At 51.1% G+C, this 117,153-nt stretch overlaps 3 protein-coding genes and 1 long non-coding RNA gene across 11 annotated transcripts; 2 read left to right on the top strand and 2 right to left on the bottom strand.

Moving 5' to 3' along the window:
• Positions 1-844: 844 nt before the first annotated feature.
• LOC134559562 (uncharacterized) lies at positions 845-7,912 on the top strand. 2 transcript variants are annotated; one of them, XR_010082530.1, is made up of 4 exons: positions 845-860; positions 3,806-3,967; positions 5,262-5,444; positions 6,877-7,912. It is a non-coding gene; the product is annotated as an uncharacterized LOC134559562 (long non-coding RNA). The 2 variants fall into 2 exon arrangements; XR_010082529.1 differs by lacking the exon at positions 845-860 and having other exon boundaries at positions 3,428-3,967; positions 6,877-7,910.
• Positions 7,913-15,042: 7,130 nt separating this feature from the next.
• Positions 15,043-69,716, top strand: TNRC18 (trinucleotide repeat containing 18). Of its 4 annotated transcripts, none has more exons than XM_063414440.1 (28): positions 15,043-15,309; positions 31,858-31,983; positions 32,400-34,205; positions 37,249-37,351; positions 37,733-37,938; positions 38,140-38,286; positions 38,782-38,963; positions 39,732-40,155; positions 40,653-41,600; positions 42,223-42,398; positions 43,038-43,174; positions 43,641-43,769; positions 45,573-45,747; positions 46,780-47,140; positions 49,510-49,800; positions 56,780-57,016; positions 58,939-59,381; positions 60,195-60,359; positions 61,145-61,286; positions 61,632-61,749; positions 62,020-62,095; positions 62,461-62,569; positions 63,490-63,606; positions 63,875-64,039; positions 64,575-65,881; positions 66,178-66,414; positions 66,879-66,953; positions 67,489-69,716. In XM_063414440.1, exons 1-28 carry the CDS (start codon positions 15,108-15,110, stop codon positions 67,693-67,695), a joined length of 8,811 nt encoding a protein of 2,936 aa, XP_063270510.1. In that variant the 5' UTR covers positions 15,043-15,107; the 3' UTR covers positions 67,696-69,716. The 4 variants fall into 4 exon arrangements, with proteins under 4 accessions (XP_063270510.1, XP_063270512.1, XP_063270511.1 ...); XM_063414442.1 differs by having other exon boundaries at positions 38,779-38,963; positions 42,226-42,398; XM_063414441.1 differs by having other exon boundaries at positions 38,779-38,963; positions 60,198-60,359.
• Positions 68,415-85,476, bottom strand: SLC29A4 (solute carrier family 29 member 4). Of its 3 annotated transcripts, XM_063414443.1 has the most exons (15): positions 85,341-85,476; positions 83,743-84,111; positions 81,699-81,992; positions 79,971-80,137; positions 79,039-79,185; positions 75,238-75,407; positions 74,463-74,594; positions 74,247-74,360; positions 74,039-74,167; positions 73,527-73,601; positions 72,945-73,204; positions 72,720-72,855; positions 72,010-72,197; positions 71,505-71,745; positions 68,415-71,430 (listed from the first exon to the last, which is right to left on the bottom strand). In XM_063414443.1, exons 4-15 carry the CDS (start codon positions 80,036-80,038, stop codon positions 71,288-71,290), a joined length of 1,803 nt encoding a protein of 600 aa, XP_063270513.1. In that variant the 5' UTR covers positions 80,039-80,137; positions 81,699-81,992; positions 83,743-84,111; positions 85,341-85,476; the 3' UTR covers positions 68,415-71,287. The 3 variants fall into 3 exon arrangements, with proteins under 3 accessions (XP_063270513.1, XP_063270514.1, XP_063270515.1); XM_063414444.1 differs by lacking the exons at positions 81,699-81,992; positions 83,743-84,111; positions 85,341-85,476 and having other exon boundaries at positions 79,971-80,552; XM_063414445.1 differs by lacking the exons at positions 79,039-79,185; positions 79,971-80,137; positions 81,699-81,992; positions 83,743-84,111; positions 85,341-85,476 and adding an exon at positions 77,415-77,579.
• A 1,850-nt stretch (positions 85,477-87,326) lies between these two features.
• WIPI2 (WD repeat domain, phosphoinositide interacting 2) lies at positions 87,327-113,747 on the bottom strand. Of its 2 annotated transcripts, none has more exons than XM_063414071.1 (12): positions 113,492-113,747; positions 104,835-104,917; positions 100,238-100,407; positions 98,984-99,080; positions 98,315-98,412; positions 97,814-97,906; positions 96,955-97,025; positions 96,201-96,308; positions 95,283-95,447; positions 94,161-94,268; positions 92,910-93,007; positions 87,327-92,082 (listed from the first exon to the last, which is right to left on the bottom strand). In XM_063414071.1, the coding sequence occupies exons 1-12, from the start codon at positions 113,563-113,565 to the stop codon at positions 91,970-91,972; spliced, it is 1,278 nt and encodes a 425-aa protein (XP_063270141.1). In that variant the 5' UTR covers positions 113,566-113,747; the 3' UTR covers positions 87,327-91,969. The 2 variants fall into 2 exon arrangements, with proteins under 2 accessions (XP_063270141.1, XP_063270140.1); XM_063414070.1 differs by having other exon boundaries at positions 92,877-93,007; positions 113,492-113,746.
• Between the last annotated feature and the right edge of the window lie 3,406 nt (positions 113,748-117,153).

The raw sequence follows: 117,153 nt of genomic DNA, 5'->3' as shown, positions 1-117,153 counted from the left end.
CCCACCCCGAGGTGCCACTGGGGAAGCTGAGGAACATCACAGGCACTGGGCTTGTTTTTCCTCAGAAACTCTGAGTTTCCCACCAATATGACGAGCCAGGATGAAGCAGGCAAATCCCTGAAAATGGATCTGGGATTGTGAAGAGCCAGAGCTGGACTCCTGAAGGGCGTTGGGCTGAAATGACCCCAGCACCAACCCTAGATGGGGACAGCCACCCATGCAAAGCTCCAGAGGTAGGGAAACACCTTTCTGAGCATCCAGAGGAGGCTTTGGGGGGTGGATTTTAATTTCTCTGCATTTTTGCTGTTGATTTTTAGAGCACCCAGCACTTCTTGTCTCTTTTTCACCCCTTTCCTCCTGATTCCCCCCAAATGAGCAGTAAGACAGTGAAGCCTGGAGTCACCCCAGGACTGAGCCAGTGCATCCGTGGGGACAGAGCAGCCCCTGGCAGCCCCGGGGGGATTTATGGAGTTTCAGAGCAGCAAAATCCATCGCTGGGGTCACCTCAGAGAGAAGGAGGGTTGAGTGCTGAGGGGCATTGTGGCCAAGGAGGCTTTTTGGGAAGGCTGAGGAGAAGGCATGGAAAGTGCCGGGGAGCCTTCCTGGATGGAAGGAGGTTTTTTGGGAAGGGGGGGAAGGTGTGGAAGGTGCCGGGGAACTTTCCTGGATGTCCGCAGGGGCTCCGGGCTCGGCCCCGGCGTGGGGAGAGCGCGGCCCCGCTGCCGGGCGGGGATTTACTGAACTCCGCTCGGAAAGTCGCTCCCAGCCTTTTCTCATTTCTTTCTGGATTTAAGGCGGCTTCCAAATTCCTGCGCAGCCAAATCCTGCCTGGGACTGCCAGGAAACCCGGCCAGCGACAAGTACGTGCCGTTTCTGTACCCACAGCTCAGCCAGGGCTGCTCTCACGCTGCGGGTGATGATGACGGGACGGAGCTCCAGCCCTCCCGGGGATGATCCCGTCCCTTCCCGGGCTGCCTCCGGCACCCTGCCCTGGGTGCTGCCCGGGCGTCACCTCTCCTTCATCGCCGCCTTTTTAGACACCAAAACACCCCACCCCACATCCCCGAAACTTTACCCGCCGCCCTCCCCGCAGCCTCCCACCCAGCCCATGGAAGGAAACGCTGGCTTCGGGCATTCCCAGCGGGATTTACGATCCCAGGGATTCCCCGGCTCTTGCCCCTTCCCGCCACCGATAAAACAAACCCGCTTGTTTCGGGGCGCTCCTCCCGCTCTCTTTATTTATTTTTGTTTCTGCCGCTGCCCGCCCCGTCCCTCGGGAGGGATTTAAGAGGTGCAGGGGACAGCGGCGGAGCAATGAAGCAGCCCCGAGGTCACGGTGAAGGGCACACGTTTGTTCTCCGAGGGGAATGCCTGGGGAAAGGGGGGTCGGGAAAACCTGGCACCGTGGTGCAAAGGCCTGAGCACCACAGGATGCATCCCTCGGCACTCGGGGATTCCATGGAATCCTCCCCAAAGCAGCCTGGGGAGGGCTGAGAGCGGTGCAGTGGAGGGGCTGTGCTCGCAGCATCCTCCCGGCCTGGCGGGGATGCGGAGCCGGCTCCGGCCGAGCCCACCCAGGGGACGCCTGATCCGCTCTTTCCACTGGTGACTCATGGAAAAAAGACTTGTTTTGCAGCAGCGCTCGGCATGTCGGGTGATCCTGCCTCTGTGCCTCGCTTGTCTGTCCTTTTTCTAAAGGATCATTGGCATGAGAACATCTGGGACCCCGGCCCTCCTGCGGAGCTCGCTCACCTGAAGGTGTTTTCCCCTCTGGATGTGTGCAGGCTGTGCAAGCCACGCTCCACGGGCTGCCTGGGAGGCAGCCTGGTCCCGCTCCCAGGGCTGAATTTTTTGGGGATTAGTATTTTTGAGTGGCTCTTATACAACGGCATTGGAAGCTTGGAGGGTTTCCTTGGCTCCTTGCGTGTTGGTTTCCACACTCCTGCCAGCACTGCCAGCTGCAAGGGGCCCCCCAAATCTCTCTGCAAGGTTTGTGGCACAGCCTGGGGTGATGGGGCTGGGGACTCATCCAGGCTTGTCCTGGGTGTCCCCACTGTCCCCAGGGCCAGGCAGGACACAGAGGAGTGAGAGCTCACTGTGTGGCTTGGCTTGTCGATGCCTCGGAGGAAGCAAGCAGGATGCACTGGTAGATTGGATTAAAACACCCAGAATGGGAATGATGCCGATTCTCATCGAGTTCCCAGCACCACACTGCTTCCCAAATACTCACCTTTCACTGCTTTTTTCTGCAAGTCCTTCAGAGGGCAGAGATGGAGCACGGCCCTTTCCCAGCAGGACCAGCCCATCCCAGACCCGGCTGCAGCAGGAGTCTGGGCCAGCTCTGTGTTTAACTGAATTGGCTCTTTAAAAATGTTTTTTCTTGGAAATAGGCATTGAGAGGGATGTTCTGTGGTGCTCACTGCTGTGTACCACACCTTCACCCTTTCCTCACAGAGCACTGACCGTGCCACTGCTCTCTGGAAAGCACAGCAGCAATTTTTTGTTTTTTGAGGGGGAGGGGGTGATGGTTTAGTCTGGAATCTGGCATGGAAAATCGTTTCCAACCCCCAAATTAGAAACAGAATAATAATACAGCGCCTTGTTTTGGAGGAGGTGGTGTGTGTCATCCCACAGCAATGAGAAACTTGTGCTGGAGAGGAGCAAAGAGCTGTGATTTGTTTTTTTAGCACTCCCCAAAGGACTGACATGGCTCTGGGATGCTGCTCCCGCTCTCTTGTACCCATGGATGGGACAGTTGCTGTGGGCAGGGAGGTGTCCTTACATCATGTGAGGGGCTGTATCACCAAATTTCGTTGTTCTTACACTCAGTTTTGTGGAGAAAAGGGGATTCTGCTGTGTGGTTTTCTGCTTGCCCTTCCCTAAGAGCTGGGATGGAGAGCTGATGCTCAGGAATGGGACAGGAGCCAGTGTTTTGGCGTACTGGGCTGGAGGGAGGGATGAGCAGGCGATGCTTTCTCCTTGGGATTTTTTATTTTGAATACTGTGGATTAGAGGGAATTGACTGCCAGTTGCTCTCTCTGTGGTATCCCTCCCCTAGAAAACATCAAGTCCTACAAAAATGGAGTCAGACTCAGAAAAAGGAGTCATGCTGAGGCAGTAGCCAGTTCTGCCTGAGATGGGCTCACTGGCCACCACAGCATTACACTGGCCACCACACCTTACAAATAACATATTTTTAAAAAACTATGAGGGGTTTCCTCATGTGTGGGAGTTGAATTCCTGTGCAGAGGAGCCTTCACCCCACCCTAGTCCTCTCCCTGCTGATTGTAACACACTCTACATCCCAAATCTGTGCCCAAGCCAGGGTGCCCCATCTGCCTTTGGGATGTCCTCAGGACAGGTCCTGGGGGGAGAGGTCTGCATGGAGCCAGTCCTGGGATTTAATAAGACACTTATTGTATGTTAAATATCAAGGGCTGATGGGAAACATGTGTCCCAAGGATTAACAGCCGTGTAAAAGATAAAGCCATGAGGTAAACCTCCAAACAGCACATTTCAAATAACCCTTCATGGCTGCAATCCGTGTTATCAGGGCAACCAGGAGTGGGATGGGGAAGGTAAAATGTATATGGTAGCTCATGGTGCTCCAAAATCCTTGGGATGGGCTTAGTTCTTGGGTTTTTCTCCCAGCAAGGTGATGCCCAGGAATGCCAGCTGCACGCACAGGGGTGACGTCAACTCCTTCTTCCCCTGTTTCTTCCTCCCTTTCCACCTCTTCTCCTTCTTCTAATTTTTTTCCCTTTTTTTTTCTCTTTTTTTTTTTTCTTTTTTTTTTTTTTCCCAGGCCCCAGTTTCTCCCCTGTCGAGGCAAACGCTTTGGCTAATTAGCAAAACGTGTCAAAGAAAATGATTAATGTCCCGGGAGGAGGCTGAGCCGCCTTTGTGCCGGCATTGCCTGACTTCTGCTCTTAAAGGTTTTATTAAAAGATAAGGGAGCTCGTGACGGGTGAGCAAAGCATGTGCTTCCCTGGGTGTTAAAGGGTCGGGGAAGAGGGGGATGTGGGGCACATTGGGGTCACCCTCGGAGGGAGAGCCGAGGGCTCGTGTTTCCCGGCCTCTGCGCGCCACCATCACCGCGGTGTCTGGCCTTGGCAGGGGAAAAGACTTTGAAAAAATGGCTCAATGCCTCCTTTATTCTTCCAGGGGCAGGTAACTCAATCTCCTCAGCTGGGCTATGAATGTGGCTGTGTTACGGGGTTCTCCCCCTGAGCTCTGGGAGCTTTAGGGGCTCTTGGGGAGGGGATGCCCGGGATGGGCCGGAATGGGGTGCCAGGGATGGGGCACAGCCAGGGTCCTGCCCAGGACAGCGGTGGCAGCAGGGACAGAGGGGCTCTGGCATGGGTTTGATGGTCCCTGTGGTCAGAGAGGTGCCCATGGTCAGGCTCGAGCACAGTGGGACATCCCTGACACTGTTTGCTGTGGGCTGAACCCCCATCCCAGCTCCCTCCTGGGGATCCTGGTGGGAATCTGGGGCTCCCACAGGGCTCCTGCCAGGACCACCACACACAGCATCCAACTGTCCTCATCTCTCATGGCTCTGGACATGTTTTCAGCAACCCTCAGAATATTCTTCTTGTAACCCAAACTCCCTCAACCCTCCCCAAACCTGCAGCCCTTTCAGAGGGGTCTTGCAAAAGGCAAAAACATCCCAACAGCTCCACTGTGGGATGAACCAGAGCCAGCAGTGCCACAGCATCCCTGTGCCATGCCAAAATCCCATCTGGGCCATCAGTCTGGGGACAGGGAGAGGGGGGAGAGTGGTGGGAGCCCCATCAGCAGCACTCTGGTTGTTTTATCAAAGCAGGAACGATTCCCAAACCCGGCAGACACTGATGTCTGCAGCCACAGAGCCCTGAGCCCCTGGATGCACATCAGAGGGGTTTGGGGAGAGGGCACAGCTGGCAGGAGCCTCGGGAGGGGCTGCAGGGGCTGCTCCGTGAGGTTTTCCTCCAGCAAACAGACCTCTGGGCTTAATAAGCTATTTGTAAAACTCGCTGTGGATAAACAGGAGGCCGTGTGTCAGGCTGAAGGCGGCCTCGCAGGGCTCCGCCGCGCGGGGTGGGACCTCAGCGCAGAAATATTTTCAAGATAAACAGAGGAAAATGAGTCCTGGAGGAGGCCGGAGCCGCTGGCAGCAGCACGCCACTCCTCTCCAAGATTATTTCGGGGCAGGAACTTGGCTTTCTGCACACTGCAGCTTTTTTTTTTTTCGGTTTTTTTTTTTTCCCCTGCCTCTGAAGGGAACCTCGCGTGCTGCTGATTCAGAAACAAACCTGAGGAGCGGTTGGCACTGACGGCAGTGGTGAGGAGATGTGCAGAGCCCGGGGCTTGCAGGGGAGTTCTGGGGGCAGGGCAAGGAGCTGGGATGCACAGCTCTGCTGCAGATCCCCCTCGTCTGAGCTGCTGAAGGACCCCTGGCTGAGGTAACAATGTTGGGTTGGGGGTGTTCAGCTTGGAGAGGGGAAGACTGCAGGGAGATTTTAGTGCCCTTTCCAGTGCCTAAAGGGGCTCCAGGAGAGCTGGAGAGGGACTTGGGACAAGGGTATGGAATAACAGGACAAAGGGGAATGGCTTCTCACTGACAGAGGGCAGAGTTAGATTGAATATAAGGAAGAAATTCTTCCCTGTAAGGGTGGGAGGCCTTGGCACAGGGTGCCCAGAGAAGCTGTGCCTGCCCCATCCCTGAAAGTGTCCAAGGCCAGGCTGGATGGGGCTTTGGAGCAATCTGGGATAGTGGAAGGTGTCCCTGCCTGGAGCAGGAGGTAGAACAAGATGGTCTATAAGATTCATTTCCACCCAAACCTCTCTGGGATTCTCTGACTCCTGTGTGAGCAGCAGAGCTGCCCTGCCTGGCTGCTGGTGCCTCCTGCCCTCCGTCAGCTCCTCTGTTTCCCAGCAAAGGCAGAGCCGACTCCGTGGTGCCCCCGGGCAGGATATGGGCACTGCCCTGCCCTCTGCCAGGCTGGAGCTTGGCAAATGGGCTGGGCTCCATCCTTCCATCCCCTCCATCCCTGTTCTCTTCATCCTCCCCATCCCTCCATCCCACCATCCCTGGCTGTGGGGGTTTGGTGCTGGTTTCCTTCTCCTCTGCTCTGTGCCTGGTCTTTAAACTCCACAACCCTGGATTGACACCCAGCCTGGGGCAAAGCTGGACTTGGGGCACCAAGGCTGGGACCAGCCACAGCCTCAGCAGCTGAGATCTCCCAGTGTATCTCTGCCTCTCTTCCCCACCCCCAGCAAATTTAATTAAAAGTCATTCAGATTCCTTTGAAAGAAAATGTCATCCGTCGACACAATTACACTTTAACTAACCAAAGCTGTTACAGTTCCTATATATATTGGAATCAGGCTGTCGTTATTAGTTCTAAGTAAGTAATTTATTCCCATTATTGTGTTCAAATTACAGGATATTACCCCCTGGGGAAATAATCCTGTTATTTGAAATGTAAAAAAGAATTCACATGGACAACAATGGATTCTTAAATGAACCCAACAACAGCCCCCAATCCCAGCGCGGTGTCACTTGCCTCAGATAGGGAAAATATTAAGTTTCTTTTAAAAAGGTTCTTGTCTCCTCTCTTTCTTTTCTCCTGCCCCAGGTAAGGTAAATTGCGCTTCTCCTCTTGTTCAAGTGCATCAGTTTATTGAGGGAATCCTGGATGTGAAAGGATTTGGTAGGGAGCATGGGGGAGGCAGATATATGTATGTATATATATGTGTATATATATATATATATATATATATATGGGTGTCTCCCCTTGATTTGGTGGTGGGAAGGGAGCCCCAGGATGGTGGGATGTGAGTGCCCAGCCCTGTGGGTTTCTGCTGGAGCTGGGAATCTTTGCCTTCCTCCAGCAAAGAGCTGCCGAGGTTCTTTGGAAACACCGTTCCCTTGATCAAGATCTTCAGCGAAGGCAAATAGCAGCTCGTCTCTGCAACACCCAAACATCAGCAACTAATTTGGACCACCGAAAGGAAAAAGGGGGAGGAAAAAAAATAAAAGAAAAGAAAGAGAAAGAAGAGGAAGAGGGAGGGGAGGGAAGAAAATCAGATACACTTGTAACCTGATTACAACAGCCAGCTATGTGTGCAAAATCACAATGCAGCTCTATAATTAAATCTCTCTTTCCCCCTCCTGCCGAGCTCTTTCCTCTAACAGGCGCGGTACAAAAACAGTCGTTAGGACATCAAATTCCAGCTCCGACAAGAGGGGACTTTTTTGTCTAAAGCCTCTCGGCTCGTCTTTAAGGAAATAATAATTATAAGCCCAGTGCTGCTGGCTGACGAGCTTTGTGGAGCAGAAAGGGCTCGTCTTGTCCAACCACCCCTTCCCCCACAGGGAGGGCTGGGTGATGGGAAAAGAGACGGGACAGCCCTGGGAGCCAGCCCTGGACAGCCCCTCCTTGTGCTGGATCCAGGGGCAGAGGAAGCCCTGGGGTCTACAGGATGCTCAGAGTCACAGAGACCTCATCCCCTCTTACCCTGCTGAATCCACCTCATGTGTTTCAGCACCAGCAGTTTGGTGGCACAGGGCACTCCCGGGTGGGTGTGGATGTTTGGGAGTGCATAAAGCACCTGTGAGGGCTGTGGGGAGCCAGCAGCTTCATGGACAGCGAGAGAACTGCCACAGCATTTCCCCAAGGGTTTCTACCCTGCCTGGAGCTTGGCTTCTCCAGCCAGATCTGGGCTGCAGGGGGATGGGGGGATGCCATGGAAGGGATCAGGTCAGTGAACCCCAAAGGCAGCAGGGAAGGGAGCCCCAGCACAGTGGATGGGGGTGGGGAGCAGTGCTGGCAGCCTTTGCCCAGCCCTGCCTGTTGATGACTTGGATTTACTCCACATTGGTCACAGAGAGCTATTCCCATCCCTGTGACACCCAGCACGTGCTTTTGCTGGCAGCTGTGGGCTGGATTCAGCCTCAGGGACCCAATTCCTCGAGGGCAGATTCCTGCTGGCTTCCTCGGGGTATTTTTGGGAACAAGTCCTGCATCCCATCTTCTTCCCTGCTGCGAGTCGAGGGAAGGCGTGTTGAGCTTGCAACCGGTGCAACGACTCACAGGATGGCGAAGGAAAAAACCTGGCACCAGCAAACCCCTCCAAAGGGCCCCAAAGTGCAAGACAGCCACCAGTGAGAGAGGATTTACCTACCACACCTCGCCACGGCAGCCGGCACGTGCGGGAGAGCACGACCGAGGGCGGACGCGGCTTCGCAACGCGCGGCATGCGACACGGAAACTCAGACACTGCTCCAATAAAGCTGTGCAGGTTTGGTTTTAATGGCAATTAACAGCTGTTGAAAGGTGGAGGATCTATCCTGCTAACACCCAGTGCTTCTCCTGCCTTTCATGAGGAGATCTGAAAATGCATTTGTCAGGGTTAATTTTAAGCCACTGTAATGTACCCCTGGGGAGGTGGATGGGTTTACCCTGTTTTTGGGCAGGGAAGCTGAGGCAGGCCAGGGCATGGTGTGGGGATAAGCATTCAGTGCTGGCAGAGGTGGTGAAATCCATGTCTGCCTCTGGAAGAGGGACGGGAGCAAGCCGGGGACCAGCCGGCAACGTCAGTGCAGTTTTCACCAGCATTCCCCCAGTCCTTTATTTTGTGGGGAGATTAACTTGGTGCAAAACCAAAGGCACTCGTGAGTTTAACCTTCAGCAGGACCCTCGCGCTGGGGGGGCACGTAGGAAATCGTCTTTCCCTGGGAGATGCTGCAAATCTGGATTTTCCAGTTCCTGGAGGGCTCTGCTTGTTTAAATTAGAAGCAGATAGGAGAGGTGAATTTTAAGAAGGACAGAGCAAAGGCACACAAGTATGCAGTTAACTTCTAAACTTCTTTCTCTGGCTCTCCCGCTGAGTAAATGCTTTAGGAGCTTCAAACCACAGCTTTTAATATCTCCTTAACATGCCCCGCGATTCCTTCCCCCCTGTCAAAACAGCGAGAGCAGCTGTGAATATTTTCCATTTTAGAATGTTTTGTATGCATACGAAAGTACCTGCAGCTCTGGTGGGCTGGGCTATGGAGAACTGCTGGAGCCAAGGGTATCTATTTTATATTGAACCTCAAAATAGCACATGCTCCTGCCTCTCTCTCACTCGTGTCCTGCGTCCAGGAGGGTATTTTTGATTTCACTGACAGATCAAGGGAAAAATCCCCAATTTACTCTGCTGATGCAGAAGGTCTTGTCATTCCGAGCTCAGCTCACCTGGATGGAGGATTGTTTTAAACTCCCAAATGCAGAACCTGGAATAGCGGGGTGTTGTATGGGGACTGCAGTTTTGGGGAGGTTTCCCATGCACGTTTCTCCACTAAACCACATTTTTTCCCCTGAAAGGTGTAACTGCCGTTTCCGTGCCTTACGACCAATTTAGCAGCTGATCCGTAGCCAAAAAATGCAGGCAGTAATTACAGCTTGGGGTTGGTGCTCCTCTCAAAGCGCTCTATGGGCTGTGCATGTCAGCCCTCCTCCCTGCCTATTTTTTCCCCCCTGATCTTGGATGAAAAAAGCTTAGTATTGGGTAAAAGGGAAAAAAAAAATCCAGCCTGATGTATCCAAGAGCCAGCCCAGCTGTGAAAAAAGCCCAGTACAGGGGCTTGGTGGAGGTTGGGGAAAGCAAAGGGTGCCCAGCACGGGGCAGGTCCTGGCACTGGGGGTCCCAGCTCGGGATTTGGGGTGGAAGTGAGGGCACAGGTGGCAGAGCAGGAACACAGGGTGGGATTGTGCAGAAATACCCACCCTCCTGTGCCAGGCAAGGAAAAAAAAAAACCCATCAGTCTGTATTTGGACTTGAAATAAACCTGGTTTGGGACATGTTTGGCTTTACAAACCTCAGGATCAGAACTGCTGTGGACTGGGGGGAGGGCACCAACCCCATTCCTGTGCACCCCCTGGCCCCTTTCCTTTCCCTGCTCTGGCTGGGATGGTGAGGATGCTGCAGCCTCCAGCTGCTGCCAGGCACTGGGTACAGCCCCTGGTGGGGGCTCTTTCTTGGGCTGCCCCCTGCATGCAAAGCCCGCTGCCAGGCTGAGCACAGGGCTTATAATCAGCCAGGATTTATGGAGAAAACCGAAATCCCGAGCTGTTCTGGTCATTAATCAGAAATTCTTCGCTCAGTTCCCAAACCGTTTCCCTGGGGATCTCCTCATTGGGACCCCCCACTGCACAGCCCCCTCCCCATGGATGGCAGCTCCTTCATTGCAGGCACAGGGGCTGGGGAGAGACCTCAGGCTTTGGAATTATCCAGGCCCCCCCATCAATAAATAAATCACCACGGATGCATTGGAATAAACCCCAGCAGGGCCCCCCCTTGCCTTTAAATCCCACCTCTGCCCCTACAGGGTTTTATTTGGGGGGGATGGGACCCTGCTATTTCCGACTCGGTTCTGCTTTTAAGATGGGGGGAAGGAATGAAATCAGGGCAAAGCTTTGCCGACGCGTTGGGATCGTCGCCGTCCGCGTTTTAATGTGATTTATGCCTGGATTTCTAAATCCAGCCACTGACTGCACGCTTTAAATATAGCTCCAAAAACACCCAGAAAACGTGTAGTAAGCACGTTAAAGACAGCGGGCGGAAAGGATGCACAGCACCCCCCTGGCTAAGGATGGAGAGCACTGGGGGGGGGTTATTGTGGGGAAAAAAAGGGGATCTGGGGGGTCCCAGCAGATGGGGATGAGGGTCCAGCAGGGCCTGTGGGTGCATAATCGAGAGCTGGGTTGGCAATGAAGGGGTGAGTGTCCCCCACCCCGCACACCTTGGCAGCCCCCCAAAACGGGAGCGTTGGGGGTGGTGGGTATGGGTTTGCTTTGCCTCCCACGTCTCCAGAGAGCCTCCCCCAGCTCCCCCCACTCCCAGATTCCGCCCCCCTGTCCTACCTGCATCCCGGGAGGGAGGGGGGCAGTACCCGGAGCGGGGCTGGGGGCTGCGAGCTCCGCACCGCTCCGCTGCCTCCGCGGGCACCGGGACGGGGGGCGGCCACCGCGAATTTCGTGTTCGTCCGGGATGGGGAGAGACGGGAAGGATGGAAAAAAAAGAAAAAAAAAACCAAAACAAAACCAACAAAAAAGAAAACCAGGAAGAAACGCCAAAACAAAACAAAATGGAGAATAAATGGGGGAGGGCGAGGGGGGGGAAGGGAAAATAAAAGAAAATGAAGGAAAAAGCACAAGGGGAGAGACGGAGGGAGCGGAGCCGGGCGCGCAGGGCGGGCGGGGGTGCCCCCTCCCCGGGGGGGGGCGGGGGGCGGCCCGGGGGCGGGCGGCACCGTGGGAACCTGCCGGGAGCCCGGGGCACCGGGATGGGGATGGGGGGGCACAACCCCACCCCCGATATGATTTTTAATAAAAATGGGTGTTTTTGGAGAAAGCGGCAAAGCTTTTCCACAAAAGCGTGGGAGCGGCCGCTACCCCCCGAATTACAGGGGGTGCTCGCAGCCCCCCAGTGCTGCGTGTGTGTCCCCCCAGCTGCAGGGGCGGCTTTTGGGGGAAATAACGAGGGGAGGAAAGAAGGGGGCTGGGATTGCGTGTGGAAAACTCTGGGAAAAGCGGCGCGCCCGCAGGACCGCGCCGGAGAGGGAAAAATAACAACAGTAACAATAATAATAATAATGATAATAACAGTAACAATAATAATTAGAAAAATGCGTATATTAGATCGGAGGTTTGGGGTTTTTTTTTGCTTTTTTGGAGGCTGTTTTGAAGCAGCGATGCCCCAGCCAGGAGCTGCTGTACAAGATGGCTCCCGGCCGGGGGAAGGGGAGGAGGAGGAGGAGGAGGAGGAAGGGCTGGAATTGCAGGCAGGGGGGGCGTTCCCCCCTCCCGCCCCGCCCGAGCCTTTTTTTTTTTTTTTTTTTTTTTTTCTATTTTTATTAGCATTTCCCTGATTTATGACATGCCAACCCCCCGGCCCGGGGACAGCGGCGGGGAGGTCCGGGCGTGAAGGCATTAAACATTTATAAAATATGCTTTTAAAGCCACATAAAAGCGATCAAACCATTAATTTTTTTTTTCTCCCTCACCCCCAATTCCCCCGTTTTCTTTTGGTTTACTAAAGGAGACTGGGAAAAGAAGCGCCCTCCCCTTGGAGGCAGAGGGGTTTGAGCCCCCGCCTCTGACGCAGTTTTTGCTCTTAAATATAAATAAAAACATAAATATATATTATTATTATTTATTATTATTATTTTCGCGTTAAACCGGGGCCTTGAGCAGCGGGAGAGCTTTTCGACCATCTCGATTTTGCTTGGAACGTTTCAAAATAAGGAGATTTTTGGGGCTGTTTCTTCTCTTTTCCTGGCCGATGTCCCGGTGGGCGCCTCGAAATTCCTATCCAGGGTGTTGGGGGGGGGACGGGACGGGACGCTTTATTATTATTACTTTTAATTTATACCGGATTATATTAGATTTTTCCCTCCTCCCCTTTTTCGCTATAAAAGCCGATTTTTGTTTAATTAAGTAAAGAAGCGGGGGGTGGTTTGGGAGGTTCGGGGGGGTTTTGGCAGCGATGGGGTGTCCCCCCCTCTTCTGTCCGAAGAGTGCTCTGTGCAGCGCAAAGGGAAAAATACATTAAAAAATAGGGGGGGGGAAGGGAAAAATAAATTAAAAATAGAAAGGAAAAAAAAACGAAAGAAAAGTAAAAGTTGGTGTGGCCGGCGGGCAGTGCTAGGGGGGGGCCGCCCCGCTCAAAATCCAGAGCGGGGGAGTGTATGTGTCTCCTCCCTCAGCCTCCTTTTTCGCCCTATTTTTGAATTTTTTTGGGGGGCGGGACCCGGGGGGAGGGCAGGGGACCCTCCCCCGCTCCCCCCCGGCTCTGAAAGGCCGCTTTGTCCGCGGCGGGGCCGTGGGAGAGGGCCCGGCGGCACTTCCCCCTCAGCCCTGCCCGGGCGGGATGAAGGATTTAACCCCCACAGATAATAAAGGGGGTCGCGGGGCGCTCCCCCCTCACGGCCCCGCTCGGAGCGGGGGGACCCGCGGCCGCTCCCCGCCAACCGCCCGCCCGCTCCGGGCGGGAGCGCGGGGGCAGCCTGGAAACAGCAGCGGGAGCGCCGGGGTCGGGGCGAGCGGGGGGCCTGGAAACTGCCGCCTGTTTACCCGCCGCTGAGCGACAGCCCGATCGACCAATCAGAAGGTGCAGAGAGGCCTCAGGCCCGCCCCCAACGCGCCGAGAACAATGCGTGTTTCATAGCCCCGCCGCCGCCGTTTTTCCCTCCCCCATTCCCCCGTTTTTCCCTCCCTCCCTCCCTCCCGCCCCGCGCTCGCGCTCCCCTTTTTTTTTTTAAATAATTTTTTTTCTCCCTAATTTTTTTTTTCATTCTTTTTTTTTTTTTTTTCTTCTTCCCTTAAGCGCCGCCGAGCCGCGCGCGCGGGGCCGGCCCGGGAAGGCGGGGAGGGGGGGGGGGTGTGGAGGCGATGCTGCAGCTCGGCGGGGCCCCGCCGCTCCATGGCGCGGCCGCCACCGCGTCGCTCCCGCGCTGCTGCCCCTGAGGAGCGGAGCGGAGCAGCGGAGGAGCCGGGCGGCGGGCAGGGCGGCGAGCCGGCACCCCCCGCCCTAGCCCCGCACCGCCGCCATGCCCCGCGACCAGGCGGCCTGACCGCGCCGAGGTAGGACCCGCACCCGGATCCGCACCCCGAGCCCGGGGCGGCGATCCCATTTCCCCCCACCCCCCCCCGGCCCCCCTCTTCCCGCCACATCCCTCCCGCTTTTTGCCCCTTTTTAGCCGTTTTCCCCCTTCACTGATTACTTTCCAGCCGGGATCCTGCCGCTCCCGCAGCCCCCGGGGTGAGGCTCGCCCCGAGCAGCCACGCAGGCAGGGTTTAATTAATTTTAACAACCACCGAAAATATTTTTTTAAAGCCCCAACAAAGCAAAGCAGTGAGATTTTTCGGGGTATAATTCTGCGTTTCTTCTCTCTTTCCTTTTTTTTTCTCTTTATTTTGTTTTGATTTTTTAGTCATCCCTCCCCCGCGCTGGAGCGCCCGTCCGGGACCCGGGACGGGCGGCGGGGCCGGAGCGGCGGCTCCCGGGGCTCCGGTAGCGCTTGGGGAGGGTTTGAGGGGAAGAACCTCCACTTTATCCCCCCAGTATTTATTACTTCTCGCTATCCCGGTGCAAAATACGCCGGGCGAGTGGAGCCTTTCATCAGGCTGCAAGTACAAATATAGATAGTTTTATGTCCGTGGTCGGGGTGTTTTTTTGGCTTTTTTTTTTCTCTGTGCCGTGAAATGATAATACGGGTTCTGTTTTCCCGAGTGAAAGCGGCGCTGGGAAAAGGAAAAATAGTTAAAAAAAAGCCCAAACAACAAGCCCAGTCAGTGGTTTGGAGCCGTGGGAATGAGCTCCAAAAGAGGAGAGAAACAAGGCTGCGGGAGGGATGCCGCCGCCGGAGCCCGAGGCGGGGAGAAATAAAGAAATGGGGAAAAAATAATAAAAAATCAAAGAACTAAAAATAAAATGGAGGGGAAAAAAAAAGAAAGAAAAAGGAGAAACATTTGAGTGGGTGGAGTTTTTTTTTTTTCTGTTGTTTTGGGATTTGTGTGTTTGTTTTCCGGGACGAAGCGCGGTGCCGCGTCCCCGCTGGTCCCGCCGGAGCCGGGCTGCGGCTGCGGGCGGGCGCTCCCCGGCGCGGCCGGGGCTGCGGCCGTGACAAATGTAACTCTTGAGAAAAAGTTTAAATTCTTTACATACTATTTTTAAACACTTCGTTTATTTGTCCCTGCCTTTTGCCACAAGTTTTGCTTAGATTTTTTTTTTCTCCTCGCTTCTTCCCCGTTCTCTACCCTCCGCTCCGGGAAGGTGAGGGTGGGTTTTGGGGGGTATTTTTGGGGCTGGCTGTGAGCAGGGGGGTGTCGGGCCATGTCGGCTCACCGCACCTCCCCCTTCTTTTCTCCTTTGCAGGCAGCGCCGAGACCGCCGCGCCGGGGCTGGCTCCCTGCACCGCGCCATGGGACGTTTGGACGCCTTATTTTTGAAAACCATCTGATTTTTTGGGGGAGGAGGAGGAGGAGGAGGGGGGTGGGGGGGGCGGGGGGGGGGGGCGGGAAGGCGGTGGCGGGCATCGACAGCGATCCGGGAGACTCCGTGAAGCCGGCGAGTGGATGATGGATGGCCGAGATTTCGGGCCCCCCCGCTCGGTGCACGGCCCCCCTCCGCTGCTCTCCGGGCTGGCCATGGAGAGCCACCGCCTGGGAGCCACCGGCCGCCTGGCCCCCGCTGCCGGGCCCATGGCTGCCGGGCTCCCCGCCGCCCTCCAGCCCGGGAAATTCCTCGCATCGGGCATCAGCCTCCACTCCCACCCGGGTAAGGCTCCGCGAAACCCGCGGTACCTCCGCGCCTTCCCTCCCTTCCCTCCGCGATCGCGGCCGGCGAACCCGGGATCGGGCTTTAAACCACCCCCCCCCCTCCCAAAATATAAATATCGTCGTGATAATTATATATTTATGCGCTCGCGGCTTTTTCGCGTGTTTTCCCCAAGTGTTTGCTGCTTCGCGTGGTTTTGATTTGGTGGCAAAAAAATAAGGGAATGGGGTAGAAGTATCGAAAAAAATAGGATGATGGTGGAAAAATAAGAGAATGGAGGAAAAAATAGGGGAATGGGGGGAAAAAATCGCGCCTACGCGACAGAAATCCCCCCCTTCCAGCGCACGGTTTTGTTGGCACTGAGGAAAATCCCCGCCGCGGCGGCTGCGGAATAAATCTGGGGAATAAATCCGATTTTCGGGAGAGCTGGGAGAGGCGCAGACCGGGTTGCGGAGGGATGGGACTGCGCTGCCCGGCGCTGCGCTTCCCGGACAGCCAAAAAAACCATCCCTGGGCTGGGAAAAAGGGGTTAAGCGGGGTTCTTTTGGTGTTTTCTTGTTCGGTGCAGCCCGAGCCCCGCTGAGGTCCCGCTGCCCCCGGGCAGCGCTGCCGGCACCGCTGGTTTTGATGGCGGTTTTTCTTATTTCTTTTTTTTTTTCTTTTTTCTTTTTTCTTTTTTTTTTTTTACCCAGCAATTCTTATTTTTTAAACCCGCAAACAAAACTTCCATGTAGTGTGCAGTGACTGCTCCCTCCGTATATTTTTTCCCTCTACTCAACGCGCTTCATCCTCGGGCAGCTCCGCGGCTGCATCTCCATTAAAAACAAAAAACAAAAAACAGACACTGAAATATACGCAGTTTATTTTTTTCCCACAGTCAGCTTTTTATTTATTTGTTTAAATTACTTTTGTTTTTTGGAGGCTTTTCATTTTTTTCCCCTTTTCCAAGCTTCCTTTCCCAGCGGCTTGCGGAGTCCGGCAGTGCTGGGAGGACGCTGCCGCACTCTCCTGCCCACACTCCCGCTCGCTGCTTTCTCTGGGAGGACACAAGGGATTTCTGACCGTTTGATTTCCCTCTCTGGCTCTATTTTCAATTTTTTTTTTCCGCTTTCTTTCCCCTGGGCGTGGAGAGGTGACTCGGAGTTTACTTTAGGCGTTGGGAGGGTGACAGGTTTTGCAATAATAAACCTGCTTTTCTCCCAGCCGCCCGGGATGAATGACTTTGAAATTTGCAAACCTGATTGCCAACATCTGCAGAGAAGGAAGCAGCCTGAATCGAGGGAAAAAGATTTATTAGTTTTAGACTAGGTGGCAGTGCCAATTTCCCAGGTGCTAAGAGGAGAGGTGTAAAGCGAACAGGGCTATGAAGCCAAGCACATGGGCAAACACCTTCTTTTTTCCTTTCCTTTTGTCTTTTCTTTTTTTCCCCCTTTTTTTTTTCCCCGGTTGTTTTTTTCCCCTTCTCCTCCACCTCCTACTGCAGCAGAATATGATCTGTGCAAAAATTCGTCTAGACAATCTCAAGCCAAACTGAGTGTAGGTTCTTGGTATTTTTTTAATCACTCCTAATTTTTATTCGGGCATTTTTTGTTTGTTTGTTTTATTTCTCCTCCCAAAGTTTCCTTTTCTGAAATCCAGGCCGGTCAGGAGGGAGGCACAGAGCTCTGGCCTCTCCAAGCTGACTGAGCTCCGTGGTGCCGTCTCGGAGCTTTCCTAGCACACTGGGAGAAAGCCTCAGATTTGGGTCCCCTCGCAGGGGGAGTGGGCTGTGTGATACCTCCAGTTCTTTTTTATTGTGTTCTTATTTTATTTTAAAAATTACTTTTGTTTTTCTTTTTGTGGGAGTTGTTTGAAATCCCCTGTCCCTGCACCTCAGTGGTGCCCGGTCTCCCTGCCCGCTCCCCAGCACGATCCTCGCAAAGCTCAGCTTTTGGCTTTTTCACGGCAATTCCCAGTCAGGCTAAACTCCATTAAAAAGATCTGTACAATTAACAGCCGAAACTCCTGTTAAACCACAGCAGCGGGATCGGCAGGGATATTTTTGCTGTTGTTGTTTTTTACAGCTTTAACAATATAGTCTGAAATGATGATTGCTTCCTGCTACCGAGGGGCCCTTTGTAGGTTTGCGTTCGCAGTGCTGTTGGTGTGTGGTTTTGGTGCTTTTTTTTGTTGTTGTTGTGTTTTTTTGGGGGTTTGTTTTGTTTTTAGGAGGGTTGGAATGCAAAGGCTTATGCAAGGGGTTAAGAAAAGTGGGCAGGAGGCGAAGCCTTTAAATAGAGCCAGTTCAAACCGATCCTTAAATACCGCCGGGCTGAAGAAAGAGACTCTTGAATCCGTCCCAGCGTCCTCCGAAAATAAATACGCCCCTGTAAAAATAGCATGATTGGCCATATTTGAGAATCCAGTTATGGCCAGCACCGACTCCTTGTTTTTCCCGTACCTTCGGCTCGTTCCGGCAGCCGGGCTCTGCCCAGCGCCAAAGTACGGGCGCCTGGGCTGTGTCCAGTGACCCCTGCACCCTCGGCTCCTCTCTGGGGGATTTCTGCTCCGTGCTCGCGATTTGGCCGCTGCCGTGTGGGCCGGGGGAACAGGGACAGAAGCCCCTTTGTTGGAAGCGCATGGAGGGAGGAGTGAGCTGGAGGTTGAGGCGGGAGCTGAGCCGGCCTTCGATGCGGGGATGGCATTCCCTGTCCCCCCTGCACTCCTGGGCATCGCCATCTCCCCGTGCCTGAGGAGGGCAGGGAGGCTCCCCCGATGGGTGTTGTGGAGGGATAGCGGAGGAAAGGGACTGTTTACAATGGAATTTCATGCCTGGAGCTTGCTGGGAAGACGTGTCTTAAGAAAAGAAAAGGCTGCAATCAATGGAACAAGGCAGCCGAGTCCATTAAAGCAAGGGCTCGCTCTGCTCTGCAGCAGCTCAAAATATGGAGGTTTATCGTTTTGCTCCTTCCCTGTGCCGCTGTCTTTGGGTCCTGGTCTCGGCTCCGTCCCAGAGGAGCGTGTTGTTCTTGGCAGGCTCTGTGTTTTGGGGGAGGTGGAAAAGGCTCCCTCAGACGCGATTGCGAAGGGCTGCTCTGGGACCGTGTCCCTGCCAGGCAGCGGCGGGGCTGTGTGTGAGCAAGGATCACCCGTGTCCAAAACAAGACTCTGCGAGTTTAAAATAATATTCATAGTAATTAATAAAAATGTGCTTTTTGGTGTGTGCTGAGATATCCTTTCTTGGTTGGGGGGCTGCAGGAACAGATCTGTGTTTGTATAAAAGGATGCTCAGCCTCTTTCATTAAAATATGCTTCAGAAACACTTTTCAGTGCTCGGGAAAAGGGACGCACCACTATGAGCAGGGCTGACTGTGTTAAATCCAGCTCCAGAGGAGTGGCTGAAAGGAAAGCGGGCAGACAGAGGGGAGAGATTTTGGTTTCCCTGCTTTCCTACTTCACATTAGCATGTGCATTCAAATGCAGGGATTTAAGGCAGATTGGAGACCGTCCTTGCTTCCAGGCCTGCTGTGCCCGGGGAGAAGTTTTCCAGAAAGCTGGGCCAGGTAGGAGCATAGGAAAAGAAATAAAAATACCCTTCCATCCCCCAGGACAGCGCTGCTGTGCCAGCAAAATCCCGCTGTAGCCATCCTTATAATGGCAAAATGGTGCTTCTGCTGAGCCCGCAGATTTTGCAGGAGGCCTTGCCGTCGGCAGTGCCAGTGGAAGCACAATTCGTTCATCAAACTGCATCCATGCTAAAATCTCTTTGGTGATAGAGAAACCGGGATAACATGGATATGGCACGGGAGTGATCCGTGCCCCGCTCCTCCGCGTTGCTTGGAGCACGGTGGCTCCCGGACCCGCGGCAGGATTTTGCCCGTGGTTCGGCGCGGCTCTTTTTGGTCCCGTTTTGATGCTGCAAGGAAAATACCATCGTTGTTTAATGGCCCTTGAAGTCACAGTTCCCCCTCCCTGCCTGCCCGGGGGTGGTGCGAGGGGCAGAGTGTGGGGGGCTCCTTGGGGCAGGGGCCAGGTGTAACACCGGGAGGAATGTGGACGGGCTGGAGACCTGCCTGGGAGGATGCTTCCCCTCCCTTGGGGCCCTGGTGAAACGAGATGCTTTTTGAGACGTGTTTTCAGGCAGAGCAGGGAGTGTGCCTGTCCCAGTGGGGCTCAGGGAGGTGGTTCTGGGCAGCGATGTTGTGCTTGGTCCCGTCACACTCTGCTCTTCACACCCGGCAGCCCCGGGGGTGGAGGAAGTGCTCGGCCACGGAGTGATGTCCCTGCAGCTCCCTCGGGCTGGCGGCCAACTCGTAGGCTGTGAGGAAGGCAGGAGCAGTGTTTGGGCTGAAATGGTGGTGGAAAAGGGACTTGTGCATTTTTTGGGAGTTTCCCACTCTGAGCTCCTGTGTTTCTCTGATGTCCCAGCGATTTTTCCCAAGGTCCTGGTGGGCTGTAGGGTGGTATGTCCGTTCTTCAGGAGCAGTGGGAAGGACTGTCCAGCCTGTGCTGCATACTCTGTTGAAGTGCCTATCCCAAGCAGTGGTAGCTGGTAGGGTTGTTCGGCTTGGAGCATAAACAAGAGCCCAAGGGCCAATGTGGTGATGTAAACTTGCTCCGAGCAAGGTCCTGCGGGATCCTCTGCTGTGTGAGGTTTTCCAGTTCCTTCCCAGGTCAATGGGCAGGAATCTGTCCCTGCCTCTGGTAACACAAGGCTGGTAAAAGTGTCTTTTATTAGTGTGGTTTCTAGCAGCCTTTCTCCCACTTGGAGCAAGCCTTGCCTCCTACCCAATACAGAGTCTCCTTGGTAGGATTGGAAAACCATGGGTCCCATCCCTGACTGATGGTGTGCCAGAGAAAATCTGATCTGGAGGATGAGCCGGCACTAGAAATCCTAGCCGGGAGTGGCATGGGGCACTGGGCAGGTCCCCAGTGTTGGGGACAAGCTCCTGCTCTTTCCCAGCAGAGCAGCTGTTGGAGAAATGGAAATCGCTGGGAATTAATCTCACTGCAAGATGTGGTTAGCAGAGCAGGGCTTTCATAAGGGAAATTTTAGATCTCCTTCCTAGGATAACCCAGGGTAAAGTTGAAATTAGTTTATAATTATATAGTAAATAACCCCCCATCTTGTCATTTCACCATCTTCTGATGAATATGGAAATGAACATTGTTAAGGGGAATTAACGTCATTGTGGCAGCCTTCCAGGTGAGCGCCTTGCGGTGCGGCCGCGGCTGCGACGGGCGCGAGGGTGTCGGATCGCCTCCCCGAGCTGGGGTTAGCGCCCGGCAAGTCCAAACAAGGCCCCGTGTGTTTTCACCGTGTACTAAACTGGTCCAGTTAAAGCTCCAGGCAGGAGGTGGTGCAGGGAATCGGGGCCAGCCTGGCATGTGCTGACACGAAAGCTGCCGTGCCGGGATGAGGAGATGTTGGTCTGGGTTAGGTAACGCGATCCAGCATCGCCTGCTCGAGGTGCCGAGGACAAGGGAGTGCTTTGTTCAGCCTCACTGCTGAAACGGAGAGCACGGTGCCCCCTGAGCAACCTGAAAATGCAGGCGGGGTGGAGGAGCCGAGGGCAGACCGAGTTCCCTGCCCGTTGGAGCCGGGGAGAGTGAGCAGTGCTGTGTCCAGCTGCACAGCCTCTCGCTGGATTTTCCAGCTGGGGATGCTCTTTAAAAAGCAAAGTTTAGGAGGGGACCGTTGCGATGTGGCTGCCTGACCCTCGCCACGAGTATTTGGCAGTTTCCTTCTCCCCGTGTTTCCTCCATCCCCGTGTTTCTGGCTGACTTTGCACCGGGATGGCACAGCTGGATGTCTGCAGGCATCGCGACGCACCCACCGACGCCACCATCCCTCTCTGCTGTTTATTTGCTTTGCTTATTGTTCGCTTCTCCCCAGCTCTTAAACACCAGGGGGACGGCAGCCACACGGCCCCTTTGGCTCCGTCCCCGTGGGCGCTGGCTGGGGACGCGTGGCAGGAGCCCCCGATGGCAGCAGTGACAGTTGGGCTGGCTCCCCACGCCGCCAGGATCAGCTGTTGGGTGCACAATATGCTCCCGTTTTCCTCTCCAGCTGTTGCTGCTGACGGTTATGGGAAGCGAAAGGTAGTTGTGAGTTTGGCACCGCTAAATCAGGGGAGTGATGGGCAGAAAGGAGGGGCCGAGGCGGGGGGGTGCTCAGTGTGTCTGAGGCTGGGTTTTGTTTAAATCCAGCCAGATTGAAATAGTGGCAAAAGGATTGAAGTGACCTTGGGAATAAATTTTATTGCCGGCGTAGCAGTGGCCAAAGAGCCATTTTGAGGGAGCTGGATGCAGGCAGGCAAGCCGAACATGGTGGGCTCAGAGCAAGGGAAGGAGCAATATTCAGGAGGGAATATGTCTTTTTAGAGGAGTAACAGAAATTTTAAGGCACTCAGCCCTGTCTCTTTGGAGCTGTATCCCCGGCAACTTCTACAAAGGTTACTCCTGTTTCTACCTCCATCCATCTTATCCTGACGCATCCCTGCCAGCAAAGAGCCCTTCTTACCTTTGCTAGTTGGATGTATTGCCCCTAATTCCCTTCATGCCCCCATCTCTTCTCAGCAGAATTCCCTGTGACTTGAATACGTTTTTAACACATTTGGTATAATTGCTTGTAATTAAAAAAAAAAATTAAAAATAATAACGGCAGTGGCCATTGTGCTAGGGAGGGAGGGTTTTGCAGGGATTGGGCTGTGTGCTGCTCACGGGCAGTGCCGCTCGCTGTGTGTGGACGAAGCGGCTCCCGTGTTATCACCACGCAGTGTGTGTCATCCTGGTGTTTGTCCTGGTCTGCTGGGCGTGGGGACATCCCACATGCCGTGTCACACACAAGGCAAGCGGATAATGCTCCAGCGAGTAGAGATCCGGGCGGGTGAGTAAAGCAGGGTGCAGGCACCTTGCCGGGGTGCCGGTGGAAGCCCCGGCTCCGCTGGGATGGGCAGGGCACACTGCCGGGCTCCTGGAGTGTGCAGCGTGCCGGGGTTTCCCTCTGCAATCCCGGCAACTGCAGCGGGGCTTTCTCTCTAATGAGATTAGTGACACAAAGCAGCAATTCTTCTGCTACTTTTAATGGATGTTCGGGGTTTGTGTGGGATCGGAAATTCCTACTTTCATCAGATGAGCCCTCTCTGTGACTATTTTGTGGACAGATCTTCCTTTCCTCGACTTGAGGGCTGACAGTCATATTGGCACAAAGGTTTCAGGCTTTCCCCTCTGCTGCCTGTTCTCCCAAGCCCCGCACATGGTGGATTTTATCTTCTGTCCTGCTTTGAGTCTCGCCATCACCCCAAGCTGCTTCCATCTTGTGGTGGACATGAAAGCTTGGCGGCCTTCCTTGGACACACTAAACGCAGCTGGGAGGAGGGAGAAATGCAGAAGTCACTCTTGAACCATTCTTACAGGTACTCCTTGGTGTCCCTAGTAGAGATGTGCAAGCACATACGTGTGTATATATGTACATATAAAGAGCACCCATGTAGTGCCTCACCTGATAGACCACTGACCGTCCCAGCCTGGTGTCATCAGGGCCAGCTTGGCAATTTGTTAAGAGCCCAAGGGCTGTGCTTCAATTTGAATACAGATTTGCATAATTTATCAGGAATTAAACCACACTGCCATAATATTTGCCTGTGCATTTATCTCCCATTATCAGCAGTGGGGAGGTGTGGGGTCCTGGGCATTTGCTGGCCACCTTTGCTTCATGGTTCAGTGCTTTTCTGGTGCAGAAGAGGTGACGTGGGCTGGTGTTCAGGAGGGTGTGGGAAGGGCAGGAGTGTCTGGAAGGGAAAAAGGCTGAGAGTGGGGTCAAGAGGAGAGGCTTGGCAGAGGCTGAGCTTTTGAGCCTGGTTTCCTAAGGAAAAGAATCTTATGAGATTGTGATCCGTGTGTGGATCCCTTTCTTCCACCCCCAAATGCCTGCATCCCGTTGCTGAATTTTTGCCAGGGTGGTTTAGGTCCCTGCAAATGCTGTTTAAGTCAGTGCTGGGCTCTGGGATGCATTCACTCCTGTGGCACACAGAGCAGCACATGTGGGAGCATCCAGCTTCACCTTGCACTTCCTATGTCCTGGCTATGCTGTATCCAAGGGGAATCATGAAGCCGGAGCTGATGAGTTCGTTTGGGTCATTGGCAATGTCCTTGCTGCAGCCCTGGGGTGTTTCTCGGAGCTGATCCCCTCTTGCTGCTGGCCCCCCGTGTTGTGCTCACTGACTGCTGAGCACGCAGGCAGTGGTGATGTGGTGCCCAGGTCTGATCGTGGGGCTGTGCCTCAGTTGTGCCTTGCAGTGCCACCCCCTTTGCAAAGCACCCCGAGAGGTGCTGAGCCACTGCAGCCGCTTTGCAGACAGGAGGGTTTAAAATAAGCAGCGACGGAGGCTGCGTCTCCCGGGCTTTGAGTCATCCCGGCTCGTGCTGACTGCGCCTGGTAGGAGCCTGGGAGGCAAAACAAACCCACATCCAGCTGCCACCTCCCTGCCAGATGTTAGTGGTGGGGTGGCTGGTTGGGTTTCGGCGGTGGAGTCACCAGCGGAGCAGATGGAGCTGCTGTGGGGAGATGCCACCTCTCTGGTGGCTGTGGTGAAACCCTGGTGGAGCTGATGGCTTGGGGCAGTCCCCAGCTTGGGGCTTGCAGTTGGACCATTGGGAGGAAGGGCTGAGATGAGCAGCCCTGGTCTGGCGCTGTGCAGGCCTGGGTTTGGGGTATGCTGAGGCTCCTTCCAACACTCCTGGCTTTGGCCATGGTGGGACCATTCTGTCCGTGAGCTGTCGCTGTGCTGGACAGGACAGGCAGGGAGGAACCCCGGGGTGATGCTGCAGTGAACCCCCACTCACCACCCCATGCAGAGGGAGGGCAGCCAGGACAGTGGGTGCCCATGGGCAGTGATGGGAAGCAGAGGAGAGGAGCAGGCAGGTGGCATTTACCTTTCTGTGGGCACCTGGTGTGTGTCCAGCGCTGGTGCTGCCCATCACACAGCGGTGTTTAATTTCTCAATGAGAGGGCAGGGAGATGATGCTGCACAGTCCCATTTAACCTGCTGGTGACCTGATCTTAAGTCATTGTGGCTGAAAATAGACCGTGTTCCCTCCAGGGCACGGCTAATGGTGCTGGGAAAGCTGGGATCTCTCTTTGAAGGCTGATTTAATTGCTGCTGGCAGGCACTCGGTGCAGGTGATGTGGGGACCAGCACTGGTGCCATCCCACAATAATCTCCCCCACCGAGCTCCTGTAGCTCTCCCGGCTCTGGCAGCGAGGGGTAACGAGTTCCTTTCTAATGAAGGCACGGGACAGTGTGTGGGTGGTGCCGGGTTAAATATGCGGGCAGGGCTCGGGGAGGGAGGAGCCTCACTTGTTTGTGTTGTTCTTCTGCACTGAGTTTGGGTGACTTAAAAAAAAAAATTTTAAAAAAATGGGGTGGGTTTAATTTCTGTGCTTAGGAAGAAGTAGGAGCACCTGTAGTGAAAGTGTGCATCCAGTACCAGGAGCAGAGTCAGCCTTAGGACCCCTGTGCTGGACACCAGTGGATAAACAATCTTCAACATAATGAAGGATGAACCAGGGCAAAGGCATTTTCATGCTGTCTTAGAAAATCAGGAGAGGAAGGCGAGACTGCAATCTAGCAGCCAAATTCTACATTCCTGAGGATTCTCCTAATCAGTTTGAGAGTTTAAATTATTATTTTTTCAATTTCCATACAGCATTTTAGTAAATGTTCAGCTCAAGACTTCACTCTTCTTGCTGTTTAAGGAGAGCTGTATGGTTGTGCAGTGAGAGCCTCGAGGTTTTGGTGGACTCCTGTTGGGGTGTCAGGTTTAATTATGCCAGCGGAAAAGGAGAGACATCCGACGTGGTGGGGGATTTCAGGCTGGGGGCATGTGGGAGAAGCTTCTGCAGTAGCAGTTGGCAGTGACCCAGAGTGTTGACACTGGTTTGAGTGTCAGGATTAGCGTGGGACTAGATCGGTGCTTCCCAGCACCGATTTCAGGCTGTTTTCAGCCTGAAATTGTGTTTCTGGCTGAGTGGACTCGCTGCCCATCATGTCCACAATCCCACTGGGATGGTTTCCATCTTGGCCCCTCCAGTGTGAGGAAAAGCCACCTTCACTTTGCCAGAGTGACTCGTGTCCCCATCTGGGTGGCTTCATGCTGTACCCAAGGAGATGCTGTTGATGGGGAGCTGGTGGGTGACCTTATGGGGGATCTTCAGGGTGCCCTGTTGATCTCCTTTTCCTGAGGCATTGGCATACCTTGGATTGCCTTTGCCTTGCTATGTGGTGGAAACGAAGTCTCCAGGACACTGAGACAGAACTAGGCGTGAACACCAGTCCCTTGAGCCTTCCATTTTGACTCCCTTGAGCCACTTCTGATTTTCTTGTCCTCTGCCATCTCCAAGCTGTTGGGGCTGTTCCAGCTCCTGGGTGAGGAGGTGAGCGGCAGCCTGATGATATTTATTTCCATGGAAGCAGGGAAACTCCCCATGCCCTTCAGTGTCCTTTGGCTGTGGGGGGCTGGTGATTCACCACGAGGGTGACACGGCAGGAGAATCATGGCATGGCATCTGCAGGAGAGGGCTGGTCGGAAACCTGGCGCGAGCGTGCAGTGTTCCTGTGCTGACGCAGCTGCGAGCGGTAGTAAATATTGAGCAAGAGCCACTTAAAAATAAAGCAGCCTGGACACAGATTCCCACGTGGAATAAAATAAAATTAAAAGAAACAATAGAGAGCTGTGCTGAGCTGGAGGGAGAATTCGTCTTGGCTTTTAAGGTAGTGATTTTTGCAGCTGAAGGAAAGCGGCACGGCGCTGTTCAAGCCAGCAAAGTCTGGGCGTGTGGACCCCCCACTGGAGGATGCTGTCTCCAAGCTCGCCAGGGCCCTTAGAAGATTAAACGGGGAGTTAAATTGCCCTGGCTGTTCTGGATCCCGGGGATGGGATCGAAGGCTTTCAGGGGATGCAGAGAATTGAGGCTGTAAATTAGGGCTTTGAAGCTGCTGCCAGTCCCGTGGCATGGGGTGTAAATATGGCTTTTGGGGCGGTTTTTGCTGTGGAGAGTGGTGGGCTGTGACAGCAGCTTGGGGCTGCTGGGGACAGGGATAGGGACCGGCCGCTGCTGGAGTCCAGGCACATCTGATCCGGGGGCTTTGGTTTCAGCCCAGCATGTTCAGGGGCTCGTATCGCTGGTGTCTCGTGCATGGCACGGAGTCAAAGCGGCTCCGGTGCCTCGGGTGTCACTGGAGCTGCCCCGGCAGGCAGGGGAGGAGGTGGCAAAGATTTACACTGTCAGCACTCCGGCTCGCAGCTGTTTGCAGCCATAAATGTGTGCATGAGGAATCGTTGCGGCTGTGCCTCACCGAGCTGCGCGGGGCAGAGATGGGGAGGTGTGTGCTGGAGGGGGAGCCCTGAAAGTCTTCCCTGGGAATCTGCTGCTCCTGCAGGGACAGGATCAGGGATGCACCGATGATGGTAAGCACAGACGGCTGGTGTGCTGTCCGTCCTGCCAGTGGTGGGAAGGTACTCGCTGTGCTTGGACCTTCCCTGCTTTCCTCCCCTCCCTCCCTGCCGGGGAGGACGTAAGCGTTTATCCAGCTGTTTGTGGCGTGGACTGTTGTCCCAGTTGGCTGCTGGTGAGGCACTGTGAGCTGGACTGGGGAAGAGGTGATTGTGCTCCCGGCCAAGGGCGGCTGCAGCTCCTGCTCTGTGCTGCGCCCAGCAGCCAGCTGAGAACTGCCTGCAGCTGGGCTGCAAATCTCCCTTGAGTGACCGGAGTTCAGAACATCCCATGGAAATAAACTGAAATTCTTGCCACTGTGTTTCCCAGCCCTGCTGAGCTCAGACTGGAGGCTTGAAGGAGTGAGACTTTATAGCTCAGGCTCTTCCATTGCCATAGCTCCTTGCAGAGCACTGTGTGGTGCCAGCCTGAGTCCTGGCAATGTGTCTGTCCATCATGGCCCGGGGAGGATGGGGCAAGGTGCTGGCAGTTGGAAATATTTCATAAGTGGCAGAAACATGTAATGGGCAGATGTGGCTGATGGGGGAGATTTACTTCACTTCCCCTGGGGTGCTGGAGGCCACTGGTCTTCCGGTGCCAGAGCTGTGGCTTCTCAGACAAGGATGGCTCATGCCCAGCACTCAGCTTCAGGCTGTGCTTTGTAGCCAGCAGTGCACATGGCCACCTGTTATCCCACACCAGCCACCAGGGCTGTCTAGCTGTGCTGGACTTGATTAAAGGTCTTTTCCAACTGGAAAGCTGTCCCAAGGCATGAGGAAAGGCTTTGTGGATGCTGCTTCTCTCTGGTGTGCTGGTACTCTTGGTTGGTTTGGAAACTTGGAAACAGACTGGGAGAGTGAGTTCCCCGTTGAATGGTGTCTCTGTCTTGCTCCCATTTGCTGCCCTTGACCCTTCACTGGTGTCCAAGTGAGCTGTCCCCTCTGTAGCAGGTTGGCAGCAAGTGTGGAGGGCAGCATGGGGATGCTGAAGGTGCCAGCCGGTCACCTACAGCCGAGGAGGGGTGGAGCAGCTTTCCCAGTGCTGGCACACACCTGTGTCACCTCAGGTATGTAGCCTGGCTCATTGGCCAGAACTGTGTCCACGGGGGGAGATACGTTCAGTTCAGCATGTTGTCTTCAGCTTGCCCTCCTCCTGTCTGGCTCTTTCACAACCCAGGCTTGACTGATTTGTCCAGCTGGGACTGAATTTTAGGCTTGAGGTGCAAGGGGCCAAGTTGGAGAAAGCCCCACAGGTTTAAATCTCTGAGTGACCAGTGGCAGCCCCCTCTGCTGCAGGCGTGGCCGCCCGCCCTCTTTCCCCAGCGCTGCCTGGTGGTGCTTTCTGTCAGCTCCCTCCTCACAAGGACCTCTGGCAGCTCCAAGTGGGCTGAGCACGTGGGGTCTGTTTCCCTCCCGCTTCCTCCAGCGTGACCTCCGGCCTCCAGACGTTTGGTGTGTGGTTTGTGCGGTCGCTGCTATCTCATCTCCTCATCGGTCACATCCCCTCTCGGTGGTGAGTCACCCGAGGCCGTACCTCTTCCCCCAAACCCGTGCCGTTTTGGAGAGCTGAGCAAGGATGAAGAAGATGTTTTCAAGTGGGCTGACACATCTGCACCCGCCAAGTTCCTCTAATAACAGCCCGTAGTGATTTATGTCTCAATTGTGCAAACCAGGTATGTTTTATAATCTTGGAGCTGGGAAGGAGGAGGACAGGTGTGCTCATCCGCTGCAGCAACTGGAGCATCACAGGGGTTGCATTTTGCCTGCTGGCTATAGGGATAAAGTGGTTTGAGGGGTGATCTCTGTGCCCTGAACCCTTTTACCCTCCAAGGTGGGCTGCTTTGGCTCATGTGTGTCCCTGCTGGCATGAGATAAGTGTTGATGGTGCCTTTCCCAGGCACTCAGAGGCCGAGCTAATGGGCACACGCATGTGTTTGGCATGGTGTTACTTGGCAGGGAAGGGGGGGCACAGCCAGTCTAGGCTTGGCAGCGTTGCCAACTCACACCTCCCTGCCTGTGCTGTGGTGCCAGACCGCCTCTGGGCAAGCAGTCGGCTGGAGGAGCGTGGCTCAGCCTGCTGAGACCTGTCGGCGTGTCCCTGGGCAAAGCGGATCTTGTGCTGGTTCAGCAAACACTCTGGCCCCAGGCAGATGGAGATGGTTGTGGTTTCCCCTTTTCCCCTCCCTTTCTCCTGGCAGAAGCCCATGGTTGGGGTGAGCTGTGCGTTGCTCACTGCGGTAGAATTTCTCCCCTTGGCATCGCTTTCTGGCACGGAGATCCAAGGAGGCAGCAGCTCAGCCGCGGCCGCCTCCTGCCAGTGCGGCTCCTCAGCGCTTGGAGGAGCAGCTTCACCTCCAGGTCCTGCCCAGGGCACTGGGGCAGCAGGTTTTGGGCTTTGTGCGAGGCTTACACCAGCAGCGGCTGCTGGAGGGCTGTACGGAGGAAGGGATGTTCTGGCAGTGCCTCGAGGTTGGATTTGCATTGGGTTCATCCCCAGGAAAGCTGTGGTTCGGATTCCTCCTCCCTGCTCCGGCTCTGGTTCCTGGCAGGGAGCAAGCCAGGTAAATACAGCCTGTGCAGCTTCTTCAGGCACTTTGCAAGGGAAAACAGTGTTGCTGGTAGACCCGAGGCTGGAGTTCAAGTGGTTCTCTGGTTTTGCTGCTGGTCAGCTGCATGATGCACCTGCCTGTGCCTCAGTTTCTCCGCCTGCAGAGTTTTGGAATTGAGCTTCTGTGCTGGGCTTATGCCTCTCCAAGGAGCAGCACTGCTGTTCTGGGCTTTTGGAAGTTACTGGGAAAAGCTGCCTGGTGTGAGGTGGCTTTGGGGGTTGGCTGGTGGCATTGGCTCAGTTGTGCTGCTGTTTCCCAGCTGGCATGGTGACACTGCCCTGCAAGGTTCCCGACCTGTCCATCTGAACCTGTCCCCAGCTTGGACATTTTGCATTCTCCCTCCTGCTCCTGCAGCCCCAAGCTGAGGCTGGGTCACAGTAGCAGGATGTGATGATGCTGACTGGGGAGGAAACCCCTGAACACTGGGGGCTGGGACTGAGCCTGTGTTGTCCCTGGGCAGGATATGATGCCAAAAGCAGGGAGATGCCCTCACAGGACCAGGGATGTAACTGGTACCAAAATGCTTCTTTGGGTATCAGTAACTTAAGCTGTGTGCAGGTGTCCCTGTGCCCGATGGCACTGCTGGAGTGTGTCCCTTCCCTGGAGCCCTGCAGGTGGCTTCATGTCCTTGCACCATGTGCAAGTGGGGACACGCCATGGGCATCTGTGCACAGTGGTGTCTGCAGCACAGGATGTGTCTCTCTGTGATCCCCGTGCTGGTGTTTCCTCCTGCTGGAGCAGCTGCAGCTGGGTTTGACGTCTGGCTGGGAGAAGGGGCTCACGTGGGGACGTCTGTGGCTGGAGCCTCCGGCCTCGTGTGGCACGGGGTGCTCCAGGGGCTTTGCCATGCTGCAGCCATGTGCTCTGCCAGATGGGACTGGGGTTCCCTTGGAAATGTGTCACTCCTGCTCCAGACGCTGGCTCATTGCCAGCCCAGTGGCAGTGACACGGCGTGGGGTGGAGCTGCCCACAGCTAAGCTAAGCTGGTTTCTACCCAGCTCTCTCCAGCTCCGGAGTAAGAAAAGGTGTTTGGAAATGCCTCAGTGTGGGGGTTTTGGGGTTACCGAGGAGAGGCGTGGATGCGTGTGCACGCTTAGCGCCTTTGCAGCGCAGTGCTGGGGGTTAAACAGCAGGTTTTACCTGCTGGGAACGGGCACAGCAGCTCCCCTGGTCCCGCTGCTGGAGGCTTGGCGTGTGCGGGTGATGCCGCTGGGATCTGGCGGGCGATGGATGCGGGCCAGGAGCTGCGCGGAGCGCCGCGTCGGTGAGGCACATATGCCGGGATGCAAACATGTACGCGAAAGAGATCCTGGCTGTCTAAATAATGTGAAATATTGACTAGCTCTCGCAGATGGTGCTCCACGTGCAGCTTTGGGGACTGAACTTCTCCGTCTCCCCTCGGGTTTTGGTGTGATGTTGTTTTGAGCCAGTTGGATGCTGGACTCTTGACAAACTTGTTGCCTGGTTGCTTTCAGTGGGGTTGTTGAATTTAGGGGAAGTTGGTTGCTAATGCAGGCTGAGGGGAAGGGGGGAGGGTGGTAGAGGGCTTGACTGGCTCCTTCAGATTCTCCTGATGGCTTCAACTCAGTTTTTAATTTATGGCATGGACTGGGATGCTGGTTCTGGTGGAGGGTTGGGTTTGTAGTGTTGCATGGGTGTCGTTTGGTGGCAGTGTTGGAGAGGAATTGCTGTCTGTAGCCAACAGTGTGTGTTATTACCACTATTATGGTGATTGTATTCACTGAGGAAATGCTGATGAGGACGATTTGCATGAGGGTGTTGCTAGGGTCTTAGTACCCAGGACATCCAGACCAATGGCAGGAGGGTTGTGAGGATATGCTGCTTTCATATCAGCACGTGGATGGTTGTCACAATTTCTCCTCTGTTTTGCCTTCCTCTGGGATAAGATGCTGCGTTTGGATACATGAAACTGTGCTTTTTGTGAGCTGCTCTGGAGGATGCTCTCGTATCTTCCCCAAAGCCTGTACTCAGTGCTGGGCACCTGCAGTGAGAATGAGCTGTGTTGGCAAAGCTGTGCTGGCAAGAAGGTCTTATCATGGCTCTGGAAGTGTGCTGGGGAGTGCCCTCACCCACAGGTTGCTGTACTTGTGATAAAACATCTTATCAGCCAGGTGGTTTGGTCACTGAGCCCTCCGGTGTCAGGCTCTGCTCAGGAAGCAGCATGCTCTGTTTGCTGCAGAGTTGGAGCCCTGCAGAGGTGCCCGGGCTGAGCTGGGGGACCCGCAGTGGGGGGTCAGTTCCTGAGGTGGGGTCCCCAAGCAGGGGTCCGTGCCCTGGGCTGTGTGTGCTGTGTGTCACCGCGCGCGTCCCCGCCACCGCCGCCGCTCCTGGCGTGCGAGGGACCGACAGCCACAACAGTCTGTGCTCCTGTGGGGCTGGTTCCAAGGCAGCGTGCTGCTCGGGATAAAACATGTTTCCCTCTTCTGTTTCCCGTTTCCTGCAGGCTTTTCCCATCTGCCTAACGGTCTCTACCCATCGTACATTCCCCTGAGCCACCTCGAACCTCCCAATGCCGGCAGTCCGCTCCTGGCCCAGCTGGGACAGCACAGCCTCTTTGAGTCACAGAAAGGTGAGTCTGGGACGCTGTGTGCCCTTCCCATCGGTCACCCCTGGGTTCTTACCCTGTCCTTTGGGCTTCTTTGGCTGCTGGAGCTGCTGGATGCTGGAGTGTTTGGGGTGAAGAGCAGGAACCGCCTTAGGTGATCAGCCAGGGATGTTTCCTGGGCTGAGCAGTACCAAGGTTTTGGATGTGGCTGTCCTATAGGGAAGCTGGCCAGGTCCCTCCTTGAAGCGCCAGTGTGCATCAGAGACAGGGCTGTCGTGCATCCCACACGGAGGAACCTGCTTGGCCTCCTTTGCCCTGGGCATTTTGTTTAAGACATCCTTGAAATCCATTCTTTTCTGGTTTGCCACCTCTTGCCTGTCTCTGTGTAGGACTGAAAGGGTTGGAAGCCTGTGATAATTTTGGTTGCTTTTACTCTGCAGATGGATTCTACCTGTCCAGCCATGCAGGCCAGTCCGCTTTGCACCCGCAGCCTCCCCTCTCCAGGACCGTGGGCAGCCACACATCGAGCACTTTGCTCCGGGAAAAGGACCTTGGGCAGCTGCACAAGAGCTCGAAAGAAGGCCTGAAAGACCCCGGTGGGAAGGAGCGGGCATGCCGGAGCGATCTGTCCCTGCCCTTTGCCAAGAAGGAGAGCAAGCCGAAGGAGGAGCCGCGACCCCGCAGCGTGGTCGACCTCACACAGGACACCAAGCCCGACAGCGAGCGGAAAGTGAGCGTGGTGGAGAAGGCGGTGAAGGTCGGCGAGCGTCTCTCGCCGTTCCTGGCTGAGCACATGCCAAATCGGGGCGCAGGCAGCGGGGAACCCAAGTCCAAGAACCCGCTGCAGAGCTCTTCCCTCAGCAACTGCAACGGCGGCGGGGACCCCATGCTGAAGGTCCTGGGTGCCGAGCAGGACCGCTGTGCCAAGGATCCCGCTCGGCACGATGAGAACATGAGGCCTTCTGCGCACGCCCACGCGGAGCGGCTGAAGCGGGGGGAGCCCCTCCTGCCCTCCGTGGGCGCTTTGCACATCTCCTGTAGCTGTCCATCCCCACACCCCTCGCAGACGGGGAAGATGACGCCGGCCACAACATTCCCTCCGCAGCCCGTCCATTCCAGCATGTACACCATCTTCCCACCGGCCAAGGAGCTGGGGAGGGAGCACAAAGTAATCGCCCCCACCTTCGTGCCTTCGGTCGAAGCCTACGACGAGAGGAGCGGGCCCATCCAAATCGCCTCCCAGGCCCGTGACAACAAGGGGAAGGACAAGGACCTTGGCAAGGTGGGGGTGTTGCAGTCACCCACGGAGCGGTGCCTTGCAGATGCCTCCCGCACACTCTTGTCCCAGGACTTTTCTTGTCACAGTGATGCCAAAAGGATGGAGGTTCTGAGAGAGAAGGGTTCGGTGATCAGGACAAACTCCATGGCACTGAAGAGACAGGTCGCTTCAGAACCCTTCCTCAACCGGCCGGGGCTGGGCTCTCCGGAGAGCAGGGAGTTCCTGGCCTCCAAGGATTTGCTGAAGCCGAGTCCGGAGGCAGAGCATCGCCCCTGCGAGCGGGACCGCTTCCAGCGATCCAGCTCCAAAGAAGCAGCAAAGGTCTACGGCACTTTGGACTCTTCCCGGCAGCACCTGGACCATGGTCAGCTGAAACCGCCCGAGCAGAAGTGGAAGCCCTTTGAGATGGGCAACTTTGCCACCACGCAGATGGCGGTGCTGGCCGCGCAGCACAACCATGTCAGCCGGGTGGAGGAGGAAGCCAAGAAGGTCTACCTTGACCCCAGCGGTTTGCCGCGCTCCTCCGTGGTGGGCTCGCGGGGCGCCGCGGACGTCCTGCACCCTGCCTCACACGGCGAGGGCTCGGCCATGCAGAGCCTCATCAAGTACAGCGGCAGCTTTGCCAAGGAGACGGCGTCCCGGCAGAGCTGCGGCAAGAAGAGCCCCTTTGGGGGCTTGGGCAATGTGAAGTTGGACTCTGCGCAGCTGGGAGCCTCCAAGGTGCAGCAGCTGCTGCTGCAGCAGCCTGCGAAGCAGCTAAAGAGGGACCCTGAGAGACCTGAGAGTGCCAAATCCTTTGGCCGTGAGAGCATTGGCTCCCAGGGCGAGGTGGAGGTGAGGCACTTGCCTGTTGGCATTGCTGTGGCTGTGGCCCGGCAGAAGGACAACAGCAGCAGCAGCAGCAGCAGCAAACTGGGGCCCAGCTTGGCAGACCGGGATCGCTCGCTGTCTCTCAGCAGCATCAAAGGTAGGTTCCCTGGGGCTTGTCTCAGGGCTTCCCTGGAGGATCTGTTCCCTGGGAAGAGCCGCCACCCAGTGCAGGCTGTGTGCCATGAACTGAGTTTGGCATCTTCAGCTGCGTTTGCCTCCCTTGCCAGCCAAGGACGTGTTGTAAACCACAGTGGGAAGCAAGACCCCCTGTGTTAGTCCCCTGTCCCTGCTTCCATCCCCTTTGGCCACCTCTGAGGACAATTGTGCTCCATAAGTTTGATCCATTAGCAAAGGGAGTGACAGAGAAACCTCTCGAACCACCTTTGTGCTGCTGTTGTAATCTCATGATTTTGATTTAAGCCGTGGTTCTGGCAGGAGAGGCATGGCACCAGTGAGATTTTGGTTCTCTACTTGGCTTGTATAGCAAGATAACCCCCGGGGGCTGCCCGGCACGGGGCCCTGGTGTGCCTAGGAGCGATGCCAAGGCAAACGGCTGGCGAGAAATGGTCGGCTTTCCATTTTTAGCCCTTCCCCATTTTTCTGCCTTTGCCCCCCTCTCCCAAACTTCAGTGGTAAGAAGCAGTTTCCCCCAGGCAGCAGCCCCTCTCCCCATTCCCACTGCCTCCCAGTGCCCTCCCCACAGCCGGGCGGGAGCCGGCCGAGGACCTCGTGGGCAGCACAGGGAGCTGTTTGTTCAGCCATTCAATCGTCCCAGACGCTCCCAGCTTGCGTTAAATGTAATTTACTGAGCCGAACTAAAAGGCTGCAAACAAGGGTTGAATTCTGGCAGGCCTCTGGGCTCGTTGCTAAGTGATGCAGTTGGCTTTCAGACAGAAAACAAGACTGCTTTTCTCCTCCTCTCGCCCCCCAAATGCTGCCCCCCCTTTGTGTGCCAGGAGATATTCGTCTAATAACATTAGCTTGCTTGCGCTGAGTGGACGGTGCTTGAATGTTTAGACCTTTTAAGAAGGAGAAAGCAGGCTTTAGTTGGCTAATCTGTAGTATTTGGCAAGTAAAATGCAAGTATTTAGTACCGGGCATTGGTTGTCAAGGGAACGGACCTAAGCCTTTCCTCCATGCATAACTGATTGAATTTTTCTATGCAGTCCGTGCGTCATGTTCATATATATAGACAGAATGATCATTCACTGTCTGGACAATCATCGTTCTGTCCAGAAAAGGGACAGTCCTGTTGGTGGGATGGAGGCTGGGCGGGAATTAAAGGTCCTTCAGTGTTTGTGTTTGGATGAAGGGGTGGAAAAAAGATGATAAACTCGTCTAGAAATAATGGAGCATAAGGAGTGTAGCTAGGAGAGGGAGGAGCCATGATAAAATAACAAAATAATGTGTTTCTAATGAAAGGCTGGGGGTGGGGGACTACTCACCTTATGCCAGAGAAGGAAGGGAGGCTGTGAGCTCTGCAAGGAATTGCTCCATATTGCTGACACCAAAAAGACAGCTGGGCATTGACGGGGGAAAGAAATAGGAAAAGGGGCTCCAAAGGGGAAAAACCTGGGCTAAGGTGTGGAAAGGGAATGCTGGCAGAGAGGCAGTGGAAGATGTTTGGGCTCCAAAGGGATTTGTGAGCCCCCTTGCTGTGGAGGTTGGGGAGTAAAAGTGAGCAACAAAGGCTGTGTGGAGCATCATTCAGTGAGTCAAGGAGGGGCTGGTTGGGCTGCACGTGGTGTCCTGGCAGGCTGTGAGGGAGATGTGGTGACCCTGGAAAGTCCTTGGGGAGGGAGAGCTGTGTGCCAGGTTTTAAAGCATCTTTGCTTTCTGCCTGGAGCCCGTGGAAGGAGCCTTGGGGAAAGGATCTGGGAGTGATGTTGTCTTGTTCCTGGATTCCTTCTGACAGTAAAAGCTGAGGGAATTGGAGACTTGACAGCAAAAAACCCATGGGCTGTCCAGGTTTGTGGAAATACACACTAGAGCTCTCCTTGGAAAGACTGCCTGTCAGCAGAATAGACTTGATGTTCTGAGATGTCTTCCCATGTGCCAAAGCATATCCAGACAGGAGAGCGAGGAGCTGGGAAGGTCTGCTGGGGTGCCCTCCTGCAAGGCTGAGTGCTCCCTGCAAGCAGGGCTGGGGTTTAGGAGTGCACTGTTATCACCAAAGCATAGTGCAGAGAGGGGCAACAGGGAACTGTGTGAAAAATGAGTACGCTAGAAAGAAGCTTGTGAAAAAAACTAGGGAAAAGCAAGCTTAAAATCAGGCAGCTGGAGTGAAGACCTTGGATAAAGGGAAGGGTGGCCTCAATACCTGGTCCTGGCAGAGCCAGGCGAGGCTCTGCTGCTTGCTGCTGTGAAGGTGCCTCCTAACCTCTCGCAGATGCAGCTGCTGCTGTGCCAGGCTGCATTTGCAAGAGCTGTGCTGATTGTGGACAAGTTGTTTCTCTGGCCAAACATCCAGCCCCCCTGTTTGGATTCCTGCCCTCATCTGCCATATGTGTCCCTGCCTCATCAGACCCTTTCTTGCTGCGTGTCTCAGGGGGGATGCAGATTCCTGCTAACGGTTGAATTGCGGAGTGGAGCGCACTGGTTTTGTGAGGGTATTGTTGGTTCTGCCTGTTGCAGGACAGGGATTCAGAGCATACTCAGTGCTCCCAGAATGACTTAAAAGATCAGAAGATGCTTCAGAAAGTGCAGAGATAAAATCCTTCCCCTCTCTGAGATGTGCTAAGCAGGACTATGTGGTTTGATGCAGGATTTAGCTGCATCTCGACTCTTGTTGGGATGGGAAATCTGCCACTGTCCTTCAGCACAGTGGTCCCTTTGGTCCTGTTGGCTGGTGGCTGTGCTGTCCTGGGAGACCAACCTGGCATGGCAAGTAGTCCCTTGATGTCTTGGAGACATGAACCTCAGAACATATGCAGTTGGGTGCTACCAGGAGAATATTGCTTTAGTGAGAATATCTTGATCAGACAGTGAGCCTTTCCTGGTCTTTCAGGATTTGAATCTGGAACATCCTTGGGGGCCTGGTGTTTGGGTATACTGGTTATCAGGTACTCCATGCCCAGAGGAGAGGGGACAGCTTTCTCCAGACCATTTCTCCTGTCTGATGGTGCTGGGTTGTCTCTTAGGGCATGGACGCTCTGAAGATGACTGTGGGGACGAGAGGAGCCGCCACCGGGACAGCCACCTGCTGGCAGGGCGCTTGGAGAGGGATCAGGAGAAGCTGCTCAGGTGAGGGTTGGAGGGGGGTGAGATCTTTGTCACAGTCCCAATCTGAGCTCAGGGACAACCAGTCCAGAGCAGAAACAGGATTGCGTCCATTCTGGTGTAGATACTGGCACCAAACTTGCTGGTGTGGAGAGGGATGCTGAGTGGGGTACATGGGGCTATAGGCAAATCCTAAGTCCTCAGCAGAGCAATCGTAATGGACAGCTGTGAATCCATGCCTGCTCCAAAGGGCTGGAGAGATGGAATGTTCTATTCCAGATGTGACACCTCCATCACACCTGACCGTGGTTTGGAAACACTGGTTCTGCAACCTGGTCCGTAATCCTGGGCTCCTCCATCACTTGAACCCTCTCTCACTGTCTCTCTTGCCTCCTCCATCCCCAGAGAAAGCAAGGAGCTGGCAGATTTTGCCCGAATACACCCCTCCAGCTGCGCCACGAACGGTTTGAACTCCAACCTCATGGTGACGGGAGGCCCAGCCCTGGCGGGCTCCGGGCGCTGGTCTGCAGACCCGGCTTCGCACTTGGCAGCCCACCCCTGGCTCCCCAGGACAGGGAGCCCCTCCATGTGGCTGGCTGGCCATCCCTATGGTGAGTGCCCTGGGAGGGAGCAGTGTCCAGAGGGTGTTCACACCAATGAAATCCAGGGAAAAGTGTTGCTACAGCCCAGTGTAGCTGTTTGGTGAGCTCAGGGAAAAGGGGAGGAGATGTTTCAGAGCAGTGGATGACTTCTCATGTGGGTGAGAGCTGTCTGCATCCCCTGAGTTGTGGTTTTGGTGTTTTTTCTTCCAGGACTTGGTCACCCTTCCCTGCACCAGGGCATGACTCCAGGCTTTCCCCCTGCCATGGGGGGAGCTCTCCCTTCTGCCTATCAGTTTGCCAGAGACCCGCAGTCAGGGCAGCTTGTTGTGATCCCCAGCGAGCACTTGCCACACTTTGGTAAGGATGTGAGCTTGTCCCTGAGGACCATTCTCTGACAGCTGTGGGGAAAACAGATTTTCAAGAGGGCCAGAGAGGAGCATACCTACCTGTGGGGACCAGCAGCCATAGCTGTGGGGTGGGTGTGAGCAGGCCTCTCGTTAGATGTGTTTTGGAGATAGAAACATGTGATCTTTAGTAGTGGCTCTTCATCCCCTTCAGGATCCTGCAGAGCTTGAGTCTTTGGTTAGGAGAATCTATTCATAGGCTCAGACATGGACAGTCAAACCAAGGGCTGGAGAGCGAGGCGAGGCCCTAGGGCACAGGGGTGGTGGGATTGGGGCTGCAGAGGGGAACACAGCACACTTTCCCCTCTGGTTTCTGGTTGTATTTCTGCACAGCCCAGTGTTTGGCATCCCCTACACTCTGGAACTGTAGAGACCATTGCTCTGAGTGACCCTGAATCCTTTATCCATATCCATATCCCTGACTGCATCTCTGCTCACTCCACAGCAGAGCTGATGGAGCGGGCGCCCCCGCTGTGGCCTGCGATGTACCCCCCGAGCAGGAGCTCCCTGCAGCACGCTCACCAGCTCCAGCTGCTCTCCCATCAGCAGCTGCTGCGGCAGCACGAGCTCTACATCCTGCAGCAGCAGGCAGCCCACGCCATGGAGCTGCAGAGGAGCGCCCAGCTCGTGGTATGTTTTCAAGAACTTCTTGCTTGGCCGTGAAACAAGCCTGAAGTTGAAGTGTCTGGGGAGAAAATGCAGCTGTGCCTGTGTGGCAAGTGTGTCTCAAGGGTATGGATGCGTTGAGTGATCCTGCCCTGGTCTCTGGGATATGAAGCATTTGGTGTATCCTGCAGTTGGAGTGGGTTTTGGTGGGGTTTGGTGTAGAGCCGTTTAGCAGTGCTGTCAGGAGAGCTCCCCAGCAGCAGCAGTGCCACCTAGATTCCTTCTCTTGGGATGTGTGTGTATAGTTCAGTGGTTTGATCCCTGGGCACCTCCAAACAAACCTCCTGAGCAGCTCAGAGAAGCAGCTGCAGCACTTGAAGCAGTCACACTGGCTCCTGGAGAGAGCTCTCCTTCATGAAAAGGTTTTGGAAGTTATGAGCTTTCCTTTGAGTGTTTTACACCCATTTATTTTTATAGTGGTCCTCTGGTTTTCAGCCTTCATTTTACATATGGGCTTGCTAGGCTGGAGGCTTGGAAATAGAAATGGTTTACTTTGGATGCAAACGAAAGCTGAGGCATCCTTCTCACGATTCCTGGAGCTGGGAATTCATAACAAAGCTATTGTAGATCAGTGTCACCCTCCATCAGATTGGTCTTCAAATGGTCTTGCACTGGAGGACATGGGTTTTATTCCACTGTATGTTTGATAAGACCTTGTTTTGATCTTGCTTGGTGGTAGGTCAGTGCCACTTGCCAGATGCTGTGCTGAGTTTTGCTCTGTTCTTGTCACAGGAGAGGTTGAAGGCAAACGAGCAGCGTGTGGAAATGGAAGAGAAGGTGACAAAACGGAGCCTGGACAGTGCCAAATCAGGCCTTTCCTCCTCTGCCCCGGGACTGGTGCACCGAAAACCGCCTGTGCTGTCTCCCAGCGCCTCCACGTCCTACAGCAAGGCTGTGAGTCCACCTCCCCTCTCTCCCAGGGCCTCACCCGTGTCTGTGCTCAAAGCTGAGGTGATCCAAAAGATGGAGGAGCCACCTTCGCAGCCAGCCTACTCCTACCCTGCCACCCCCAGCTCCCATCCTTCCAGCCCGCCCCCCGCCTCTCCACCCCCTGCCCCTGCCATCCCTCCAAAGGAAGAGGCGCCCGAGACCGTGGAGAAGAAAGACCTGGAGCTGGAAAAAGAGGCTGCTGGTCCATATCAGGCCTTGTTCCCAGGTAAGAGAGCCCTGCTTTGGCAGAGTCCCGTTGTGTTTGTGCCTGCCTCCCTTTTTCTCCTCGGCTCTTTCCTGCTTCTGTCCCTTCCCCTAGGGAAAGCCACATAGCTCCTCTAAAAGGCAGGGGAGAGGGAAGGAGCAGGGCTGGTGTGATGGACTGGGATTGATGCCTGGGTGCCTGGGGCTGTAGGCTCTCTTCTTCCCTTGGGCCGAGCCTGGGTTGGTTCTTCCAGGGCTGGAGTCCCAGTGGGAGAGGATGCAGGAGGCAGATTTCTCTCCAGTTGCATGAAAGTGCTGGAAAGGTGCAGAAGGGACCTCTCTGGGGTGCTGCCTGTGGCAGCTTGGTCAGGAGAGAGGTGCCCAGAGCAGCTATTGCTTGAGAACAGGAAGAGACCAGAGATGATGGAAGCAAAGGGAACCAGCTCTATGCCTTAATGAGAGAGAAGGTGCTTTGGAGACCCAGCCATTACACAGTCTGTCCCTTCTGATATCTTGCAGAAATCCCCCCTGGATACCCATTCCAGTCCCTGCCTCCCTCTTTTGGAAGACACTATCCCTACCTCCTCCAGCCCCCTGCAGCATCTGATGCGGATGGCCTGGCTCCTGACGTCCCGCTGCCTGCTGAAGGCTCCGAGCACATGGATCTTTCCTCAGAGGTCAAACCCATCCACCTGTCTCCGTCCAAAATCCTAGAGCCCATCCAAGCAGCAGCAGAAGAGGAATCCTTGGAAGAGAGGGTGAAATCAGAGGTGCAGATGGAGGAAAGCCAAGAAAGCATCTGTGAGCAGGACATGGGGACTCTGAACATCACCACCTCTGCAGCCGTCCCAGTGCAGAATGTGGACAATTGCAATCTCCTGTTGCACCAAGGTGAAGCCCTGGGTGCTATGGAGCAGGACCAGGAGGACCTGCAGAGCTGCCCACCTCCCTACCAGGTTGTGGCCTGTCCTGCAGAAGCAGAGGCTGAGGCAGAGGGCGGGAGTGGAGCAGAAACCTGCTCCATGCACATGGACTATGACGGTTTGCTCGTGCATGCGGAGGGCGAGCCTCCAGAGATGGACTTGACGCCCCAGCGGGAGGAGGCCTCTGTAGCCATGGAGCTGCAGAGCGCTGATGTGCCCCGGGCCAGGGAGTTTCCCAGCCTGCCTCCTGAGGAGGGGGAGCAGGGGCCAGAGATCCCTTCCTACACAGAAGAGGCAATCACTTGCCAAATCCCAGATCTGGACATCAAGCCGGGTGACCCACTGGCTGGGATGAATGCTTTGGTGGCTGCTACAGAAATGCCTCAGGCTTGTTCCTTGTTGACTACCACCACTGTCACTCCACCCCAGATGAAGGTGGAGGTTTTAACTGACCAGACCCTGGAGCACTCCTTCCTGCAAGGGATCACTTTGCTGAGTGAAATTGCAGAGATGGAGCTGGAGAAACGGAAACAAGAAATGCAAAGTAAGTTGTGAGTGGGGAGTCTGGTCAACCATACCGGGTCTCCCAGCTTATGATTCCTGTGCTCTCCATGTGGGCAGAGGAGTGGAGTCCTGCTCAGCCAGGCAGCAGAGAGAACATTGCTTTGAATTGGAGGAGTAGCTGGTACTTCGGATGGGGTTGGAGCAGGGTTTTTGTTGAAGCAGGCTGAGCTACGTGTGGCTTTTGTGCTGCTCTCCCTTCCAAAGGCCCTCGCCATGTCTAGACAGTTTGTGGTATGCGTAGCGGAAACGGAGCCCCAGTTGCTGAGAGCTGCCAGGGTAACACCCTTCTGGCAGGCACTGAGTCCACAGTCTGTTGGGGTTTGGCACCAGAGGGCCCAGTAGCTCCAGATGATGCTTTCCAAGAGCTTGGCAGGTCCTGAAAAGAATCTCACCTTCCAGTAACTTCTGAGGTGAGAAGTGATGGGAACTGCCAGTTACACCATGGCTGAGTACAACAGGAGATCTCAAGTGGGGGCCAGGGGTGGCTGGGGGGACTCTTTGAGCAGCCATAGTTGAGAAAGGGCCATCAGCCCCTCCTGGTGCCTGCTGGAGAAGCAGTCTTGGAATGTGATCTTCTATAGCTTTTACTCTGTCCTTCCCAGCAGGTCCAGAGAATTTCCCTGTCCGGCCAACGCTGGAGAGTTTGCTGGCTGCCAGCACCCACATGCTCATGGAAGTACTTTCCACCCCCTTTATGGAAAGTCTGAAAACCATCCGGCTGCCTCGAGAGCTGAATCCCAACAAAAAGTACAGCTGGATGCAGAAGAAAGATGAACCAGTAAGTAGCTCTTAGTGTGGCTGAGCCTGGAAAGCCCCAGTGCATCCACTCACACAATTCACTGTCCCAGCCCCAGTCTGGGGGCTTATGCTGCCCCTCTGCTTTCAGCAGAATGAGCTGGTTGTTCCCTCATGTCACATTCCTGGCTGCACAGGAGTCAGTGGGCTGGAATTTAGGTTCTTCCCTTGTTTGTGAATCAAGGCTCAGCAGGATCCTCAGCACCTCTGGAAGTGGTGTTTTAATGTAAAACCAGAGGAACCTGTGTGTTACTGTTTTGGCCAGAGGATAAATAAAAATAGTGGCAGGAGAGTTTTTCCTTGTTTATTTTTAATTTGCTGGCCCTTCCCTGTGGAAGAGGCTGATAAATTATTTTGTACAGAGTGAGTAAGTATTCCAAGGTAGGGTATATTGTGATCTGTCTTTTAAACAAGGTAAAAGAGCTTTTTATCCTGCAGGCCATCCTGTGCATAAGCCACAGAACACCTTTGCTTTGCTGCTTTCCTTGGGTACCACTCTGGGGCTGTGCTGGGCAAGGGCTGTCTGCTCCCCTCTCAGCACGGAGGGCTTCCTGCCAGGCTGCACACCTTGCCAGGGCACCCCCTGGCCGTGTCCTGACCCTCTCGTGCCTCCCCACCCCAGATGTACTCCATCAAATCGGCCATCGAGAACATGGACGCGATGGAGCTGGACTACAGGATGAGGCTGGCCGAGCTGCAGCGGCGCTACAAGGAGAAGCAGAGGGAGCTGGTGAAGCTGCAGCGCCGCAGGGACTCCGAGTAAGTCACAGGCTGCTCACACGAGTCTTGGTTTCTTCCAGCTGGGCACTTTCACTGCCTCTCGGCCCGGGAGAGAAAACTGCCCTCCGTCCCTCCCTGCCTCCTCTCCTCTCCTGTCCTCCTGGTACATCCCGCCAGAGCTTTGCACAGCACACTCCTAGGCTATGTGACACGACAACCTGGTAACTGGTGACTGCAGCTGGGACACTGTGTTAGAGACAACCTTGGCTTCAGCAGCTCAGTTTAGCAGTTTGGTGGCAGGCGAAGGTTCTGGGTTGGCTCCCGTTCTTGCTTGCTTTCTTTTAATTATTTTCCCTTTTTCTTCTTTTTGGATTTATTTTCTTTATTTTTTTTCCCTGTTTGTTTTGCTTTTTGGTTGCAAAATTTGCTTTTGCCTTTTTTTGGTTTTGGTTTTGGTTTTTTTTTGTTGCCTTGGTTAACAGTGAAGCGTGTGGTTTTTTTAAAGGGAAAAGCATGACGAGAAAAGTAGAAGCTTGGCGAGAAGAGGCCCTGGAAGGCCCAGGAAGAGGAAACTTGGATCAAGCGCTCTGTCACCCATTAAGGAGAGAGGGAAGAGTGACAGCAAGAGTGGAAAGTAAGGCTGGAATTTGGGGAAGACGGGAACACGGCAGGGTTGCTGCGCCAGGGTCTGACTTTGGGGAGAGCATCTCGGATGCAGCAGGGGCTCGTTGTGTTGGCAGGCCGGCCGCTGGCTGAGCGGTGGGAGCGCCTGCTGGTAACGTGAGTGTGTCCTGAAGGTGGGGATGCAGTGCCAGTGTCCTCCCTCCCCGCAGGCAGAGCACGTGTCTGGTGTTGGGTGCAGGTAGGACAGGTGGAGTTAGCAGCTGTGAGGTGATGCGGCTGGCAGGGAGCTGTAGGTGAGGTTTTGCAGTTGGGGAGTGTGTCCTTGTGTGCTTTTAGGAGAGCGGATGGTGCAGTCAGGTGCTGCAGAGCCAGTTACAGGAATGTTGGGAAGGACAGGGCTATTCCAGATTATCTACTTTGCAGGACATTCTGTTGTGTTTCTTCTGCCTTCCTCTCTGTTCCCTGGATCAGTGGGAGTTGGTTTTGCCTGACATCTCTCTTCCAAGCATCTGGATTATTCTCTACTCTGCTTTTTGCAAGTCCAGCTGCTCTTGTTTGGATCTCACCACTGTTGCCCATCTACCCTACCATAGATGGCCTCTCCAATGGGAAGGCATTTCCAAGCTGCCTCCCTGTGTGCTCCATATTTTTGCAAATGTCCATTTCAAGACTGCAAATCACATTCAGGTGCCCAGCTCCCACTGACCAACGCTTTTGAAAATCTGTCCTCTTGGTGGCTCCGTGTTTTGCTCTTTGTGTTTGGGTGGCTGGACAGGCTGGAGGCATCCAGAGGCGGCTGCAGTTGTGCATGTGTGGGTGCGTGACGCTGTTGCGTGTGCATGTCCCTGGATCACAGGAATGCTGGAGCAGGCTGCTCTGGGAGCTGGAGGTGCACCCTCAGCCAGCGTCCAGGGCCTGAGGTGTTGGTTTAGCTGTCTGTGCAGGTCAGCAGAGAGGACAGAGGGAGGGAAGATGCCTGGAAGGTGAGGAGGCTGCCCCGTGTCAGTGTCTTTGTGGTGGTGGTCTGACCAGCAGGCTTGGTGTGAAGGAGGCAGCATATGAGAGCTTGAAATGGAGGCTTGGTAGGAATCTTGAGGTGTTGACTGATCATCCATCAGTTAGTTACTGGAGATGGCTGGGGAGCCGGGAAAGATGTGCTTATAGTCTCACCTACTTTATTTTTTATTTTATTTTCTTATTTATTTACCCTCTCCTTTCCTTCCAAATCCCAAAGCAAGTCCAATGACCTAGATCACAAATGCCTTTCACAAGGGACCTGACTTGGAGTCTGGAGTGAGCCAGTCCTTGCAGTGCCTTTGTCCCTCCCTGTCACCCCTTGTGGTGCTTCCTTGCCACCTCCTGCTCATACCAAAGCAAGTATCTGGGCAGTGAGGCACCTCCCTGGGCCTCAAGGGTCTCTCTCTGCACCTACAGAGTCCATGGAAGTAGAAGTGGTAAAAGATCTTAAGGGCCACCTCAGCTGTCAGGCCTCCTGTTGCTGCTCTGTACCAGATCAGACACTTTTAGGTGGCTGTTATCACGACACCAAGCACTTCCTTTCAGAGACCACCTTGCAGGTCTCTGATTTCAGGCACTTCCATCTGTCCTGGTGGCCAAGAGCGTGCACGAAGGGCTCCTTGGCTCTCCAGTTTGGTGGAAAACCTTGTCCAAACTGCTGTCACTTCACAATAGACTTGGCTCCTGCTGAGGATCCCCACTGTCTTAGGAGGCATTTAACCTCACTTTTGAGCTTGGTGGAGATCACAGGGAGGAAACCCCTCCCACCCTGACCCATCCTGTGCTTGGCTTGCAGACTGAGCAAGTCCTTGTTGCTCTCTGAAGACTCTGAGACTGGTGAGGGCATGAAGAAGAGGCACAAAGGGGCCCTCCCAGAGGAGGACGAGGATGTGGAGAGCAGCAGTGGCAAGATGAAAGGGAAGAACCCAAGTTGGGAAGAGCACGATGCAGCTCCCGGCTTCTCAAATGAGGTCAGTGCCCTCGTGGGGAACATGGAGCCACAGGCCAAAAGCCCATCTCTTTCCTGCTTTGCTGGTGTTGGCTTGACTCCTGATCTTTCAGTGTCTGCTTTCAGTTCACATGGGTTTAGATACTCCTCAGGAGAGGATTGTGTGCAGTGGAGGGGCTAATGTTGGCTTACAGAGGTTGTACCTCTTTGGAAGGCAGCAGAGTCGAGTGCCTTGGAGCCAGCCAGAGCATTCAGTGCTGCTCTGTCTCTGAATCCAGAGCAGGGCTTGTCTTACCCCTTTGCCTATTGAGAGAGCACAATGGACCTCCCGAAGCAAGGGAGGAATGGGAGCACAACTTTGCTATTTCAAATGCAGGGTTTTCTTCTGCTCCTGTTGAGGCAATGAGATATTTACTGGAGCTTTAAGCTGCTGATGAAATCCAAAATGCATGCAGGCAAAGTACTGAGTTGGAGCTGCTGTTATCTAGCTGTAGCACATGTAAAATATATTTGCCTTTTTTCAAGAAGCAAGAAAATACTGAAAAGGATATAACAGCTCTGGCTTTAGTGCAGTGGTGCTGAGGCTCCTGCTGAGAGATACTTGGGTTTTTTGGCATCCCAGCCTCTGGAGCTGGTTGATTATGTGGAAATCCGCATTTATTTTGCTGCGTCTTGGGTAAAGTAGATTTTTAATCCTTGTGAGTTAGAGAAAAGCTTGTAAAACCAACCCAAACATACCCTAAAAACCAGGTGGTGTAGAGAAAAAAAGAACTCCAAAGTATGTTGTCCTGTGAACATATTTCTTTTGGAAGAACTTCCAGGTTTTCTAAGTTAATCTTGCAGTTTTGTAGTGCTCAGTAAAAATGTGCAGTTTGCTGACGTCTTCCTCTTCTCCTTTAGAACCATGGTGGGTTATGGCAACTGGGGCTGAGACTATCACCTTGAGGCTTTAGTAACTACATACATGAGACAATTTGGAGGGCTAATAAAATCCCTCAGGTCAACCATGACATCTGCTCTGTGTTCACCTTGTCTCTTCCTCTCACCTCGGCAGTTAAAGCTCAAAAAGAAGAAAGTGCCATCGGATCAGGAGCAGCTGGCCAGCAAGCTTGACAAGGCCCTGTCTCTCACCAAACAAGACAAGCTCAAATCCCCCTTCAAGTTTGCTGACAGCTCTGGGGGAAAGCTCAAAACCAGTGGAGGTGGCAGCAGGTACCTCCCAGCCCATGAGGTTCTGCCAAGCAAGGAGGAGAAGAGCCTGGCAAAGAACCTGGGCCTGTCACTGAAATCCGCCAAGGAAGGTAAAAACAAAGTGACTGCCAAAATGAAGAAGATGGAGGTGGGGTTAAAAGTCAAAAATCAGCTCAAGGTTTCCCATTCACCAGCAATATCTGAAGTTAGCAGCTACTCCTATAGTAAGTAACCTCTTTTTTATCTCTTCTGTCTATAGGGGGGGTTGTGGTGGGAGTTTCTGGCCTGTTGAAAGGGGTCTTGCAGATGGGTCTGGTTTTGCTCATGAATGAGAAGTGACCTTCTCCTCCCAGTGACTGCTGCTGCATCTTTGGGGTCAGCATGGGCTGTCTGCCCATCTTGCTGTCCAAGGGGAAGCCACGAGCAGTGTGTCTCTTCCTGTCCTGTGTAGTATTAAAAGAAGTTGACCCATGTTCTTGCTTTTGGTGAGAGTAGACACTCTCCTTCTACCTGTCAGATGAGCAGGTGGAGCCTCTTCTCTAGGAGGTAGTTGACTTTTGAAGTCCTTGTTGAGTTCATTGGGCTTGGTTTTAGGATTATGCCATGGAATCTGTTGGAAAGGAAAAGCCTGCCAGTGACACTGATGTTCCTTCAGTGTCATGGCTTGCTTCCTGGCTGGCTGTGCTGAGCCTTCCCATCTGTCCCATCAGTGTTTGTCCCCACATCAGTGAGGTGATTGTTACTTCTGAGCCCAGAGTGTGCCCCAGGTGAAGGTTCCAGCAACTGACCCCTGTTACAGAAGGAAAAATCTGAATTGTTGACAGTGTTGGGAAAACAGTAGAACCAAACACAGGAGAGTATTTAACAGTTCAGGCAGACATTGGGGCAGAGTTTATGGTCTGAGACTGTTGTGTTATGGTCTCAGCTCACTTGCACTCGCATCTTTGCCTTTGCTTGCAGCTATTTAAAGCCATGTTAAAACCTTTATGGGGTGTTTGTGTGCATAACAAATATATCTCTTGGTGCAACACTAGTTTAGAAATTTCACTAATGGGGAAGATGAGCTAGCAACTCTCCAATGGAACAAATGTTAGGCATGAAATTAGCCATTTATATGGCAAAATAGGAGTCATTGTGTCCACTGGACTTGAACATAGCCTTTGGCTTATTGTGCTGTACACACTACCCAGCAGTTCTGTTCTTGAGTGTGCTTTACTCCCAAGGACAGACACATGTCTCCTAAACTGTGGACTCTGGAGCTAATGGGAACAGCAAGGATGGGCTGCTGCTGGAGCTGAAGCCTTGGCTCATTGGCAGAGGGAGCTTTTACAGTGCCTTCACACTTGGCACTGTGGTTTCATGAACTAAAACTCCCTCCCAGACCTAAGAGAGCTTCTAGCTGACCACTGTCCAGTGAGTCTCCTGATGTAGGAATGTTCCCCTTTGTCACTCAGGTCTCGGCTCAGGATTGTTGAGACTGAGGAAAGAGCTTAGCTTTGGTTTTTCAGATGTGTGCAGGTTCAAGGGAAAGGCTTCAGCCTGTCATTTGGTCACTCAGGCATAGTGAATGTGAGGAGGCAGGTCGAGCATATGGCAGCACCTCCCAAGATTGGTGGGCTGCTCGTGTGGAGAAGAAGAAGTGGGACTGACGCCAAGTCCTTCTGCCTCCTGACCTCAGGGTTTTCTACCTGGAGTCCTGAAAACTTTGGGCATAGATCCAAAGGACAAACTGAGCATCTTACTACCACAAATTTTAAGAAAATTTAGGTGTCCAAAATAATTTGTGTATTTAGGCTTTGAGCCTTCTAAACTTGCCATTCTTTGTGTCTTCCTCACCACAACCCAGTGCAGTGGAGTTGGGGAATGATGCCAATGGAAAAGTTGGAAAATGTCTGTAATGTTGTAGAGCTGAGGGCATGTCCACAAACAGGGAGGTGACAATTTACACCCACTTCTATTGCATCCAGGGGTACCATATGCTTTTTGTCCCTCTCATCAGATGCCAGAGGGGATGGCTGGATAACTTTTCACTGCCCACAAGGCTTAGCAGCTTTGTAAAGCCATGGTTCACAGACCAAGGAGCGGCTTGGTCCCTGCTCCTTTGTGGCGTACGCTGTGGAGCATCTGGGGCAGCGTGTTTGGAGTCAGACATTTGAAGTTAGACATCCTGCCTTCTTGGCAGCTGGGCTTGCTCCATCCACATGTGTTGAAAACTCTCTGGTTGATGTAGAAAAGGAGTTTCAGGTCAAGAGTGTTGAACATCACCATAGCCAAGACAAATTCAGGTTGATGGTCCAGTTGTTGACAGTTCCACGCCTTCAGTGGACATTTTCATAGTGGAAATGTTGGCTTCATTTTTCTGCTGCCGAGCTAAAAACACTCTTTGGATCTTAAGGGAGGACGAGGAGGTGGAGAACGTCCATTTGTGACGGAAAGAAGGAAACATGAATTTCTGTGTTGATTGAGCGCAAGGCTTGTGACGGAACACCTGGGCAGGGGTGGACAGTGGGGGCCCCAAAACCCCCAATCCCCCCCCAAACCCCCAATCCCCCATTCAGTGATGTAACGCTCTTCCCACCCGCTTTGACCACAGATACGGACTCGGAGGAGGAGGATGAGGAGGAGGGATCCCTGAGGGACGAGTGGCCGGCGCAGCCCCCGTCCGCTGCCAAGCCGCGGCCGCCTGGCCTGTACAGCTCTGCGGGCAGGAAGGGCGGCCGGGCGGCCGGCGGCCCCAGGGCGGCCCCGCGCAGCGCCGCCGTGGCCGGGCGGCCGCTGAGACCCAAGGCGGCGGCGGGGCGGAAGCAGCCCTTCTGCCTGCTGCTGAGGGAGGCCGAGGCGGGATCTTCCTTCAGCGACTCCTCGGAGGACTCGTTCGATCAAGGTTATTAATCTATAGCAAACGCACCCCCAGACGCGGCCCGTGCCGCGGCTGTGTGGGAGCGGGGCGGGGGCGAGGGGCCTGGCGGGCCGGGGTCAGCCATTTTGATGGTCGGAGCCAGGGCGGCCATCTTTGTCCTTGGCAGCGTAGCCTGCTTTATCACCCCAACGGTTATTTTTTTATCCTTTTTGTACCTGTATCGTTGTGATATTTTTACTGGCTGGCTCTTTTAGAGCTTTTATATCGACTGGGTTTTAGTGTCCACCTCTCCCTGCTTTCCTATTCCCTTCCTCCCTTCAGTTTTAGTCTCACTTCCTTCCTTGCTGCCACCACCACCATTATATTATGATTTTACTATTATTATTATTATTTTAATTATTATTATTTTATTTTGGCATGAGCCTTGTCGAAGTTTGAAAGGAGCTTTTTAATTACTTTCTGTTTTTTCCTCCTTTCCCCCCTTGTTCCTCTCTTTTATTATTTTCCCCTCCTTTTTTCTTTTTCCCCTCTTGTTTCTTACCCTCCCCTTTTCTTTTTCTTCCTTTTTTCCTTTTATTCCCCCCACGTTTTTTTATTTCTTTTTTTTTTATTACCGGGGTACTGTTGTGTGGCCGTGTGACTTGATGTTTGTACTGCGATTTGGTTTACCAAGCTTTATTAAACATACCGAGTTCATTTTTAACTAAACCTGTGTACCTTGTCTCTCTTGCTGTGTCTCTTATCAGGCGATTAGGTTGCCGCTTCACTCCATCCTGCTCTGCATCCCCCTCCTGCTCCCACTCCCCATCAGTAGAACTGGAATTAACCTAGTCTGGGGTACTCTCTATTATTCAAATATCCCTGCTGCATTTGTCCAGATAAAGCCTAGGTTTCCCCCTTTTCCCCTCAACCCCTTTAAGTTTTTTTTTTTTTGTTGTTTGGTTTTTGTGTTCATCCATTTTTGGTTTTATCTTGCTCTGTTTGTTTCCTGATAGACTCTCTGCAGGCAGGCACATAAAACATGGAGGCACTGACTCCTTGTTGCTGCTGCAGGAGGGTGCAGGGTACAGCCAAAAAATTTTCTTTTTATTTTTTTAAAACGTAAATGTGAAGTTTTTGTGTCTATTTTTGGGTGGTAGGTTTTTTTTCAGATGCCCAGACATAACCCACGGTGCTCAAGGATGTGGTAATTACTGCATTAAATTTGACTCTGCAGTTTCCCTCCCTCACCCCAATTTTTTTCTTGCAGCTTTTTTTTTTCTGTCAGCCTGTCATTAGTACTTCAGTGGGAAAAGAGATTACTTGAGACTTTTCCTCCAGAGACACAAGGGGTTTCTGTTTTAGAGCGCACTCATTAAATAATAATCATGGGGAAAGGTCATTTTAATGAGCCCTCAGCTCCCGAAAGAAAGTAGCTTGGCTGGGCTGAATGCAAAGCAAGAGCATCCCCAGTTGTTATCTAAGTTACATGGCAGAGCTGGATGTAGCCCAGCAAAAGCCTTTTAGTGTTTTACACTGCTCAGGGCTGTTAATTGAAAAACAGGGCTGGATAGTTTGGCTTTTGTTTTGTTGTTTTTTGTTTTTTTCTTTTGAGTTTTTTGATGTTAATTTCCTCCGTGCACCTGTTTGGTTTTTCTTCCCTCCAAACCCAACCTCCAAAGAAAGATAATTAAAGCTAAAAACGAAAAAAAAAAAGAAAAAAAAAGAAAATTATCAAACATGGAAGAAGGATACAGAATGTTGATTTGGTTTGATGTGGCTCTGGGCTTGACCCACCAGTTCATTTCAAAGAAAACCCAAAAGAGAAATATGTATAAAAAAAAAAAAAAGAATTGTTCTTTAGAGAACCCAAAAAGTTGTGGGGATAGTGGATTTTATGTAAGGCTGAGATTGCCACATTTCCATGAAGAGTCTGCGTTAACTTCCATTCTTCCCTTCCTTGTTCCTTCCTGCATCTTTTCTTTGTTTGTTTTGCTGCTGTTGGAAATTTTGAGGATATCAATCCCTTTTAGGTGCCAAGTTCTTGAGGGGGGTTTTGGGTTTGTTTTTTGGTTTTGCTCCAGGTAAGCAGAGAGGTAACTTGTCCCTTTGTCTATTTTTCAAGTAACCTGTCTGCTTTATTAGAAAAAAAATAAACTAAAAATCCCAGTTTTATGGGATAAAATCTGGGGAGGGGAAGGGGGTATGGGAGGAGGTTGGGGAATCTGGAACAAATGGGGAAATGCATTGTTAATCCCACTGGGGTGTCATTTAATGGTGGGGAAACCAAAGATGCAAATCCCCCTGGGGTGGGAGGTGGGTATACGGAGAGGGAGGTGGGAAGGGATTATTTATTACAATTCGGGGTTTTTTTTCCTGCAAATGATTTTTTTGGGGGTTGTTTTTTTTTGTCAGAAGCATTTCTTGAAGGGATATTTGGGTAATAGGGTTTCTAATGGCTTTCCCTGAATACTAAACCGATTAATAACCTCAGCTTTTCTAGAAGTGCTCGCTTTCTCCTTGCAGCTGCTTGACCAACCCTTTCACCCCTGCCCCTATCCATGATGCTTTGAATGTCTGTGTCGGTCTCTTGCATTTGCTCTCACGCTGCACTAAAGAAGCAAAGTGGTTGTAGGGCAGACACTTCTCAGCGAGGGTCACTAGCCATGAACCTGAACCTTGACCATTGTTATGTAGGTAGGCAAAATAACTTTTCTTTATGTCATCTGTCAGCCTCAGACGTTTCGATGTTGCCTCCATGAATAATGACACGTAGCTCTTTGCATTCTCGTGGTTATTTTAATTTTGAAAATGATTGCTGTCCGCTTTCAACTTTCCTCTGTCCGTGAAGAGTCTCACGTGGAAGGTTTGCACTCATGTGTGTGTTTGTGTTTGAGGACTCCAGAAATGCTTTGCTGTTTGTAGAACTACTATTGGAGAACCTGTTAGCCCAGGCAGGGCAAGGGTTTGCAGATGAGTCCAAGATGCAAACCTTAAAGATTTCTGGGCCACAATGCAGAAATGTCCCCGTGTCAGGGATCTTGCCTGGCCCTGGCCCTGCAGTATCTGTGTCAAAGGTGGGATTAGCTGCAGGAAGACCTTTTTTTCTGTCATCTGGTTTGATTTAGATGATTGGAGGACACACTGCTTTCTTACAGACCAAACATCATGTTGCCATTCTGATAAGAGGCAAATGTTGGGATTTTTAATCCAGTGACCTTGGAGGGGAAACTGCTAATGTGGGTTAAAACCCACCCGGATAGGTATTGCCTTGACCTTTCTGAAACCAAAGACCCATAAGTCCTCCTCCTCCACACTCTGTTTTCCTTAAGAATTTAGTACCTTCTTCTCTATTCTTTTTTTTTTCCTGACTTAGAGGATGATTTTGCCCCAGTTTAAAAAAAAGCAGTGAGGGATAACCAGTTCCCTACACATTCCCATGTGATAGTTGTAATATTTTTTAGTTTTTTGCAAGCACTTCTGGAGTCAACAGCACAGCACATGGAGGGGAAAAATCTTCCAATGATGAGAATGGCTTATATGGAAAAAAAAATTAAAAAAAGAGGTACAGTCTTAAATTGGACACTCAAAAATAAGTAACCTCCAGAATTTGGACAGATCGCAGAAATCAGATGTTAATGACCCAGTAGCTGTCTGAAGTCTGCCTGTACTTAGCCTGCTTTGTATGCTGTAGACCTGCTTGGTGTTACGAGAAAATCATGCTATTTATTTTTACAATGTGAAATGACTGTTTTAAGTGTGTGTTTTTACTCCCTCCCTTCCCCAGCCTTTCCTCTTCACATCCCCCTCAACCCGTCTTGTTACATACATCAGTCTCTAAAAACCAAATTGCTCAACCAATTTCTGTTCATCATTAACAAATCTTCATTTACTGCTCTCCTACAGTAAAATACCATGGCAGCTTAGCTGTTAAAAGCAATGAGAAAACTTAGCGTTCTTAACTGGGTTTGGGTTTTAATTCAGTGCAGGTAAAAATTAAAATAATCTTTGACTCCAGTTTATCTGGCATCAGAAGCATTTAAATATGAATGTATTGTTTGTTTTGGCTGTGGAGTTGTATGTACACGTGTGGTTGCGTGTGTGGGTATGTACACACATATACATGCTCTTAAAAATGTCAATTAGAAAAGATATTTTTAACTTTGAGCATTTTTTTTTCTCTTACCCTCTCTCAGCGTTAACAGAATTACCATTGAAGGAAAAAAAAAGATTTTTTTAAAAATATCTTTTCTCCCGTTGCTAGCTAAAAGTCACCTTTTCAGGACAAAAAAAAAATACTGAGGCTGCAGTTGGTAAAGGCATCTGTGCCTAGTTAATTTTAAACCCACACACAGTTTGGGTACAGTAGGAGTAAAACTCCTGCTTCCCATTAAATACAGGCTCCAGTCTCTCCAAGGAGCCGTACAGATGGACAGAGAGCACCAGCAGCTTACTTGCCACCATGGCCAGAAGTTTAGGGACTTACTTTAGAAGCATGTGGGCTTGGAGCAGAGCCCCAAATATCCTCTTTTTGCTTCATTTGTTACTTTTTGTCCCTTGGAAAATCAGAAAGAGGAGCAGGGATTGTGTTGTGCATGTGGAGTGGGGTTAGCGAGATCTGTCCTTGCCATGAGAGGTGGAGGAAGATAGATCTGTGCTGTGAATGTGTTAAAATGGGGTTATTTTCAGGCTGGAAATTGTATCTCCTGCAGATAAAAATATAAGTGTTGTGGTAAAAATGCTGACAAGGGACTGTCCTCAGTTGTGTTTCCGTAGTGTGACGCCGTGTACGGAGCAGGAGGTTGGAATAAGCACCAGGCACCTCATTGTGTTGTGTATTTTCTGTAGCCTGAGGAACAGCCACTGCCATCCTGGCTTTTAAATCTGTTTTAAATGAGTGCCTCTGAAATACTGGAGCTGCCGGGCACCCTTTTGCCCTTGCACATGCAGGGTGTGAGTGCTGAAGGAATGGTGCTGCTGGGCTGATGGGGCTGGACTCCTCATGGAGGGATTTTCCTGCAAACTTTCCCCTTTTTTCCCCCCACCATTTTCCTCCCTAGCTGCTCACTGAGCCACTCTGCTCAGCCACCTCTCAGGTCTGGCATGAGGGGCTGTACAGGTTGATTTTTTCATTTTTTTCCCCCGTTTTTGCTGAAAATTGCTGAATTTCAGAGCTAGATGGGATGGATGGAGAAGGTCATGCTACCCCACAGGATGTCACTGAACTCGCATGGTTTCGCTGCTTTTCAAGCAGGTGGTTTTCACATCTCAGAATAAAGTTCATCTGGATTTGTTTTCTTTTTGGCAAAATGTGATGTAAAAACAGCAGTTGTGTCCCGTTTTCTGGTAGGGGAAGGAATATGATCCCAATTTGCTGGGGATATGTGTTTTTTCTGCATGTGGTTTTTATGCAAGGAGTGAACAGGGCTGTGGATTTCTTGGTATTGACTGCAGGACTGCAGGTTTAATAGCATTTTTATATCACAAGGAACCAGTCTGAGCAACTGAAATGGGGAAGAAATTTTTATGCATTTAAAAATTAGTATTCTGTGACTATCAGATGTATGCTACAGAGATAAACCATCCATGTTAAAAAAAAAAAAAGCTGACAGTTACCTCAGTTGATAAAATACAAGGATGAGAACATTGTTTTCTGATATTCCTGTTCTTTCTAATATCATGGAAAAATAACACTTTTGTTACTGTATTTTTTTTTCTGAGCAACCAAGTGTTGAGGATGTTTTTATCTATCCCAGAGGGCATATGTGAAAAGAAAAGGATTTTCATGTTCATTCCAGCTCATTTTGAAGGGATCTGGTTTCTCATTTGGCTGGATTTCAGATCCACAAGGATAGTGGCTGGTAGGAGCTGGGGAGTGGACTCAGAACAGGGCTCCTGCTAGTGGTGGAAATTTTCCAGCAGCCTCAGTGATCCTACTTAAGCCCTCAATTTCAAGAGAAATGAAATATCTTTTCCAGACCCACTTTTCGCAGTCAAATATATATATTTTTATAGATCTGTGTGCTCATATATGTGTGTGTATAAGTGCGTGTGTGTGGTATATGTGCATTTGTCAAGTGGCTCTCTCACCAGCACTCACTGGATGAGATGCTGTTAAAATTAATTGTCTCTGAGCTGCTGACAGACCCTTGGAAAGCACTGTAGGGAGGGAGAGGTGCCACTCTCAGAGCATCTACCCCCAAAATACCTGATGTGTACACACCCTAGAGGAAACCCTCAGCCCACTGCTCTGCAGGTGTCAGCTGAGGCAGGCAGTGAGGCTCATTTCTTTGCCAGAATTAGATTTTGGCTGTGGGCAGCTCTTCCTGCTTGTGCTGAGCCGGCCTTCCCTATGCTGAGCTGTAGAGAGGGAGATGAAAGGCATGGAGAGAGTTCTGAGGCAGAGGGTTCAAACACTGCTCCTTGTTTCCAACACTACCTACACTTTCCTCCCTTATGCATTCCAAATCCATTGCTTTCGAATTATTATTTCTCCCCCACTCTTTGCATTTTTGCTTCCTGCCCCTTCTCCCCCCTGTGTCCCCCTTGCCTCCCGCCATGGCACAGGCTGCTCCCTGGTATTCCCCTTCCATGCTGATCTCTGGTTCTGATTACACTAATGGATTTTGTTATGGAGGAAGTGTTGGTGGGCGGGAGGGGAATCCCACAGCTCCCAGGTTGGGATTTTCAAAGGAATTAATCTTTTAATTCCTCCTGAAAGCTGTAGGGAAGGGGTGCCTGGCATCCTTTTCAAATCTGCCAACACCCTGCTTTTCTCTCCCTTGCCCTGAGTGGGTCGTACCCTGTATTGCTGTGTCCTTCCAGGGTGGTGGCAGGCAGGGTGGCTCTATGGCTGCAAGGACACGTGTGTGCCTGTGGCCAGCATCTTGTGGCTCAACCCTGGGTGGCTCAGTGCCCCTCAGGTGGGCACAGAGCAGCAGGAGAGTTGCGGTTCGGGTTGGAAATGTGGCCGCTGCACGACTCCATGAGATTTGTAACAGGCTCTCTGTTCTCTGCGTGCCAGATTCCAGCTCGGAGGAGGAGGACGACGATGAGGAGGAAGAGGAGGAAGCAGAGGACTATGGCACGGATGGCACGGACAGGCTGTCGTCACCTGCCCTGGATGAGAGTGGCCTGGGCCTTCTGGCCAGGTTTGCTGCCAGCGCAATGCCCAGCCCCATCGTTCCCCCTCCGCTTTCCATCATCCAGCTGGAGGCCAAGCAGAAGGCGAAGAAGAAGGAGGAGCGGCAGAGCCTGATGGGTGAGTTCCGAGGTGGGGGGCAAGGTGGAAGGTTTGGGAGGTCCCAGCTGTGCTGCAAGAGAGCAGGTTGTGTACCCAGAAACTGAGCTGCCCTTTCTTTGCTTTGGCTGCTTGGTCCTGATGCTGAAGGTAGAGAAAGAGGCCTGAGAGGGAAACAAAAACCAGTCACGGACATGGCAGGTTAGCAGCTGCAGCCATGGCTCCCTTAGGGACAGCTGTGGCTTTGTCACAGTTTCCTCTTTTCCTTCTTGGCAAATTCTCAACAAGACATGCTGCAAAGGCAAGCAGTGGGATGCTGCATCCCCTTGGACAGAGTGCAGAAGGCAGTGAAGTGCTGATAAATCTTAGGGAAGGAAGCATGTGCTAAATGCAGCTGATCTTGGATACTCAAGGGAAGCACAGACACCCAAGCAGAAGAAAAGCTCTTTCCATCAGCCCATCCCTTCAGCTTCCTTATAGAAACCAGCCAGCGAGACGTGAAACAAGCATTCCTTCCTCTGCTCATGTGTTTGCAGTGCCAGAATCTGGGTTTCTGCCCTGCCTCTGTCTCAATTTCAATGTGCTGGGAGTTTCATTTCCTCCCCTCCCCATGCCCTGCTGCACCAGTGCCCATTGGTGACATTGTCCCTGGTTAGACAGATCTATATGGATTCCATTTATAAATTCTCTATTAATATTTATTAAGTGATAATGGAATTTATAGCATGCTTCAGAATAGAAAATGATGTCCTCCTCAGGAGCCTGGCTTGTTTTAGCACTGTTTCCATGCTATATTAGGCTTTTGCCAACTTGTTCCAACAGCCTCTGCTAAGAATTTATTGTCTTGTAACCTGCCCTCCTTGAAACTGGAAGCATCTAGAAATTACCTCATGCAGTACTGAGGGAGGAGAAGGAGTGTTTTAATTCCCAATGGGTTTTCATTTTGAGCCTTGCCAGCTTTGTTTTTGACATGCTGGCTCTTTTTCTCTTCATGCTGGGGCTGTCTCAGGGGAAGAGGGTTGGGTAGATGAGAGCAGTTTCCTGCAGACTGAATTTACCCAGGACTGTGAGTGTATTTGAGAGAAGGACCAAGAGAAGATGCTCTCCTTGCTTGTGCCGTGTACATTTCCATTTTTCCACGTTAATATTGTTTGCCTACGTCCTGCCCGTGTTGCTGGGTGTGTAGGTGCTGCCTCAGTTTCTCTTCTGCCCCTGGAAACATGATCTTGCTTTTCTTTGTCAGGTTCAGGGGAACACAGTGAAGGTGGGGAACATCTTGGCATTACTACAGTATTTCAGGCCTCTGGGTACTGCTGTGCCTGTACAAAGCAGAGGCCAATGTGAGGGGAATTCCATTTGCCACAGACAAAAGATCATTTACCTCTCTTGACTTTAAGGCGACTACTTGAGCCAATAAAAAGATCTGTGGTGTCTGTTGGCCAATGGGAAAAAATAAGCTTGAAATATGGGTTTATTCCATTTGTTAAAAGACATTGTTCTCCTGGAACAAAGGTGAAACTGGAGAGGGCTCCTACCAGGAGAGAAGGAGGGATCAGCTTATGGGGTTTATGCTTGGTTTCAGCTGAGCAGCTCCTTTTTGAGGAGGGGCACATTAAAGTATCTTTTCTCTTCAAAGCTTCTCTGCAGGGTTTTGCTTGTGGGAGAAAGGAGAAAATGGAGGCAGGGAGCACACTGAACCACACTGCCTGAATGATTGGGCTCTGGTTTGCAGCAGGGCAGGCTTACTTCCAGGGAATTTCCACAGTGTTTTATGGCTCAGAGATGGAGATCTGAGGGATGTGGGGATTGGAAAGGGGAACAAGGAAGAGCTGTATTGAACAGGCACAGCATCTCCCATGGAGCCCAGAAGTTTCCAGCAGGATGTGTCCCCTCTTTCACTCAAAGCCAGGGCTTTGAGTGATGGTTAAATCCTTTGCACCTAGGGACGGAGTTCGAGTACACTGACTCGGAGAGTGAGATCAAGATCAGGAAGAAATCTCCTTCAGGGCTGCTGCGCGGGAAGAAGGGGCCGCTGGAGTCCAGCAGCATCCCGCCAAGCCAGGCCCCCAGCAGCCTTGACTCCGCATCTGGGAGCGCTGACAAGACCAAGCTGGGGTCTGAGAAAGGCCGCAAGCTGAAGAAATTTAAATCCCCTAAGGACTTGAGCTTTGAGTTCGGGCTGGAGGCCAGCGATGATGACCTGTGGAACCGGCGCCGCAGCGAGCGCATCTTCCTCCATGACGCCACCACGTCCTCGGCCGTGCTGACATCCACGGCACCCACCAGCTCCACCCCTGTCTCCAAACCTGGGCGCTGTGGCAAGGGGGCCCCCATGAGCCCCAAAAAGGAGGGCAGCAAGGGGAAGGAGAGGAAGGAGCTAGGCAAGGTGAGGAACGTGCTGCTCAGGTTGGTGTTGGGATGCTTGGGAGCTGAGGGTGAGGGGAGGGCAATTAACTCCACTAAGGCAGAGGAGAGTTGATTCCTGTCTCAGCAGTTGTTTGGCTGCCCCTTGTCACCCCTGTCCAGCCCCAGGTACACCTGGAGGCTCTGTCAGGTTTAGATCTGACTTGCAGGGAATAAAAGCCTGTTGTGTTTAAATTGTTACTTCTGTCACCCTCCATGTCCCAAATCCATTCTGTTTGGGTGGCCAGAGTCAACAGTCCTGCATTAAAACAGATGCTGGGAAATCTCTCTCCCACTCTGCATGAGCTTGTCATCTTGCTGACCAGTGTCCCCCAGACTGGCCTCTAAGGCTGCACCTTTTATATGGTGACTTCTGAGGTGTGTCCCTGGCTGGGGGTGACAGTGGTCTCTGGGTTGCTGCCTTTTCATCTAAGCTGAATACTTGGCTCACTGGCTCCAGTTCAGTTCATGGCAGTGTTATGGAAGAACACTGATGGGGAGAGTTAGACAAGTTAGTTGAGACATGAGGCCAGCTGGGATCTTCTTGGAGCTCTTTGGAGGAAGGTTTGATGGGCAGGAGTTGCTCTCAAGGGTAATGAAAAGCTCTTCCCAAAATGCATGAAGCCAGGAAGCGGAGCTGGGAGATGCAGGATGTGATGTGGGCAGTGAACTAACTGCTGGCTGAACATAATCCTACCATGCATAGCCTGCCTTGCTCCACCTTTTCCCTTTCCTTGGACCCAGATCTTCACCAGTCTTCTCTTTATTGATGGAAGTGTTTTGTTTTTATTTTTAGCAGCGGAAGAAGGGTAAAGAAACACCCTGCTGCTCCTCTTCCTCATCCATGTCTCCTCCTGGCATCCCCAGCTCCCCCTCTGATGTTCGGGTCAGCCTGGCAAGTGCCCTGGGCTCCAGCAAGAAGAGTAAAGCTAAGGTGAAAGCCAAGGAGGTGAAAAAAGAGGTGAGGGGATGGTTCTGGTGTGGCTGGACTGGAGGGTGGCTGGCAGAGCCCTCCTGTATCCTGGGCTGCTGCAGTGTGAGGGAGGGAAAACAGGTGCAGCTTTGCTGGGTGTGTTACAGGCAAAGGGCTGGTTTGAGAAGCCTAAAATCCAAGGAAGACTCTCAGGTAGTACCTGCAGCTACTGTCTGGTGTTCATTTGTCTTCATCCCCCAAATTAGTGAGCAGGCAGGATTTTGTCTAAGGCTGCCACAGGGTGGAAGGAGAGCTTGCAAGGACCAAGGAGATGGTGATGGAGTAGTCTTGCTCAGCACTGGGTCACAGCTGGTTCCTGCTCCACTGCTGTAGCCTGTCATCATCTCTCATAACACACATTGCTGTCTTCTCACATGATTCCTGTGTGGTGCTTATGGTCTGCATGTAACAGCAAGGAACAGATCATGGAGATTGGAGAAGAAATAGGAACAGTGCCTGGTGCCTGGTGCAGTGAAGGCAGAGGCTCAGGACCACTGTGGTGTATGCAGAGTGAAACTACAGCTCCAGAGCTTCTCTCCCAACCTCCAAGAGTGAGGATGTGGGGAATAGCTTTTGGTCAACTGCTGGTGATGCCTGGGGATAAAGGCAGCAAAAAGTTTGGGTACACCCATTTAACTGCGAGATGAACATTCCTGAGGATGGAGACAGGTTTATCCCAGTATCCTCAGGTTATGTTTTGTTGGAGGAAGGTGAGATGGGATCAGACTGTTATCTCTGGTGATCCAGCTGATGTGCTGCTTGCTCTCCTGCAGAATCGAGGGAAGGGAGGAGCTGTCAGCAAGCTCATGGAGAGCATGGCAGCAGAGGAGGATTTTGAACCCAACCAAGACAGCAGCTTCTCAGAGGATGAGAACATCCCATTGAGCATGCTGGTTGAGAGGCCACCCACACCAGGTAAGGGCAGGATTTTACAGAGAGAGGAGCTGGGCAGGCTTTCCAGGGCTGCTCAGAGAACAACTGTGCTGCTTTCACACATTCCTCATCCAAGGCCATGAGTCCTTGGGGTGGAGATACCACTTTTTCAGTCAATTCAATAAAAACTAAGCCTGATCAGCATGGCTCACCGTGACATCTAGTTGAAGCCCTATCTCTGAGTTGCCCTATTTTAATTTACTGGTATATTATTATTACCAAGAGAGGGGACAGTGATGCTGGGAATATGAAGATTCCTTCTCACCTCACTGTCCCTTTCCCATATGTGGTGCTCTCTAATCCCCATGTTGCTCCAACACCTCACAGCTCCCCGCTCCTGCATCATTGACAAGGATGAGCTGAAGGATGGCCTGCGTGTCCTCATCCCCATGGATGACAAGCTGCTCTATGCTGGGCATGTCAAGACAGTGCATTCACCAGACATGTGAGTTGAGGGGCTGCTGTATCCACCTGGGATCTGCCAGAAAATGGGGACAGAGCTGCTGCATGGATCAGTTTGGGGGTTGGATAGAGCTGGCTGCCCAGAGACTGACAGTGTCTGGCAGGGAGGGAAGGAGAGTTCACTCTGATTTATCAGCACTGAGGGAAATCCAATTATCTCTCATTAAGTGCTCTCACATCCTCAGAGGGAGGCGTTACCTGGTCGGGGTGGTGTCTCCCATGTGCTGGGTCTGACTGAGCCTTTGTGTTTCAGATACCGGGTGGTGGTGGAGGGCGAGAGGGGAAACCGTCCCCACATTTACTGCCTGGAGCAGCTCCTGCAGGAAGCGGTATGTGCGGTCTGTCCTCGGTGCCCATGGCCTGCTCTGGGGTGGGGAAGGCTGGCTGGAAGCTCTCTCCTCCAGCTGCAGGGATGCCCTGGTCCTGCCCCCATGGTCAGTGTGGGCAGAACTCCCCTTGGTGCACTCCTGCCCCATGGCCAAGCTCCCCCATGGGCAGCAGGCACTAGTCCTGTATTCCAGCAGGGGTGATCCTTCACATGGCCCTGTGAGCACACAGGAGGCCATTCCCCAGCAGGGAAGCTGTCCCTTGCCTTCTCCAGAGCTGCTTTGCCCCATGCTCCATGCCAGGTGGGGTGGGTTGGTCTGTGCTGTGCCAGGGTGGTCAGTAATTGCCTTCCTCTTGCCCTGAGCAGATCATCGATGTGAAACCCCCCTCAGTGCGGTTCCTGCCCGAGGGCACGAGGATTGCAGCCTACTGGAGCCAGCAGTACCGCTGCCTCTACCCGGGGACAGTTGTCCGAGGTAAGGCTGCCCTGGCTGCTCTGCCCTGTGAACCTGGGATGTCTCAGCCCTGTGTGTCCTCAGGGATGTGAGGCTTGTCTGGGGAAGCCCTGAGCTCTGCTGTGAGTGTCCTGGAGGTTAGAACCTGGCGTGTTCTCTCCTCCACGTCATGCCCCTCTCATTAATGAAGCAGATTTAGTAACATCCTGCAGGCTCAGGAAGAGGTTTGAGCAATTTAGGAGCTTAAATACATCAAGGACATTTAATAGATTTCAGAAAGTCAGGATTTATTCCAGGCATCAATTATTTCTGAGGCTGTGGAGGTTTCTAAATCACCTGGACACTCACAACTTTGCTCTGACACAAAACTCTCCAGTCTTGTCTCATTAAAAGCTGGTGAATGGCTCTGGACAATTCTGCCATGGCTGGTCTTCTTTTGGGCTCTTGGTCATACCACATGTGTAAAAGGCAATAATTACTTTTGATGTATAAATCAGTAATGCTGATGCAAGAAGAGAGGGTGATAACACAGCTTATTCCTCTCGTAGAAAGTGAAAAGCAGCAGTTTATGATGGCTGAGAGTAGTTACAAAATGCAGGTAAAGAAAAAGTTATTTCCATGAAAGGAGAGAAGTGAATTTCTGCAAGAATAGAGGGAAATGGTAGAGAGAGGTGGGAAGTCAAGCTGGAATGGCAGTTACATTCTGGAGCAGTGCAGCTGATGGGGAATTTCACACTGAGCAGGCTGGTTTAGTATTATCAGGGACTTTCCATTGCAGAGTGAGCCTTTTGTGCCCTCCCTGCACAGCCTGGGAAGGTGAGGTGGGATGATTTACCGCTGGTGCAGCACCCCTGCCTTTCCCCATGTCCCCACTTCCCTTACAAGGGGTTTGTACTCCAGTGTTTGTTCCTAATCCCTTCTTCTGCTCCCCCACCCCACAGGAACCCTGGATCTGGAGGAAGATGGTGATCTCATCACAGTAGAGTTTGATGACGGGGACACAGGACGCATCCCACTGTCTCACATTCGGCTTCTCCCACCTGACTACAAGATCCAGTGTGAGTCTTGCTGTTCAGTTTTTTTGCAAGACACTTCCCACTCTGACATATATGGAGCTTTGGGCCACTTTCCTCAAATTTTGGGACAAGTTCACAGACTTTCAGTCACAAAGATTGCACCATCAAGTATAGAGCTGGGGTGGGATATCACCCACAAGGAAAAAGGCCCAGTCCCTGTTGCAGTTTTGGTTGGGATACTTTCACTATATCACATCTCTGTTTTGTGTGTTATTTGACTGCATTTGAACATCTCTTTGACCTGTTCCAGGTGCTGAGCCTTCCCCTGCCCTTTTGGTGCCCAGCACCAAGCGCCGTAGCCGTAAATCCAGCAAAGACACCGGAGAAGGAAAAGAGGGAGCTGCACTGGGCTCAGAGGAGCCTGTGTCAAAGGGCAAAGGGCGAGGGAGAAAGCCGAGTGTCAAGGCCAAAGCTGGTGAGTTCCCACACTGCCAGGCCTGGAGCTGAGGGAATCCTTGCACAGTTCCCCACTGTTCTCCCCAGGTTAGGGCTGTTGCTTGGGGCAGGATTGTGAGGATGGATGCATTGCTGAGTGCAAAGCACCCATGCGTCTGTCTCTGCAGTTTACAGGAGTCTAGCTCAGAAGCCAGCCTGTGCTGTGACAGCCTCCTTCTGTCAGTCAGGGATGTGGAGCAGAGTCCCTGTTTCAGCTGAGCATCTCTGCAGCCGTCAATAGGGCCAGAGGTGCAGGAGATTCGTAGTTTGGTTCTCCTGAAGTTGAAGCAGCACCTCTGGGCATTGTCCATCACTTCTCACAAGTACTGGCACCAAGCCAGGCTGTTCAGTGAGCAGTGAGAACACCCCCTGTGTTCCTTTGGGGGTACCTGAGCAGGCAGGAACAAGCCATGCTTGGCCAGAGACCAGTCAGCACTGGTGTCTGGTTGTGTCTGAGCTAATAAAGCCCATCTGAAGGGATAACATCATGTCTTTGTGTTTCTTCCCCTGTGCAGAAGAGGCTGCCTTGCCTGAAGAGAAGGATCAGGTGGAGTCTTCACCTGTTACCTCCTCAGTCCCAGAGAAGCCGACGTGCTTGAGCAAGCCGAGCATGAAGGCGTCACGAAAATCGCAACCGCTGCCGACTGGAGGCTCTCCTGCTCCCACAGAGGAAAAACGGTCAAAAGCCAGCAAAATGAAGATCTCCACAAAGCTGCACAGCCCCCCACAGCCCTCTTACCAGCCCGCTGTGTTCGGCAGCATCCTTGGCACGGAGCCCTACAGCGATCTCCCGGGAACACTGGCGGCCTTTGGCTCCAGCGATGCTTCCGTGTCCAAAGCCAAGGCTAAGAAAGGGCGGCCCACAGAAGAGACACAAGAGTTTGGCACCATGGTCAAGGCTCAGAGGAAGCATGATAACGAAATCCTGATCAAGCTGGACCATGAGGGTGTCATGTCTCCAAAGACAAAGAAGATGAAGGAGGCGATGAGGATGCTGGAGGACTCAAACCTGGCCAGTCGCAGAGATGGGAAGAGTCTCTTGGGGCTGGGCTATTCTGCTGCAGTGAGTGTGGAGGGCAAGCAGAAATCTTCCCGAGCCAAGGTGGCTGAGGGAGACCCTTCCCCTGCCAGCTTTGGAGGAAAGTTTGATGCCTCAGCAGAGAGCCTTGCTGCTTCAAAGGACCAGGAAGAAAAGGCAGCAGCTCCAGCAGCTGTGGAGGAGTCTGAGAGCAACAGCAGTGACAGCAGCTCAGAGTCAGAGGGAGAAGAGGAGGCTGAGAAGAACCAAAGGGAAGCCCAGGACAGCAGCTCAGCTAGCTCAAGAGCATCTACCCCTCTCTCTTCCTCCAACTCCTCCTCTTCTTCCTCTTCCAGCAGCAGCTCCTCTTCATCTTCATCTTCCTCCTCTTCCTCCACCTCATCAACCTCTTCTTCATCAAGCTCCAGCTCTTCTTCCTCCTCCACCACGGATGAAGATTCCTCCTGTAGCTCTGACGACGAAGTAGCTGAGGCCCAGCCGAGTTCCTCGGTGCAGCAAACCCTCCCACCCAAGCAAACCAAGCAGGCAGGGAAATCCCGGGCGTCCTCCCACCCGCAGAGCCAGAAGCAGCCGGCGCAGCAGCCGGTGCAGCAGCCGGCGCAGCAGCCGGCAGCGCCGCAGAGCGGCAACAAGAGCCGGCCCAAGAAGCGCGAGGGCATCCACCTGCCCACCACCAAGGAGCTGGCCAAGCGCCAGCGCCTGCCCTCCGTGGAGAACAGGCCCAAGATTGCTGCTTTCCTCCCGGCACGGCAGCTGTGGAAGTGGTTTGGGAAACCCACACAGGTAAATAAAATGCTCCGTCGTGCTCGGCACTCGGCTGCTTTCTGGCTCCTCTTCCCTTTTCCTGGGGTGGTGGGACTGCTGGTGCTGTGTGCCAAGTGTCCAGTTTGCAGGGAGGTTGGGGTTGGCTTTCACTGCTCTGGGGAAGCCTTTCTGCATGGTGTATCCCTGTGCCCCAATTCCTGTGGGAATACTGTGGCTCTGCCAACAATATTGCATGCAGGACAGGGCAAACAGTGGTGTGTGGGGAAAATAGGGCTGATCCCTGGCTGACCACCTGCGTGATCCTCCCTTGGCAGAGGCGAGGAATGAAAGGGAAGGCCAGGAAGCTGTTCTACAAGGCCATCGTGCGGGGCAAGGAGATCATCCGCATCGGAGACTGCGCCGTTTTCCTCTCCGCTGGCCGCCCCAACCTGCCCTACATTGGCCGGATCCAGAGCATGTGGGAATCCTGGGGGAACAACATGGTGGTCCGAGTCAAATGGTTTTACCACCCAGAAGAAACCAACCCGGGGAAGAAACTCAATGAGGGCAAGGTAGGCTGGTCTCCTTTGCTGAGAGGGCTGCAGAGCTCCTTGCTCCCTTTTGTTTCCAACGATGAGGAAAATGCCCAAGGCCCAGTGTGTTACCGCTGGAGGGGGTGGCCCCATTCTTTCATCTTGTGGGGACTGCCTGTGGTGTGGGCAAGCCCAGTGTTGGCCCCTTGAAGAAGGGAGGGGTGGGTTTCTTTGTATTAGGAAATAAAGACTTTCGTGTTGGTCCAAAAAGAGTGTCAGGACCCAGATCAAGTCTTTAAAGTGTAAGTAGGATGGACCTGGTGCTCAGAAATACTGAATTTTGCACATGTGTGCAGCTGGTTTACAGCAGGATTTATTCTTAGTGGCAATGGGCAGGGGTTGAAGTTCCAAAAGCACGTGTGGTGGGCAGGAGGTGATGGCATGGAAAAACAACAAATTCACCAGGTTTTCATTTCTGTTTCCTCTTTTCTTCTTGGGCACAGCGCTGGGATCAGAAATCAGGCAGGAGTCTGTCCACAGCTTTGCAGGCATCCAACCAGAGGAAGGACTTTATGGAGGTTGGTGAGACTGGGGGAAGACTGGGAGGCAATGCTGGGTGCCCTGTAACAAATAACTACTGCTGGGAAATTCCCCCCAAACTTCTCTGGCTCTTGCTTTTTGCCTTGCCTGCCAAGTGTGCAGTGCCCAGGACTTGGGGGATGGATATTTCTGGGAGGGTGGGAGTAGCTGCAGGTGCTGGATGTGGGGAGAAATAGGGAGCTGCAGCGTTTGCATCCTTGAAATGAGGGTGACAAACTCATGGCCTCCATATTTCCCTTATGTGTGCTTGGTAGCTGCAGCATTCCCATCAGTGAGAGCCAAGTGAAAGCCAGGGCTCAGGTTCAGTGGGCTGGAGGGATTCCAGGCTGTCCACGGGCCTATGCAGATTCCCAGTGTAGCTGGCTGGGATGAGTGAGATGCTCTTGAGCGTGAGCAGAGTCCTATCCCATTACAATGAGTTTTTCCTACTTTTTGAAGATGATGCTGAAAATGCTGTGTGATCTAATGGCTCCTTTTTTTCCCCACCCCCTTCCTTCTGTTCCTTTTGTGCAGAGAGCCCTCTACCAGTCCTCTCATGTGGATGAAAATGATGTCCAGACCATCTCACACAAGTGTCTTGTTGTTGGTCTGGATCAGTATGAGCAGATGCTAAAGACGAAGAAATACCAAGACAGTGAGGACCTCTACTACCTTGCAGGGACCTACGAGCCCACCACGGGCATGATCTTCAACACTGACGGGGTCCCTGTCATCTGCTGACCGCCCAGGGGACACATGCCACCCCCTGGGAAGGGATGGGACAAACCTGAGGACGTGCCTGTTCAGACGACATGATTGTTTCTTTCAATGCTCATTTCTGTGTCACACTACAGACAGGAGAGCGCGAGAGGCGAGGAGGAAGGAGAAGGCTGAAGAAAGGGGTTGGGGAAGCCGTGATGGGACTCGAGGAAGATGCCATTGGGGGTGGTGGTGCTTGAACCCCGAGGCTCTTCTGGAAGTGGCTTTAAGTAAGGTGACACTTGACCAACTTCTCCCTTCCTCCTTTTGGTCCAGGAAAGCACATGGGTCTCGTGATCATTTCACCAGCGGGACCCCCCGGCAGGAGGGATCCCTTTTGTGTCATTTTTCCCCATCAGTAACTCGGAAGCCGCCCGTGCGTGGAAGGTCCCTCTTGCCTTCTGCGTGCGCTCCTCTCCGTCCTTATATTCCCTTTCCGGCTTAGTTTCGCATGACCCTTTATAGGAAGGACAGGGTGAAAGAGAAAGGAGATGAGTCTCTCTCAGCGCCTCGTCTCGATCCTCTCAGCGCCTTTTTGCTGTTCCCTTTCCCTGGAGACCCCTCTGGCAGCGTGTGGAGCACGACAGGACCGGGCTGGCCCCAGCACAGAGATGGCAGAAGAGAATCCTCCGGGCTGGGAGGAGCCAGGTGGAAGAGGAGCCAACATCCAGGCTGGGACGCTGCCTTTCCACTGCCTTGAACAAATAGTCTGAACCCTCTGCAGCTCTGCACCCCTTCTGCCATGCAAAGGTGCTGGAAGGAGCAAGCAGGTGGCCAGGGCGGTGACAAGTGGCAAACTGAGACCTCAGCTTGGAGCGTGCAGTGAAGGGCAGGAAACAGCTGGGAAAAGCTGCTGCTTGGTGCTTGGAGAAGATCAGAGGCCACTGGAGTCTGGCATCCCTCACCCAGCTTTACCTGCCATGCCTTGCCTGCTCTGAGACGTGGAGCTGCTGGGAAGCCTTGCCCATGATTGGAAGGGAACGGGGACAGTGTGTGAACGTTCCCCCAGCCAGAGCCCCGCTGCCACCTCGGGCTCAGGGACTGCAGCTCGGCCTCCTCCATCCACCGAGGAGCGGAGCTCCCCTTGGGCATGCGCCAGACCCGCGGCACCGCCGCTGCTGCTCCAGGCTTACACCTGGCAAGAGGGAACACCAGAGGAGAACCTGAGGAGGACGACACACCATCCTTGCACTTAAAACAAACTCCAAGAGACGCACTGATCTTTGCAACTCCCGACTCGCACTACGGATCGCCGGGACGCGGAGCGGGGCCCGGCTCAGCCCAGGCTCTGGTGGGGAGACGCTTAAGCCAAGGACAGATTGGAAACTCTCCACCCTGGCTGCGTACCAGAGACTGGAGGCCGGAGCTCAGGGGTGAGGGACAGCCCCACGGAGTTACCCTCGTCCTTTAAACAAACCACACGGTGCTGAGCTCGTACCATCTCCACCCCGGGCCACCGGCGCCTCGGCACGGCGGACAGCGACGGTTCTAGCCTGTACAGTTTTAATGTACCAAAAGACTCTTTAGCCCTCCTGTATTATAAGTCTTTAAATGGATTCAACTTTTTAATTATAAATATAAATATAAATATATATATATAAATATAAACTTTTTAAAACTGTGAAAAAAATTATGAAATTATAAAAAACAAAAAAAGAAAAAAACCCACAACGGCAGAAATGAACACAGTCTGACGTTTAGAATATTATTTTTTATTTCCTGTTGGATTGTGATTGTAAATGATCTGGGAACAGGCACACCCCCCACGCTCAAAGTGTACTGTACTTCTAGAAGCAAATTGTGTGAGCATATTTTAAAGAGCGAGAGAGAGAGCGCGCGAGAGAGATTTTATGCTAATGTTAAATAGAAAGCACTTAAAACCCACTGCCTTCTATGGAACACAAGGATATTTCAGACAATCGAGAGGAAAGGAGAGCCAGGTTTTTGTCTTTTTTGTTTTGTTTTGTTTATGTTTTGTTTAAAACAATTTTTTTGGCATTCTGTTTGTTGGAGAACTCCGTGTGATCTTTTTTCATAAAAAAAAAAAAAAATCTAATTGAAAAAAAGCAACCCACCGAAGCATCTTTCTTTGTCTCGCTTGTCCTGACCACAGGGTTTTTCTCCCCTTGGTGGCAATGATGGCTTTTTGGCACCTGCCCTGGAGAAAGACACAGCGCAGGTGCCTGGTGGCTTTTGGGGAGAACCTGTCTGTGTGACGTGGTGGCACCGATGCACAGGACTGGACACTGGAGCAGAGGTGTCTGCTGGACAGGGCCTGTGGGCTGGAGGTGCGAGTCCTCCCCCTGCCACCATGCTCAGGGCACCATGTGCTGAGAATGAAATGCTGGATTTGCTCTTTTTGGTGTGGCTGCACTTCATACAGGCAGGAGCTTGGCATGGCCAGACCCTCCCGTGCCGTGGGGGCCGGGTCGGGGCCAGGCCTGGCACTCTCTGGCTCCTTGGGCTTCATTCCCTGGGATGTGGCACCTGCCAGTTGGCACAGCGAGGTGCAGCTGGTTCCAAAACGTGGTGTTGGCACCTTCTCCTGCTGCTTTCTGCTCCTCTTGGCCTGTTCCCTCTCCCGTGGGATGCCCACAGCAGTTTGCAGGCTGGCAGGGGTTTGGTGTAACCCACTGACATGTTCAGCCACCCCAGGTGACAAAGGGGACCCTGAAGATGGGGGAGCAGCGCAAGGGGCACCCCAAGACCCACCAGGACAGGCAGCAGGCACCACCCTGTGTGTGTTTGCCAGCCCAGCCCATGACCAGTAGTCAAGTGCCACCAGTGGCACAGCTAAGGACCAATCATCGTTGCAAAGACATTTAATTATTTAATCAGCTTCACTTATGTCCTGTGCAATAAATCTTGAAGCTCAGCAGTGGCCTGCAGGTGGCACTGGCAGTGCTGTAGCCTTGGGACCCCCCCTCTACCCCTTGCAATGGGACAGATTCACAGTGTAGGGTGGGGGGAGGCAAGGCCCTGCCTCTGCTGCAGTTAGGGGGGGTAAAACTAGACACAATTAAAAAACCCACCTTTTTCTTCCCCAACCATCATATTTTGAGTATTTAGGGAGGGACTGTGATTTCAAGCCATTCCTGGTGAAAACCTGCAGCACCATCAATGGAAGTTGAGACCCACCTTCCCAGAGCCACCGGGACTGAAGGAGCATTTCCTTCCTCTTCTTCCTCACCAGCCCTCCATCACCCTCCTCCCCAGTGCTGGTCCTATTCCCTTTGGGATTTGGCAGTATTTTCTTCCTCCTGTCAATGGCTTGGTGCAAACAGAAGATCCCCAGCCCTCACTGGAGAGCTGCACATTGCTGATGAGGAGACCCCCAAAAGCAACAAGAACTGTCCCCTGGGGTGGGAGGAATGTCACCCCAAGCAGTGGCCCTGCACAGTGCCTGGCTGGGCAGCACAGGCCGTTTTGGAATGCCACAGCCCTGTGCCACAGTCCTTGTCCATGCTGGGGTGGATTTCTGGCTCCAGGCTCCCTCCTGGAGGAGGGATGTGGGGTGCTGGGGACCACGGTGGGAAGCAGGACCCATCCCGTCCCCATTGCCCCGCCCCAGGGCTCAGTACCCCGAGGTAAAGGAGCCGTTGGAGGTTTCGGTGTAGAAACAGGTGCTGTGGGAGGTACTGGTGAGGCTGTAGGCAAAATAGGCCACGGCCGAGCCCAGCGTCAAGCCCGTCATGTAGGACACGGTCATGGTGTTCCCTGTGGGAAGGGACACGGGGCGTCAGGGGGCTCTGGCCACACCCTGTGGGGTTCCCAGGAGGGCTCGGTCCTACCTGCCAGCTCCCGCTGCTCCGGGCTCACTTTGCCTGCGGCCAGGATCATGGGGACGCTGCCGAAGTAGCCGTTGGTGATGCCCATGAGGAGGGAGAAGATGCAGGGCCAGGCGGGGTGGCCGAAGGTGGGCTGCCCGTTGGGGTAGACACACATGATGAAGAGGGGGATGAAGACCACGCGGAGGCAGGAGTAGACGAGGAGGTGGGTCCCTCTCCAGTCGTAGGGCAGGGCAGCCAGGATCTGCAGAGAGGGGTAGAGACTCTGCTGGGAGGATGAGGAGGCTGGGGAGGGCCCTGCGGTGCCCAAAATGGGGCAAGAAGGAGATGAAATGGTGGAAAGACCAACTGCTGTGGGAACCCAACCTTGGCCATGCTGGTGAGCTCCAGCCTCACACTGGTTAGACCCCCATGGGTGGAGATGACCCTTGGTGGAGCCAAGTGGCTTAGGAAGAGGACACCAAAGCAGGACAGACCCCCACTGTGCTGGCTCTGGCCTCTCTCCTACCTTGCCGACAAAGTCAGAGAGGTTGAAGATGGCCATGATGAGGATGGGGAGCCATTCCCCCAGCGTGCAGTTGTGGATCTCCGACTCCAGCCCGGGAAAGAGGCACAGCGTGATGAAGTAGGTCATGGCGATGGAGAGCATGTAGGCCCAGATGAGGCGGGACACGACGTAGCGGTAGAGCAGCATGTCTGGCAGGGACAGGCAGCACAGCTCAGCCAAAACTGCACCCCAGCCCCCTTGCAGAGCCTGAGAGCTCTGTCTAACACCCAGGGGTGCCTTTCAGTGATGAGTTTGCCCCATGGTTTTGGGCACAACATTAGGAAAGGGATCACAGAAACTTTTGGGGATGGAAGAGACAGTTAAAGATCACCCAGTTCCAACCCCTGCCATGGGCAGGGACACCTTCCACTGTCCCAGGTTGCTCCAAGCCCTGTCCAACCTGGTGGACACTTTTAGGAATAGGACAGCCACAGCTTCTCTGGGCAGCTTGTGCCAGGGCCTCCCCACCCTGACAGAGAAGAATTTCTTGATAATATCCCATCTAATCCTGTCCTCTTGTCAGTTTGAAGCCATTTCCCTTTGTCCTGCTATTCCATACCCTTTTCAGAAGTCCCTCTCCAGCCTTGGGTATGATCCTCCCCCAAAACTCTGGGTCAGCAATCATTTATCCCACCCCCCAGGCATGACTTTCCCCCAAGCCCACCACTCACCTCGGAAGCTGGGCCAGCTCCTCTTGATCTTGGGCCGAGGGACATCGAAGCGCATGTAGGTGCCACTCCCAGCCAGCTCAGCTTCGGCGCCGGGGCTGCCCCGGGGGGAACTCAGCTGCCCCTGCTCCCGGTTTTCCTGGATGAGGGGAGAGGGGACAGCAGTGCTGAGGTGCAGTGGCAAAAAAACCCCCAGGGGCCGGCATTTGTAACCCACCCCGGGCTTACAAATCGGACGTCCTCAGAGGTGACGTCGTGGTGGACGCGGTAGCCGGTGCCGGCGGCCCCGCGGCTCTCGGGGAGGCCCTTGCGGGAAGAGTCCGTGTAGTAGCGCACGAAGCGGGTGCGCTTCACCAGGAGGTGCAGGATGAAGCACGTCAGCTCCATGCCGATGGAGATGAAGAAGAAGATGACGGTGTTCTCTTTCTCGTCTGACAGCAGCAGCTTGGTGAAGATGCGGCTGAGCGAGATGATGACCCCGGCGGTGCCTGGTGGTGTGGGAGAGCTGTCAGAGCCCCCCACTGAGTGGATGTGATGCTTCCCGGTATAGAGGAGCCACCAGCAGCGGTTTTGGGGTGATAAAGCTCCTGGCAGACATCCCCACCCCCAGCCTGACATGGCAGTGCAGGGACTTATAAACCACTAAACTCCCTGGTTTGCTGAGGAGCACCCTAAGGTGCCCCATATCTGCTGGCAACCCAGCTGGGCTGTGCTGGGGCCAGTGGGGACCCAGGTGTGGCTCACTGGGGTCCCAGGAGAAGGTACAAGCCCTTGTGGGATGTAACATGGTCAGTGGCTGTGGGTACTTACTCTCGCCCGTCATCACTCCCTGCGTGTAGCGCTTGGGCAGCAGCCCCGTGTAGCCATAGAAGCTGGATTGCTGCACTTCAGGAGAGATGCACAGAGGGGAGAAGGAGGGATTATTGCTGCAGCCAAAACTCTGGGAAGGGGGAAGAAACCCCAGAGGGAACCAGTGTGCTGTGGCACCCGGGAGCTGCTCCTTCCAGAAGCCTCCTTGCTCCAAAAGCAGCAGGGCCTTTTTTCCCTCCCTGGATGCTCCACTATGTCCGTTCCCACCCAGAGTGGCCACCAGGTGTGGGGGCTTGGGATGCCATGGTGGCCCAGATCAGTGGCGTTGGTGACCCATACTCAGTTTGATGCTGGTGCCCCTGGCCAGTCCCACAATGTCTGGACAGAGGTGAAGGGAATGGGGCAGGGACCTGAGGGTGATAGGGATCAGAGCAGGAGTTGTCCCAGCTCAGGGACAGGGCTGTTTCCCACCCCTGCCTGCCATGTCCCAGCCCAGCTGCTCTGTCACATACCTGTGCAGCCAAAGGCCACCACCCCGACAGCCACCAGGTTGATGGCGTAGGCTTGTCTGCGGCTGAACAGCTCCAGCCACACGTCGCAGATGCTGACGAAGAGCAGGGGCCCCAGGGCGAAGAGGTAGCCTGTGGGGGGAAGACAGAGGTGGTGGCAGGGGCACAGCAGGGGGACAGCACTGCCTGGGGCTGCAGGGACCCCACTCACCCACGGAGATCCGGGTGTGCAAGCTCAGCAGCTCCACCAGCGCGTTGTTGAGGATGACGGCCACCAAGGCCACCAGGATGTAGGTGAGGCTCATGTCAAAGACGATGGAGGTCCCTGAAGAGAGGCAGGGGATGGGGGGACAAGAGTTCAGTTCCCTTGGAAGTGGGATTGAGCTCTCTGCAGGTTTGGGGTGTCAGGGAGCTGCTCCAGACCTACCTGGGTATTTATGGTGCAGGTAATCCACATCAGTGATAAAGCTGTTGTAGGGCAGGAGAAATCCCACCCCAGCCAGCAGCATGGCAAAGTAAATCCCATGGTATCGATCCTGGGGCTCGGGGTCCTCAGAAACTACCCCAAAAGAGGAAAGAAAGAGGAAAAAATGTAACAGTAGCACTGCTGCACCCCTGGGACCCACATCAGACCCCAGCCTTGAGGCGATGAAACAGCTCAGCTCCCTGTAAAGATACAAATAAACACCCCAGCTCTGAGAAGTCCCTTCCCTAAATAAAGACATTTCAGTGGAGACCCAGGAGGCAGGAAAACATCTGGGCTTTGGGGCTGGTGAGTTTTAATTGCAGCTAAGCAAGCTGAGAGTGCATGTAATGCACAAGTCAAGGTGCAGGAAGGGTCAAGGCGGGTGTGGAGGTGGACAGGGCTGCCTCAGGCTGTGGACCAGGGCTGGGGTGAATCCCAGGAGTGTCCCTGAGCCCTGCATGGAGAAAGATGAAGCTGCAGGCTGGGGGTGAGCCTGGCAGGAGAACCAGGGCACCAATCCTCAACTCCTTGCCAGCCTGCAGAGCCCACTGTCACCGGATGTGCTGGTGGCTCAGATGGGTACAGAAAGGGATGAAAAAGGGTAGTGGGCAATATTGTGGCATTTCAGGCTATTTGTGGCTATTAAACCCCTCCCAGAAAGCTCCTAAGCGGGTGGGAAACCAGCAGGGAACCCAGCTGCTGGCCGTGGGTCAGGGTGAGCCGTGCCTGCCCTCACCTGGCTCCATGAAGGTGAGGACACCCTTGGCCTGGCTGCCCCGCTGCAGCTCATCCTCCTCCAGCTGGTAGCTGTCGAAGCTGAAGCTCATCACCACGTTCCCCTCCGGCGTCGCCGCCGGGCTCAGCTCCTTGAAGCGCTCGGCCCCCACCGAGCCCATCCTGGCCCCCCTGAGAGGGAGGGAGAGCAGTGACACCCCTGGGTGCACAGGTGGGGCCCTGCTCCCGTGTCCCTGGGCGATGCCAGGGGTCTGCAAGGGACGATGGCATGTGTGTGGCCCTGAGCCATCTCCACCTCGCTGTATAACAGCGGTTCTGATGTTTTTTTCCACCTGAAAAGAAGATTTCCCCGAGGCAAATGGGATCCACCGACCTTCTGAGCAAAGTTTGGCTTTGGGGTGGTGAGCAGAGCTCGTGGGGGACCCACACGAGCCACCCCCGAGGCACAGCCTGGCTCAGCATCTCGCTGGGTTGCTACTAAAGACAAACGCCCCTGTGATTTCCAAAAGCAATTAGAGAAATTAATGGATGAAAGCCACTCACGGAAGGCGGCTGCGGGGATGATCCCGGCTGCCTCGGGAAGCCCTCGCTCCCTGCAGGCAGCACCCTTGCTCTGCTTTATGCCCCTTCCAGCATCTCTGGGGTCTGGGGCTGGGGCAGAGCCACTGGCCCAGGCAGACATGGTCCTGCAGCTCTCAGAGAGGGGATAGGATTTGACCCTGCTTTTTTCAGATCTGCTTCTCTGCAGGATCAGAGCCAGCACAGACCTGCTCCGAGAGCTGCCAGAGAGACCCCAGCATCACGCTGGAAAGGGGCTGGACCAAATGCACCCCAAAAGAAACTCCCCAAATACCGAACATCCTCCAGTGATCCCACTGAAACAGGGTTCATCCCTGTGGTTCAGCCCCAGGGGGCTGCTCTGAATTCCTTGCCTGTCCCCAATCCACATCCTGCAGATCTCCCTGGCATCCAGAGGTGCTGGTGGTGGTGAACAAATCTCCTCCAAGGCAGCAGGTTGAGTCAGGCAGGGAGGAAAAATCAATGACAGTGATTTCTTTGGTCTCCCTGCCAGACATGGCGTTTGTAGGAGCAGAGAGGTTTTCCAGATGGATGTGTTGGATGCTGGAGGGCCCTGAGGCGGGTGGGTAAACGTGGTGCCCCCACACCCTGTGAGTGACTTCCTGGAGCCTAAAATTCTCCTTTTGCTGCAGGGGCAGGTACACAGGGCAGCACTGCCGCGGCCCCGAGGCTGTGCTGAGGTCACAGCACTGCTGGGGGGCTGGGATGGGGTCCCCCCTCCAGCACCGTGCTGGGGTTCATCCCAAGACCCCCATCCCGGTCACCGCGAGCAGAACAACCCAGCAGGGCCCGTTGTCTTGGGGACACCGCTCCGTGCTGCTGCTCCCGGAGGAGCTCTCTGCAATCCGCTTCACCCGCACCCTTCCGTGCTGCTGCCGCCCCAGGCAATAAAACCCAGCGGGAAGCGTCTCCCGGGGTGCGGGAAAGCCTGTTGCAGGGCTTTTCCTTAGCAGCAATCCCAGCTGGAGAAGGTACCAGCTGGAAATGCCTGGTACGTACAGGCTGTGGCCCAAACTTCCCGGGGCCGGGGGCAGAGTGGGATGCGGGATGCGCGGCACAGCCGCGGCGCTGGACCAGCCTCCGGCACTCTCCGCCTCGTTCCCCCGAGCATCCCTGCGCTGCCGTAAATTGGATTTTCTCCTCCCGCCGGATTTACATCCGTCCGTCCCTATGGATTTACACCCTGCCGCCCCTGTGGCCCCAGTGTGGGGGTCAGGGGCGTTTCTCCATCGCGGGCAGGGCTGGGAGGTCTCACCCGAGAGGAGCCCTTGCCCCGCTGCCCCCCCGGCTCTGCGCGACCCCCGGGCACCGCAGCCCTCCCGTTCGGGCACAAAAGCGGTTTGTGCTCTGGCAAAAGGGTCCCCGACATCTTGCCGGCGGCGAAGTTGCCATAAACGGGGGAATTCAGTAACCCACGTCCCCGGTCTGAGGGAGAAGCTCCTGGCCGGGCGGAGCGCGGCCCCAGCCGCGCCCGGAGGATGCTCGGGGGGGCCGAGAAGATGCTCAGTGGGGCCGGGGCGGGCAGGGGCTCGGGGCGGCGGCTTCCCCTCCTTTCCTCCCGCTCCCCGGCCGAACACAACAGGTCGCGGCGGTTCTTACCTCGCTCCGCCGCGGCGGCTCTGCGGCACCGGCGCTGGCCCGCCCCGCTCAGCCCCGGCGGCCGCCGGCCCCCGGCCCCGCCATACCGGAGCCTCCGCCGGGAGGGGGCCGGCACCGAGTGCGGCGGCGGCGGCGCGGAGCGGGGGCGGCCCCGGCCCTGCCTCCCCCCGGCCCTGCCTCCCCCCGCTCCTCCCCCGAGCCCCCCCGCCGGCCCCGGGGCCGCGGGAGAGGCTTCCCCGCTGCCCGCCCCTACCCCTGTCCATAGGCACCGCCTATAGGTACCGCCTATAGGTGCTGGCTAGAGGCGCCTTCGGAGGTTCGGAGGTAATTGCAAAGAGAGATTAATTAGGAAGAAAGCCCCGGTAATTTCATTCAGGGCATAGGCTCTTCAGGGAGAGGGTCATTCCTGCCCTGCGAAGGGTTTTGTCTAAGAGGGAATCAGGATGGATGGGTGGACAGACGGATGGTGGGTGGGTGGGTGGGTGGGTGGATGGATGGATGGATGGATGGATGGATGGATGGATGGATGGATGGATTGCAGCTCTGGTTAACAGAACACAGCAATCCCCCAGCTTTCCGAGGAAATATCCAAGAGGGTCCCTGCTCCCCTCCAAAACCAGGGAATGGAAGCAGAGGAGGAAGGGAACCAGCAATATGGGGCAGTGTGGATATCCATCCTGGGAGAAGACACGTGTCCCCAAGGTGGGTGACACTGGCAGGGACCTTATGGGTGTCCCCACCCCTCCTGAGCTGGGTGAGCTGGCCCAGGCTGCAGGCTCCATCACGGGGATCTGGTGCTATCAGGCTTTCTCCAGGAGCAGCAAGGCACAGAGGGGGGACTGGGTGAGAACCCTGGGGAACCGTCCTTTGCTGGGCTCTCTTCCCCGGAGTGTGTGAGGATGGAGGCAGCAGGAAGGAGGAGAGGAACCATCCCTGCTCCCAGGCCGTGGCTGCACCGCCCCGGGCTGTGAATTACAATCTCCTCGCAGTCAATAGATCCTGCGTTGTGTAAATCAGCGTGTGGGGCTGGGGATGCGCTGCCGCTGCTGCCAGAGGAAATTAGAGACACAATCATTTGTACCTCCTCGGCTGCCCTTCTGCTGTGAGCGGGGCTGAGGAAAGGGTCTCCTGCAAATTCATCTCAGGGAAGAAAACAGGCCAGGTGGAAATTTCCATCTTTTCTCCTTGGCTGAAATAGCCGGAGTTTGGCTCAAAGCTCACCTGATGGCTGTGCCAAGCACGGCCTGGAGCCGGGGCTCAGCCTTCCCTGCTCCCCTCTGGGCTGAGCACCTGCACAGCTCAGCCCGCTGCTGCAAAGGGGGATTTTTTGGGCTGTTTGCTTTGGCGCATTTGTTCAGCTCTAATTTCATAGTGTCATTGTAAAATCTCAAAGCACCTCACTCCCCTTGGGGTGCATCCCCTTGCTCTGCACCAGACTCCATCACCCCCTTCCAGGAACCTTGGAAATGCCAAACAAAAAAGGGGTGAGTGTGGTGGGGGTTGTCTGGCCGTGTCTGCCACTCTTGGCACCCAGACAGTGAGAGTGCTCCACGAAAAGAGCAGGATGAGCTGAAGCATATGGGCACCCGCCTTTTCCCGGCGCTCGCCAGGCAGCATTACTCACCACAGGGATTCCCCCCAGGAGCTGCTTCTCCCCACTCCACAGCCCCGGGAATAGCACCAGGGGTGGTTCTTTAGAGACAGCCAAGCCGAGGGGAGCATCTCAGCTCCCGAAGGGACGTGGTGTTCTCCAAGCCACTGAACCAAACTCCTGGTGGCAAAGAACAAGGGTGAGGTGAGTTTTAGCCTCCTCTCTAAAATCACACAAACAGGAGATCCCCATTTCAAAGGGGTTCCCTTTCAACCACTCCTGCCATAGATGTGACAAAACCATGCTGGGATACCCAAGGAAACAGCTTGGAGTGCTACAGGGAACACAGGGAGATGAATCCATCAGGGTGAACTCTGGGTGCTTTCTCTCTGCTTTGCCCATCCCCAAGTGCAGTGTGAGACACAAAGAACACTGTCCCCCCCCTCCCAAAATGCCCAAGGTGCCCCCTGAGCATGGGCAGGCTGAGCTGCCTCAGCCTGACAAGGGTATGGGGGTCCCATGGGCTGCACTCTCCTGGAGTTTTGCTGGGCTCTTCAATTTTTCAAGCTGGCCCTGAATAATTCAAATTCCACATAGTTGGCTCAAGGTTGGTGAGCTCAGATGCTCCTTGGGTTTCTGCTTGACCCACTTTAACAGGCAGGAGAACCAGCCAGGCATGGTGTTCCTGGTCCCTGTGGCATGGGGGACATCCCTTACACACAGCCCCAGCCTGGAGCCTGCCCCCTCCACATCCCACACCCTCATCCCTCACCCACACTGCAGATTTTGGTATTTTTTTTTGTTCTCCCCTTCTCCTGCCTCTCCCTGCTGTCCCATGGCTCCCAGCACGAGTGGATGCATCCCAACAGTTTTTGTAGGATTACAAGGAGGGATTTGCTTGGCTCCATGAACCAGCCAAACACTGTGGCCACCTCGCCACAGCTCCTTGCCATGCAGAGCCTCACCTCACTTCCCAGGAGCCTGGATGAACATTGACTAATCCTGCTGGCAGAATAAGAAGCTGCTGATTCATTTGGCTCCGAGATGCTGGATTAGGACCATCTCCAGAAATGTCCTGTATTGTTGTTTTTTTCCTTGCCCTTCCAGCCGAGTCAGGTTTTATTAATCATTGCTGTCGCAGAGGGGAGAGGAAGGAGAGAGCTTTCAGCTTGTCAAAAACCTCAAGCCAAGGCTTTAAACTCTTGAGGACCATGGGAAGGGGCTGTCCCTACTGTCCCCATCCCTGTGGGCACAGTCACAAGCCATCCCTTGGTTAAGGAGCTCCTTCACCAAGCTGTCCCCACCCTGCCAGGCTGCCCTGGTTATTCTGTGCCCAGCTGGGGTGGGTGACACTGACAGGGGGCAGACAAAGGGATGGAACATCTGCACCCCCCTTCCTGCACCCCTCTTCCCACACCCCCTCACTCAGGGCTCCCTGAGGGAGCACCACACATCCATCTCTTCCACTTCACGGGAAGAAGAGGCTGTTCTCAAGCCTGCAATCCCCTCTTGGGAAAGCTCCTTTAAATAACATTGCATCCTCTGCCTCCCTCCCCGGGGTCTGCTCCCAGTGCCGGCCGAGCGTGCCGTGCCAGCCCCAGGAGCACCCTCGGAGCAGGGGCTTTGCGTGGAGACGGCGGGGATTAATCAGGGATGCTGCCTCTTGGCCAGAGTCACACTTGGGGGATTACTGGGGCCTGCAAGGAACGGGGAGTAGCCAGGGAATTCGTTCAGTGCAAGTGGAGGGGTTTGTCACAATCCGATTGCAGGCGTACAGAAATCCCCAGTGCTGGCAGGAGCTCAGCACTGGAGGCCACAGGGATTAACTGGTTTTTCCCCAAGCTTTGCAGCAAGGCTGGGGTGGGAGGAGATGCTCTAAGCCCAAAGCTCTGGGTTTAAAACCTCCATGGAGATGCAGGGGCTGAGCTGAGCATCAGCTTTGGGGCACCCAAGCCTTGTCCCAAGGCCAAGAACCAAATTCCTTCACGTGGATGCCCCAATTCTCCTGCAAGGCATTACTCTGCATCCCTCCTGCCCTCAAACCAGCCTGGGAGAGCTGGAGAAACCCTGGGAGGACACCCATGGCCTTTGCATTCCCCTCGCTCCTCTTTGTTGGAACAGATTTGCATCCATCACTAATTAATCCAAGATGAGCTCCTAATTCAGCTCCTTGATTGCAACTTTGCATAATTGCTGCACACACAGGCAGAGTGGCAGGACGGGATAAAAAAAGGAGACAATCAGCGGTGGGTGGAGAGGAAACAACGCCGGGAAGGGCCGGTGGGGCTGGCTCCCACTCACCGGGCTATTTACAGACACAGGTTGAGAGGGATCTTTGGAAGGAGAAGATGGTCACAATTACCCTTGGAGGGGGTGTTTTCCCCCCGTGCTGTGCTCATGAAGGGCCTCACCAGCAGCCACAAAACCCCCAGGCAGTGGCAAAACCAGGAATTGCAGGCCAAGGCTTTTTGCTGTTCCTTTCATCGCCTCCCCAGGCTCCCCTTCCCCAGCACTGGCCGTGGGCTTCAGAGGGGACATTCCACCAGAGTGAGCAGGAAAAACGCATCCCCGTGAGCCTGGCTCCAGGCTTGTCCCCCAGGAACATCACACCCCGTGTCTGTGAAGGATGTTAAACCCAAAAACAAAGCCCAGAGGCTGCCTCAGGCTGGGCAGCATGGTGAGGGTGAACTCACCTCAGCCCACAAAAAAGCGGAAAATCCCAGCTTTTCCTGCCAGCGATGCCCAAGCCATTCCCACAGGGCTCCAGCAGGCACCCACTGCCACACAGGACCGGCCATGTGTGCACAAATCAACGCTGATACCGGCTCAGGGGTGATTTCACCACCTCCCTCCTCCTTCTCCACTCACATCCCACCCCAGCCATCCCCCTCTGCCAGCGAACACCTCCACACGCCCCGAAATCTGAGCGACAGGGCAGCAAACAGCGGCGGACAGCTCAGCCTGGCGCTCCCCATTCACGGCCAGCCCTGCAAAAGAAAATCCACTTTCAGTGCAGCCTTTTCTCTGGGAAAATGCAGCTCCCAGCGCAGAGGCCCCACGGAGGGGGCTGGAAGGGGGTTTGGGCAGCCGGGCTGGCCCCAGCACCCCTCTTAATCAGGCGGGGCATGCATGAAGCCTAATGCTGTGGCGAAGATTTGGGCACTATTGACACACACGGCGCGTTAAACGCCTTACGGGGGATTTGCATAAGCTCGGGGAGGGAGGAAGAGCGCGGAGAAAAGTGTCGACAATGGGAAAGTAAATGCATTAAAGTGCTTAGGGGGAAAAAAAAAATCTGATAAAGGAATAAACCAGTTAAGGGAATATATTACTCATAGCCCCGTTATTCAAATCCTGCCTTATAGGAAATCCTCTTAAAGCGATCACCTGATTGTGTGTTAAATTCCTAATTGAATAATAAAAGAATTATGTATTTCTGCCATAAAGGCACGAAGATGGGAGCCCACGAGGATGCTCGGTGAGGGGGGAGCTGGCGGCAGAGGAGATGAGGGGAGAGGGGTCTTGGGGCAGCAGCAGCATCCAGGAGATGTGATGGGAGGGATGGCTGGGAAAGGGGAAGGCTGCAGGGCTGAGTGCCTGTGGGTAGTGGGGAGCTTTGCAGGGCTGGGTTTAGGAATTCTAGGTTTAGAATTCTTCTCTATAGAGGGAGAAAGGCTCGATGGAAATCCAGGGCTCCTCCAGCCCTACTGGCACAAAAGCTGAGAGGAGAGGCCAGACGTGGTCCCTGCCCTGGAGCTGCTGGGGAGCCCAGCAAGTGCAGCCCCCCAAGATTCGGGCAAAGGGAACTTCGGGAGGGTCCCAGCAGCTCCTGAAGCTGCCGAGGAGCAGAGGGAGGGCCCATGGGCAGCCCTGGACGCTGCAGGAGAGGCTCAGCCCCTGCTACCCCCTCCTTTCCCCAGCCAGGAGTGAGGGCGATGCCTGCGTGGCCTCTCCTGATGCTGCTGCCCTTCCCCCCAGCTCCATGCTATAAATAAGATGCAAAAAAAGGAGAGGAAAAAAAAAAAAAGAAAAAAGAAAATAAGAAAAGAGCACATCACCTGGCACTCAGGAGGTGAGGGAGAACAGCAGGATTGACATGCACCAAACCCTCAGACTGTGCAAGGAGTGTGGGGGTGGAAAGGGGGGGAGAAACAAAAGAGCTAAAAATAGCCCAGGGAGCTGCTTTCTTCCCGGAGATCATTTTTTCCCCTACCCAGCTGTTTCATTTAATAAACATGATTATTTATTTATTTCTCCCTCTCTTTACTCCACTTTTTACTTATGTTTTTTACTCAGTCAACACCACTTTACCCATCCTCATCCTTTTCCTTACCTTTACGTCTCCTTTAAATGTAAGGTAAAAAACAAAACAAAACACCTGAAACCAAGGGAAAAAACCCTGAAACTGAGGGCCTCGATGCCTCCAGCAATATCTTGCTGTTGCTACAGCTCTTTATAGGTAATTTAATATCCCAGAGTTGCACCTGCTAATGCAAACTCTGATATCAATAAATGGCAGCAGTGAGGGCAGAGGCAGCAGCTGAGAAAACAAAGCACCAGCACCCAGCGAGCCCCAGCCAAGCTCCTGGCTGTCAGAGGGGTTTTATTAGGCAGGATTGGGTTGTTGGAGCCAGATTGAGGTCCCAGTCCAGGGCTGGGACCTGTCCAGAGTGTGGGAGCTGGAAGCAAGCAAGGATTGCAGGGAGGTGGGGTTGGAGCTATCCTCAGGGAACTGACCTGTCTAAGCCAAGCTTGTGCAGGGCAGGGGGGTGCAAAGCCCCTCAATTCCCAGGGGAGACCCCCGAGCCCTGGAGCAGCTCCAGCCACAGCCAGGAGCTCACAGGTTTGCTCCTCTCACATCTCCAGCAGTGCCTGTACCTCCTCCTCCTCCTCGATCCGCATCCAACAGCAGCAGCCAGGGAAATCAGGGATGACAGGAACAGTTAATTTGAGCCTGCAGAGGCCATCTTCCCGTGCATGTGTTGTTTTGTTTCCAAATAGACTTTGAATAACGAATTTCGGATGGTAAAGAGAAAAAGCTTCGTCCTGACCTCTTGAAATGCAAATTGCCTTTCACCCTGGGAGAGATGAAAGGCTGCTTCTTATCTGAAACGGTAAAAAGGGGTGAGATAACATCCCTGGCTCTGTCTCCTGGCTTTCATTCCCAAAATTGTTTTTGGGCAAGGAGAGGAGAGATGCTCTGCATGATTTCACTGTGCTTGGTGCCCACAGAGAGCAGGGGGCTCCTCCGGGGACCCCTGGAGCAGAGAGCCTTGTGCTTGATGGTGCAGAGGGAGGGGACACAGCCCGGGGTCTGCATTTCCCTTCACACCAGCCCTGTTCCAGGCTTCAGCCAACAGCAGAGGCTGTGGGGCCAAGCCTAGAGCTTTGCCCTCCCCTGCCAGAACCCAGTCTTTGGGCCCAATTCCAAAAGCTGCAGTGTTATGTGCTCAGGAAAACACAGCAGAGCAGCGGCACAGCCACACAGCCAGAGCCAGACCCGCCCTGCTCTGGCCCCACCACTGAACCCTCATCCCAGCATGGCTGGATCCAGGCAGGAGCTTGTGGCACACACAGCAGCCAAGCACCCTCTGCCTCCCCCAGCAGTTTTGGCTCAGGGCTGGGTGAAGGCAAACACAGATCAGTATTTTTTTCCCCCCTCTCAGGTTTTGCTCTGGGTCAAGGAGCACAAGTGCAAGATGCCCTCAGCATGCACAGAAGGTGCTGCAGAAGGAGTGGATGAGGGATGTTATGGGAGTAAACAAGGGAAGGACCATGAACGCACCAAGGAGAAAAGTCTGGGATGCTGCCAGCAAAAGAGTAGGGAGGTTATAGGAGGAAAAAGACTGGGATGCTGCTGGGGAACATGCAGGGATTCTCTGGAGGAGAAAAGACTGGGATGCCCCCAGGGAAGGAACAGGGATACTGCCAGGAGAGGAAGGGATGTTCCAGGGAAAGAAGACTGGGATGGTACCAGAGAAGGGAAGAAAGAACATGCATGCTCTGGGAACAGAAGGCTGGGATGGTCCCAAGGAAGGGACAGGGACACTTTGTGGCCCCAGGCCCCTGCACCTCCATCCAGCAGCTGCACAACTGCAGGGCACTGCCCCCCACAAGCCTTCCCTTCACCAGCCACAGGCCTCAGCTTCTGGCCCATCCCTCTGCCTGCCCTTCACAGATAAAATAAATTATCAGCCCAAATCTGGAGCTGCTGAGGAGCAGTGGCTGACAGTGTCACCAGCCTCCCTCAAGCAAGGAGGAGGGGACAGCAGTGACAAGGGAGATGCTGAGAAGTTACACACCAGACTGGCACCCAAAATTGACTCTGTACCCACCGTGTGGACAAGGAGGATCTGATCACAGGGACAAAGTGGAGCCGTGCCCCTGCATCACTTGGTGCTCCCCAGCTCCAGACAACTCTTGTGGAGAAACAAATCTCTCTCAGGGCCTTCCTTGCCCCTGCAAAACAGAACCCAAAATATCAAAATACTGCCAAAACCCTCTAGCTTACTTTATGGACTTACCCAGATACAGCAATCTCCAAATCCTTTATTATCACCTGTAACTTAGTAAAACTCTCTGCTAAAATCCCCAACCCAAAACATAACCCAGTGCTGGAGGAGGCAGCATCAGCTGTCCTCAGCTCCAGCAATCTGGGCACAATTCCCCGATTAGCTCATAGTTCATCATTAATTAGCCCAAAGAGCCTCTGCCAAGGGCCTGTCTGAGACTTGCATGGGTTGGATGTGGCAGGGGAGAGGTGAATGCTCAGGGACCAGCTGAGTGTGGGTGCTGCAGAGAGGAACAAGCTGCTCCCAAGCCTGGGCAGGATCAGAGTGGTGCTGCTGCTCACCTCTGGCCCCAGCATCTCCTTTCTGCCCGCTGGCTCTAAAAATGAGTGATGCTGCATCCACCTTGCCAACCAGGCAGGCCAGGGGCAGTGTGAGCTGCTCTGCCTGGTGTCTCACTCCCTCCTCTGCTCCCAGCAGTGTGTTCAGCTCAGCCACAGCCCAAGCAGGGCTGCTCACACCAGGACTGTGCTTCTGCTCAGTTGTTTCGTCTTGGACTCAAGTCCTGCGTAGTGAAGGGTGTCAGGGCCTGACCACTGGGCAGGTCATCACAGCTAAACCCAAAAGCCTACTCAGTACAGAGAGAAAGCGAGGAGGAACAGAGGCACGAGTCCAGGCTTACCCTGGTAATAAGATAAATAATTGGAGATGGGATTGCTCAGTCCCTTCTCTGGAAACTCATGCTCAGTGGGCCAAACTCAGTACCAGCAGACAGATGTGAAACTGCTGTCCTGAAGGCAGCCACAGCTGCCTATTTTGGGGCTGGGTGTGACCCACTGTTCACAACTTTCCCCACGCCTCCTGGAGAATATTCTGCTTTGGTCCTCTGGGGCTGTTGGACCCCCCAAAGCATCAGTGGGTCTGGATGACTCTATCCTGGGACACAGGGGACAGAGGAGTCGTTGGCATCACCACGGCAGATGGAAGTCACTGCCACTTCCTGAATCCACCAGCAGCTCCCCTCAGATCTTCAGTTTGCTCCAGGCAAGAGACAGGGAAACATCACCAGCAGCCGAGTGAGCAGTTTGGAGACACTCATCTGAGCTAACAGAGCCTATTTTGCCTGGAGCAAAGCGCGGCACAAAGCAGCAGTGACAGGGCAGCATTGCCCTCCAGAGCTGGATCAGGGGAGGCAGCGCCTGCAGCTCCTCAGCAGAGGCATCACGACGGAGCAGCCACGCAGGAGAACAGGGAGAGTCTCATCCTCACCTCATCCCAACACTGCCAGCGAGAGCAGAAAGGCTTTTGCTGCTCTTGTCCACCTGATCAAAGCTCCCACCGCTGCTTTGGAGGAGGAAGGACACAGGAGCAGGAGCTGTCTCCTCTCCCATCTGTAAGGGCTCCCTCCACATCCTCCTCCAGGGCCTGGAGCAACGGCACAGGGAGGGAGCGGGCTGGGTATGAAAGTGCTGCTTGAGATGCATGCCATGAAAAAAAGGAATAAAGGCACTTATCACACTCACCTGAGCAGCATGAGAAAAATACACAAATGCAAGTCCTGGGAAGAGCAGCTTTAAGGAAGAACAAGAGGGAAAATTACATTTGCAAGCAAAATGTGCCAGGAAAAACTCAGTTTGTCCTTTCCCAGTCCCTGCAAAGCCCAAGCTGACAGTGTCTGTGGAGAGCAGCTACAAAGCACAGCTCAGACAGAGGACTCATAACTGCTGCTGTTTTGGTTTTGGCCACGTAGTCTTACCCTGATCTTATCTGGCCCCATCTCCAAGTAGCAAACAAAAGGAAGAAGACACAGAATACTTATCACAACACAGATTTAATTTCTTAGGCAGTTATAAAATTACAAAGAGCGACGGGCTAGCAGTGAGAGCCAGACACTTGGTGAGGTGGAATGTTAAGACAGATTTTTCCACTTATCGACACAGATACCAAACAGTCAGTGAGCACTGCAGGATGCAGGGTTTTCTCCAGGTAAGGAAGCAAATGCAAGAAGCAAATAGATCCTAGGTAGACCTAGGGCTGAGTCAATGCCTCACAGAAACCCAGAGCTACAGGTTTGGGGAGAACTCCCCACTCCTGAGTGGACACATGCATGGCCAAAGCCACAGCACTGACACCTGTAAGGAGCACAACGGCAGCTGTCTGCAAGCCAGAATTGCAACTTCTTGCCCGTTATTTTCAAAGCAGTGTAAGATGAGATTTGCCAGTCGGAAGAGCATTAAAATGAAGGCATGTCATGATTAGAAAAATAGGAATTTGCTGAATTCCTTTGGTTGTACAACTGGAATCTGATTTATTTACAGTCAGAGCCATGCTTTCTTCATTGCAAGCCTTTCACAGGCCAGCAGATTCCAGGAAAAGAAAGGCCTGCTCTCCACATGTGGAGAAGACACTCGGGGCCTTGCTGTCAGATATTAACAGGTTAAATAAAGCTGACTGTTAGCCAGGACAGCTGCAGCACAGAATAAAACTTCCCACCCCTCTGCAGTGATTAATCCCCACCAATGCTTTGGACAAAGACTCCTATTGCTCTGCAAACAGCAGTGGAGCATCTGCACACACCAGTGGGATACTGAACAGCTCAGCAACCCACAGGGAAAGAAATTCTACTGTCCTACTGCATGCTGCTTGGTGCTAATGCCATTGTTGGAACTAAGAAAGCACAGCATGGGACATAACAGAGTGCTGTGCTTGGGCTCGGCGCTCACCCAGCCCAGGGCTCCTCTGCTCACTCCTCCCTTTTCACTATTCCACACAGGTCAGGCCAAGTTTCCTCTGTGCAGACACCTGTCACTGCATTAAAGGTCTTCTCAGGTATTTATTTGCATTCAGGCAGACTTGAAAAGCCACCACCTCTGCAAAACACAGCCAAGAAACTCGCCGTGCAGGACCCAGAGCAGCAAGGTACAAGCACACACCTGATCCCAGAGGGAGCACTCGTGCCAATGTCTCGTTCAACAGGGCATCAGAACAAACAGCTTTTACCAACCTCTTGATGCTTTCTACTTCCTCCTCCTCCTCTGCCAGGCCCTGCCTTTTAACTGCTAGATTCGTATCTATCACTTGTATTTTGGAAACAGTGACATAAGAAGAGACCAGGGCAGATAAAAGCTTTCTGCCTCAGAACTTGAAATACAGAGTAAACAGATGTCGAGACAGCAGCGAGGACCTGCACTCGCTGCCCATTTGCACATCAAGAGAAACAGCTCCTTCCCTACGGTACTCACTGGGAACTGATCCCACTGCAAGCTAAGACCTGAGTTTAGGATTCCAAGTTTTTCAGTGTTCCCCCCTCCGCAGCTTTGGTTGTTTCAGCTCTCTGCCTCAACCCTCCACTAAGTCAAAAGCTATCAAGGAGTGCAGCCCATATGGAGAGAGAGAGACAGGCTGTACAGAACAAACACTGTCCTTCCAAGGAAGGTCAGTCTAAACTGAGAGGGGCTGCACAGGTATTCCCAGATCCTGTGACCAGGAGCTCGTGGCCACAGCACAAGCCTTGAGCCTCCTTGGATTCCCCTGGTCTGTCAGAGCATCAGAACAGAAATGTTTAGACATCACCTGATTCACAGAGAACAACAGTGCAATCACATGCTCCACACTCAGGTGAGGATGCAGCTGCAAAAAGCATTTCTGGTTATGCATAAAGGAAAAAAAAAATAGAAATACATCTTTGTGTCACTGGGATAATCTCCCAACCTGAAAGGCTTCTAACTTTGGTAGCACACCACAACAGGGTGGTTACTGAGGGCCTAAGGCCATCACAGGGAAATGAGATCAGTCATGTTTTATCTGAAAAAGTTTATATCCTCATGCAATGAACTTAAGACAAACTACTGTCATCACTCTCAAATGCACAGCCAGTGGGGACCAGAAACAACCTGCTCCATCCTACTAGATGGTCACTAACCTCAGAACACTCGTATTTTTTTTCTATAAAAAGATTTTCTCAGTTACAACACCACGAAGACACTTTCAACTGGCTTTCAGCTTCTATTTAAGAGTGAACCAAGTAGGACACAGCAATTCCACAGTGTGTGGCTCAGGAGCAGGAACACACTACAGCATATGGAAGACACGAATACAGCAAATATGGGATCTCCTACTCACCTGTGGAAAATAAGTTATGAAAATAAGAAGGGAATAAAATTAATACAATAAATGATCTCCATTTTCAACAGTAATTACGTTTAGGGGTGTAACCTGGCCTCTGTTACACTCAAGAGTTGTAAAACTTGTGTGCTTAGCAGACCTGTGTTGCTGGTGCATGTTTGTTGCTATCTGTGCTTGTGGAGTTGAGGCCAAACCTCCAAGGATGTTATCAGGAACGTTAACCAGCTTTAGTCTGGAATGAGCAGGCATCTCCTGGGTGGTTCAGTTTGCCAGCAAAGCTCACTGAGCTTATATTGACTTCAAGACTTGTATTTCACTCTGCAGCTTGGAACATCACAGCAAAGCTGAGCAGTAAAGCAGAATATAAATAAATAACTGCAGACCATGGAATTGAGTTGTCATCCAGACCTTAAAAGTCAAGAGACTGAATGAGATTTCAACATGACTCATGGTGGGTTCTGGAGAGGACACCACAAGCCACTCCAACCAACTACTTAGGCCAGTCAAGGGTTTGCAGTGAACAAACAAGCCTGAGCCCTTCTCTCCCACACACACTTGTGTACAAACACCTTCCACTGACACGGACTCACAGCAGCCTCCCTGACAGAGCTCTCCTGGCAGGGCCTGCCACCCTCTTTGTCCTTGTAGAGGCAGGGGAAGCCCATCTGCCCACACAGGCTTTGGGGAGAGAGCCCTCTGCCTGCTGCTGCCCCAGGGAAGACTTGCTCATGGTACTGAATCCAAAAAGAACATCACTGCCTGGTTGTGGTAGGGAGTTCACACATAGCTGGAGCACTCAGCCCCTGCCCTCCTCTCAAGAACTGCAATTTCCTCGCCTCTTTTTATATTTACTTCTTTGCAGTCAGTAGAAGGAAAGGAAACAACCCACATTGCTACACAGAAGGCAAAGCAGGCTCGTTATGGCAAAGGGAAGTAACACTCACCAAGTACTTCACTAATTACCTGCTCAATAACTGTTATCCAAGACTTAAGAGAAGGCACATTACAACCCTAAAAATAGTCTGCAGCACTGCTCCTCCTTGGGAAGCCCTAGACAGTATCAGGGCAGTGAAGAATTTACTCCAAAACTGCCAAAGAAACTACCAGTCCTTGAGTATATTGGAAGAGGTGCTCTGATGAGAGGGGGAATGAAAAAAAAAACAAACAAACAGAAAGAAAGAAAAGCATTGCTATGCAGCAATAGAGAACCCACTCTAGTAAATTAAGTTTTCAAAATCATTTATATTTACATCAGTATCTGAAAAAAAAATCAAGAACTTTCACCATTAGAGAAGTACACTCAGCCCCAGAGTGAGAAGAAGCAGGAATTGAGAGCCTTCTAGCAGGAAACCTTAAGGCTGTTTATAGAGTGGGGCTGCCAAACTCTACTTCCTCCAGCCTGACAGAATTCTTGCTTTGGATAATTTAAAAAGGTATAAAAAAAGGTTATTGCTACTCTGCCAAGAACACAGGACAATCTACAGGAAAGAAAGAAAGTGCATTCCAAGTCTTTTCTCAAAAACCCACAAGCTTATCAGCCACCACAGGCTACAGACATCCAAGTACCAAAGGTGTACAGACAAGATTCTCCAACAATCCTTCCCTCATTCTAGCTCTTCTTCCTGCAGCAATTCCTTTCCTTCCTTGTAAAGGCACTTTCTATATTCTATATCCTTACGCAGGGAAACATTTCCAGTTTTCCATCCCAACAAACAGAACAGTCCCACAAATACACAACATTCAGAAGGAATTTTAATTAACAAAATGGTCCAGGAAAGGGAAGGGAGAACCCCCAAAAAAACAGGCCATTGCATTTGAAAGGTTGCATGTCAGTCACTAGGTATGCCTGCAAGCCCATGCACAGGAAACCATTTGGACCTTTGTCAGTGCAGAACTAGTCTCAGCTTCCAGAACCACTTCTCTACTCCTTCCTTATATAGGCTAAATATTATATACATATATAAAAAAAATACAAACTTGAGTTTGTTATAAAGTGGCTTCTCTCTCTCTCTCTCCCCCTCCTATGCTTGCTTGGCACATGAATGCATGCAAAGCTAAGTAGGCTCTGAGGGCTGCACAAACAGCAGGTTTTGGCAACAAAAAAAATAAACACAGCTAAAATAGATAAGCAAGATTAAAAGCCACTGAATTGAAAACCATATATTTTTCCAATTTATAGAATTAGAACTACAGCTACGACTTAAAACGGTAAAGAGTCTGTCATCCTCTCTCCCAGCTCATGTCAAAGTTCATAGCAGCATAACACGAGATTCCTCAGGAAACATCAAGCCAGTGTTCTCTGCTTCAGGAGTGAGTTCACAGGTCCAAGTTTAGTCTGTCCGAAGGATCATGGGGGGATGCTCACTGTCTTCATCCAATCTAAGTGAGTTGGTTTCATCTTCCAGGCAAGCTCCACCCACAGCACCCAGGTCATCCGTATAGGCTGGAGAGAAAGGAACAAGGAGTTGGGAAATCAGCAGCAACAAACTAAGGCTTGGATCCAGAGTGAATGACTGGAGCTGGAGTACCAGGCATTACTTGAAATAGTTTCACTGCCACCCTATGTTTGTTTTTATCATGACTCTGTTTCATGACTGCCTTTCTTCAAGCCAAGAGCACTTCATGATCAAAATTAAACTCCTGTGTGTGCAGTGCATACTGGAGCTTTGGGCAGGCTGGTGTTTTCAGTCTCCACTGATGCAGCACAGACGTTGGTATGTGCTGACTGTCCTCCCTTTGCAGCGAAGCACTAACCTGAGTGCCAGACGTGGCAAAAGCTCCACTGACTTGGAGAGCTGCAGCATTACCAAGTTCTCATCCTCTTGATTTAACAGAGCAGTGAATCAGGCTAAAAGGTCACTGTTCCCATAAAGGAACAATAGCAGCGTTTATCAACTTTTCATAAAAAAAAAAGAAAAAAGGGAGCAGGGCTATAATTCAGATGCTTTGCACAAGGTCTGGGTGCAGAACTGCCTCATGGCAAGTACTGAAACTATCACTACAGCAATCAACCACAACTCAAGACAAAATTCTATCCAGAAAGCAGCAAAGATAAGTGATCCATCTACAGCGAGCTACTGCACAGCACGAGTGCTCTTTTCCTACTGCTCACCAAGGCTCCACCTCGCGCGCGCGGTTACGCAAAGCTCGGTGCAGACGTGGACCAGCTCACGCAGCCATCTAGAAGGAAGCAACAGGCAGAGGTGCTCCCTGCCCCATTCCCAGCCTTCTCCTTACCATGCCTGGTGGGTGAGGAAGGCACATATGTACCTTTAGTCACAGCGGCACTGTACGTCTGCGCCACCAACGGCCGGTCGTGGGATGCAGACTCCAGAATTTCATTGGCGGGCTCCATGCTGCCATCGAGCCTGCCAGGGAGAGAGGGGTTAGCTGGAGAGGTGATCTGCCTGGGCACAAGACAGCTTGAGGAAAATATTTCATCTGATGTGCAAGAATAATGTATATAGAAATGCAAGAGCAAGAACTTGGTCCCTCTGTTCTGGAGGCCTGGCTAGAAAGCACCTGACAACACTTGGTATTTCTCTGAAGACTCATCAGCATCGTGTTTGCCCCTCACAGAGCATCAGGAGCTAAATCCTAGTAGCTTATAGCAGGAAAAGAAGACTCAAAACAAGACTGCATGGCTAAAAAACCCCATTCCAATCAGCCATGTTTTAGGTTATCTTGACTCTGCCACAACAGAAGCGGTTGCTTCATACACAGATACTAGAAAGCCCTCCAGAGAAAGTATTAGAGTATCTCAAAGATTAACAACTTGGTAAAAGCATCCTTCTATGAGGCTTCACTTCATCTCTAACCAGAGGTCATGCCTTCAAATGTTCAGATAAATGTATGATTTTTGACTATAATTGCAGGTTGACCAAAGCTGCAAACCTGAATTATTATCACGAGTTATTATCTTTAATTCTATGATTGATTAAATAATTTGACGGTATTACCCTAGCTTTTCCTGCCAACCCTTATTGCAAAACAGTGCATTGTCCTATTTCTGTAAGTGCTCTACAGTACTATTGCAGAACACCAGCTGCCTGGCCTATATGCAAGGAAGTTTAATAAGGACACCAGCAGAGAGAGAACAGGGATAATTTCACAGGCCAGTCTCCCCTCTGTGAAGTCAGAGTAAGATCTTTCTCATGTTTGTAGCCGCTTCATTTATTGATGAAGAGGGCGGTGTCACACGTTTCAAATTCTTGTTTAAGTATCTCAACTCAAAGTGCCAAGAGGAAACAGGAGCACAGAGAGAACAGCGATTGATCCCTCCCTGCACTGGGACAGGGTTCAGTTTCTGCTGCTAAAGCGGTGCTTGCTGTAGTGGATACCTGGAAGGAAGGCTCAGAGGGATTCTGAAGTTACTCACTCATGTCAGAGGTCTGGAAAAAGATTAGTTTGAAGAAATGAGCTGTTCTAAGTTAGACTTTTCCAGAACAGAACTAAGTTTGAGAAGAAATTGGATTTTGAGAGGAAATAAAACGCAACAGTTCTCAGCTAATGAGGACTTACTTGTGCTGCTTCATTAGTGTGCACTCGCCTCCTTCCTGGGGGTCTAAGTTGTACATGTAGAGATACCCATCAGCAGCTCCCACCAGCAAACGAGGGATCTTCTGGATTCTAGAAAGGTTTAGAGCAGAAGTTATTAAATAACAGATTATTAAATAAAAGATTCTTAAATAACATAAGAAAGCATGCTCTCCTCTCTTCCCATGATTTAATGGTTAGACTCTATCTCAGAGGGTTTTTCCAGCCTAAGTAATTCTATGACTATAAGGCATTATTTCCCACACTTTTGCTCCTGGACAGGGAATGCTGTTAACAGTTAGAGCACCCAGGAAAGAACTGTGTGTAAAAAATTTACAGCATAACCACATTTGGGGCTAACAGGACGTCACACAAATCAAGCAATTACATATAACTCTGTAAAGCAGATTCACAAGTTACCATCCTGTTATCAAGCTTTGTGCAACTCCAGAGACAAATATTCTAACGGGAAGGATTTACTTATTTGAGAAATGTTACAAAGCTTAATTATTGCTTAAAGGGTGCTTTGAGATCAGAGGAGTGAGAGTACAGACATGAAGTCAATTTAGCATAAAAACTATAAAATCCCCACAAAATAAGTTTACTACTGCTCAGCTTATTACTTTGGTAGCTGTGCCAAATGGGACCTGCCTTTGAGGAAGACAGCATAGAAGATTAGATTTAGTCCTCAAAATTAACTTTAATGAATGCTACGCTGGTTTAGAGACAAGAATTATATGAACTTGCTTTCAAAGACTTCTTTAATGGTTAGGCTGGATTGCCTAATTTTGCAATTCACTAACAACACACACCATCACTCCCCATAGCACTAATGGAAGCAAATGCCATAAAAGCCCACAGCTCTGATCTCAATATTCTTGTTTCAAAATTAAAAGACATCTTCAGAAGACATCTTTAAACAACGCTTAGAAATGGGCTATTCCTATCCAAATATTACACCCTTTCCTCCTTCTCCCACAGCACTGTGAGGTGTTAGCTCTGCCACGTTGCTCTCAAACTGGAATGATCACAGGTGAGCCATTGCTGTGCTGCAGATGAAGCTGTGTTTTCCAGTGGCAGCCTCTCCAGAGTGCAGAGTGTACTCACGTGGCAAGTGCACAGATGTTTTTGTGGCCACAGAAGGGCAGACGGACTGTAGCAAAGGCTCTGCCCTGGTTGAACATCTCTGTTACTTGAGAGGGCAGATAGCTCGTTGAGGCCATCAGCACTTTTCCAAAGTAACCTGTCCAGGTTGTAGGCTCTTCCTGAGGTCTACAAGTCAGAAGAGAAAAGTGACCCACTTTGCCTTCACCTTAGAGAGAAAAGTGTGCAAATACTTGAAAACATTTTATTTTAAAAGATATTAAGCAGCTGTTTCTGTTCAAAAATAACTAACACCCTTGAGAATTCTAACACACTTCATCTCTGCCACAGGAGAAAATGTGTCCTCCAATACCCTCAGCCTGTTATTTAAGGATGTTTGATTGTAAACTGATACTTCTGTATATAAGACTGAATTTTATAACATTCATTATACAAGAGCAGAATCTACTGGAAAGACCCACGCTTCAGGATTTTATTAATCTGTTTATCACTAAACAAATCATTGTTTCCAATAACTCCCACTGAAATGGAATTAAGACTGTCCTCTCAAATCCTAAATAGGAATATTTGGTGCCTTTTGAAGCCCCCTGTATGCAGGCTGGAAGGCATTGCTGAGATGGTTCTTCCCATATGGATGCCAGAGGAGGTGAAACGAATGTGACTGAAAATGTTAAAACTGCACCACATTCCTCTGTGAAGGATGGCCAAGTTCTCTCTGGCAGAAAAACACCTTTTCTACTCAGTGGGAGAACAGTACACAGCTCAGCTGCAGTTGCTGATTCATAAGTGACTTCTTATGCCCTTTACTTTACAGTGAAAGTTCAAAAGAAGTCTGTCCACACTTTTGAGAACTCATTCTTTTGAGTACAGTCAACTTTTAAGCCTTTTCCTTGAAAAATCTAAGGCACCTTTGAAACCTACTTTTCTTTCACAGTCTCAAGTTTGAAGATATGCACCGTCTCCGTGTTACTGGATGCAGACAGAAACATGCCATCCATGCTGAAAGCCAAGGAACAGATGCTCACACACCTGGGAAAAAAGGAAAAAAGAGAAGAACAAGGAAGTCAAACTATTTGGCTTGGTTAAGAAGATTTCCAAAGTCACAAGTACTTTGCACGTAAGGAAAAAACCCTTCAAAAATAAACATTCTGAGTTCTCTGATAATTTCTTGAAGCTATTCAAGCATAAGATCAATGATGTTCAGCTCTGATGTTTACCAGACATAGAATCAATTAGTAACAATCTGAACTCAGTCTCACCCTGCATAAAGTACAGAGTTCCTGCTACCACAAACCACACCACCATTTCACAATGGCTATCAATGGCCACAGCATTAGAAGAATTTTGAACAGAGTAAGAATATTAGATGTACTGCCTCCAATTGCCATAAGAATACAATATATCCTACAAAAGGTGACCCACTTTAAACAAGTTCCCTCACCAATAAATTTTTAAAGGGCAAGAGGGAGTACAATTCTGACAGGATTGATTTGCAGAATAGTCAAGTCCAAAGGAATGAAATTGGAAAACATTCAAGCTGAAACTGTTATAAGCATGCAGGGATGAATGACGATGAAAACAGGCAAAAAAACCAGGATGCCAGCTCAATTGCTGAACATACTGGCAATCAACCATAAGGAATGAGTGTCAGGTAATTAACCCAGCTGAACTTTACCTCTTTACACCCCTTCGGAATTCAAAGAGTTTCTGTCCCTCTGGAATGGAAAACACTCTTATTACTGTCCCCTGCAAAGAAAAAAAAACCAGATCATTTTTCATTTCAAGTTCATTCATTGTGTACTAGCTCTAGTACAGAGTACAACCAGAAGCAGCAAACCACTTTGCTGTTAACTCATTGCTGTGATGCAGCCCAGGCTGTACATGAAGTATTTATGGAGCTTGATTGTAGGACGTGTTTGAAGAGTACAGGAACAAGAGGTGGGAGCTACTAATGCAGAGAACAGGCTGTGCATCAAAACCAGCCCTTCTTATCATATTTGATCATGAAAACAAGCACACTAGACAAGTACCACGAGTGCAGTCACTTGGATGTCTTTGTGCCTTTATCAGATGCAATCAGTTATACCTTTATAGTCTAAGCTTATTACTCAAAGAGCAGAGGCTTCAGACTCTCTAATTGACACACATTACATGAACAATTTGTCATCACATGCCAAAGACCAGCGAGGCACTTCTCTCTATTTGGATTTTAACTGCCTTGTTTTCATTAGGAAGACGGCATCAAAATAAGACAACTAATTTCTAATAAGTATCCTGCACTAAAGGGAGAAACACTCAGAGGACTGCCCTAATTGCAGCCAGATTAAAATGTTTTATTTAAATAACCTTATTATCCAACATTTCACAGCATGGAAATCGTGTCAAATATCATTAACAGATCTTAACTTAGATCTCCCATTTTAACTGTAAGCCTTCTTTTCTGGCACTTGCACATGGAACTGTGCACACTTAAAATACTTAATGACAAATTTGATTTTTATCACTGTTGGCAAGGCAATCAAAAGCTCACTTACCTTTTCTGAGGCTGTGGCAAGTTTAGTACCACTTGCATCAAATGCCAAAGCAGCCAAGGGACTATCATGAGCTGGGATCATATTGGCAGCTCTCTGCAGTGAATCAATAAAACAGAACCTTAGAACACTACAGGTTAAAAGCTACATGTGACTGCCTGTTTAAGCACATTCAAGGCAAATGTGGGTCTTACTTTCTGGACAACAGCTTCAATATTTTTTTTCAGTAACTAAGTATATAAAATTATCACTGAAGCATACACAGAGAGTACAAGCAGCAGGAAGACAATTAAAATAGAAATTACTTGGTTCCACCCATTTGCCCAATTCTACTCAATCAAATCTAGTATTAGCATTTGTATTTTCTTTGCTGACACTCTGTGAGTAAGAGATGCTGCAAACTGTTGCACAGAAACCTAAGTGTCCAATAATTCCTCTCTGAGCAAGTTAGTAATTTGCAAAACCTGTATCTTTAGAGGTGAAACAGCATTCAAAGATTCTTACCAGATTGATGGTGTCAAAGACTTGTACTTCTCCAATAGTTGCACTTCCTGGATAGGCCAGGTAGCAATTATCATTGTTTATTGATAAAGCACACAACCCTAGAAGGGATGCAGAAAAAGGATTAGAAACAGGCAGATTCTGAGACTTATGCAGTAAAACTTTCTGATTCTGTGCCTGAGTGTCACAAAAATAACTGAAATTATCAACAGGAATAGAAACAAACATGAGTAATCTCAGAGTCAACCTGCAGTATATTCAACTATTTAGTGTAAGTTTGTTTAATATAAAACAGAAAAGGGAGAATACCAATAGAGTTACAATAAGTGATTAAATAGTAGAACTTCCCATATCTGCCACGATTCCTAAAGCATTAACCTGACAAAGTCTTTAACTATACCAAGTGCTGTCAAAATCCAGTTTTTATCTCTCATTTTTTTCTAGCATTTCAACACATCCACTCCAGGAGACCAAAATACTGGGAAGATGCAATTTAGGGCAGAGTCTGCTACTTGTTCTCAGCTGGATTGAACATGTAGGCCTTCAACAATACTCATATTTGTTAGTGAATTTGAAAGCAGAATGAACAACACACAGCTCCCTGTAGGGAACCTCATACACTGAGACAGAAAACACTTTCCAGAGTTCTGCTGATTCTATCATCACATTTACCTGCAGGATTGGGAGGTGTCTCCCTGATTGTATGTAATACCTTCATGTCTCGTATGTTGTGTATATAAAGAGACTCTTCCAGACATACTATCAGCCTCTAGAAAAAGGGAGAGAGGACAAAATGGAGTTCATATGGATTTATCAATCCTAAAAACATTCTATCCCAAAATGCAGCAGGTACCTTCCAACAGAGAAGAGGTTGTACACACCTGATGGGGAGAAGCAGGAGCTGACAGAAGATACACAAGATCCAGCTCTTGTTTGTGACCACTGCACCCCACTCCCCTCAACCTCACCAGTGCAAACTGAAGACATTCCCATTACTAGTTTAGGTCAGCAAGCCAGAGACCTTCACTTAATTCTTAATTCTGTACCAATTTGCATGTGGAAATAATGGAAATGACTTTCTGCTTTTGCTAAACAGAGAAAACAAACAACACTTTTTAAGCATTCATAAAGCCTGTAACTTATCCATAATAATTTGTGAATGGACATTTTTAAAAAACTCTAAGTTGTTCATCATCTCATTTACTTTGTAGACCACATGTGGATGACTAACTAGACATTAGTCATTTTACACTAACTCCCTGTGCCAGAAATCAAATTACCCACTCTTTCTCTCATGACTTTAAAGAGGAAACCCCTCCTCCCACATTCCTTTTTTGGGGGGCATAGACAGACATTAAGATTTTCTCCTTCAGATGCCATTCTTTCTAGTTTGAATGAACTGGCTAAAGACAGAGAAGTCTGTATTTGCTGAAGAACCTGCTAATGATTTAGTCATACAGCAAACTATGCTTCCAGGTACTTAAAAAATTCACCAGTTGCGTGACATTTTTTAGATTTCATTTTTTGAGAAGAATTCAGCAAACAGCACTTAAAACCCTAACAATTTAATAGATAACTTTAAATCTTGGCCCAAAATGTCAGTCTTACATACTTTCACATTTAGGATGAAAGGATGATTCACACTGCAAGGGACCTCAGGTTGGTCTCTAGTCCAACCTCCCACTCAAAGCATGCCCTGCTGACTCAGGGTATTTCCCCAAATAAATACATAATCACAGAACAAAAAATATTTAACCAAATACAAGTACTGAGATGCCATACAGAAGCCACACTTGGAAAAGTACTACTAAATTTCAAACAGCAATTCTGCCACTGAAGGAAGAGACATCAGTCAGCAGAGGAAGTGCCAGAAGAAGATCCACAATCCTTTTCCCACATTTCCACCTAGGTAAATCCATGACTCACCTGTCTATTGAGCTTGACAGCCAAGATGGTGTTGGAGTAACTGTAGTTGCAAATCTCTGTCCCCTTCTTAAAGTGACAAACTTTCAGCTTGCGTGGAGCTTTAAGGCTAACAATGGCCACCAGACTACTGGAGAAGAGCCTCTCCACAATGCACACATCTTCTGTGTCAGCTGAGGAATCACAGGAACGGGGGAAAAACACAGAGGGAGATTTCAGGGAAGAAAAATGATGCACATCAACAGGAAATACTGTCTAAGAAAATCATGGAATCATAGATTCAGTCTATTTAAAAATACACTTTAACACCACAAACATTCTGCCATGACAGCTCAGAGTCAAGGTGGGACACAGGACAGGTTTTTAAAGTAGAAAATCTACACAGTGGGTGTTGATGTCCAAAGATTTCCTCCCCACTCCCCAAGGTGTCACACAAGTTTGTGTTTCAGAGTAGTGTCTACTCCCCATGCCCAGAATCCAACAGAAAAAATCCAAAGCTACAAATCCCAGGAAATTGTGTTTCTACTATGGGAGCCCTGAAAGCAAAGGAGGAACACAAATTCCTAGATGAGGAGAGAGCAGGAGGGAGGAAAGTCCAGGATTTCTGGCAAAAAGGCATTTTCAGAGGATCTGATTACAGCTCAGCATTGGACCACGCTGGCAGGAGACCAAATCCCACCACCAGTCATCCTGGCATCTCATAAAATTCCTCTCCAAAACCCCAGGAACACATTGGACACACTGGACAGTTTTCAGGGCAGTGAGAAGCTGGAGAGAGTTTTACCATGCTCTGCAGCTCTTTCACAGCCACTGGCTACACCTGCCCTTTCATTACAGAACCCAATCAAGAGAAGTGACTCGAGCCTTTGGCCTTGATCCATCAAAACAAATTTTTCAGGAGTCAGCTTCTGGATTAGCTCAATGCTTAACACATTCCATAAACCATAAAACTGCCAGTAAAAAAAACCCAAAAACAACAAATCCAAAAGAGCTTGTTTCTGAAGGCTTCTGTTTTGGCCAAGAGACACAATAAGTAATTAATTTGCACTGTACCCATCAGCAGTGACAGAAATTCCATGAAAAAAGTTCTGTTCAACATTCTCAGTATATGACACTGCCATCAGTGTGGGACACGTCTGCTTTCAAAGTGCTTTTTCTGGGCATTTATTTCAAGAAAATGAACACAAAATATTTAATGTCCTACATTTTTTTGAGAGAAACAGTGTACTTATGAAAAAGGAGCAGGTTTATACTCTGCATTTTCAGTACTCCATGCTACATAATTGACTTTTATCTACATCTTGTATTTAATATGGTGCTTTTCAGAGAAGACATAACAGCTCACAGAGGCTTTGAAAATTCAATTTTCTCATGCAACAGGGATAATGCATTTTAGTAATTACTCTGTTTTCAAGGAATTGTTCTCCATTTTTCCCATACTACACAAAACACATGAAAAAGAAATACAAAAATCCTCTTCAATAAATGTACGCAGAGACTTTGAAATGCAGGGATCAGTGTTCCTTGAATCAGAGTAGTTACATAAAAGACTCTCAAATATTTTACAGGATGGGTTATCAGCTTTCCATCTAAGCCTGGAGTCCTTCAAAATGATGACACCCTTTTACAAGAGTCAGAAGATCAGCACACAGAGACCCCAAACCCAGGGCCTGACTGCTCCCAGCTCCAGGGCGAGCACAGTTTCTTTCCCCATGCAGGGACAAGGGTCAGACACAGCTTCTGGGATTTGTCATCCTCCCAGGCAGGCAGAACTGGTATTTCAGAAGAGGAACAGCAGCAGAGATTCATATGGACAAAGTGCTGTCCTGTGCTGCACTGATGGGAAGGGTGGGCAGCAGGGAAGGCACACAGGGAAGAGCACTATCAACAAGTAAGCCACGAGACAGAAGAAAAAATTTTCAATAAGAAAAATGCCTCAAAGGTATTGATAAACCTTCAGTTTCACCATAAAAAGACTACAAAACAGACAGTTACTTTTAGAGAAAGGCTTTGTGATGGGCATTTAATTAAATTCACTTTAAAAATACAGGATGCACCTCTGCTCCTTTGTCTTCCTTTAACAGGAAGGAGAGATAAAATCTCTTCACAGCTGCCAAGTAATTTATGTTTCCCAACAGCAACTATTCAAGACAGTACCAGGCTATACTGCCCATCCTATGTTCAGCTGACCTGAATTAATCATATGTTTAGCAGCAGTAAAGCTCTATAGCAATGCTGTTACTCAGGGTTCTTTTTCTATTTGTATTATCTCCTTTACACTACACAATCGAGCATTGCCAGAACTCAAATTCAAAACAGAGTAAGAACAAAAAGAACGGCAAAACAAATTAAGCACCAGCAGTGAGGGGAGAACAACAAACACATAACAAGATTAGTTTCATAAACACAAGCATGTAGCATCACAGACAAGAGCTGGTTACAGCCAGCTAGATTATGATCAGCTGTGCCTTTATTCAGTTTTTAATCCAAGAATATGAAGCATTGTAGAAGCATTCATTAAGCCTTAAAGCACCCTCCAACATAATGCTTATTTTTACAGTGGGATCAACTGCACAGGGAGTCAGGAGATTTGCAGTCACAGGAGAAGTCAGTGATGGGAGCAGCCAAATCTCCCACCTTTTTTTGTATTTCTCTCAAACACAAGACACTGAGGCATATTCTGCAGCTCAGTTTAAACACCTACACAAGAGTTAGCAGATCAATCTTCCAGAAGAGAAGGGGGGTCCTTAACAGTGCTCACTCAACACAAGAAGTCTTTAGATTCACTTAAACTAAATGGGGAAATGGGAGGCACCACGTCTGGGAGGCCTCAAGATACCTTTCCTTGAGGAAAGGAGGTACCCAATGCACAGGAAACCCTCCACCCTCATATCAAGTTTTAACAGGCATGGTTTGCAAGTCCAAGACTGAAAATTATTTGACTCACACAAAGAAAATGAAGGCATCTCAATATTTTGATCTGCTTTTAGCTAAGACTGTCTGGCTTCCACAGGCCAAACCCTTGGAATTTTTGTAGTGAGAGGACAAAGAGTAATGGGTTCAAACTCACAGAGGGGAAATTCAGGTTTGGTATATGGAAGAAATTCTTCCCTGTGAGGGTGGTAAGGCCCTGGCACAGGTTGCCCAGAGAAGCTGCGGATGCTTCCCATCCCTGGAAGCGTCCAAGGCCAGGTTGGATGGGGCTTGGAGCAAGGGAAACTGGATGATCTTTAAGGTCCTTTCCAACCCACAACATTCTACTAAACGTTACCTCATACTCTGTGCTCAGCTTTCACAGACTTATCACTCGGAAAACTTAAAATATCCAAGAGTTTAAGTCAAAACAAGTACCCCAGAACAGTCTGAAGAAGGAATCAGCAGGTCAAAATTCCAATTCCAGCTGCTGTTATCAGATTACTGCAAGATGTTGAACAAGGCACTTAACCCAAGCTGTACTTTTTCTCTCAAGGACTCCCCAGAAGATGCAGCCCTGCCCAGTGCAGCCACCCTCACAGGGTATTTGTCAGTGTCTCGTGTAACAGGGAATCATCTTCACTGAGTCTCCTGGGGTGACACCAGGCCAGATACTGTAAGTGCCTGACATGCTGCAGAGGTCAGGTACATAAACTCCACGGCAGAAAATGGAATCCAAGCCACTCATGAACCAGTACAACCAGCCCATGACTCAAATAGGAAAATGCAGCTGCAACTCATTTTAAGCCAGGTGCCTGATTTGAACCTCACAATTACTTCTCTCCCTTGACTGTGTACAGAAGCAGGCTGTCATCCCAGGTAATGGCTCTGAATCACACCTCATTTCCAACATGCCACAGGGTCAGGTCACTTTGGGACTGTGAGGACAGCTCTGTCATGGGATCCCACTGTAAATGCTGACATCACAGCAGTTGGTACCACTGCTCACAGGGAGTTTACAAGAAAGCAAGGATGCTCATGCATTGCACTCATAGTTGACTTATTAGCATCTCAAAAAGGGAAGTCTGTGAATTGCTGGGAGAACAGGGGATACCACTTCTCCCCCAGGCCTCTCCCCATTTCACCTCAGATCCTACTCAACTGTGATCGCTACTGAGAAGTTGTGGGAATCTGAGTTATTCACCCTTTTGGATGAGCAAGCCTGCAGCTATCATGTTAAAGGATAATTTTCTAACAGAAAATATTAGGATAAAAAACATAATTAAGGCTTTGTTTTCTTATTTGATAAAGGTGTATTAGTGTTTCCATGCCCCAACAGCCAGTATAAAGACTCAAAAGACATTCTCTCACATGAGTAAATTATTATTTTTATGCCCAGCTGCTATGTAACCTGGCTAGACATAAAATCAGAAAAGCAGAGTTCTCATGGCTACTACCAAAATTCATATCATACCAACTAAATTTAAATATATAACATTCATTCATAGTTAAACCCTGCCTGCAATTAGTATATTCATTTTGTATTTCTGTGATATTTACATGTAAGGTTTCTTTTATGCCAATTTCAAACAACCTGTGAAAAAGTGAAATATTTCTTATTCTTCCCACATTAAGCCAACTGAGGAGATTTTTTTAAAAAAGAAAATAATAAAAAAAAGATACTCACTGCATTCATAGATCTGCTCTAATTTGTCCACAGAAGAAAGAGAGAAGAATTTGTAGCCTGATTTACTGCCCACTGCAAGGGATCTGCAAAAGAAACAAGCCAGTCAGGAACATGAGCTCCGAGAGCTGTGCTTACCCTTGGACAGATTCTTACCCAGTTCTAAACCTCCAGCTGGGTTAGCTCAGAAAGGAAAGTGATAAAAAGTTTGTCCAAAAAAGCCATAACAGACACAAACAGCTTCCTCAATTCCAATTAGACCAAACAACTTCAGAATTACAGAATTCAGGTGTGCAATTCTGCATCACCTTTAAGAAATGAGAGTTCACAGCCTGAAGTAAACCTACTGCCCAATTCTCACCAGTGATTTCTCCACACAGGCTAAAAGCTTTCGTGTGGAGAAGATGATGACTTGAATAATGTAATGCAAACCAATTACATCATTGCCTCATCATTAGAGGTGACCTCCAAGACCTTTCAAACTGGGCCGTCTGGGGATTTTTGTTCTTTACAGTGTAACTGTCCCTGAGCATCCCAGAAGAGTTTTCATATTAAAAAAAAAAAGTAATTAAAGACTGCCAACTCTAATTTTCTCTGGCTTTATGTGATGATGTTCTAGCACCTCCTTTGTTAGGTCTCAGTCTTACAAATACTCATACTGAATCATCGATCAGAGGCACCCTCTAAAAAGTGCCAGTCACTGATGTTAAACAGATTGAACAATAGCAGAACATTAAAAAACTGAATAAACCCCCTTCTTTCCTCCATTACTCAATTTTCACACTTAGCTCACAGACCACTTAATTGCTTTTCCAGCCAGAGTCAAAGGCAGGTCTTAAATTTTAAGCTAGAAAAACCTTTAGCCTGTCTTGCAGGTCTTTAGGCATCAAGGCAGTGGACAATGGCTCATTCTTGTTTCCCCTCCCCATCTGGAGGATGAATTTATGCCACAGATAAAGAAAATTAACAGTCAATACAGTTTTACAGAAGTGCATTAGTATGCTTGTAGTTCATATATTTCTTACTGCCAAGAGAGACATGGAGGAAAATTCCAATAAAATACATTTGGATACCCTAAATTGTGGCAAGTCATTCAACATAGGGCTCCAATCCAACCCTGCCAGTCAGCCTGCCAAAAATGCCTTTCTGAACCCAGCAAGACTATTCTCTACACTTCAGATGCACTAACAATTAATGCTGCATTTGGAATACAATGGAGATTCCTAGATTTCATGTTCTTTCTGTATTTTCCACTCGTGGCTCCAAAGTGAGTCTTTTTTAAATTTCAGCATGCCCAGAAGATTAAAAATTGCTCCTTATATAGTTCACCCTCTGAAATTAAGCTACAAAATCAACTTCTGTAGGATGGTATGCCCTTCTCTTCTAGAAGAAAATACAACTAGCACAATCTGGTTAAGCAATTATATCTGAGCAGGTTTAAACCTTCAAATTAAAATATGAACCATGCAAGCAAGAAATTCAATTCCAGAGATTCAATAACCAAGATATTAAAAAAGTATATTAGGCTTAAAGATAGAGAAGCAATCATAAAACAAAATTTTGTTGCTGCTCTTTTAAGTCACCCTAGAAGTACTGAATTTAAATTAAATTTTCCTTCAGACAAAGTCAGTATGTTCAGCAATCTCCATCTGATTAATCACCAAAGATACTTCAGTGGTTTTGCTTTAGTACAAGTTTTGTACAACTCAACAAAACCTCACATTACGTGAAAAAAACCCTGAAACTCTAATTTGGTAAAACAAAGCAATGAGTCAGCTTTTCTTGTATCATCTACTGCTTTCCTCAAAAGAAAGTTTAATGAGGAATCAATTAAAAATGTCACTTTGCAAAGGTAAACAAGCACTCCACAGAGTTAAAAATAAACGGAGTCACAAGACTCCTTGCAATAGAAACGATCCACAAAAGACACAGGGTGATTTCCTCACAGAGAACCCCACACAGCAGCTATTTGTATTACTAGGCAGAACTGATTCCTGACTTGTACTTACAGCTGGAAATACAGAATACTGCTGAATCACTGTTTCACTGACAGGATCACTGAAAGCAGTAAGGAAGCCCATTTTTCTTGTCCTATGACTATACCTCATTCAAATGAGCCGTGGACAATGGCAAACAAGAATTGTGTACATCATGAAAATCATTAGACTGAGTAGAACCCAAAATGCAGAAGCACAGAATAGACCTTTCCATCCATGACAATTGCTTTTTGTTATTTATTTCAGGATCGAGGTGATGAACACACAAATGATTTGTTCACACAGAGCAGTTCAAGTTTTTAAACCCATTTAAGTGTACAAGTGTAACAGGAAAATAACCCTTTTTTTCTTCTGTAACAGCAGTCTTGCTTTTGGAGGGTTCGCTTTGTTGGTTTGGTAACGTACTCTTAAATTACCTCTTATGAAACTACTGGAAAAAGGCTTTTTCTATGTAATAAGAACCCACTAGGCTGAATTATACCAGCATAATCACAGTGATTGAAATCTCCCATCTTCCCCCGCACCGATATTACACTTAAGCCCTTAAGACACCCCACAGCCATCTAAATGGCCAAATCCTCAAAACAAGAACCTAGCCAAAATTACCTCACCTCTGAACAAATGTGCAAGCATATGGGGAAGAAATATGATCAATAAGCCACTCAGCTCTTGCTCAGATAGAGTGGCCAACAAGAAGCTGCTGTGGTTTATCAGAAGCTCCTTTTACGGTGTAGGTGTTATGCTTTATAATCACTGATTTTCAGAAGCTCATGAGACTGAAATTGAAAATAAAATAAATACTCTCTAAAATAGGCTTTTTTTTCTTCAAACATTACGCTATACACATGTGGGTTTTTAGCTCTATTATGTGTAGCCTCTATTACACACTTCAGACTGTAGACTTTGAGCTATTTCATCATGAAGGTTGTCTCCTCAGTACAAAATTATCAATATAGCCATGATTTATGGAACTGTGTTTATCCACTTTTTGCAGAGATAATGCTGCAGACTGATCCAAGACTACATAAATCTTGATAGTATTTTCAAGAGTGCCTACCATAAATAATTAAAACCACCCTCATCAAGCAAACAGTGCTAGGAGATTTCACACACTCACTGGAAGATGCTGACACTCGCTCTAAGTGCACTCACCTAAAGTGGGAAATCAGCTGCTTCAATCTCTCTGGCTCTTTAGGAACAAGTTTTTTCAGCTGGCTTAGAATCCTAAGGTTTTCTTTTGTTTCTTTAATATACATATAGAAGGAAGAAAACCAGTTTTTCCCTTGCCATATCACAGAGGACCTTAACTATTAATCAGAAATATTCTACAATAATCAGAAAGTTTCTAACAAGGGCAGCTCTCTCCAAGATTAAATCAATTGCAGCTGGAGCATAAACATGACTCTAAAAGTCATTACTACTTTAAATAACTGGTTAATTAAGCCTACTTTCATTATGATACAGTCTCATTATACTAATGTTCCATCTCATTTCAAAACCAATGCAAATTTCCACAGACAAAACATTTTGGCTTGTGATGACAAGAGGGAAAACAATAATAACAAAAGAAAAATCAATGAAGACATAAGAATTGCTAAGGAATTACTAAGGAAATGTACCTTGCTTTATTTTCTCCTCCAAAGTATCTGCTGTATCATCTCATGGACATGTCTTAATATCAAAGGTCATTATTTTGGAAAAGAGATACAGAACTTCACACATTCAATGTTTTAGTCAGCAACATACTGACAACCCACAGGAGATCTTCCCATTATTCTTGTATTAAAAGAAAACCCACAATCTTGAACCTGCTACAGCAAAAGGAGACCACGCCTGCTCATTGCTTAACACACAGGCTGGGACAACAGAAATCCATAATCCAAGAAAATTCACTATTCTTGGGCCAAATCCCCATTGAAATGGTCACACACTGAGGAACAGTTCCTCTGACCAGCCCCCCTCAGCTGCTGTGCCCTCTGCAACAACAGCAAGAAACACAACATACGCTTGTCTCTCTCAGCTATCCTCCCTGAGTGTAGGAGCTACGGGAGCGCTCTGTCCTTCCTTTTTTTGGTCTGTGCTTAGCTTTAAAGTCTCCTTGGAATAGAGAGCTCTCCTGTCCTCAAGGATCACGGGTGATGGACACCTGAACCTAGGAGAAACAAAGGCAGAGGAGTGAATGCTCAGCACCTAACCCTTGTTCCTCCCACCATAAGCAGTTTACTACAGAGATCCAAACATCACAGAGTAAGGGAACGAGAATACAACTTGTGGGACACAAAGCATGCCAGATGCATATAGAGACAGCAGCATTTGTTCATAATGTAGAATGAAATGGATTTATTTGGGAAATAAAGGGCAGAATTAATTTGGAAAGAAGAAATATATGGACTGATACACATCATGTGTAACTCCACACACAAATGAAAGCAGACCCTGAAGAAATCCTTGCCAATAAAGCACACACTAATATTTTTCTTAGAAGTCCAAACAGAAGGTTTCCTCTTCTCTTTTTATCAGGAATCTGTTTTCAAAACTGCAGTGACTACTCTGTTTCCAAACGCTGTCACACAATTACTTATTTTAAAAAGGTGTCTGTCTTCCCACTCACATTATTTCACAGGGAGCCTGGTTGGTGGGGTCACTTTTTGTGGGTGGGAGAAAGTGGGTGTGTATTTGTAAATTGGATCTGAACACCGTTTATAAGTACTTCCAAAGAATACCTGTGCAACAGTTTAAATAATGAAAGTTTTACCTATTACACAGATACATACAAGCTTTTGGATCTTGAAGTTATGTTTTGCTTAAAAAGTCACAAACCTCTAATCCATTAGCATTTCCCTTACGAGATTTAAAGCTTCTACGAGTTTGTGAGGTGCTTAATTTTTCATAAACGTATCTGTGCTCAGCTTTAGCAGTTCTCCCAGAAGTAATACAAACTGCACTCAGGTTTTTCTTCCCAAGCATCCACTGTTAAAGATTTACAGCTGTCAAACCTACCTAGCACCCAGCCACCCACAAGCTTCCACTGCCTGGTTTTGCTGGGACACCCGAATTCCGATAGGTTGCTCCACTCTGATCTGCAAGCTGGAATTCTCAGTCAGGGAATGCCACTCGTGCCAAGTTGTGCAATGATTGATCCACTGGGGAAAAGGGCTAGGGCCCAAACAAGCACACTGACATCTTCTGAAAATACCCTTCTCTGTGTTTGTACTTAATGAAAACGGTGTATCAAAGAGAAGCCACAAACCAACCGCTTCTGCTGCATTATAGGTGAAGTGTTTTCAGGCAGGGTTCCAGTCCCAGGCAGTAATTCAAAACTCTCATGTATATAAAGCTCAGGGCAATGTGGGATAAACAGGCAAGACAACACTTGCAATAATGCAGATACTATTCCAAGAGACAATGTCACTACACACAGCACCCATGAATGAACATCAGCCAAGTCTGGGAAAACCAAGGGACCAAAAGCAGGATACAGGATATCTGCTTCAGTCGCCAGGGACTGCAACAACTGGAAAAAGCAACAGCAACTTTTATGATGACAACATTTTTCTAACTACCAGCAATCCAATTTCCCAAGACTGAGAGCCACCATGAGGCTCATCTTCCTACAGAAAAGAGTAACTAATTATTAAATCTTCATAAAACCAACAAAAAGTTAACTTGATACTTATTTTCAGCAGTAACAAGCCCCATCTTTTCCTAACACAAGGAACTGGCTCTGCTTTGCAGGTAAGCAAGACACAGTTAAGCCTGAGTGGAACTGGCACCTTGTTAGGGTGAAGGTAAAAGCTTTAAATGTAGTAACAACAATGAGCCAATGTTTATTTTCCAGTTTTGTCTGTCAGCAATTTTTCTAATTACTGAAGCACCTTAAAGCATGATGTGAGCTCTACTGACTGAGCAGACATAAACAAAGCTTGTCTTTCATATATTGCCTGAAAGAATATACATTTGTTTACCTTGCCTGTCTGGAGAAGGGCTCCAGTTACCTGCAAAAGTTGAAAACAGGTGAGCTTTCTGAGGCCCAGGATGGGAAAGTGTAAGTCACTCCTAATAAGTTCTTTTCAGCTCTCCTCACCTGCTAAACTGTGATCTCCTAGACATAGAGAATAATATACTATAAATCCAGAGAGCTGCCTTCTTGTTTCTCTACTCAAACAAGAAATGAGGAGAGATCATGGGTGGGAAACAGAAAAAAAATTAAATTAACTTCTGTTTACAGAATGTAAACAACCACTAAATTCTGCTCAGCTTAGGAACTTGAATGCAACTTGGTTGTTTGAGTGACTTACCACATCAGACAAGTGTTTCACTGAGAAGCTGCTCACAAAGGCATCTGCAAGACTGGTTTTATACTCACTATTTTTCTTGGGGAGTTTTATTTAAGACACTGCTAGTAAGAAGAGATTATTCCACATCATCAACCACTTCATTTATGTCAAATTAAGTGGCCTTTTAAATTAATCTCAGAATTTTGAGACAAAAGTATGAACAGGAGCCTTTTGATATTTCTGTCATTTCTGCATCAGATACCTGAATTCACAAATACTCAAAAAAGACCCAAAAGCCCTAATAACCCAAAACTTGGAATTGTATAGACCTAGGGGCCAGGTCTGCCTCACATAAAAGATACATCACCAAAAATCTCATCAGCTAATCTCAAGGTGATTTATGTATCAATTGTATTAAAAAAAAAAAACCCCATCATTTATTGACACAATGGATATTAGAATACCAAATTAAAAAAAAAAAAAAAAAGAAAAACCAACAAAACACCAAGCCCAAACCAACTATCAAAGAACATCTTTTGGTTATTTAGAAAAATGAAATGGGAAAAGCAGTGCAGTAGCACACCCAAGTGAGGAATGAAATCATTAGCCAGGTGTCTCCCTATAAACTCAAAGCTATAAAGGAAACACTTTTACACTCCTTAAAGAAAGATTTCAAGGTGTACAAGCCAAAACCCACCTAGGTAAGTTTACGTTGTACTTGCTTTCTTTTTTATTTCTGTCTTGGTTTTGTTCTCAAGTCAACCTGCAACTCTTGTTCAAATTAAGTGGGTGGTTTTTGTCTCAATTCAGTGATCTTTATGTACCTAAAGGTCTCCACAAAGCTAAGGTGCAACTCAAAATGCAGAGGTGCCACACTGGAGAACAGAGTTGAACTTCAAAAACTTATATAATGACCTTTATAAACTGCAGAAGAAAGAGGTGACAAATCCCCTAGTTATTATGACTTGGTTTTTTTTCCCCAGTAATAGGTAAAAAAAAAAATGGTGGCTGAGCAAAACTTGGGGATATTTTATATGGACAGAGACAGAGTGAGCTCTATGTGGCACCCACTGAAAAAATGTGAAAAGCAGTTGCAAAAGTCTCTGGTTTGAATCAATACATGGATAATGATTTACTTACAAACACACAGAGCACTACTGCTCCCCCCATCATTTACCACAACTTATTTACTGCCAGGGTCTCTTGTCTCAAACCTATCCAGCTCCAATTGCTCATCTCTTCACCCCCTACAAAACCTCCAAAAGCAAACAGAGTCTCTCCTACTGTGATGTAACTCTGCTTGGCAGTCACCAGAAATAACCTTCTCACCTTCACAGCTCCCATATGCTACAGGACGTGCTGAGGACAGGCACAGATCTCCCTCGTGAGGGCAAGATATTGTTGCTTGCAAAAGAACAAGCTGTTAAAAAAACAAACCCTCCACCACACACGTGGGCTACACTTTGTGATGCCAACCTGAGATCATTTCCTCTTACTCACTTCCTAAAACAAAACTCCTTTCTTGAGCACAAGTTCTTTTGGTTCTTACTCCCCAGCTTCATCTCTCAGGTATTTAAGCCAGTCAAATCATTCTTTAAATGATCTTCAGTGCTCCAATCCCAACTAATAGGGGGTTCTTAAATTAAAAATACTGCTTGATAATACCCCATATAAAAACTAATTTGCACTAATTGATCTAAATATGCTGCAATGATTAAGTAATTTGTGAGACGTGCAGCTTGAAGCATCTGAAGCCCAAGGAAGTGCAGTTTCAAGGATCAGAAAGGCCTCTATTTAAAATCAAAACCGAAAGTAGCATGGGCTCATAAAATACCTTCAAGCCCAAGTCTCAATGCTCCAACATAACAGGTGACAATAAAACAGCTGTATGAAAAGACAGCTGTGAAGAACTTTCAGAGGAAGTCTTTGCACGTCCGGGAAGACTTGGGGCTTCGTGTCAGGCCCTCCTAGGGCCGAACATCACCAAGAAGCAGCAGGAGCCCTCCTTCCGTCCCCTTCCCCGAGGAACAGCGAGCGATGCCTCCCAAGCAGGAGCAGAAGTTCCCAGGGCAGCGACCCGGGGGAGGCGGAGAGGGCACCACGCTGCCACGGCCCCACAGCTGCCCCGCGGGAGGAGCGGCCGCTGTGTCCGCGGCGGAGCCGGAGGGCGCAGGGGGCAGCTCCCGGCCCTCCTCCCGCGGGGGACCCCGGCCCCGCTCCGGCCCCGAGCCCCGGGAAGGGGCGGCTCCATCCCCGCCACACGAAGGGGCGGCACCGCGGAGACCCCACCACGCCCCCCCCGCAGCCGGGCCTGCTCAGGGCCCCCCCGGCCGCTGCCCCCTCCCCGGCCCGGGCCCCTCAGCGCGCTCCCCTCAGCCCCCCTTACGTGTTGTCCTGGTTGAAGTTGGCGAAGAGCAGATGGCCGCTGCCGGCGTCGCCGCTCTGCCCGGCCAAGTTCATGGCGGGACGGCCCTCGCCACCCCCGTCCGGCGGGGGGGAGGACGAGGAAACACCTCCGGAAGGCTGCGCCCCTCAGCCGCGGCCACCCCGACCCCGCCGCATCCCCGCCGGGCCCTTGTTTACGCGGCGGGCGGCGGAGCGGGCCCCGCGCCTGCGCCCTCCCGCCCCTCCCGGCCGCCGTACGGCCACCGCGCCTGCGCGCGCGGCGGCGCCGAGCGGAGTGTGGCCCGAAGCTAAGCAGGGCCCGCCACGGCCGGCCCTGGATGGGAGACTCGGGAAGGGTCCCAGTGATTCATCCCCGGGCGGCGCGGGCGCGTCCCCGCTGTCCCCGGGCTGAGCGCGGTCCCGTCCCCGCTGTCCCCGGGCTGAGCGCGGTCCCGTCCCGCTGTCCCCGGGCTGAGCGCGGTCCCGTCCCCGCTGTCCCCGGGCTGAGCGCGGTCCCGTCCCCGCTGTCCCCGGGCTGAGCGCGGTCCCGTCCCGCTGTCCCCGGGCTGAGCGCGGTCCCGTCCCGGTGCCCACGCGGTCACACCCGCCCCGCGCCGCTCCCGCCCGCCCGTGCTGTGCAGTTCCGCTCCGTGCCGCGGGATGTCCCCGGGGCTCAGCAGATGAGCGTGCTCGGGTCTACGGACTTGGGGAAAAAGGGGAAAAAAAAAAAAAAAAACCAAAACAACTTGGGGCTCTTCAGACTGGAGAAGAGAAAATCGCGTGGAGACCTCAGAGCAGCCTTCCGTATCTGAACAGCCTCACTTGGTCTGGATTTGTAGGAATAGGACAAGGAGTAATGGGTTCACGTTGAAAGGGGAAACAGATGCACAGAAGGAATTCTTTCCTGTGATTGTGGCCAGGCACTGGAACAGGTTATAGATGCCACCCCAGCCCTGGCGGTGTCCAAAGCCAGGCAGAACTGAGTGTCCTGGTCTAGTGGATAACACAAATTGCAGGGAAAAGAAAACCAACAAAAACCCCAAACAAAAAAAAAATCCCCCCAAAACAAATCAATAAACAAATATGTAAATAAATAAAAACAAACAAAACCCAACCAAACAAAGGCAACAACAACAACGAACCCAAAAAACTCAAAACAACCACAAACAAAAAGACCAACCCGCCTTGAGATGAAAAAGCAATTTCTGAAAATGGAATCAAAATCAAGGGATTAGTATGTAAAAAGGTAAATCCCACAAATACGAGCCACCAGGTGTTGGGTTCGTTTTTTGCCTCTGGAGCCAGCTGGCTCCAGAGGGTTCATGAGTGATGCTCACAGAGCAGTGTGGAGTGATGGAGCCTCCCCCCCACCAGCCTGCGAGGCAAAAGGATCTCCAGCTGCTGGCAGAGACTTCTCCAAATGGGTTAAACCCAAGGGGCCGTGTCCCAGCTCCCTGCTACCCTGTATCCACCCTGCCCTGTCCACCAGAGCCAGTCCTGTCCACCCCACTGGCCCCCACATTCACCTCTACATCCATGTGTCCTGTAGCTCTTTCTCCCCATCCAAAGCTTCTTTTCTCCCGGGGAGACTCTCCCTCATGATGGTGGATTTTAATCTCAAATTTTCTCTTGTTATACCTGTTGGCTCTGGCAGTTTCATGTGCAGGGAAATGTCCCTCCCTGGGGAGATGGGATCACAGCGTGTGCTGCCAGGAGAGCCCAACGCTGCCAGCACTGCAAAGGGGTGGATGTCACACTGTTCTCTGCTGGGATCCCCAGAACCCTCCGTCAGGGGACAGTGCACAGAGGTGTCTCCAGATGTGAGAATCCAGCAGAGAATCACAGAATATCCTGGGATGGAACACACACACAAGGATCAGACTCCAGCTCCTGGCTCTGCACAGACACCCCAACAATCCCACCCTGTGCCTAGGAGCAGTGTCCAAATGCTCCTGGAGCTCTGGCAGCCTTGGGGCTGTGACCAATCTCTGGGGAATCTGTTCAGTGTCTGACCACCCTCTGGGGGAAGAATGTTTTCCTAATATCCAAACTAAACTTCCCCAGACAGCTCCAGCTGTTCCCTCGGGTCCTGTCACTGGTCACCAGAGAGAAGAGATCAGAAGGAAGGAACAAAACATCCCCGGGCTTCATGAGCCATTCCTCATCTAAAAGAAAACTCTGCAAACCTCTCCTGTTTAGGTGATGTGAAAAAACCCAACTGTAGTCAGGGTACCCCAGAATATTGGAATTTCTCCTTAACACACTTACAATTACTCAGATCTTTGCAAGGTGGGGAGCATACCAGGGATAGGAGATGAAAGAAAATCAAGCTGGGCTCGTGGGCAGAGAGAGGAGAGCCGCTGTGCAGGGAGGGGACACATCCCACTGGGGTACAGGTGGTGTGAGCAGGGACATCTCCACACCCCACCCTGGAGCAGCCCCTGGCTGCCTGTGATTCTCTGTCTGCCAGGTTTGGAGGTATTGCTGGGGCTGGAGCCATTCCCCAGCACGATGCTCGAGGCTTTGGTTGCCATAACAACTGGATTCAGGCTTCAAAAATAGTAACTTATTTTTCATTCAATTTGCCTTTTGCCCTCTGAGATGGATCTATTTTGGGATGGATGGTTTGCTTCAGGTGTCCCTTGCCAGCACCATCAGCTGTGGGCTTTGGGGATGGGGGTTATTTTGTTAAATGCGATTTATTGTCCTTTCTTCTTCCTCTCCTCTTCAGGCCCACAGAACAGGTACAGCAGGGCACAAGAATCATGGCATAGGATCTGCCAGAGCTCATCATCTGGGGAAGGAATTTGGAAAAAAATCTTCCCAGCTACGTAGCAGAGCGTGGGAGACGTTTTCAGAGATGATCTCACTGCATCTCAGCTTGGACCTGCCACTCTCAGCCAGAGCTTGGCTGTCCCGGATATCCTACTGAAAATGGGGTTTATTTTGTTGCCCCCACACCTCCTGGATCCTGCTGCCACCAGCCTGGTCCCCACTGGTGTCTTCCATCCCCAATGGGAACCGTGCAGGAAGGCTGAACCTGCTGCTGGCTCCTGGGGTGCTTCTTGTGTGCCTTGGGGACACCCCACAAAACAGCTGCACCTGCAGCATCCCCCGAGGGACTGAGCTGGTTTTGGAAGGGGTTGCACAGGGTGCCAGGATTAATTCATGCCTTGAATTAAGGGATTCCTTCCTTTTTTGGCTTTTGGAAGACCTCTGTGTGCTCAATTCCCCATGGAAATGGCCATAAGAGCACAACCCTTCTCCTCAAACTGTTCCACCATCAGCATCACCACAGCTTCAGCAAGAGGGGTGGTGTTGGGGTCACCAGGGCTCTGCTCTTCCAGTTGTGGCTGAGCTCTCCTTCCTTGTGCCTTAGCTGCTGGCCTGAGGGTGCCTGCAGTCCCTGGCACAGCGAGGGCAGGAGTGATGCCCATCTGCTCCCAGACAAGCCCCCATCACCTTTTCTATCCCCTCTCTGAGCTGCCCAACCTCACATGCACCTCGGGATGTCACCTCCTGTAGGAGCCTACTTGAGTGACGAAGAGGAGGGAGGGGTGAAGGCTTTAGGATGGAGATGGGCTGATTTGGAGGTCCTTAATCCTTGCCTTGCTGTCCTGCTGCTTTCTCCCCCTTCTCCCGAGCAGGGAGGGATGGTGGGGT

Source organism: Prinia subflava, chromosome 17, assembly GCF_021018805.1.
Source record: "Prinia subflava isolate CZ2003 ecotype Zambia chromosome 17, Cam_Psub_1.2, whole genome shotgun sequence".
Lineage (NCBI taxonomy): Eukaryota > Metazoa > Chordata > Aves > Passeriformes > Cisticolidae > Prinia > Prinia subflava.
Note: the sequence above shows the minus strand (reverse complement) of the source record. Positions and strands in the feature narration are given on the sequence as shown.

Excerpts from the sequence above, each read along its gene's own strand:
- SLC29A4 (XM_063414443.1), bottom strand. The coding sequence starts at position 80,038 with ATGAATCAGCAGCTTCTTATTCTGCCAGCAGGATTAGTCAATGTTCAT. Across the intron at positions 79,186-79,970 it reads CCAGGCTCCTGGGAAGTGAG|GAGTTTGGTTCAGTGGCTTG; the intron begins GTGAGGCTCTGC and ends CTTTGCCACCAG. Across the intron at positions 74,361-74,462 it reads CCTGCACCATAAATACCCAG|GGACCTCCATCGTCTTTGAC; the intron begins GTAGGTCTGGAG and ends GCCTCTCTTCAG.
- WIPI2 (XM_063414070.1), bottom strand. The coding sequence starts at position 113,565 with ATGAACTTGGCCGGGCAGAGCGGCGACGCCGGCAGCGGCCATCTGCTC. Across the intron at positions 99,081-100,237 it reads CTGTCAAGCTCAATAGACAG|AGGCTGATAGTATGTCTGGA; the intron begins GTGAGTCATGGA and ends CCCTTTTTCTAG. Across the intron at positions 97,026-97,813 it reads TTGCCACAGCCTCAGAAAAG|GGGACAGTAATAAGAGTGTT; the intron begins GTAAGTGAGCTT and ends TTTTCTTTGCAG.
- TNRC18 (XM_063414439.1), top strand. The coding sequence starts at position 15,108 with ATGATGGATGGCCGAGATTTCGGGCCCCCCCGCTCGGTGCACGGCCCC. Across the intron at positions 49,801-56,779 it reads GGAGGACTCGTTCGATCAAG|ATTCCAGCTCGGAGGAGGAG; the intron begins GTTATTAATCTA and ends TCTGCGTGCCAG. Across the intron at positions 66,415-66,878 it reads AGAAACTCAATGAGGGCAAG|CGCTGGGATCAGAAATCAGG; the intron begins GTAGGCTGGTCT and ends TCTTGGGCACAG.